The sequence below is a fragment of the Oncorhynchus gorbuscha genome, linkage group LG01 (assembly GCF_021184085.1).
Source record: "Oncorhynchus gorbuscha isolate QuinsamMale2020 ecotype Even-year linkage group LG01, OgorEven_v1.0, whole genome shotgun sequence".
NCBI lineage: Eukaryota > Metazoa > Chordata > Actinopteri > Salmoniformes > Salmonidae > Oncorhynchus > Oncorhynchus gorbuscha.
The window spans coordinates 15351352-15495530 of record NC_060173.1 but is presented as its reverse complement, the minus strand read 5'-3'; the positions used below and the strand labels follow the sequence as shown (position 1 = coordinate 15495530).

The following is a 144179-nucleotide window of genomic DNA, read 5'->3' as shown; positions in this document are numbered from 1 at the left end:
ATTCTTTTGTTTTTTTATCCTCATGTATGTTGTGTAGTAAATATTTATGTTTTATTTTCATAGTTTTTCCTTATTTATTTATTTTCTTGTGAAGTGCATTATATTGCATTCCTGTCGGAAATGTGCTATATAAATAAAGATTGAAAAAGCCATTGACTGACCAATGATATTGGTACTGAACCTATTGACTTCTCCCCAGCTCCTCTAGAAAATCCCTGTGTCCCCTGCAACACGTAGCAGTAGCGATGTGACAGATGTCAAACGAGCAGGTGATTTAGCTGCCACACAAACAGTCATTATGCTATCACCTGGTACAAGGGTCACAAACGAATACTGACATTCAGTTCATTATTATCATCATCTCTCATCACAGCTGCCTAGAAGCCATGCACAGTACAATCTGGTACAGGATACTGTAAGTGTTTCTCAGAGCCTTCTCTCTTGGCTGATGACAACAACAACATCACAAACCTGTGTGAACGCCTCTGTTTTTTAAGCCCTCACTGCTCAAACTAATATCTGCAATGTGGAAAAACCAGACCCTGTCACATACAGATGTAGAATCTTAATTTGAGACAATTTGCTACAGCAGGAAAATAAACCTGCAGCAACAGGAAATATGAATTATTATGTGGATTATAATTCAGGGGGATTTTTGTAAGGGTTGATACATTTTTAGTCAAGACAAATGAAGTCTGACATTTCAAAATGGAAACAGTGGTCTAAGGCACTGCATTACAGTGCTAGCTGTGCCACTACATAACCTGGTTCAAGTCCAGGCTCTGTTGTAGCTGACCACTACCAATTGGATACCACGAAAAAGGGATAAAACATTTTTTTTCAATCATCAAAAGTAAACCAAAATTTATAATGGGATCATTACATAGGCTATTCCACTGGTAGCTACTGTGGTAAAGTCATTTAAATAGAGCATATGTCTCTCTATGATGTAAACCGTGATCCTTCACTGTGACACGGTATAAACAGAGAATGTTGTGTGGAATCCACTAAGGAGACGTGATGTCTGGCAGACAGGCAGCTATTTTCCATGTCTACGCTGACTCCTCACTCAACAGGTGCTGCTGGCTGCAGTTGGTAGGGTTAGTTAGAGGAGGATGTTTTCAATGGAAACGCCCCACAGACACGAAGTGCATGTTTTGTTGGGACGCCAGAACTGTCAACAACACAGTCCCTGAAGACGTAGGAAGAAGTGATATTAAATGGGTCCAGAGGGAAGAGTATCCCTACTGACCCACCAACTAGAGAGAGAGACGGGGGGAGAGACAGAAAGAAAGCAGGTAGAAAGTATTGGAGCAGGTCCTCCCTGAAGCAATGTTTAGGTGGGTCAGTATGTCCTAGGCTAGGTTATCTCTGTTGTCTTGTTGAATGTAAATCGTGGGAAGAATCTGGATATGATGTGGGCAGGAGGCCCAAAGCGAGATTTGGTTAGGGGGCAGCAGATAGAAACATTTCAGTTTTAAAGTACATTTTCTGCAGTTCTACACATTTTGCCATGGGGCAGAGAGAAAGCGCAGTTTTAAAGTTAATTTCCTTCAATTCTACACATTTTGCCATGGGGCAGAGAGAACGTGTTGCAGTTTTAAAGTTAATTTCCTGCAATTCTACCCATTTTTCCATGACTTACACCATGGTAACGATATCTGAGTGAGAGTGACTAACAAAATCAACGGGGGCCCCCTGGAGGTCAGGGCCCCTGGGCATGTGCCCTGCGTGCTCGGTCGGTATTGGCCATGATTACTACAAGTTTAGATAACTGGCTAGACTAACTTTTTAATCTAAGAATTGTTAACTGACATGGCTAATTGAATGACTGTCAGTGACTGACATAACAAGAGATAATTTGCTGATGCACAACCACGTTTCAAATGTACACCTTGTGTACTCCACTATTCTAACTCTCAACAGTAACACTGAAACTAACAGGTATCTCTGCCTGTTTGTCTCTGGGCATCAGCTAGAGCCAATCTTCCACAGAAAGGGTTTGAGAGAGCGGTGGTATAGAAACACATGAGAAAGTCATTTAAGTCAATATAGAGTTTAAAGAACACAACGTTTAAGAAGTTGACGGATTAGTGGGAGATGAGAGACGAGGGAGTGAATTAGTGAAAGAAAAAGAGAAAAGGATGGAGTACAGAAACAGAGAGATACTATCCTCTCCATATCAAAGCGACAAATAGAAGGTATTGTGAATAATCTCTGTGAGGTAGAGCCAGGGTTCTCTCATGTATTCTAGCGCTAGTCAGCTCCAGCCCAGATTTTGAATGAGGATGAGGAGGGGAGGGAGGAAGGAGGACAGATGGAACTCACCCTGTCAAAATCTTTGGCCATTACCATTCAGATTTTCACACAGCCAAAAAGCACTGTACCAAAACTACAATATTTACCAGAGTGCATGATTCCATGTGAACTGCTCTAAGGGATACAATGATTTTCTCTTATCAGAAAATATAATTAGGCACTCTCTAAACCAGTTCTGGGAGTGCTGAAAGTGCTGTGCTTCAAAGTTACCAACGGCTTCAAAGTCATGACTGATGTACACAAACCGTCTTGTTATTGTGAGGTGAAGTGGGTTGAAGTGGGAGCTTTTTGGGTGGGTTAAACTACTTCAAACAGATTACTGTTGCTATCATCAGGAACTTTAAGGACTACCTTTCACCTATTGATTTGTTGCTCTATAATCACTCCCATACCCCACCTAACCACCCACCATGGATATACAGGTTGTACGAGATAAGATGGTCGGTCGCAATATTCACTGTCATTTTGTTTTGTTTTTCTTACCCTGATGTTTCTTACTACCTGCGGCAGCCATTTTAGGGGGCAATCTTGCACACATCATGATGACTTGCACTGGAGCACAAAACCATAGAGGTCAAAGGCAAGCTCTGAACAGAGTACATTACAGTAATGTTACAGTAAATCATACAGCGACAGAAAGGTCACATTCAAGATAACCCCACTTCAGCATATCTGAAGACGGATCACCCCTGAAGATAGGCTGCTTGCTTCAAATATTCAGGTAGGTCATAGATAATCATTCCAGTCCTCTTCCTTCCATAACAACATTCCTTAAAGGTGAGTCTCTTCTTGCCTCTCCCCTCCTTTCCTCTCTCCGTCACTCTTTCTCACTCTCTTTCGTTCCAGGGTGAAGGAATGTGTGTGGTGAGGGTTATCTGGTTCCAGACAGCTGATATTTATTTAGAGATGGCTGCTGTTTTCCTCTCCTCAGAGTGTTTAAATACTTTCACATACCTCTGACCTTGACTTGTTACAGCTGGACCAGACCCCTTCTACCCTGCCCAGGCCTGAGTTCTGTTCAAGTACATTACACTCTCTCTTACAGAATCAAAGTCATTTTGAGACAAAAAGGCCTACCTGTAAGCTATACCTGTGTCCATTGCCCCCAAAAAACAAAAACGGATGTTGTAGCATCCTACTGTGCCCATACTGATTACAGCTTTGGAACAAAACTATTACCATAGAATGTGAAAGTGTTCCCTCTGCAGGAACTGAGACAAACTACTCCAGAACCTTCACATGGGTTTTCACTGGTTTATTTTCATACTGGTGACATGGACACCACCAACTGCCAATTCCCCTCAAGAAGTCAGTTTCATATCCCCAAAAAGTTTTATGAGGTTGGTAGAGACGTAAAATGTGATGTCAGAGTTTATGAAAGTACTGGCCACACACATTCTAATAAAACACGGCACATTAAGGGATAGCCCATTATATTTCCAGTTGGTCCTACTCTGTTGTTAATGCATCCCTTAGGCTGATCAAAAACATAGCACACTGACTGATCAAAGCTACTAAACTAAGAAAAAAATAAACGTCCTCTCGCTGTCAACTGCCCTTATTGTCAGCAAACTTAACATGTGTAAATATTTGTATGAACATAAGAATCCACAACTGAGACATAAACTGAAAAAGTTTAACAGACATGTGACTCCCCGAAATGGAATAATGTGTGCCTGAACAAAGGCGGGGTCGAAATCAAAAGTGACAGTCAGTATCTGGTGTGGCCACCAGCTGTATTAAGTACTGTAGTGCATCTCCTGCTCATGCACTGCACCAGATTTGCTAGTTATTGCTGTGAGATGTTACCCCACTCTTGCACCAAGGCACCTGCAAGTTCCCGGACATTTCTGGGGGGAATGGCCCTAGCCCTCACCTTCCGATCCAGCAGGTCCCAGACGTGCTCAATGGAATTGAGATCCGGGCTCTTCGCTGGCTATTGCAGAACACTGACATTCCCGTCTTGTAGAAAATCACGCACAGGACGAGCAGTATAGGTGGTGGCATTGTCATACTGGAGGGTCATGTCAGGATGAGCCTGCAGGAAGGGTACCACATGAGGGAGGAGGATGTTTTCCTGTCCTAACCGTGGGTTTGCCCATAGGCAGCTTTGTTGCTGAGATTGCCTGCAATGACAAGCCCTCAAGCTCAGTCCGCACTGATACTGTAACTGTGGTTGACATCCTGTACCTGCCCAGACCATGATGGACCATTATTTGGATTTTTACGAATAATCTTTGAAAGACAGGGTGCTGAAAAAGGAACGTTTCTTTTTTTTGCTGAGTTTGTGTATGTTTTGTATGAAAATAAATATACAATATACACTTTTTTTGTATTTATATACAATAAATACAAAATAATCCCCCCCTCCCCTCTGGTTGTCTTCTATTGATCTAGGACCAGTGGTGGAAAAACAACCCAATTGTCATACTTGAGTAAAAGTAAAGTTACCTTAATAGAAAATAAAAGTCACCCAGTAAATTACTACTTGAGTTGAAGTCTAAAAGTATTTTGATTTAAATATACTTAAGTATCAAAAGTAAATGTCATCGCTAAAATATACTTAAGTATCTAATAAAAAATAAAAAAATCCATATCTTAAGCAAACCAGGCAGCACAATTAATTTTTGAATTATTATTATTATTTTTTTTTACATATGGATAGCCAGGGGCACAATCCAACACTCAGGCATAATTTACAAACAAAGCATGTGTTGAGTGAGTCTGCCAGATCAGAGGCCTTAGGGATCACCAGTAATTGTTCCTTTGATAAGTGTGTGAATTGGACCATTCTGTCCTGCTAAGCATTTGAAATGTAACTTTGGGTGACAGGGAAAATGTATGGTGTAAAAAGCACATTTATTTTCTTTAGGAATGTAGTGAAGTAAAAGCTGTCAAAAATATAAATAGTAAGGTACAGATACCTCAAAAAACTACTTAAGTAGTACTTTCAAGTATTTTTGACTTAAGTACTTCACACCACTGCCTAGGACCGAGGTAGAGGAGAAGGTATTTTTCCCCACCCCGTGCTGACAGGGAGAGAAGAGATGATCTGTTGACTGCTGTGGTCTCCCTCTGCAATGAGAGCCAGATGCATGGCACACTGCCTGCGGTGCTCTCCTGTGGAAGATGGATGATTCCTCCTGATAGAAAGGCAGGAAGAGTTGACAGCTTAACATTAAAATAATACATTGCTGTCACATTCCATAAGATGCCTGCATGTCCCAGGGTACCCCTGTTGTCCCCTCGCTCTTCTCCCTCATTGTCCACTGTGTCCCATTTGCCCTGTATGTATGCCCTGTATGTATGCCCTGTCGCCAGGCCACACTGAACACAAACGCAGACTGTACTGTGTGTATCCAGGCTAAACAGCCTACGGTATCTCCCCCTTCCATAAATAACCTCCATGCAGGTTGACTCCACATGTATGTAATCATGGATTGGATGTACTTGATATTTCCATTTCACCATCTCTGAATTGTTCTGAGAATATAGGCTGGCCTCCCAGTCTACCGTAGATCATAATCTCGTACATGAATGCGTGTGACAGCCAACCATGCAAACTGGATTATTTATACCACTTGCGTAAAATAGCGATGAGTCAGCGTTACATGAAGAACGTGGGAGATTAAATCAAAATCAGGCATCATCACACAATTTCAGTACATTGTATTCTTGCTAAGAGAGACCACTATTTCCCCCTTAAGCTAGACTGGCTGCCTTGCAGCAACTACTGCACAGAGAGGCTGTTAACAACCAAACAAGAGCCTCTTTTCATACAGATTGTATCTAAACTCAGCAAAAAAAGAAACGTCTCTTTTTCAGGACCCTGTCATTCAAAGATAATTCGTAAAAATCCAAATAACTTCACAGATCTTCATTGTAAAGGGTTTAGACACGGTTTCCCATGCTTGTTCAATTAACCATAAACAATTAATGAACATGCACCTGTGGAACGGTGCTTAAGACACTAACAGCTTACAGACGGAAGGCAATTAAGGTCACTGTTATGAAAACTTAGGACACTAAAGAGGAATTCTACTGACTCTGAAAAACACCAAAAGAAAGAAGCCCAGGGTCCCTGCTCATCTGTGTGAACGTGCCTTAGGCATGCTGCAAGGTGGCATGAGGACTGCAGATGTGGCCAGGGCAATAAATTGCAATGTCCGTACTATGAGAGGCGTAAGACAGCACTACAGGGAGACAGGACGGACAGCTGATCGACCTCGCAGTGGCAGACCGCGTGTAACAACACCTGCACAGGATCGGTACATCCAAACATCACACCTGTGGGAAAGGTACAGGATGGCAACAACTGCTCGAGATACACCAGGAAAGCACAATCCCTCCATCAGTGCTCAGACGGTCTGCAATAGGCTGAGAGAAGTTGGACTGAGGGCTTGAAGGCCTGTTGTAAGGGAGGTCCTCACCAGACATCACTGGCAACAACGCTGCCTATGGGCAAACCCACGGTCGCTGGACCAGACAGGACTGGCAAAAAGTGCTCTTCACTGACGAGTCGTGGTTTTTCTCACCAGGGGTGTTGGCCGGATTCTCGTTTATCGTCGAAGGAATGAGCGTTACACCGAGGCCTGTACTCTGGAGCGGGACTGATTTGGAGGTGGAGGGTCCATCATGGTCTGGGGCGGTGTGTTACAGCATCATCGGACTGAGCTTGTTGCCATTGCAGGCAATCTCAACGCTGTGCGTTAAAGGGAAAACATCCTCCTCCCTCATGTGGTAGCCTTCCTGCAGGCTCATCCTGACATGACCCTCCAGCATGACAATACCACCAGCCATACTGCTCGTTCTGTGTGTGATTTCCTGCAAGACGGGAATGTCAGTGTTCTGCCATGGCCAGCGAAGAGCCTGGATCTCAATCCCATTGAGCACGTCTGGGACCTGTTGGATTGGAAGGTGAGGGCTAGGGCCATTCCCCCCCATAAATGTCTGGGAACTTGCAGGTGCCTTGGTGGAAGAGTGGGGTAACATCTCACAGCAAGAACTGGCAAATCTGGTGCAGTCCATGAGGAGATGCACTGCAGTACTTAAACAGCTGGTAGCCACACCAGATACTGACTGTCACTTTTGATTTTGACCCTCCATTTGTTCAGGGACACATTATTCCATTTCGGTTAGTTGTGGATGTCTGTGGAACTTTTCCAATTTATGTCTCAGTTGTTGAAACTTATGTTCATACAAATATTTAAACATGTTAAGTTTGCTGAAAATAAAGGCAGTTGACAGTGAGAGGACGTTTCTTTTTTTGCTGAGTTTACAAACACACACAAACAGTAGACTATATCGTGATAAACTGCAGGCCACACTATTTGCCTAGGGAGTTCTCAGCTATACTTTTCGTGGCTGTTTATTTACCACCACAGACAGATACTGGCACTAAGACCGCACTCCGTCAGGTGAGGAAATAAGCAAACAGGAAACCACTTACCCAGAGGCAGCGCTCCTAGTGGCCAAATACTTTAATGCAGGGAAACTTAAATCAGTTATACCAAATCTCTATCAACATGTTAAATATGCAACCATAGGGAAAATATTCTAGATCACCTGTACTCCACACACAGACGCGTACAAAGCTCTCCCTCACCCTCCATTTGGTAAATCCGACAACTCAACCCTCCTGATTCCTGCTTACAAGCAAAAATTAAAGCAGGAAGCACCAGTGACTCTGTCTGTAAAAAAAATGGTCAGATGAAGCAGATGTTAAACTACAGGACTGCTTGGCTATCACAGACTGGAACATGTTCCAGGATTCTTCCGATGACATTGAGCAATACACCACATCAGTCACTGGCTTTATCAATAAGTGCATTGAGGACGTCGTCCCCACAGTGACTGTACGTACATACCCCAACCAGAAGCCATGGATTACTGGCAACATTCGCACTCAGCTAAAGGGTAGAGCTGCCACTTTCAAGGTGCAGGACTCGAACCCGGAAGCTTACAAGAAATCCTACTATGCCCTGCGACGAACCATCAAACAGGCAAAGCGCCAATACAGGACTAAGATGGAATCATACTACACCGGCTCCGACGCTCGTCGGATGTGGCAGGGCTTACAAATTATTACACACTAAAGGGAAGCACAGCCGCGAGCTGCCCAGTGACGAGCTAAATCACTTCTATGCTCGCTTCGAGCCAAGCAACATTGAGGCATGCATAAGAGCATCTGCTGTTCCAGACGACTGTGTGATTACGCTCTCTGTAGCCGACGTGAGTAAGACCTTTAAACAGGTCAACCTACACAAGGCTGCGGGGCCAGACGGATTACCAGGACGTGTGCTCCGGGCATGTGCTGACCAACTAGCAGGTGTCTTCACTGACATTTTCAACATGTCCCTGATTGAGTCTAATACCAATATGCTTCAAGCAGACCACCATAGTCTCTGTGCCCAACAACACCAAGGCAACCTGCCTAAATGACTACAGACCCGTAGCACTCACTCCCGTAGCCATGAAGTGCTTTGAAAGGCTGGTAATGGCTCAACACCATTATTCCCAGAAACCCTAGACCCACTCCAATTTGCATACCGCTCAAACAGATCCACAGATGATGCAATCTCTACTGCACTCCACAATGCCCTTTCCCACATGGACAAAAGGAATACCTATGTGAGAATGCTGTTCATTGACTACAGCTCAGCTTTCAACACCATAGTACCCTCAAAGCTCATCACCAAGCTACGGATCCTGTGACTAAACACCTCCCTCTGCAACTGGATCCTGGACTTCCTGACAGGCCACCCCTAGGTGGTGAGGGTAAGTAGCAACACATCTGCCACGCTGATCCTCAACACTGGAGCTCCCCAGGGGTACATGCTCAGTCACCTCCTGTACTCCCTGTTCACCCACGACTGCATGGCCAGGCACGACGCCAACACCATTAAGTTTGCTGACGACACAACAGTAGTAGGCCTGATCACTGGCAACAACGAGACAGCCTAGAGGGAGGTCAGAGACCTGGCCGTGTGGTGCCAGAATAACAACAAGACTAAGGAGATGATTCTGGACTACAGGAAAAGGAGCACCGAGCATGTCCCCATTCTCATCGATGGAGCTGTAGTGGAGCAGGTTGAGAGCTTCAAATTCCTTGGCATCCACATCAAACTAGATTGGTCCAAACACACCAAGACAGTCGTGAAAAGGGCACGACAAAGCCTACTCCCCCTCAGGAAACTAAAAAGATTTGGCATGGGTCCTGAGATCCTCAAAAGGTTCTACAGCTGCAACATCGAGAGCATCACTGCCTGGTACAGCAGTTGCTCGGCCTCCGACCGCAAGGCACTACAGAGGGTAGTGCATATGGCCCAGTACATCACTGGGGCTAAGCTGCCTGCCATCCAGGACCTCTACACCAGGCGGTGTCAGAGGAAGGCCCTAAAAAAATGGTCAAAGACCCCAGTCATAGGCTGTTCGCTTTACTTCCGCATGGCAAGCGGTACCAGAGTTCCAAGTCTATGACAAAAAGGCTTCTCAACAGTTTCTACCCCCAAGCCATAAGACTCCTGAACAAGTAACCAAATGGTTACCTGGACTATCGGCATTGTGTCCCACCACTCTTTTTAAATGTCTTTACTGTTTTATTTCTTTACTTATGTACACACACACCTTTTTTTATTTGTACCATTGGTTAGAGCCTGTAAGTAAGCATTTCACTGTTGTATTCAGCGCACGTGACAAATAAAACTTTGATTTGAGATGGATTAAAAGGACATTTACATTGAAAGCACATTCCAATAGGAATATGACAAGGGAATGATTGAAACCCCTCCCTAACTATGCACAGACTACTTCATTAGATGGTGTTCCCCTGCTATTGAAAACGTATAGCAAGGGGTTGCTGTGTATGTGTAGAGGCCAGGAGAGGGATACACCCTACTACTGACTGTAAGCCTAGTGGAGGTGAAACTACGGCATGGGGAAGAAAGCCATTGTTTTGGTGCCGGCTGTCACAAAAGACAATGGACCCTGAGAAAAATGGGGCGTCCTTGAATTGTGCACCACTTCCACAAGAGTGGGTGGAACGAAGTCACACAGACTTTTTTCCATGTCAGAGTTCACTGTTCCACCCGTGTGAAGTATTGTAGCTGCCACATTAGCCTGCTAGCGACACTGGTCCCTGAGGGGGATTGAGTATGCTAGGTAGGTATGTTGGAAAGGGAAACACACATGCAAGAACGCAATGCATTGTGTCGTTAACACCCCTAGTAGTATTGACTGTTAAAGGTCCCGTCTGCCAGTATGAACCAAGCGGGAGACTAATCATTGCAAAAAAACTTTATTAGGTTGTTACAGTGTGAGGATAAAATATAAAGTGCAAGAGAAATAAAGGAAAGCCAATGGCAGTTATTGTGAAGACTGCGAGGGAAACCCATTATAATATAAAAAGACTGCAGGAAGGAGAGAAGGCAGTAGATAAGTTGACGCCACAGTAGATAACTACTCGACGATTTCTGATAATTTCATGGTCCTCCAAAGTACATCATCATTTTAAGATGTTTTGAAGATATGACATCACCTGCCTTCACATTTCAGTGATGTTGTCCATAATAATGTCACTTGTGAAAGCCTGCGTTATCAGGGGTTCTCCAGGACTGGGTTGGAGAGAATCAGTTGGTCACATTGCATAGCCTGTTACAACACTGAAAGGCTGCTTCCTGCAGAACAGAAATACTGCACCTAAAGTATCACGTATTGTAATACTATTACACTGCAATTGTTAATCATAATACTGCTTAGAGTTCAGTAGTACATTCTAGAGAGAAAGCAGACGGATTTGAGGAAGGACACTGTTCTTGTCTAATGTTCTGTACCATGTCAAGTTATGTTTTCTGTGGACCCTAGGAAGAGTAGCTGCTGCTGCTTTTGCAACAACTAATGGGGATCCTGATACAATACCAAAAAAATACTTGAGTAGACAGAGTTGAGAATCATCCATAGCTGCTTTAAACTCAGAAGGAGGAAAGTGTTCTGGAAAAAAAAAATCCAACCAAAGGAATCTCAGTAAACAAAGATGTGGAACAAAACAGTGCATGTAGAGAGAAGATGTAGAGGAGAATCTTGTTAAGAGAAGACGAATCAATAGATTTAAGGCATTATTTTCCCCATCCGATCAGGAACTTGGAAACTGAAAATAATTAGCTAAGCTCTTGTGGTCAAGTCTAATTAATAATTTCATTGTTAGACTATTGTTTGTATTCTAGACCAGGCTTAGTTCAAATTACGATTGTGGTTGGGATGCCGGAGAAGGTTGAGCTGCTGTACGGTACACTGCGGTCACGGTCTTGTCTAGGTCATGGTCTTCTTCTTGCACTCGACAGAGCAGAAGAGCATTCCCTGTATGGCCATGAAGCGCTCTCCAATTAGACACTTAGCACAGCAGGAGCACTGGAAGCACTGAGGCTCAGCGTGCCAGTGAAACTCCCCGTAGGACACACGCTGGGCCTCGGGCTCCACTGGGTTCTGACAGGCTGTACACACCTGGAGAGAGAGGGGATGTTTGTTTAAACACACACACGTATCTAGCACAGTTACAGGTGAGGTCGGAAGTTTTTGTAAACTAGTTAATGACTCCAACCTAAGTGTTTCAATCACTCCACAAATTTCTTGTCATACAAACTATAGTTTCCTTCTCAGGAAGGAGACGCATTCCGTCTCAGAGATGAATGTACTTTGGTACGAAAAGTGCAAATCAATCCCAGAACAGCAGCAAAGGACCTTGTAAAGATGCTGGAGGATACAGGTACAAATGTATCTATATCCACGGTAAAACAAGTCCTATATCGACATAACTTGAAAGGCCGCTCCGCAAAAGAAGAAGCCACTGCTCCAAAACCACCATAAAAAAGCCAGACTAAGGTTAGCAACTGCACATGGGGACATAGATCGTTCTTTTTGAAGAAAAGTCCTCTGGACTGATGAATCAAAAATAGAACTGTTTGGCCATAATGACCATCATTATGTTTGGAGGAAAAAGGGGGAGGCTTGCAAGCCGAAGAAAACCATCCCAACCGTGAAGCACGGGGGTGGCAGCATCATGTTGTGGGGGTGCTTTGCTGCAGCAGGGACTGGTGCACTTCACAAAATAGATGGCATCATGAGGTAGGAAAATTATGTGGATATATTGAAGCAACATCTCAAGACATCAGTCAGGAAGTTAAATTGTGTAAAATTCAGACTTAAACTATATCTCATGTATACAATACACATTGTACAGGGTATCACCCACGTACTGCACGCACACACACTCTCTCGTTCCTTACCGCGGCGTGGCTCTTCATGTAGCAGGGCTTGCAGACAGGCTTGTTGTTCTCCATAACGTACGTCTCTCCAGCCAGCACACAGTCACAGTCAAAGCAGCAGAAGTGCTTCAGATGCCAGTTCTGGTCCTCAGCCTGCGTGTACTCATTACTGAAGATCAGCTGCAGACACAGACAGACCAGGTTAACATGGGGAGGTAGAATTGGGAAAGGATTATTTTAGTTTTCCTCTCATATTTAAAAATATACTCCAGCTCCAACATTCTTGCTCCACAATGTGTTTAATGGATCTCAAACATATACTCATCACAGCCTCCACCGCTGGGCTTCTCGCTGTCTCCTCAGTGGCGTCCGTGGTACAGCTGTCCCTTCTTTGCTCACCTCTGACCCCTCTCACACCTGCCTCCCCAACCCCTCACCTCGTCACAGCCCCCGCAGCGTGGCTTCTCACTGTCTCCGTAGTGGCGTCCGCAGTACAACTGTCCCTTCTTCCAGAAGTAGATCATGTCCACCAGGAGCTCTGAGCAGGTGCAGCACACGAAGCAGGCTGGGTGCCACAGATTGTCATAGCCAGCACGCTCTGCGTACACTGCAGGCTCACCCTGACGCATGGTCACCTGGCACTGGTGGCACGACTGAGGAAGGGGAATGGGGATAGAAGGAGAAGGTGAGAGGAAGGAGGAATACAAGAGAAAAGACTTTCGTTAGCAATGCCCTCACTAAAACATTGGCCCTGTAGCACAGCCTCATCCTGGTATTTTATGCCATTATAAACTTAAACTGCATAATGATGATTATGATTTAAGACACTGCCTGACAGCTCCCATAAATCCAAATATTAATTCAGTTGGAATAACTAACTGCATATGGGGAGAGACGGGTAGAAAGACAGACAGGCAGTCTAGTCTGTAGGGGTTTGCATGAACAAAAACCCTGTTTAGATGGAAACATTTTTCATCACGCTTCAAAACCATACTAAACAAATCCATATGCAAAACTATTCAAAATGAGTCACTCATTTTCACTTCTGGCTCCATCTTGTGGCCAGTTGAATGTCTGTCCTCATTCTACACTAGCCAACAGTATTCTCTGCTGAGAATATACATTTCAACTCAAATGTGAGACTGTTCTACATTTCAACTCCAGCATATTTTCCTTGAACGAGAGAGAGTGACAGAGAGAAAAGGTAGAGACCATATCCATGACAATATATATACACAATATGAAAAGCTAGCTTGGTTCTAGCATCAGTGACAGACATATACATTGGGGCAAAAAAGTATTTAGTCAGCCACCAATTGTGCAAGTTCTCCCACTTAAAAATATGAGAGAGGCCTGTAATTTATCAATTTTCATACACTTCAACTATGACAGACAAAATGAGAAAAGAAGATCCAGAAAATCACATTGTAGGATTTTTAATGAATTTATTTGCAAATTAGGGTGGAAAATAGGTATTTGGTCAATCTCAATACTTTGTTATATACCCTTTGTTGGCAATGATAGAGGTCAAACATTTTCTGCAAGTCTTCACAAGATTTTCACATACTGTTGCTGGTATTTTGGCCCATTCCTCCATGCAGATCTACTCTAGAGCAGTGATGTTTTGGGGCTGTTGCTGGGCAACACGGACTTTCAACTCCCTCCAAAGATTTTCTATGGGGTTGAGATCTGGAGACTGGCTAGGCCACTCCAGGACCTTGAAATGCTTCTTACGAAGCCACTCCTTCGTTGCCCGGGCGGTGTGTTTGGGATCATTGTCATGCTCAATGCCCTTGCTGATGGAAGGAGGTTTTCACTCAAAATCTCACGATACATGGCCCCATTCATTCTTTCCTTTACACGGATCAGTCATACTGGTACCTTTGCAGAAAAACAGTCCCAAAGCATTATGTTTCCACCCCCATGATTCACAGTAGTCATGGTGTTCTTTGGATGAAACTCAGCATTCTGGTTCTGGGATTTTTGCTCACCGTTCTTGTGATCATTTTGACCCCACAGGGTGAAATCTTGCGTGGAGCCCCAGATCAAGGGAGATTATCAATGGTCTTGTATGTCTTCCATTTCCTAATAATTGCTCCCACAGTTGATTTCTTCAAACCAAGCTGCTTACCTATTGCAGATTCAGTCTTCCCAGCCTGGTGTAGGTCTACAATTTTGTTTCTGGTGTCCTTTGACAGCTCTTTGGTCTTGGCCATAGTGGAGTTTGGAGTGTGACTGTTTGAGGTTGTGGACAGGTGTCTTTTATACTGATAACAAGTTCAATCAGGTGCCATTAATACAGGTAACGAATGGAGGACAGCCTCTTAAATAAGAAGTTACAGGTCTGTGAGAGCCAGAAATCTTGCTTGTTTGTAGGTGACCAAATACTTATTTTCCACCATCATTTGCAAACAAATTCATTAAAATCCTACAATGTGATTTTCTGGATAAAAAAAAAAAAATTGTCTGCCATAGTTGAAGTGTACCTATGATGAAAATTACAGGCCTCTCATCTTTTTAAGTGGGAGAACTTGCACAATTGGTGGCTGACAATACTTTTTTGCCCCACTGTACTTCATATGAAAGTTAGTTGAAGTATAGTTGAAGTATAGTTTGACAACACACACTTCACTTATTCATCAGATTTAATCTACGGCTTCTCGGAGAAAATCACTCCCTTGTTCAGTCATTCTTTAGTCTCTCTAATCTAATCGTAGCTTCACAAAGCCACGTGTCTGAAGTGAGTCTGACAGTGAGGGGGGGTCATATGCTTCCAGGGCTTTTAAATCCATGATGAGGAGAGAGGGCATTGGAAAGAGATCAAAATCTGGGAACCAGAATGCACCAACAGTGACTAATCAAAAGGCTGTCTTCAATATACATGATGAAGGAAGAGAGAAGACATACAGTAGGAAGGAAGGGGACCAAATCTGAGGATAACAACCCACTGTCAGTCAGTCACAATATCTCACACTTCAATTGGAGAGTATACTTACATAGTGTCCACAGGGTCCAGCCAGGTGATCTCCAGGGGCTCCCGGAGTACCCATGGCCCCAGCAGTGGCAGCAGTACCCATGTCTCCTGGTCCACCTTCTCCTGCCCCAGGGTAACCTCCAGCCCCCATCCCAGGTTCAGCCTGTACCAGCCCGAGTGTACTCCCAGACCCAAGCCTTGTTCGATGACCAGAACCTCCAGGCCCAAAGGCTACCCCAGACCCAACTCCAGGCCCAAAGGATGCCCCAGGCCCAACTCCAGGCCCAAAGGATGCCCCAGGCCCAACTCCAGGCCCAAAGGATGCCCCAGCCCCAACTCCAGGCCCAAAGGATGCCCCAGCCCCAACTCCAGGCCCAAAGGATCCCCCAGCCCCAACTCCAGGCCCAAAGGATCCCCCAGCCCCAACTCCAGGCCCAAAGGATCCCCCAGCCCCAACTCCAGGCCCAAAGGATCCCCCAGCCCCAACTCCAGGACCAAAGGATCCCCCAGCCCCAACTCCAGGACCAAAGGATCCCCCAGCCCCAACTCCAGGACCAAAGGATCCCCCAGCCCCAACTGGAAGCCCAGGGGTTCCCATCCCATGTCTTCCCATGCCTGGCGCTCCCTGTCCTGGTCCTCCCTCCTGACCCATCATCTCCTCAGGCAGTTTGATGTCTCCCACTCCCAGGGCCTCATCTTTATACTTGCGGACGTACTGCTGCATCTGTTTGACCTCTGCAGGGGTCAGCTCATGGCACTTGGACGGATCCTGGTCGTGCTCCGGTAGCTGCACTGCCATCTGTTGCCGGCGGTAGGCTGCACCCTCCGTGCCCGCTATGGGACGCCTCTCTGGGGGCAGGAGCTCGATGTAGCGTACCGCCTGACGGTCAATTGGAGAGCAAAGAATTAGGACTTTGTTAAGAAGGGAGGAGAAGAGTGGGAAGGAAAGACATGAAGAGAGAAAACAGACAAAAAATAGGAAAATGAAATAGGGAGGAAGAGTCAGGAACAAACAGAGAAAGTGAAAACAAAAAGAGAGCCACAGAGAGAGGCAGTGAAGATCTAACTCAGTCTTCCCTGGGCTCGTGACTAAAATTAAGCCGTGTTGCTGTGCTGATCTTGTTAAGGGAGAGATTGGGAGAGGCAACCAGTTGTTATAGGACATCTTACAACCTCTCCCTAACTACCACTACTTAACACATACTTGTTGAGGGATATGAAGAGATACAAAGTGTGACCTCTAGTGGACAGTCTGTTTCTAGTGATTAGCCTGGTTAAATCAGACAACCTAAAACAATACTGGTAAGTTTCTTCTAGACCGGTGTTCTCAACCCTGGGATTGTCATAGGTATTATAATTCTATGAAACAGTAGTTATACTGTTATGTTACAGAAGATAAACTGTTGTTATACCCTTACCATGTGCTGTTTCACCCCTGGAGGAGCCCACTCGTAGGTAACAGACTTCAGGGGAACGGCATCCTTCCTGACAGGTACAACATTGGCTGACACAGCAGTGGCTCTGATTGCCCCAGGTTTGGGCATGATAGCGGGTCCAGCCCCAGCCCCATAGCCAGCGCCGGGCCCAGCTCCAGCCACGGACCCATAACCAGCTCCGGGTCCAGCCCCGGGCCCAGCTCCAGCCCCGGGCCCAGCTCCAGCCCCGGGCCCAGCTCCAGCCCCGGGCCCAGCTCCAGCCCCGGGCCCAGCTCCAGCCCCGGGCCCAGCTCCAGCCCCGGGCCCAGCTCCAGCCCCGGGCCCATAGCCAGCTCCGGGCCCTGCTCCATCACCATAGCCAGCATTGGCTGGCACATTGTGGGCAGACTGGGGACTGTATGGAACAGCGGTTCCCGATATGGGGCTGGCAGAGATGGAGAAGGTGACCTGGTTGCCCTTGTACGTGGGTACACCGTCGGTTTTGAGCTTGGCAATGAGGCCAGTGTACTTGGTATCCTCGAACAGCTTGCCCACCTTCCTGTTTTCATCAGAGTTCATCTGCACATCGTGGTCCGTAAGCCCACACTTACAGTTCCGGCAGATCTTTCTGTGATGGGGAAAGTCAATGGGGAATATGTTAGACTAGACGTATGGTTGGGTCTAAGTACTCACCAAAAATGTCTAGGTTTCCTTTATGATCACCTAACTAGGAAAACCTCTACCAACTGGGCACAGACTTGAATTCAATATCTATTCCACGTTGGTTCAATAACATTATATTGATATGACGTGGAAACAATGTTAAACCAGCGTGTGGCCAGTAGGTAGGCCATACAGCCCTGAAACTCATCACTGAACCTCAACTGCTTTTAAAAATACATATTGTTTCCTTCTAAGCAGGGACTGATTTAGACCAGGGACACCAGGTGCAATGAATTATCAGGTAGAACAGAAAACCAGCAGACGTCGGACCTCATAGGGTCAGAGTTGAATACACCTGCCCTATAGCGTAAAGCAGGTCTAAGGCCCAGGCATTTAGATAGATACCCTATTGCTTTCACATCTTTTCAGATCAGTGGTCATGGAAGAGGAAATATTCATGACTTTCGGGAAACAGTCGCAAGCTTGTGAGTAAGTGGAGTTGTGGGAGGCAGGATACTGGAAAAGTGAGATCATCACACTTCTGCTAAGATGGGATGAGTGATGTTGTCACCTTAGGATCAAATTACATCAAATAACACAGAATGTCTTTCCTATTCCGTTCTTATTTCCACAGACTGGGCTTGCCCTGCACACCTGACCATGATCAAGACGGAAGGAATTGTGGCAGTTAGGTGTTGCCATAGCAACTGGCCACTGCAGTAGGCACCGGGGCACCTGTTGTGATGTCTTCAGGAAAACTAACTGAGTGTGGATAATTGTCGAGGGAAGCAGGAATGCTGGCTTGACTTGAGGACATTGGGGGAGACTTATTTTCATGAGGCATTGGTCCAGATAAAGACTGCATTGTAAATCCAGAAATCAGACAGGAAGTCAAAGTAATGTAGGACATTAAGGTTATTTCAAATTTAAGAGCACAAAAACTGTAATAGTAGACAACAATGATCGGTTGCAACATGCTTTCAGGGCCTGTGGCTTTCCCCGTTGTTGTGAAGCTAAGAAAATAAGCATGGTTGTTGTCCCCATCGTGTCTGGATTATCTTGAATTCAATATATGAAAAATGATAATAAGTATACAGCACAGAGACAACAATACAGTACAAACCTCCAGAAGTGTAGCTCAAACCCCTCACACTTGTCCTTGCATTTCAGACACGCCGCCCCGGCACCAATTTCATGGCCCAGGGTCATCTGCCAGACAGAACACAGCACATTAATTAGATTAACAGACGTACATGGTCTTTAGAAATTCTTTAGAAATTACTTCATAGCAGCCAGGGCTTGATATTTACTGAAGTTCATATGGTGCAGTCATTATTTAGGCTTAATTGTTTTTGGAATGGCCTTTTCAAATACCCTCATTAGCAGAATCTGCAGCGTTCTGTTGATGTACAGCGTCACCTTGACATTTGCGTATAAAACAATAAAATAAAAACAGAAACTGATGTCCCGTTAATCCCCAATCCCCCCTTAATCCCTATATTCCAGATTTGATGCGTCAAGCAACAGCACACTTTTCTCAACCATTCTGCATGCATTCTCTTCTGTTCTGATTAGTTTACCTCCAGTGCCTATTTTGGATGTTAGGCTACTTGCCAACTAAACAAGACTCACTAGGCTATAGGCATAATTCCAGAGTTTATAGTCACAGCGCATACTGTAGAAACCCCTTCCCCCTTCACATTTACATCACTCAGACTACCTTCTCTACTTCAAAACACCAGTGTTGTCCGTCTTGCACGTTACTGCTGTCTGAGCCCTTATACGGTCAAGTAATCCACAATGCTGAAAGAGAGCCCCTCCATGGTTGAGCCCCTCACCAGGGTTGCATCCCAAATGGCACCCTTTTCCCTATACAATGCCCTATGGGCCCTGGTCAAAAGAAGTGCACTACATAGGGATTAGGGTGCCATTTGGGATACAAAAACACACTCCTGTTTGGTGAAGGCCGTTTTTTGGCTCAGAGAGCCCTGAAAGTGGAGCAGTGAGCCCCCCTCGGCCTTTGGGAATGAGCAGCCAACCTCTAAAGAGAAATGCCAAGCTCAAACCAGATTAGATCTTATAAGAGTGTGACCTGTAGATAATATTTACATTAACCATCACCCCCTTTTCTCCACTTAAAGCTGCAATAGGTCACTTTTTGGCGACCTGACAAAATTCACATATAAATGCGTGTTATAGTATAGGTCTGTCATTCTAATAGAAAACAAGTCTAAGAAGCGGTAGATTGTTCTGCGCGCTATTGCTATACTTCCCATTTTTAAGTTTACTTTTTTGAGTCTTTTACTTTCGGTTTGGTGCACAAGATTCAAACAGATGAAAATACAATATTTTTGGTTATGGAAAATGTATTTCACAGAGGTTTAGATGGTACAATGATACTACACTATAGTTGCTTGTTGTGTCACTAACTGAAATTAGGCGAACTATTAGAATTTTATCGACCAGGAAATGGTGGAGATATATCTGCATAGTGCATCTTTAACCATAGTAAATGATTATAAAGAAAGGGAAGCCTAGCTATTGGTGAGTCAGACATACAGTTGAAGTCGGAGGTTTACATACACTTAGGTTGGCGTCATTAAAACTTATTTTTCAACCACTCCAAATTTCTTGCCAACAAACCACAGTTTTGGCAAGTTGTTCATGACAAGTAATTTCCCCAAATATTGTTTACAGACAAATTATTTCACTGTATCACAATTCCAGTGGGTCAGAAATTTACATACACTAAGTTGACAGTGCCTTTAAAAATAAATAAAAATGTCATGGCTTTAGAAGCTTGATAAGCTAATTGACATCATTTGGAGGTGTACCTGTGGATGTATTTCAAGGCCTACCTTCAAACTCAGTGCCTCTTGACATCATGAGAAAATCAAAAGAACTCAAACAATAGTACGCAAGTATAAACACCAAGGGACCACGCAGCCATCATACTGCTCAGGAAGGCGACGCGTTCTGTTTCCTAGAGATGAACGTACTTTGGTGTGAAAAATGCAAATCAATCCCAGAACAACAGCAAAGGACCTTGAAGATGCTGGAGGAAACCGGTACAAAAGTATCTATATCCACAGTAAAACGAGTCCTATATCGACATAACCTGAAAGGCTGCTCCGCAAGGAAGAAGCCACTGCTTCAAAACCGCCATAAAAAAGCCAGACTACGGTTTGCAACTGCACATGGGGACAAAGATTGTACTTTTTGGAGAAATGTCCTCTGGTCTGATGAAACAAAAATAGAACCGTTTGGCCAGAGGAAGAGGAAAAAGGGGGAGGCTTGCAAGCCGAAGAACACCATCCCAACCATGAAGCACAGGGGGTGGCAGCATCATGTTGTGGGGGTGCTTGCTGCAGGAAGGACTGGTGCACCTCACAAAATAGATGTCATCATGAGGGAGGAAAATTACATGGATATATTGAAGCAACATCTCAAGACAACAGTCAGGAAGTTAAAGCTTGGTCGCAAATGGGTCTTCCAAATGGACAATGACCTCAAGCATACTTCCAAAGTTGAGGAAAATGGCTTAAGGACAACAAAGCCAAGGTATTGGAGTGGCCATCACAAAGTTCTGACCTCAATCCCATAGAATATTTGTGGGCAGAATTCAAAAAGCATGTGCGAGCAAGGAGGCCTACAAACCTGACTCAGTTAGACCCACTCTGTCAGGGGGAATGGGCCAAAAGTCACCCAACTTATTGTGGGAAGCTTGTGGAAATCTACCTAAGTTAAACAACTTAAAGGTAAAGCTACCAAATACTAATTGAGTGTTCGTAAACTTCTGACCCACTGGGAATGTGAGAAAAGAAATAAAAGCAGAAATCACTCTATACTATTATTCTGACATTCCACATTCTTAAAATAAAGTGGTGATCCTAACTGACCTAAAACAGGGAATTTTTACTAGGATTAAATGTCAGGAATTGTGAAAAACTGAGTTAAAATGTATTTAGCTAAGGTGTGTGTGTAAACTTCTGACTTCAACTGTAAGGCTCTGCAGTGTCCAGCTCATCTCTTCTGTATTCAGAAGTCCATCAAACAGCCTTGCTTGCTTCCTCTCTTCTGAAAATATATAGTGAACGAAAATATTTTTAAAAAAATAACATGGAACAATTTCAAAGATTTTACTGAGTTACAGTCCATATAAGGAACTCAGTCAACTGAAATACATGAGGCCCTAATCTATGGATTTCACATGACTGGGAATACAGATATGCATCTGTTGGTCAGATATGCATCTTTAGGGGTGTGGATCAGGAAACCAGTCAGTATCTGGTGTTACCACCATGTGCCTCATGCAGCACAACACGTCTTCGCATTGAGTTGATCAGGCTGTTGATTGTGGCCTGTTGTCACACTCTTCTTCAATGGCTGTGCGAAGTTGCTGGATATTGACAGGAACTGGATTCAGAGTAGAGGTCAACCGATTAATCGGAATGGCCGATTAATAGGGCCGATTTCAAGTTTTCATAACAATCGGAAATCAGTATATTTGGACGCCGATTTTGCCCATTAAATTTTTTTTTTTTTTTTAAAGGTATCTTTATTTTACTAGGCGAGTCAGTTAAGAACAAATTCCTATTTTCAATGAAGGCCTAGGGACAGTGGGTTAACTGCCTTGTTCAGGGGCAGAACGACAGATTTTTACCTTGTCAGCTCTGGGATTCAATCTTGCAACCTTACAGTTAACTAGTCCAACACTAACCACCTGCATCATTGCACTTCACAAGTAGACTGCAGTAGAAGCAAAGGTAAGTTGCTAGCCAGCATTAAACTTATCTTATAAAAAACTAAATCAATCATAAATCACTAGTTAACGACACATGGTTGATGATATTTCCTAGTTTATCTAGTGTGTCCTGTGTTGCATATAATTGACGCAACGCTGGGGAATGATTGAACAAAAGCGTATTTGCGAGAAAAAAAAGCACAATAGTTGCACGACTGTACCTAACCATAAACACCAATCAATGCCTTTCTTAAAATCAATACACAGAAGTATATATTTTTAAATCTGCATATTTAGCTAAAAGAAATCCAGGTTAGCAGGCAATATTAACCAGGTGAAATTGTGTCACTTCTCTTGGGTTCATTTGGCGCAGAGTAAGGGTATATGCAACAGTTTGGGCCGCCTGGCTCATTGAGAACTAATTTGCCAGAATTTTACATAATTATGACATAACATTGAAGGTTGTACAATGTAACAAGAATATTTAGACTTAGGGATACCACCTGTTAGATAAAATACCGAACATTTCCATATTTCACTGATATATAAACATTTTGTCTTTGAAATGATAGTTTACGGATTCGACCATATTAATGACCAAAGGCTCATATTTCTGTGTGTTATATTAAGACTTAATTATATGATTTGATAGAGCCGTCTGACTGAGCAATGGTAGGCAGCAGCAGGCTCCTAAGCATTCATTCAAACAGCACTTTCGTGCATTTTGCCAGCAGCTCTGTTTATGACTTCAAGCCTATCAGCCTAATGGCTGGTTTAACCAATATGAAATAGCTAGCTAGTTAGCGGGGTGCGCGCTAATAGTGTTTCATACATCACTAGCTCTGAGACATGGAGTAGTTGTTCCCCTTGCTCTGCAAGGGCCGCGGCTTTTGTGGAGCGAAGGGTAAAGATGCTTCGAGTGTGGCTGTTGTTGATGTGTTCCTGGTTCGAGCGAGGAGAGGAACGGAAGCTATACTGTTACACTGGCAATACTAAAGTGCCAAAAAGAACATCCAATAGTCAAAGGTATATGAAATACAAATGGTATAGAGAGAAATAGTCCTATAAATACTATATTAACTAAAACCTCTTACCTTGGAATATTGAACTCTCATATGAAACAGGTCTCGTATTCTGAGCAAGGAACTCAAACGTTAGCTTTTTTACATGGAACATATTGCACTTTTACTTCTCCAACACTTTCTTTTTGCATTATTTAAACCAAATTTAACATGTTTCATTATTTATTTGAGGCTAAATTGATTTTTATTGATGTATTATATTAAGTTAAAATAATTGTTAATTCAGTAGTTGTAGTAATTGTCATTATTACAAATAAATTAAATGTAAAAAATAATAAAACAGATTTAAAAACTGCTTTTTTTGGTCCTCCAATAAATCGGTATCGGCGTTGAAACATAATCGGTCGACCTCTAATTCAGAGCATCTCAAACATGCTCAATGGGTGACATGTCTGGTGAGTATGAAGGCTATGTAAAAACTGAGACATTTTCAGCTTCCAGGAATTGTGTCCAGATCCTTGCAACATAGGGCTGTGCATTATGCTGAAACATGAGGTGATGGAGGCGGATGAACAGCACGACAATGGGCCTCACGATCTCATCACGGTATCTCTGTGCATTGAAATTCCCATTGATAAAATGCAATTCTGTTCGTTGTCCATAGCTTATGCCTGCCCATACCATAACCCCACCGCAGGACACTCTGTTCACAATGTTGACATCAGAAAAATGCTCACCCACACAACACCATACACACTGCCTTCTGCCAGGTACAGTTGAAACCGGGATTCATCTGTAAAGAGCACACTTCATCATGCCATTGGACATCGAAGGTGAACATTTTCCCACTGAAGTCGGTGACGACGCCAAACTGCAGTCAGGTCAAGATCCTGGTGAGGACAACAAGCACACAGATGAGCTTCCTGGAGTCAGTTTCTGACAGTTTGTGCAGAAATTCTTCAGGTTGTGCAAATCCACAGTTTCATCAGCTGTCAGTGTGGCTGGTCTCAGATGATCCTGCAGGTGACGAAGCCAGATGTGGAAGTCTTGGGCTGGCGTGGCTACACGTGGTCTGTGGTTGTGAGGCCGGTTGGACGTACTGCAAAATTCTCTAAAACAACGTTGGAGGCGGATTAAGGTAGAGAAATTAACATTCAATTCTCTGGCAACAGTTCTGATGGACATCCCTGCAGTAGGCTTGCCAATTGTACACTCCCTCAAAACTTGAGACATCTGTAGAATTGTTGCACATTTCAGAGTGGCCTTTTATTGTCCCCAGCACAAAGTGCACCTATGTAATGACCATGCTGTTTAATCCGCTTCTTCATATGCCACACCTGTCAGGTGGATGGATTATCTCAGCAAGGGAGAAATGCTCACTAACAGGGATGTAAGGAAAATATTTCACAACATTTGAGAGAAATAAAGTTTGTGCGTATAGAACATTTCAGGGATCTTTCATTTCAGCTCATGAAACACGGGACCAACACTTTACATGTTGTGTTTATATTTTTTGTTCAGTAGAAATTGTCAATGTTTACTTAAACTTCTCAGGAACACCCTAGAAGCCTCTCTTCCCAGAAGCCCATTCGGGAGATAATGATGCCTCTAGGATACTGATTAATGAAGATCAGTAAGAGTGGACTAGAGCCATATACATGTAAAAAGGCTAACCACATATGTGATAGCAATCTGTTAGTCAATGGTGTAGCATGCATCCATTGGTTGATGCATGCCAAGTTTGATCAAGGGAACATGACCAATGACACATTGCCATTGAGGTGTCTCAGGTTGACAAGGGAAAGTAGCCACAGTCCAGAAAATCTGAATTTCAAATGCCAGATGATCTTATGAGCAAGGGCCCAATTACATCTTGAGAACTTGATGCCTTCAGAATGCATTAACAGAGTAATATTATTGATACTCTTTGAAGATAATCGAGCAGACATAATCAAAACAAGTAGTTTTCTTTGATCATAGGTCATTAGCCATTTGACAATTATCGGGTCTCACATTTATGATTAGTGATCTAGTAATTATCGCGGCTTCACGCTGGTAATCTACTGAATCTTAAAGGCCATTACTGCGACGCTTTCCCTTTGTACAGGCGCGTGGACCTTGATGATAGCTGACAGATAAAGGGCTGGAATCATGGAGCCCCCACTTCACTCTCATGCCTTAATCTCTCTTAATCTTTTGACAGTTGAATTAACAGAGAATGGTCCTTTGTTATAATGCTATAAATACAATTGAGTGACTCAATCGATGTAGTAGTTAGGTGCTTTGTTGTATCTAAACGATGCTGTCTGCTGCATCAGACCGGTATCATTGATGAGTGGTCGCGCGTGGGAGACGGGACGTCCGTCCTCACCTTCAGAATCAGATTATTGAAACATGATATTGAGAGAAAGACACCAATGGTTAGGATGCGAACAATGTCAAAACATATACCAACTACGGGTTTGTTTTATTTGATAAACTGACCTTGCACAGAAGCAAGAAGTTCGCAGGTTCTAGCAATTGGCTACATATTGCTAACATCTAGTATTTTACAGTCAAAGGGTAGTCTGTTAGCAAAAGTTATTGGCTTTAATGACAGAACGAGTCATCTTCCTTGCTGACTTTACTAGCTTGTAGGATACACCTCTAAGGGCGTTGCCATGTCTTATCTGGAACTATACACAGGCATGAGGACTTACCTTCTTGATTTCCTTTTCTACCTCCATTTTCAGTTCCCCGCTGTAGGCTATGCTGGTTTAGACCCGCCGTAAACTTTCAAAGTAAATACACAAAAACTTGGCCTCACTTTACGTTGACACTTATCTTTAGAAACACAACCGAAAGTTTATCGGTATTACGCTGCCACCACTTCTTCCGGAACGGTCCCGTTCATTGCTTTGTTACTATGAAAGGCTTCCGCTATACAAGTTCTTCAATTCTGGACCAATTGGAATTGAGTGAGCAACCAATAAAGTACAGGACAGCCAATCATCGTTTAGCAAGGGGGGCCTTCTCAACTATAAAACAAAATGAATGAACACGTAAACTACTGTAGTCTATAGGTTAATTCTTTCAATGCGGTTGTTGGGTGTGGTTGTATTGGTTCTGGTGGAGCAAATATATTAGGCAGTCATGAGCCTATTGTTGTTAGTGTTTACAGTCAATGTATATACTATTTACAATTAAATGTGTCCTCTTACAGTATATGCTGATAATTTTGGGGGGGATATTTGACCAAATACTAGACAGAGGAGCAGCAACTTGGTATTAACACTTATGAAATGTATCTGTCGTGTGCAACACATTTCACATTTATGACAGAGATTAATAGTGTGTCTGTCACGCAGATTATACATCGACCCTCTGGTTGATTGGTTGAGTCTTGAAACAGTAATGGATAGCAGCTACATTTACTATATAGCCATCCCTCCCAATCTTAAACCTGCACATACTTATCATGCATATGCAGGAAGTGTGTAGTAATGATGTAGTTTAGAGACATCATACGTCATGTGCATCTGTTTTGCTGTCCTTTTAAAAGAAGGCCTTGGGTGTTTCACAGCTTGTGGCCTTGTGTAACTGTGTTACAGACAAACTGCAAAACAGGTGGGTATCTAGGCAACTGTATAAATAATCATAAAATCATCATAAGGAGATGATTTGTGTAATTGATCAAACTCATGATAAATTCAAATGCAATTTCTTTCGATGCAGGCATGATTTTGTATGCCCTGTCTTTGCCAGTTGGTATGCAGAGTAATCTTGCATGTGAGAGAGAAAAAATAACTTCAAAACAAAATATTGTTAGACAAAATAAGGTCATGTGTCACGCCCTGGCCATATATATATATAGCTTTATATTCTCTATTTTGGTTAGGCCAGGATGTGATTAATGTAGGCGTTCTATGTTATTTTTTCTATGTTCTTGTATTTCTTTGTTTTTGGCCGGGTATGGTTCTCAATCAGGGACAGCTGTCTGTCGTTGTCTCTGATTGAGAACCATACTTAGGTAGCTCTTGCCCACATGGGATTTGTGGGTAGGTATTTTTTATTTATTTTCTATTTAGTGTTTTTGTTGCACCTTGCAGAACTGTTCGTGTGTCAGTTTTTTGTTCCAGTATTCATCTTTATTAAAATTCGTTATGAATACGTACCACGCTACTCTTTGGTCCTCTTCTCCTGACGACAATCGATACATCATAGTTCAAATGCATTCTAACAGGATTTTGTGCGCAGTGCTACTTGACAAATGTATTTCTGTCTTTTAAACAAATGTATTGTGGGTGTGCCTGTATGTAAGTTAATGATTTACTTCTAGATATGGAAAAACCAACATGTACAGTATCTTTAATCTGTCATTCTTGTTATCAGCTCGATTGCATAAAACAGGCTACAGTTGCCCTTTTTAGAACGGGCACAGAGGGAGGGCAGAGAGATCTGGTAGTGCATACTGTTTCGGTCTCAAATGAGAGGGCCTAAATCAACCAAACGTAGCCTAAAGGTAATTGGACAGTTTGTCAAATGATGTCTTAATAATTCAACTGCCTTCCCAGCAAACAATGACTGTTCCTACCTCTTACAGCGTTCCTACAGTAGACACCAAATAGAACCTTTCAATTCAATCTGACATGAGGAAAAATAATTTCTCAAGTGATATTTTGAAAGCAAGCAGACACTATCTATTTTATTTTTGGTACTTTACCCCTTTGTTGTGATTTCCAATTGGTACAGTCTTGTCCCATCACTGCAACTGCCCTATGGACTCTGGAGAGGCGAAGGTCGCGGCTCCTTTACACACTGCTCGCTTAACCTAGAAGCCAGCCGCACCAATGTGTTGGAGGAAACACCGCACAGCTGGCAACCAAAGTCAGCTTGCATGCGCCCAGCCTACCACAAGGAGTCGCTAGAGCGCGATGGGACAATGAAATCCTGGCCAGCCAAATTCTCCTCTAACCCGGACGATGCTGGGCCAATTGTGTGCCGCCTCATGGGTCTCCCGGTCAAGGCCGGCTGTGACACAGGCTGCAGCCTAAGTATAGGTTTCTTTCCCTCTTTCTATCCCCCTCTCTCCCCCTCCCTCTCTCACTCTCTCGCTCTCTCTTCTCTCATTTCACTATGTTGTCCCATTTCACTATGTTGCGCTTTCTGTTTTAATTTATATCTGCTAATTATAGTGTTGCTGAATCTGACACTAACAAGGCAGTACTGTAGCACAACTTCCTGAATACAGGCTGACACAAATGCATTGGCCTGTCATGTTTTGTCATCTGGTGCTTTGCTGGTCTTATTAAATCCCCCTCTCTCCCCCTCCCTCTCTCACTCTCTCGCTCTCTCTTCTCTCTATCGTTCCGTTCCTGCTCCCAGGTTCCTATTCCCTAATCATCATTTGTCTTCCCACACCTGTTCCCACTTTTCCCATTAACATGTCATTGGATCCTCATTTATAAATTTTGCCCTTATCAGATTGCTTCTCTAGGTTCAAGTGCCTTCCCGAGGCAACCTATTTATAGTCTCCAGTCCGCCTTTAGAGTATTATGCTTTTTGTTTTGGTTTATAATGGTCCTCATTCACCTTCATTAAGCCTTCATAACATGCCAGTTATTGCTTTTGAAGTATTTTTGTGTTTAAAGCTGGACTGAGCACATAAGTCAAATACCTTAACTTGTAGGCCTAGTATACCCACTCTACATGTTTGTTTCAGATTTATTTATGTATTTTTCTAGATAACTCAAACTAAAGCAAATGATGGCAAAGGTACAGAAACGACCCATCTGGTATTTCTCAGGATCTCCTGGCTGGCATGGGAAGCAAAGCAGCAGGCATCATACGCAAGTCTCCTTAAGCAAGGTCATGTGACCAGGACTATGGCATTAAAGGTGGTGGCCAAGGTGTGTGTCTCTACTCTATTGGCAACGATGAAGGGGCTGCTGGTCTTGACTGTGCTGTTTGTGGCCATTTTCGGCAAGGAAACATTTGAGGGGTGAGTGGATACACCAATGGTTGGTACTCATTTTGGGGAATATGTCCAATTCTTTTTGGTGTCATGTTTGATATATCACCAGTAGTTGCTATATAAAGATTGTTCTAAACTGTGTGGTTCGAGCCCTGAATTCTGATTGGCTGAAAGCCATAGTGTATCAGACGGTATACCATGGGGTATGACATTTATTTTCACTGGTCTAATTAAGTTGGTAACCAGTTTATAATAGCAATAAGGCACCTTGGGGGTTTGTGGTATATAGCCAATATATCACGGCTAAGGGTTGTGTCCAGGCACTCCGCTATATGTCTTGCATAAGAACAGCCCTTAGCCGTGGTATATTGGCCATATACCACAACCCCTCGGGTCTTATTGCTTAACTGAACCATAGGAAGTGTAGTATAAACATATGTCCTGCTTGCCTCTGTGATTCTGTAGACATGAGTTGCTTTTCAATCTGTGTGACAGTCAGGCTTTATTACTTTTCAGTCAATTCAAATGAATCATTAAAGATGGCTACTCAATTTTAACTGTTGAGAGGAAACAAAGCTTATGGTCAAGGTTGACTCCAACTGTAAGTCATTATGTTGCTAAGCAGACGTTTCACCACAGTCTATGCTACTCAACTTCTCCCTTTCTCAACTCGGACCATTACTCAAGCATAGTTCTAATCTGAATGGTTCTCCTGTCTTTGCAGTGACAAGGTCCTTCGTATCACTGCGAAGGATGAGGTCCAGCTCGCTCTCCTGAAGGACCTGGCTGAGATGGAACATCTCCAGGTGTGGCATGACAATGATCATCATCATCATCATATCCACCACTGAAGCCACATATATCTAACCCCACCACCTCATTCAATACACTATAGCCTACTGCATTGGCATTTCCATTTCAATACAAAGTTTGATAAACATTGCAATGACCACAATATGAATTCATATTAATTCACCAGTCCAAGGCCTGGGAGGGATAAATAATACGTTTGTCATGGTCATGGGCAAAGAAACTCAAAGGGGGTGAAAATGTTTTAAATATGCTATTGGACCAAAAACAGATTTGGCTAATTAATCTGGTCCAACTATTGATGATCCACACTTCTGTGAAAATATATACAATAATCTATTGAGCTCACAAGTAACAAATTAATATATTATTATGGTGGGAGATTATAATACAGTTACAAATACCTCAAAGGATCGTAAAAGAAATGACATTACAAACTATCACCCTCATGCAATTAAGGAAATCATGAAGATCATGGATACATTAGAGCTAGTGAATATATGGAGGCTAAAAAAACCTGCCCTAGTGAGATATACAGTACATGGAGGAGGCTTAATCAAGCTAGTCATCTTGACAACTTCCTTGTGTCATTCTTGCTGGCATCAAAATGTCAAGACCGAATGGGAACGGACCACCATCGAATTGGCCTCCACATAACTCTTACAGAATTTCCATGATGGGGATATTGGAAATGTAATCAAAACCTACTGGATGACAATTTGTTCTTAATCAACACATAATTCATAATTAGATTTTTATTCTGCACAACATAGGTACTGGAGATCCCCTTATTGTATGGGACACTTTCAAATGTACTTTTAGAGGCCATTCAATACAATACTCAAACATTCAAACAAAAACAGTTTTGATTAAAAGAGATTAGACTAATAAGGAAAAGAGGAAATAACAGTGGAGGTAGATGGCAATAACAATTGTACAATAGAGGCACAAAATAAGTTAGAGGAAAAACAAAAATAATTAGAACTAGATTAGAATGAGAACTTATTCAAGAACGATGAAATGTAATTTATTGTAAAAATAAAGTTAACTGGACAGAACATTTTGAAAAATGCACTAAATCTTTCTTAAATCTTCAACATAGAAATGCTACCAAAAATAATTTACAGAAACTCGTTACAAATGACGTAGTCATCAATGATTCACCAAATTATATTTTGAAAGAGGAAGCTAAATATTTTAAACATACGTTTTCTTTTCAGTCTCCTCCATCTCCACTGAATGATGCTAACTGTATGGACTTTCCCCCTAATAATAATGTAAAATTAACAAATGTACAGAAAGACCCGTGTGAAGATAAATAAAGGTGAAATTTAAAAAATATTGAAAGTCCAATTTACAGAGGATAAACATCTTGAAGCAATTAAATATTTTCATTCTGGAAAAATCCCAGGGCTTGGTGGTATACCAGTAGAAGTATATCAGACCTTTGAGGTACTCAAATATCCATTATTAGCATGCTTCTACTACTTCTATAAAAATGGTAGACTATCAGGTACTCAGCAAGGTCTGATTTTCTTTTTACCATCTTTGAAATGCAACAGAAAGGCCATAATGTATTATTCCAGCCCATGCGTAATTTAGATTGTGGCCACTAGATGGAAGCAGTGTATGTGCAAAGTTTTAGACTGTGTAATGTAGTTCGTCTGCTGTTTGAAGAGAGTCAGACCGAAATGCAGCGTGTAGGTTACTCATGACTTTTAATGAAGAAAATAGCGGTACATGAAATAACTGAAAATACAAAAACAACAAAACGAGAGAAACTAATTACAGCCTATCTGGTGACTAACACAGAGACAGGTACAATCACCCACGAAATACAACGTGCACTCAGGCTACCTAAATACGGTTCCCAATCCGAGACAACTAGAATCAGCTGACTCCAATTAGGAATCGCCTCAGGCAGCCAAGCCTAACTAGACACACCCCTACTAATACACACTCCCAATTAATACAAACCCCAATACGAAATACAACATATAACGAGCTGAGATTAGGAGCACACTCTTAAAGGGAGTGCTCCTAATCTCAGCTTGTTACCTGTATAAAAGACACCTGTCCACAGAAGCAATCAATCAATCAGATTCCAAACTCTCCACCATGGCCAAGACCAAAGAGCTCTCCAAGGATGTCAGGGACAATATTGCAGACCTACACAAGGCTGGAATGGGCTACAGGACCATCGTCAAGCAGCTTGATGAGAAGGTGACAACAGTTGTTGCGATTATTCGCAAATGGAAGAAACACAACAGAACTGTCTATCTCCCTCGGCCTGGGGCTCCATGCAATATCTTACCTCGTGGAGTTGCAATGATCATGAGAACAGTGAGGAATCAGCCCAGAACTACACGGGAGGATCTTGTCAATGATTTCAAGGCAGCTGGGAACATAGTCACCAAGAAAACAATTGGTAACACACCATGCCGTGAAGGACTGAAGTCCTGCAGCGCCCGCAAGGTCCCCCTGCTCAAGAAAGGACAAATACATGCCCGTCTGAAGTTTGCCAATGAACAGCTGAATGATTCAGAGGACAACTGGGTGAAAGTGTTGTGATCAGATGAGACCAAAATGGAGCTCTTTGGCATCAACTCAACTCACCGTGTTTGGAGGAGGAGGAGGAATGCTGCCTATGACCCCAAGAATACCATCCCCACCATCAAACATGGAGGTGGAAACATTATGCTTTGGAGGTGTTTTTCTGCTAAGGGGACAGGACAACTTCACTGCATCAAAGGGACGATGGACGGGGCCATGTACCGTCAAATCTTGGGTGAGAACCTCCTTCCCTCAGCCAAGGCATTGAAAATGGGTCGTGGATGGGTATTCCAGCATGACAATGACCCAAAACACACGGCCAAGGCAACAAAGGAGTGGCTCAAGAAGAAGCACATTAATGGTGGTAGTAGCAAATATTCAAACAAGAGCTTTGAAGGCCAAAGTGGAGAAGGGTTCCATGTGAACAGCAGTTGACCCTAACCCTAACCCTAAACACCATTCGGAAGGGAGGGGGCGATGGCCTCCGTTGCCCCCGGCCGATCGAAAGGGAGTCGGGTTCAGAATGTCGGAGATGGGCGACGCGACCAAATACTTATTTTTCCACCATAATTTGCAAATTAATTAATTAAAAATCCTACAATGTGATTTTCTGGATTTTTTTTATCTCATTTTGTCTGTCATAGTTGAAGTGTACCTATGATGAAAATTACAGGCCTCTCTCATATTTTTAAGTAGGAGAACTTGCACAACACTTTGTCTTCCTCAGGAGACTGAAAAGATTTGCCATGGGTCCCCAAAAAGTTCTATAGCTACACCATCGAGAGCATCCTGACTGGTTGCATGCCCGCCGGGTATGGCAACTGCTCAGCATCTGACTGCAAGGCGCTACAGAGGGTGTCTGTATGGCCCAGTACATCACTGGGGTCAAGCTTCCTGCCGTCCAGGACCTATATACCAGGCGGTGTCAGAGGAAGGCCCAAAAAATTGTCAAAGACTCCAGTCACCCAAGTCATAGAATGTTCTCTCTGCTACCGCATGGCAAGCGATACCGGAGGGCCAAGTCTTGGTCCAAAAGGCTTCTTAATGGCTTCTACCCTCAAGCCATAAGAGTGCTGAACAATTAATCAAATGGTCACCTGTACTTTTTACAGGTTGAAAATGTATGTAAAACATCACACCATATTTGAAAAATGTATGACACATGGAAACCAAACAAGGGTGGTCCACGTTCTGTGACCGGTGGGATGGGCTGACAGTAGCTGAGGGGTAGGATTAAAGAGCTCATGATCGCTGATGGTATAATTGAAAACACTACATATAATGTATACCATAGTAAAATCTAATGAATGTATGTATGCATGTATGTCAGTGGAGGCTCCTCAGAGGAGGAAGTGGAGGACCATCTTCCTAAGTGAATTTTATTTAAGTGAAGTTATCCTTTTTAGATAAAACTATACTAAATATATTCAGATGTCACCAAATAATTGATTCAAACGCACTGTTTTGCAATGAAGGTCTACGGTAGCCTCAAAAGCACTCTATAGGGTAACACCATAGTGCAGCCGGAGGACAGCTAGTTTCCATCCTCCTCTGGATACATTGACCTCCATAGAAAACCTTATGGTTCTCACCCCATTCCATAGACTGAAACAGTAATTATGACAAATTCTCAGAGTTCTTGCAGCATGAACTGACATGTTGTCCACCCAATCAAAGGATCGGAGAATGAATCTAGTACTGAAAGCATATGCTACAGCTAGCTAGCACTGCAGTGCATAAAGTTATTGAGTAGTTGACTCAAAGAGAGAGAAAGACAGTAGTTGAACAGTTTTGAACAAATGTATTTCTTCAAAAATGAAGAAAAACCAAGAAAGGAAGAGAGAGAGAGCAAACTATATTTCTTATTCTTTTCACTTTCACTTACTTAACTATCGAATGCAGCTAGCTATTTGAGCCTACTCAAACACCTTGCTCAAACATTGAGGGATGCTATGTTACCTAGCTGGCTATGGCTATCCAACACTGGAACTCTTCCAAGTCAAGGTAAGCTTTTGGTTTTATTAATTTATTGCCACTGGGGCCCACCAGTGTAATTGCTAAACTGCTTGTATACTTTACTGTATGATTGTAGCCGGTTTACGAACGCGTTAGTTCTAGTACTTATGTTGACTTGACGTTAGCTAATATGGTGACAATGATATAGGCTGTGTGTAGCGGTTAACAGTTATGATATGAAGGTTAGGCTTGGAAAGGTTTTTTTGTCTGGTCACAGACAGCTGATGTGTTGTGCACGAAAGGAAAAGTTGAGAGGAGTACATTTATGTGCACGTAGATGCGTGAAGGAATTATCCAACGATCAAAAGGATCATGCTGTTTGTGTGTGGTTGCTATGAAAGTGAATTGTGCTTGCGTGTGATCAGGGGTGTATTCTTTCTGCCGATTCTGTTGAAAAATGTTTCTTAAACGGAAGCAAATGGAACGAAACAGGGATACACATATCTGAATTTGTCCAATAAAAATTCTTGTTTGCAACAGTTGGACTAATGATAACACCCTAGATCAGCTAGATGCAGGCAAGATTGTGCAAGGTGGTTGTAACGATGTGCGAATGAGTGTTTTAATTAATTAATAAACAAACCAATAAATACGAAACACAAACAACGCACCGAGTCAATAACACCTGAAGAAAGCGGAGTGACAGATATAGGGAAGATAATCAAGGAGGTGATGGAGTCCAAGTGAGTGTCATGAGGTGCAGCTGCGCGAGATGATGGTGACAGGTATAATCAGCAGCCTGATGACCTAGAGGCCGGAGAGGGAGTATACGTGACAGTGGTATTGAATATGTCAATGTCTGTCACCTTGATTACTCTAATTTCTCTCAACCTGTGCACATATGTTATAAACTTTCATTCATAGGCTAGGTTGTAGCAAAGTCATGATGGGTATAGGGACAATTTGAGTATCATATAGTAGCTAGCCTAAACCTATCGATGTTACATTGAGCTGGGTGAATGGAATATGAATGACAGTCATCTAATACATAACATTTAAGTCATTTAGCAGACGCTCTTATCCAGAGCGACTTACAAATTGGTGCATTCACCTTATGACATCCAGTGGAACAGTCACTTTACAATAGTGCATCTAAATCTTAAAGGGGGGGGGGGGGAATACTTATCCTATCCTAGGTATTCCTTAAAGAGGTGGGGTTTCAGGTGTCTCCGGAAGGTGGTGATTGACTCCGCTGTCCTGGCGTCGTGAGGGAGTTTGTTCCACCATTGGGGGGCCAGAGCAGCGAACAGTTTTGACTGGGCTGAGCGGGAGCTGTACTTCCTCAGTGGTAGGGAGGCGAGCAGGCCAGAGGTGGATGAACGCAGTGCCCTTGTTTGGGTGTAGGGCCTGATCAGAGCCTGGAGGTACTGAGGTGCCGTTCCCCTCACAGCTCCGTAGGCAAGCACCATGGTCTTGTAGCGGATGCGAGCTTCAACTGGAAGCCAGTGGAGAGAACGGAGGAGCGGGGTGACGTGAGAGAACTTGGGAAGGTTGAACACCAGACGGGCTGCGGCGTTCTGGATGAGTTGAAGGGGTTTAATGGCACAGGCAGGGAGCCCAGCCAACAGCGAGTTGCAGTAATCCAGACGGGAGATGACAAGTGCCTGGATTAGGACCTGCGCCGCTTCCTGTGTGAGGCAGGGTCGTACTCTGCGGATGTTGTAGAGCATGAACCTACAGGAACGGGCCACCGCCTTGATGTTGGTTGAGAACGACAGGGTGTTGTCCAGGATCACACCAAGGTTCTTAGCGCTCTGGGAGGAGGACACAATGGAGTTGTCAACCGTGATGGCGAGATCATGGAACGGGCAGTCCTTCCCCGGGAGGAAGAGCAGCTCCGTCTTGCCGAGGTTCAGCTTGAGGTGGTGATCCGTCATCCACACTGATATGTCTGCCAGACATGCAGAGATGCGATTCGCCACCTGGTCATCAGAAGGGGGAAAGGAGAAGATTAGTTGTGTGTCGTCTGCATAGCAATGATAGGAAAGACCATGTGAGGTTATGACAGAGCCAAGTGACTTGGTGTATAGCGAGAATAGGAGAGGGCCTAGAACAGAGCCCTGGGGGACACCAGTGGTGTGAGCGAGTGGTGAGGAGACAGATTCTCGCCACGCCACCTGGTAGGAGCGACCTGTCAGGTAGGACGCAATCCAAGCGTGGGCCGCGCCGGAGATGCCCAACTCGGAGAGGAGGATCTGATGGTTCACAGTATCGAAGGCAGCCGATAGATCTAGAAGGATGAGAGCAGAGGAGAGAGAGTTAGCTTTAGCAGTGCGGAGCGCCTCCGTGATACAGAGGAGAGCAGTCTCAGTTGAATGACTAGTCTTGAAACCTATACTGTAATAGAAAAAAGGCCAAGCTCATATATTTTTTTATTGTCCTCCCTCATCTTAAACTGCATCAACTGCCACTGTTATGTGTTATGTGTCTATGTATGTACAGTACATTTATGTGTGTGTGTATATATGTCTGTCTGTCTGTCTGTCTGTCTGTCTGTCTGTCTGTCTGTCTGTCTGTCTGTCTGTCTGTCTGTCTGTCTGTCTGTCTGTCTGTCTGTCTGTCTGTCTGTCTGTCTGTCTGTCTGTCTGTCTGTCTGTCTGTCTGTCTGTCTGTCTGTCTGTCTGTCTGTCTGTCTGTCTGTAAAATATACAGTGACTTGCGAAAGTATTCGGCCCCCTTGAACTTTGCGACCTTTTGCCACATTTCAGGCTTCAAACATAAAGATATAAAACTGTATTTTTTTGTGAAGAATCAACAACAAGTGGGACACAATCATGGAGTGGAACGACATTTATTGGATATTTCAAACTTTTTGAACAAATCAAAAACACTGAAAAATTGGGCGTGCAAAATTATTCAGCCCCTTTACTTTCAGTGCAGCGAACTCTCTCCAGAAGTTCAGTGAGGATCTCTGAATGATCCAATGTTAACCTAAATGACTAATGATGATAAATACAATCCACCTGTGTGTAATCAAGTCTCCGTATAAATGCACCTGCACTGTGATAGTCTCAGAGGTCCGTTAAAAGCGCAGAGAGCATCATGAAGAACAAGGAACACACCAGGCAGGTCCGAGATACTGTTGTGAAGAAGTTTAAAGCCGGATTTGGATACAAAAAGATTTCCCAAGCTTTAAACATCCCAAGGAGCACTGTGCAAGCGATAATATTGAAATGGAAGGAGTATCAGACCACTGCAAATCTACCAAGACCTGGCCGTCCCTCTAAACTTTCAGCTCATACAAGGAGAAGACTGATCAGAGATGCAGCCAACAGGCCCATGATCACTCTGGATGAACTGCAGAGATCTACAGCTGAGGTGGGAGACTCTGTCCATAGGACAACAATCAGTCGTATATTGTACAAATCTGGCCTTTATGGAAGAGTGGCAAGAAGAAAGCCATTTCTTAAAGATACCAATAAAAAGTGTTGTTTAAAGTTTGCCACAAGCCACCTGGGGAGACACACCAAACATGTGGAAGAAGGTGCTCTGGTCAGATGAAACCAAAATTGAACTTTTTGGCAACAATGCAAAACGTTATGTTTGGAGTAAAAGCAACACAGCTCATCACTCTGAACACCCCATCCCCACTGTCAAACATGGTGGTGGCAGCATCATGGTTTGGGCATGCTTTTCTACAGCAGGGACAGGGAAGATGGTTAAAATTGATGGGAAGATGGATGGAGTCAAATACAGAACCATTCTGGAAGAAAACCCGATGGAGTCTGCAAAAGACCTGAGACTGGGACGGAGATTTGTCTTCCAACAAGACAATGATCCAAAACATAAAGCAAAATCTACAATGGAATGGTTCAAAAATAAACATATCCAGGTGTTAGAATGGCCAAGTCAAAGTCCAGACCTGAATCCAATCGATAATCTGTGGAAAGAACTGAAAACTGCTGTTCACAAATGCTCTCCATCCAACCTCACTGAGCTCGAGCTGTTTTGCAAGGAGGAATGGGAAAAAATGTCAGTCTCTTGATGTGCAAAACTGATAGAGACATACCCCAAGCGACTTACTGATGTAATCGCAGCAAAAGGTGGTGCTACAAAGTATTAACTTAAGGGGGCTGAATCATTTTGCACGCCCAATTTTTCAGTTTTTGATTTGTTAAAAAAGTTTGAAATATCCAATAAATGTCGTTCCACTTCATGATTGTGTCCCACTTGTTGTTGATTCTTCACAAAAAAATACAGTTGTATATCTTTATGTTTGAAGCCTGAAATGTGGCAAAAGATCGCAAAGTTCAAGGGGGCCGAATACTTTATCAAGGCACTGTATCTTTGTCAGGTGAATGCTGTATATGAAAGTACCATTTATGTGAAATGTAATATATAAAATGTGTGTATATGTAACAAGAAACTTTAAAAACAAAAAAAAGCTACGGATGGGTTAAATTTTTTTTTTTTTTTTTTTAAAGTTTAAAAAACAATAAATATTAACTTGACCATGCATTTCCTTTTCAATAGCTGTTCAAAATGCTTGCTATGTTGGCTTAACATGTCAACTTGTCTTCTGTCCTCCTTCCTGCTCTCTCTCCTTCATGCTCTCTCTCCTCCCTCCTCTCTCCAAGCTGGATGTGTGGATGGAGCCCATTGACCTCTCCACTCCTGTGGACATCAGAGTTCCCTTCACCAGCCTGCAGACCGTCAAGGCCTTCCTGGAGACTGAAGACATCCCGTACTCCGTCATGATCATGGACCTACAGGTACAGACACACACAATATAATTATGGGGTGGGTAGGAGTCGAGGAGGAAGTGACTGAGATCAGGGAGATTACTTCAGTCTTTACTATGTCTTGAAATAGTATATCCATGTCATGACTTACAGTAAATAAATAAGATGGTTAAATAAGATTATGTGCAACAGCTCAATTTTATCTGTGCTCACAATGATCAAAAGAGATTTGGGTAAGTCATATGGGATAACTACATATTGTTTCATAATAGTGTTATAAATCATTGTAAATTGTTATAAAGCCTTGTAGTGACCTTTTGACACCCGTTATGCCCACAGGTTATGTTGGACGAGGAGCAGGACCAGATGCTGAGTGCACGTGCCGCTGCCCCCAGAACCACCGATGACTACGACTACTCCAACTACCACGACATTGCTGATGTACAGTTGAAGTCTGAAGTTTACATACACCTTAGCCAAATACATTTAAACTCAGTTTTTCACAATTCCTGACATTTAATCCTAGTAAAAATGCCCTGTTTTAGGCCAGTTAGTCACCACTTTATTTTAACTTGTTATGGCTGCAATCCCGGTAACGGGATATATATGACAACTACCAATGAGAGGGCGCCAAATTCAAACTACAGAAATCTCATAATTACAATTCCTAAAACATATTTAGTGTATGTAAACTTCTGACCCACTGGAATTGTGATACAGTGAAATAATATGTCTGTAAACAATTGTTGGAAAAATGACTTGTGTCATGCACAAAGTAGATGTCTTAACCAACTTGCCAAAACTATAGTTTGTTAACAAGAATTTTGTGGAGTAGTTGAGAAACTAGGTTCAATGACTCCAACCTAAGTATGTAAACTTCCGACTTCAACTGTAAGTACCAACCCATCACACAAGTATCATGGAGAATTGGCCCATTTCACATGATCACTCTGAACTCATACTGAGTGAGACATCATTAATACTGTCATCGTAAGACCTACCTAAGAATTCTGTAAGCAATGCAAGACACTGTTTTCTGTTGTTGAAGCCTACAGTATTTTGGGGAACACCTTATTTGTGTCCTTACATAAGGAGTTCATAAAACATTCAAAAGCAGAACATAAGGATTCATGAAAAGCTTATGTCAACAACCGCAAATTGACAGTAACAACCTCTCTCTGTCTCTATCTACCTCATCAGATCTATAGTTTCCAGGACATGCTTGTGGCTGAGAACCCCAATTTGGTCAGCAAGATCGTGATTGGCCAGAGTTACCAGGGACGCACCCTGAATGTGCTCAAGGTAAGTTTCTGACGAGAGTGGCATGTTTTATCTGCTATGGCCTTGTCATTTTACTAGTACTCTTCACAAGTGAAATGTAGATTTAAAAGTCAGTGAAGGTAGTTTTTTCCTAATCCCGGACGAGGCCCTATTTTTTTGGTACATGTTACATGTTACATGGTTGTATGTTAAATGTGTATCAAGTTTACAGTATTTGAGGATTGTAGTAGGTGTTCTTTACACCCCCTTCGTCTCTCTTTTCTAGTTCAGTACTGGTGGAACCAACAGACCTGGTATCTGGCTTGACACAGGAATCCATTCCAGGGAATGGATCACTCAAGCTAGCGGCACCTGGTTCGCCAAGAAGGTTCATCAGTGTTTTCTCCACCACAGTCTTTAAACCTTTCCCCTCTCTTCATCTACACATGTATCACTTTAACCTTCTGTTTCCATATCCAGATTGTGACTGACTACGGACGTGACGCCGCTCTCACCGCCATCCTGGACAAGATGGACATCTTCCTGGAGATTGTGACCAACCCCGATGGCTACTACTACACTCACAATAGTGTGAGTCTCTCATCACAATAGAAAATGCCCTTACATTTCTAGGTTGATCACACATTTTGATTACAATGTCATCTCTCCATTTCAATTGACCTCTTCTTTTTTCAGTGATTATTTTACAAGGTCAAAGGGCACATATCAGACTAGGGAGTTGAACACAACAGCCACTGTCATCCTCTTTGATTACTAACTACATATAACATATGTATGCGTGATCTGAATGTCTATTACCCAAATAGCATCTATCTAATATTGCTTTCAAAGTGTTTCAGTGTTGTTTCCTGCTTTGTCATTTGACTTCGTTCTGACATCATCACCTGCTGCTCACAGCTATGCACTAGACAAAACCAAACAAACCATGAGTCATGATGACTGTTTATTTTCCACAGAACCGTATGTGGCGTAAGACCAGGAAGCCCAACCCTGGCTCTTCCTGTGTTGGAACTGACCCCAACAGGAACTGGGATGCTGGTTTTGGAGGTATACTTTTCCTTGTCACTTGAATGTTGCAAACACTTTATATTCAAATACAATAGATTCAGAGGTCACAAATTGAATAAGATACCAACTCTAAAGTTTTTGTCAATTAAAATGGTATCTCCTTGCCCTTGGTGAGATAGTATTTGACTGTTAATGTTTAGTTGGGCACTAATCTTTCTTTACCATTTGTCTCCTCCCTGGTCTTTGGTAGAGCCCGGCTCCAGTGGCAGTCCCTGTTCTGAGACTTACCGCGGACCCGAAGCTCACTCTGAGTCTGAGGTCAAGTCCATTGTGGACTTTGTAAAGTCTCACGGCAACCTGAAGGCCTTCGTGTCCATCCATTCCTACTCCCAGATGCTCCTCTACCCCTACGGTTACACCAGTACCCCCTGCAAGGACCAGAGCGAACTGGTGAGTCTAGCAACCATCAACTAGTTGTCTTTGACATGTCTAGTAACAACTTGTGGCATTTGTTCCACTAGGGAGTGCCCTGCCAGCATTCTCCACCATATGTGGCCTCACCGGGGGAAGGGTGACGCGAGCATGGTACTTTTACATGACTAGTATTATCTTCTCACAGCACGACCTGGCCATGAAGGCAATCACTGACCTGGCTTCCATGTACGGAACCTCCTACAGATACGGCAGCACCATCAACACCATCTGTAAGTGTCAAACACCAGCTAAACATTTTCACTGCTTTAATGCCTCCCATCCCATTCCATTCCAATGTACAGTGCCTTGCGAAAGTATTCGGCCCCCTTGAACTTTGCGACCTTTTGCCACATTTCAGGCTACACACATAAAGACATAAAACTGTATTTTTTGTGAAGAATCAACAAGTGGGACACAATCATGAAGTGGAACGACATTTATTGGATATTTCAAACTTTTTTAACAAATCAAAAACTGAAAAATTGGGCGTGCAAAATTATTCAGCCCCCTTAAGTTAATACTGTGTAGCGCCACCTTTTGCTGTGATTACAGCTGTATGTCGCTTGGGGTATGTCTCTATCAGTTTTGCACATCGAGAGACTGACATTTTTTTCCCATTCCTCCTTGCAAAACAACTCGAGCTCAGTGAGGTTGGATGGAGTGCATTTGTGAACAGCAGTTTTCAGTTCTTTCCACAGATTCTCGATTGGATTCAGGTCTGGACTTTGACTTGGCCATTCTAACACCTGGATATGTTTATTTTTGAACCATTCCATTGTAGATTTTGCTTTATGTTTTGGATCATTGTCTTGTTGGAAGACAAATCTCCGTCCCAGTCTCAGGTCTTTTGCAGACTCCATCAGGTTTTCTTCCAGAATGGTCCTGTATTTGGCTCCATCCATCTTCCCATCAATTTTAACCATCTTCCCTGTCCCTGCTGAAGAAAATCAGGCCCAAACCATGATGCTGCCACCACCATGTTTGACAGTGGGGATGGTGTGTTCAGGGTGATGTGCTGTGTTGCTTTTACGCCAAACATAACATTTTGCATTGTTGCCAAAAAGTTCAATTTTGGTTTCATCTGACCAGAGCACCTTCTTCCACATGTTTGGTGTGTCTCCCAGGTGGCTTGTGGCAAACTTTAAACGACACTTTTTATGGATATCTTTAAGAAATGGCTTTCTTCTTGCCACTCTTCCATAAAGGCCATATTTGTGCAATATACGACTGATTGTTGTCCTATGGACAGAGTCTCCCACCTCAGCTGTAGATCTCTGCAGTTCATCCAGAGTGATCATGGGCCTCTTGGCTGCATCTCTGATCAGTCTTCCCCTTGTATGAGCTGAAAGTTTAGAGGGACGGCCAGGTCTTGGTAGATTTGCAGTGGTCTGATACTCCTTCCATTTCAATATTATCGCTTGCACAGTGCTCCTTGGGATTTTTAAAGCTTGGGATATCTTTTTGTATTCAAATCCGGCTTTAAACTTCTTCACAACAGTATCTCGGACCTGCCTGGTGTGTTCCTTGTTCTTCATGATGCTCTCTGCGCTTTTAACGGACCTCTGAGACTATCACAGTGCAGGTGCATTTATACGGAGACTTGATTACACACAGGTGGATTGTATTTATCATCATTAGTCATTTAGGTCAACATTGGATCATTCAGAGATCCTCACTGAACTTCTGGAGAGTTTGCTGCACTGAAAGTAAAGGGGCTGAATAATTTTGCACGCCCAATTTTTCAGTTTTTGATTTGTTAAAAAAGTTTGAAATTTCCAATAAATGTCGTTCCACTTCATGATTGTGTTCCACTGGTTGTTGATTCTTCACAAAAAAATACAGTTTTATATCTTTATGTTTGAAATCTGAAATGTGGCAAAAGGTCGCAAAGTTCAAGGGGGCCGAATACTTTCGCAGTGCACTGTAGTCCAGCTCATTCTACCAACACGAGTACACCTCATCTGTATAACCTAACCAAGGTTTTTACAATAATCTTATCTTATGGTTTGTATACTGGTACATACTCTGTGAATTAAAAACAGAAACTATGGTCTATTCCCTTCTTTCTTGTCATTTCCAGACCAGGCTAGTGGTACCACTGTTGACTGGACCTACAACCAGGGCATCAAATACTCCTATACCTTCGAGCTGAGAGACACTGGTCGCTATGGTTTCATCCTGCCAGCCAATCAGATCCTCCCTACTGCCAAGGAGACTTGGCTGGCTCTGATGGCCATCATGGAGCACACCAAGGACAACACCAACTAGAGGAGTGACCATGACAACCTACTGGACACTGTGAATCCACTAAGGTTGTTTACAGGCCACAAACAGAGGAATAAATGTCAACTGTTATACCTGATTTTGTCTTCTATTTCATTTTACTTGAAGTGATGTTGAAATGAAGCAAAGAGAAAGGTTGTTATGGTTGAAGGTCTTAACATGGTCATTATAATGTATTACAACAAAAAAGAACACTAGTCCAAAGAGAGTACAGCATTCAATTTCACCATTCTACACTTGTTAAAGTAAGGATAACTATTTTTGTATTCTTCATATTCCCAACTCAAATGATGACATGAACTGCTACTGGACAACTTAGTGATTCCGCCAATGAAAAATGTAAAGTTCATATGTTGTATAATTTTGGGTTGCATAAGTTGTTTATGTGTATCTCTCACATAGGGTGCCCATGCTAGAAAACTGGTTATGGTTTTCCCAATGAAAATAAGCACCCTTTTGGGCGTGGGAAATGTGGACATTTCTAGGGAGTGGTGTGCCATATAAAGCAGTTTGTGGTGTCTCTCTGTCTCCAAGGCTTGCGGCCTACCAAAGATTTAAAGACGTTCAGCTGGATTGCCCAGGTCATATGGTTTAGAAAGGTAATGGGTGTGATTAACCGATCGGAAACACATTTCACCTGGTTGAATGTACATGTACGGTGGTTTGTATTAGTTAGCTTGTTAGATAAACTACAAATAATCGGTGACAGATTTATGTCTTTAAAGGAGACACAAGCAGACCAATTCTGATATTTTGCCCAATTATTGGCAAAAGAACTGGTCTCATTGGTGAAAAGACCAATTACGAGTGGGGAAAATATCTGAATTGGGCTGCCTGTGTAAACACAGTCTTTGTTGACTTATTCCTCATCTCCTTTCTTCTTTGTGTGAGTATACAGTATATGCTCAAATAGACTCTCTGACTCAGTTCTCAAAAAAGGTTGTGGCGACCCTTGGGGGCATAGCTTTTACAGTGTAGGGATACAAACACAGGCGAACTGTGTAAATGGAATGGGAGGATAAAAACTAGACAATCTGGTCCATCCATTTTCATCAAACTTCTGAGAATCTGCTCCACAAATACATACCAACAGTGTTCCATCCGAGTCGTTGTGGAAAACAGAACAGAAGGAGAAAACACCTGAAGATAACATCAACTTACAAACCAAGGTAAAAAGTGCCGGGCAGGGTGTGTGGCTCTGACTGCCTTTACTGTATTAGGTACGATGAAGGTGCTGCTCGTCTTGGTTGCACTGTCTGTGGCCGTTATCGGCAAGGAGACCTTTGAAGGGTAAGTGATCATCAAACAGTACTGAAAAGAAAGCACTTTGTGACAACTGCTGATGTAAAAAGGGCTTTACAAATAAATTTGATTGATTGACTGATTGATTGACTGATTAAGTGATTTCAACTTGTTGTGAACAGCAGTGGTAGCTGAGCAAAGGGTAATGACATATGATTTGTTGACTGTCATAAATGGATTAAAACACCCTTTTTTTATAAGATTCCCCATCTCTTAATTCTAATTATTAGGGATGATAACATCATTGTTGTAATATCTTTAAAGGCACCAGGTGCTTCGTATCACTGGGAAGGATGAGTTCCAGCACTCTCTCCTGAAGGACATGGCTGAGATGGAACATCTCCAGGTTGGGAATGATAACAGTGATCATCCTATGAGATAATGTGATTCATGTATTTCTGATAAATACGAATTTCAGGGGAAAACAATCAAGTGTAGAATGATCAGAACAGAACCCCTCAAACTGTACAACCAGTCCATTTTCTATTTTCATCTGCATGTTCCTTTCCTCCTACCTCTCTCCTCCCTTACCTCTACCCTCTCCTCCATCCTCTTTCCTCCCTTCTCTCTCCTTTCTCCTCCATCCTCTCTCCTTCCTTCTCTCCTCCATCCTCTCTCCTTCCTCTCTCTCCTCTCTCCTTCACTCCACTCTCCTCCCTCCTCTCTCCAAGCTGGATGTGTGGATGGAGCCCATTGACCTCTCCACTCCTGTGGACATCAGAGTTCCCTTCACCAGCCTGCAGACCGTCAAGGCCTTCCTGGAGACTGAAGACATCCCGTACTCCATCATGATCAAGGACCTACAGGTGAAGTAGGACACCATTCTCATCTGGGGAGGAAAGAGAGCTCATCTGCCCCTCTAAAGTCATTGTTATTCTTAAGGTAATAAGTGAACAGACTGTGGTGCCACCAAAGTTATCCCCCTGAAATCTAATCATCGTTGAATGAACCAAGGAGAGTGATCAGCAGTATGAAACCTTTTGCCCCTTGTCTCTCAGGTTATGTTGGACGAGGAGAAGGAGCAGAGGCTGAGTGCTGCACGTGCCACTGAGCCCAGAACCACAGATGAGTACAACTACACCAACTACCACAACGGGGATGAGGTTAGTGCCCAATCACACAGTCAAGACCACCTGTTCTTGCTTATCAGCTATTATAACGTCTGTCATAACACTGTTATAACAATGATATCAGGCCTGTTTTAAAACTTCAGTCCTCAGAGCTATTTGGTTCAAATTAAAGATGATTTCTCTCTCTCTCCAGATCTACAGTTTTCAGGACATGCTGGTGGCTGAGAACCCCAAACTGGTCAGCAAGATCGTGATTGGTCAGAGCTATGAGGGCCGCCCTCTGAATGTGCTCAAAGTAAGTTATCGTTTTTCAATACTTTTTTGGTGTTTGAACATTATCATGGATTTTCTTTGCACCTGATAAAGTTAATGCTCCCCTTCTCTCTCATATAGTTTAGCACTGGTGGCACCAACCGTCGTGGCATCTGGATTAACACTGGAATCCACTCCAGAGAATGGATCACTCAGGCTAGTGGCACCTGGTTCGCCAAGAAGGTGATCAACTTCTAGTCTCATTCTTTCCAGTCAGAGCCCCTGGGTTAGATTCCCCCACATGCTCACGAGTCACAATGCAAACTCCTGTTTTCTGCTAAGAATAGCAATTATAGTGTAAAGAAGGCTATAGGGCCATTGGAAAATGTGTTATGAAAGCTAGAGGGTCATTACAGTATATATTACAGTATATTTGCTGTGCTTAAAAGCAAACTGGAGTTTGGCTTGTGACTCATGTAGAGGAATCCAACCCCAGTGCTCATGAAGGGAGTTAAGTCTCTTTATACCCATCACGGGCAATTCCGGTTCTGAATACCCACTGGGACGTTCCTACTCCCACAGGTTGCTGAATTGGCCCCCTTGAGCCCAGGTATTCTCTGTTCAGTATGATAATGTGCATAGATATTTCTGTTTCAATGACCACCAGATTGTGACTGACTACGGACGTGACGCCGCACTCACTGCCATCCTGGACAACATGGACATCTTCCTGGAGATTGTGACCAACCCAGATGGCTACAACTACAGCCACAAAACTGTGAGTTCCGAACAGCAAAAATGTGTATTTATTATTAATAATCAATCCACCAATCCTCTGTAATGGCAGATGATGCTTCATTCATTCATTCATTCATTGTGTCAGTCAGATTGAATGCGCATGGATACTTACCAAACCATTGAATATGTTGACCTTTTATGTTCCACAGAACCGTATGTGGCGTAAGACCAGGAAGCCAAACCCTGGCTCTTCTTGTGATGGAACTGACCTCAACAGGAACTGGGATGCTGGTTTTGGAAGTAAGCTGTCTTCTATCGGCTTCTTGAATGATGCTTGACACATTGTTTAAAATTGCATAAATTGTCCACAATACAGGTTGCCTTACGACAAGGGCGTGAACTCCTTGGGATCCCCAGGATTCTGCCTTATTTAATAGTCAGGCTTAAATACATTGTTTTTGTTGTTGTTGAGAAAATGATCTCCTCCCCTATGGTGACTTACAGTTTAAAGGAAGTGTGTCAATGTTGTGATTGGACTGTCCTTGGCCTGATGTTGGTTGTATTCAACTCTTTTTCCCAAGCCGCTGGCTCTAGCGGTAACCCCTGCGATCAGACTTACCGCGGGCCCAAGGCTCACTCAGAGTCTGAGGTCAAGTCCATCGTGGACTTTGTCAAGTCTCATGGCAACCTGAAGGCCTTCATCGACATCCACAGCTACTCCCAGAGGCTCATGTACCCCTACGGCTACACTGCAACCCCTTGCAACGACCAGAGAGAACTGGTGAGTCTGGCAGAGACAGGCTTCCTGCCTTCCCCTTGGCCCTTAGCCATGTCTCAGTCATCTGTATGTGAGCTAATAATGCACTTTTATATAATCAAACAGGGTACAACTGGTTTTGCTTAAGGCCTTTGACAGGTCAAGTTCAGTGTACACAAAAAGGAAACGTTTTGCCATCGAAAATAAATTGTCAAAAGCTGTACAGGTCTCTTGATGTTATTTTACATTTCACCCACAGCACGACCTGGCTAGGAAGGCCATCACTGGCCTGGCTAGCCTGTACGGAACCTCCTTCAGATACGGCAGCGTCATGACCACCATATGTAAGTGACGGGCCACTCACTTTCACGAAGTCACTAAAAATACATGAAAGGCTACATCTTAGGCTCAATACAGCCACAAGGTCTAATACAGGAACGTATTCAAATAATGTGCTTATCTCCCACTAGACCGAGCCAGTGGCATCAGTATTGACTGGTCCTACAACCAGGGCATCAAGTACTCCTACACCTTCGAGCTGAGAGACACCGGTCGCTATGGTTTCATCCTGCCAGCCAATCAGATCATCCCTACTGCCAAGGAGGCTTGGCTAGCTCTGATGGCCATCATGGAGCACACCAAGGACAACACCAACTAGAGGGGTCACCATGACAACTACAGTATACTGTCCAGATTAACCAATTGTATATCTCTTTGATACAGTCATGTGAATGCCTGTGTAAAACAAAGTTATGTTTGTCTATACTGTTGTAGATATACAGTATCTAGCTCAAGCTGATGATACCATCCAGTCCACAAGAGTGCACTAGAAATCACATCAGTAAAATGCTCAACAAAATGACCAGTTCACATCAGAATATACATTGTGCGTTTTATTTAATATACAAAAACTAAACTGAGACCAACCAGTTTAATGGATGGAGCGTAATGACGGACAGTTAATGTGTTCATTGTCAGGAGTAGAAACAACAGTTGTCTTGCATCTGATATACACAAACAGGCCAGACGTCAGCCTCAAAGGTATTGTACTCCTCCAAAGACCACGTTTTACAGTAAATGCACAAGACCCTGCAATTCATCTTCACCCCAAAAATCGCTGACAAAGAAAATACAAAGTTCACAACCTCAAAGCACAAATACTGTTTCACATTTATCGGACGTATTAAGATGTTCTCCTCGGGGTAACCATGACTACCACCCCACAATGCCCTTCTCCACCATGATGATGTTTCATCATAGGCTGCATGACATCACCAAATCTTATGAGAACAGACACAAACATGTAGTGCTTCTGAGCATCTCACTTCATTATATCACAATATCACATAAAAAAATATTACATTTCACCTCCTAAAATAGAGAATGCCCTCGAACAACAATCATCACCTCTGGTTATTTGTAATGTACAACAAAGCATATGGGATATAATTTTAGTACCCTGCTACCAAGTGAAATGACCTTAAGTTAATGAGGGTTGATGGAGATGGACACGATCAATGGCTGACTGGTTTTTATCAATGACAGCCAGAGCGCGGACTGAAGTCATTTTAGGAAAGCAACATCTGCGAGTTTATGATAATTGAGTGCAAGGCAAATACATAAATTATCATCTTACGATCACTGATGACATTTTTTTATATTCATTGTGCAACAAATTCAAAATCAACACACCAATTACTATTATCCTACAATAAAGCAGATTTGGGCCACTGAGGACAACAGTTGGGTATCCCTGGGGGAGGGGGGGGTGGCCCTTTCACAGAGGGGCACATGGGGGGTGGTAGTGAAATAAGACTTTATTTGTGTTAAGGGTTATTTCCACGGTCGGCTGCTCTGGGATCTGGCGGTTTCAGAGCCGGCTAAAGAGGAAGTGTGTAGACTCCGAGCGCTGGATGCTTTGGACTGGGCACTGCTGGTGGACATGCGGCTGCTGAACCGGCCTAGAAAACGCACACACAAAGACAGTCACACATCTCTAAAAAGTAACATGCTTTCAGGAAATGATTCTCTACGTCATTGTCAAGAGTGGCCAACCCTTTGAGCTAATGGGGTGTTTAGGGCTGGAACAAACACCCAGCTGGCTCCAGGCATAAGCGGTCGCTTAGGAATAGTAGAATAGACCAGGTGCAATTTTGGAATGTGTTTGTGCATCATACAGCAGTTTTTCTTGTTATGTCAGTCACTAAATTAGCCAATTTTTATATTGGTAGTTAGCTGACTAGACTATCTAAACACAGGGCAGTGCCCTGCCCTCAGGGGCCCCCTGTTGATTTTGTTAGTCATTGTCATTCATATACCATATTACATGGCATAATTCATGGCAAAACGTGTAGAATTGCAGGAAATTATCTTTAAATTGTATATTTCTATTCACCATCAAGAGGGGGGCCACTAAAATGTTGCACAAGGTGTGTGTGTGGGAGGGGGCTACCAAAGGTCCATCCCAGCTGTTTGCTTTTTCTACATTTTACCACCATCTACTGGTAGGTTGTTGTTACTACCCAAAGCAACAGATCAGGGAGTGATGCTTTCCTGTTGGAGTCAGTTAGCTGTTGGCATAGCCTTCCCGTTGGAGTCTGAACGGTCTTTTCTGTGAGCCTGTTAGCTGTTAAATGTGCCTTACTGTTGGTGTCCGAGGGAACGAGCATCTCCTCCAAGTGTGCCTGGATGTTGGCCAAGTCGTCTGAAGTGAACCTCCACTTCCTATCGGCTGGCATGAAAACCTGCCTGTGGGTGTAGCGCTTCCTGCCCACTGTCACCTTGGGAGACGGGAGGCACGATGCCGGGATGGTGCCTGTTGTCATCCCCTCTGGAAACTTCTGCGCAATCACCTTCAGGCCTGGGGGGCAGTGGAGTGTGACATTGCACTGATTCCAAAGCTTCCACTTGAGCTATTACTTGCCCACAATACAACATCAACTGACCTCCAGATAGCATGAAGAGGTTCTGGAAGCCCCGTTCACACATGGCAGTGGCTGCCTGGGCAGCTATCCTCTCATCCTCATCATATACCATGATGATCTTACCAGAAACATTTTTCTACATCAAGTCAAGATTAATGGGATCACAGTACAACAGTGAAGCAAACAAATGGATATTCAAACATGTACAGTATATGGATATTTTACTAGTGTGTTTTGGCCCATTTCAGATTGCCTGGTAATGCGAGTTATGAAATAATAATAACAGTTATTTGTTTTGGTGGAAGGATACATAATCCAGCACCTCCTTGGTGTAGGGATTCATTGTTCTTGAGAGGGTTGCGATGGGGTAACTGTATGCTGAGGGAAAAAAAAGTGAGATGTCACAAATATGTACAGTATTACATTGGAGTGAAAAGCCTCCTAAAAAAATACCATCAAGGACAAACAGTTAATATCCTGTCCTATAAGTTTCATAACTACTGCCACCATTTGCAACTCTGGTTACGAAGTTCTGGCCAATATAATTTCAATTCTAAAGATGATATCATGAAATAGCAATCCTGATGATGGATATCATTTTCATTTCAGATATACTATCCATTTACAAAGCCCCTGGTGGGGTAAGGCTCAGAATTCCATTAATTATATGTATAGTGTCTGAAATCTATTCATTCTATGTCTGGAATTAGATTTCTATTCATTGTACTTCTATGGTCCACCTACCGCTGATGATGTGACACTGGTCGTACTGCTCTCTGTCCCTGACGTCCAGCAGCAGGTAGGGACAGTCTGGGTAGGGTCCATCTGGAAGCCGAGGGCTGGACACGGTTGTCAGAGTCACTGTCTTCTGACCGTTCTTATCCAGATCCAGCTCTCCCACCCCGCTTATTACACTGTAGTGAGAGTCAAAAGTGACAGGGTATACACGGGTCAGGGACACTTTTTCTGTATGTGAAAAAACAAACATTCCAACTCAAAATATTGAGAGTATATTGTGAATGACATAATTTTCATTCTATAATGTCTGACATTGCAATCATCAGTTACAGTATTCCAAATGGAACTGAGCTCAACTCTGTACAATCCCAGCTCTGTCACTTTAGCCAGGCTGTGGAGGTTTAGCTTGCCAGTGAAGGTGATCTAATGCCATGGTTTTAGGGAGGCCCCAGGGAGGCGATAGAGTTACAACCTTCTGTTCTAGTGAGGGGGCAACGGAGCTTTGACCCTAGGGAAAAAGCTGCTATCAAATATCGTACACAATGAAGGGGTAGGAGGGTTGTCGAGGGGGAGAGAACTCTGCTGGGATATTCAGATAGATGTGTGGGTTGAATGCTGAGAGGGATACAGCTGTGCCTTTGGTTATGGGTTGTGGTTATGTATGTGGGCTTTGAGTGAGAGTACACATCAGTGGAAGTCATTGAGAACAGGTGTGTCGTTGGTAGGGAAAATGGAAAATCCTGGTGTGTGTGATGCTGCTCAAAGTGGGGTGCTGGGAGTTACCTTTGAAGTGTCGACCTGGGGGAGTAGCCAGCGTCCCCTGCGTCATTGTTGTTGTCGAAGAACTGAGCAGGTGTGGGCGTAGGCAGGGGGGAACCGTTGGTCTGCTCAGACAGACGCTCCATGTCGGCTTCAGGTGGAAATAAAGCATAGTGATGTTGCTGTACAGTTACAGTACTGCCTCAATGTTCATTCAAATCAATGTTGAAGGCAACTGCAGGAAGGTCCTAAAAATTGTCAAAGACTCCAGTCACAGACTGTTCTCTCTGCTACCGTATGGCAAGCAGTACCAGTGCACCAAGTCTGGAACCCAAAGGAACCCGAAGAGCTTCTATCCCCAAATAAGACTGCTAAACCAGACTGCTAAAGAGCTAATCAAAATGGTTACCCGCTGCTACTACGGTCTATTATTTATCCTGTTGCCTAGTCATTTTAACCCTACCCATATGCGCATAGCTACCTCAATTACCTTGTACCCTTGCACATTGACTTGGTAGTAGTACTCCCTGTATATGGCCATGTTATTCATTATTCACTGTGTATTTACTCCTCATGTCACTATTTCCATTTTATATATTGAACTCTGCATTGTTGAAAAAGGACACGTAAGTACGTATTTCACTGTTAGTCTACACCTATTGTTTACGAAGAACATTTTGATTTGACTCAAGAGTTGATGGGAATTCTCAGTTAATTAAAAAATGTAAACTGGGGCTCCAGATCAAATCGATAATGGTACAAAACATCAATAGCGCCCTATTTGTCCCCCCAAAATATTCTTACCTTCCAGCCTTGGTGTTTCTCCATCACTCACACTTTCATTCAGGTCCGAAACCGATGCTACCTGAATTACCTGATTTAAAAACATAATAAGATAAAGTGATTGAATAACATGTAGGCTACTTCCATGAAAACAAAAAAGCAGATGTAACTGAGAATAAAAAACATGTCTTTGCCATCACTGACATAATAATGTTTCACTCACCAACTGTGCAAATGTTGTAACTTTAAGCCTTTTGAAGAGTTCATCCTTTCTGTACCTGTAATCTAATCAAATACATTTTCAGTTTCTCTCAAAATAATGAGAGCAAAAGACATGGAGAAACCCTGAGGATGTTCTCTTACAACTAGTATTCTCTCTTACAACCATCCTACAAGTACCAAGTCAATCTCAGACCCCTCACCAGTATTCTCTCTTACAACTATCCTACAAGTACCAAGTCAATCTCAGACCCCTCACCAGTATTCTCTCTTACAACTATCCTACAAGTACCATGTCAATCTCAGGCCCCTCACCAGTATTCTATCTTACAACTATCCTACAAGTACCAAGTCAATCTCTGGCCCCTCACCATTATTCTCTTTTACAACTATCCTACAAGTACCAAGTCAATCTCAGGCTCCTCACCAGTATTCTCTCTTACAACTATCCTACAAGTACCAAGTCAATCTCAGGCCCCTCACCAGTATTCTCTTACAACTATCCTACAAGTACCAAGTCAATCTCAGGCCCCTCACCAGTATTCTCTCTTACAACTATCCTACAAGTACCAAGTCAATCTCAGGCTCCTCACCAGTATATCTCACCTGGGTCATGCATGTCAACCCTTTGCTCATCCTCCCCTTGTCCCAACATATCACTAAATCTCAACTCCATTGTGTACATCTCCATAACATTACAGCTCTGGGGGAGATGGTAAGACACCTGTGCTCAATACTGGCTGCTCAGCCCTCTTTTAACATTGGCCAAAGTGTCTCTGTCTGTTGGCACCCGCACAATGTAGCCTAATACCTCCTACATCAGCCCTGACAGATAAATTATTATGAACACCACAATCGCCCACTGCCGAATGAAGGAAACAGAAACAAAATGGCCACAACAGACAAAGTGCTTATTCTCTCAGATAGCCCCAGTAACCAGGTTGTAAAATATCAGCAGGACATGGCTTCTCCGAGTTACCCATGAAAGTGCATGAAGTAAAACACCAAACAGAATGTGATAGTGGACCACAACTGTTCTTTAAAGACAGGCTACTTGAGTTGAGGGGGGGTGCAACTCAGCATTTTCTAACACTGTCCACTGCTCCTTTTTTTTTTTTTGTAATAGGGACAAAATGCAGGTACACCTGTTTGGCAATATTGAACTGGAGCTAAAAACCAATTGTGACAGTCATGTTGTAGATTTCAGCCAATACAAGCCTAATGAGGCCCCCTGCAGATTGTTGAGAAATCTCACCTCTCAAGAGACCCACCGTACAAAGAAATCATTTCAATGTCTAGTTTTGATTAACATTTGATTGAGTTGTCAACTAACTTTAATTAAATGTAAAATTAACAAAACATTTCACCATGTCATTGGATTTAGGTTAAAAGTTGGCTGTTAAAAAGACCCTTACGTTGATTACTTTTTGCAAATCCAAATCAGTTTCCATGTTGATTCAACATCATGACATTGAATTTTTTTGTTGAAATTACATGCCCAGTGGGGAGTTGAATGGCTAAGAGTGTGGGCGGACTGGAGTTCTGACTACATCGAGTAGCTGTCAGTCGAAACTTGTAAAATCTTAAACACTTACATACCTATGTTTGTTTTGTGTAAAGTCGGGCCTTTCTTGGTTTGCTGAAATGCAAACTTTTTAATAAAACGTTTGTGAAATACAACCATCGCCGGTTTCAACATTTTTGTTGCTCTAATATGGCACCAAAACTTGTGATAAAAAAGTATGGATTTCCAGAAACAAAGACCCGACTTTACTCAGGACAAACATAGGAACACGGTAAGATTTTAAATGTTTACGAGTATCGACTGACAGTGGCTCGATGTAGTTGGAACTCCAGTCCGCCCACACTTGTCGCCACTCAACTCCCTTTTAATTGTACATTTTAATTTGATTTAACTAGGCAAGTCAGTTAAGAACAAATTCTTATTTACAATGACAGCCTACCCCGGCCAAACCCTCCCCTAACTCGGACAACGCTGGGCCAATTATGCGCCGCCCTATGGCACTCCCGATCACGGCCGGTTGTAATGCGATGCAGTGCCTTAGACCGCTGCACTCGGAAGTTAAGATTTCTTAACCGCCCTGACCCAATCTCAAAAGTCTGTAATGAAATGTAACTTACTTTTCTTTATCTCCTCCAGCCTCTCCACATACTTCGTCAGGCTGCATCCTTTCAAATGACAACAGGTTTCACAACATTTAAGATAATCTTTGCTTATGTATACATCAATACAATCTACTGATAAATGTCAATAAATATGATGCATCTGAGTCCTTTGGCACTGGTAGCCAATGCTAGAACACTTGAATAACCTGAGTTGTGGAATAATACCTGTGTCAAGCCTTGTCCTCACATGTTGATATTTGGGGTTCTGAGGTATTCTCCTTTTCATGTACTGTGAGTTGGGGAATACACAAACATTTGTGATTTGCTGTGTTGTCATGGTAGCTACTTCCTTTTTTACTAAGCTGTTGAAAACATTAAGCACATTACATTACCCATTGAGATAGGATTTCTCCAGTGAGCCTACATAAAGGCCTAGCTAACTCTAGTTAGCAGTGTCTGCCACTGGACAAAGCAGCCCTTTCAGCAGCTGAACTGTTCTGTCATAGTCATACCAAATATTCCTTGTTTTATCCGTGGTCATACCCTTCCATGTTTAGTATATGTTAGTCATGTTTATGAAATGTAAATGTCTGTCAGGTCAACCCAGGAAACTAGCTAACATTAGCTCATTAAAAATACACGTTTTGGAAGCATACCATGCTAACGTTAGCTAGCTACAGTAGTTAGCTAATTTGATGACCGAAGATCTAACGTTAGCTAGCTATGATGGCTAAAATAGTTACGTAACGTTTCCCTCAATCAACTAATTTAACTAGCTAATATCGTTACAAACAGCAGAAGGGGTTAACGTTACTGCTCAACAGAAACACTGTTGGCTTGGCAATGCCTTGATAGCTAACAGCACCATTGCCACCCACCAACCTGGGCTGTTACATGTACCACTCGCTAAAAACTATAGCTTGCTATATTTACCTCCGTGTTGCCAATACTGCTCTTTGTCGACATATTTTCAAACGGAATAGAGAAAAACCAGACCCAAAGTTCCAAGTTTAACAAACTTGGCGCTGATTGAGCCGAGAGCAACCATTGACCAATCAATGACGCTGTTTTAACGATGTCGGTTTCTACCGTTCCACAGTTTGATGTAGTTGCGTAGCAGCAGAATACGCTTAACTCCTCCCTGGTTGTTTCTTTTTCTCGCGGCTGTTGCTCTAGCAAATGTGCGGCATGTCTCTCCTAAATATAGAGTTGCTAGTTCTTATTACAGCTCAGTGGTTGCTAGTAGCAATTAACTAACAACAACTTCACTACATTTAGCTGATTTTAACCAAGGCTTCTGTGGAATTGATTAAGGTCAACTGCATGAGCCAAAGTCGTGTTTGTATGTTGATAAAAGTTGGCTGATTAGCGTATCGGCGCTCGACTAGCAAAGTCTGAGGAATTGGGCGTGCACTATGTTTTTCACTTTGACTGGCAGACAGATGGAAGTCATGAGTTGGATGCACCAACTTTCCCCGCTAATCTTTCAAAAATCAAATGCACCGCAAATGTAAGGATTATCGTAATCAATGCATTAAATGGCATCAGTTATGGTAAGTGTGCTGCTTACTTTGGTATTATATCGGTGGCGCGAGCTAACTAAAGCTTGACTGCCCTTCCGATAAGCATGCTAGCTAGTTATCTGAAAGGTAGTTAGCTAATAGGATTTAACTAGCTGTCTAGTATCTTATCTTGGTTGTTGGATAGGCAGTATTGTCATGTCATCAGCCTAGTTTATCCAGAGCTTTAATTAGAAATTACTCAGCTACTTGCAGTAGTTAATTCATTTGGCTACCATTTCGAAAGAATATTGATTGTCTGTAATGCATAACTAATTAAAGTGAAGTAGTTTCCTTCAACCTAAAGCATGCAACCTAACTCAACCTAACTAGTACATTTAGCTAACACAATTTTAGTTGTATAGTATGGCATTCAATGTTTTCTCATACTTGGCAACTTTGGCATGCCAGCCATACCTGACCCTGTGGTGAACTCTGTCATTGCAGGAGGACCCCACCCTCGAGCGACACTTCAAGGGCCACAAAGATGCTGTCACCTGTGCAGACTTCAATTCCAAACACAAACAGCTGGGTATAGATCCACAACACACCACAAATCCCTATCGCATCATGTCTTTACTTAGCCTACTAACCAGTCTGTTTCTGCTCCCTTACTAGCTCCTTAATGAATTGTCATGTTTGGCTTCACAATGAGTTGGCAAGATGTTCATTGTGTTTCCATCCATGTTCCTCTCAGCCTCAGGGTCTGCAGATAAGACCCTGATGATTTGGAATCTGAACCCTAAGGCCAGGGCGTTCCGTTTTTTTGGACACAAAGATGTCATCACAGGGGTCCAGTTCTCCCCTGCAGGAGATCTGGTCGTCTCTGCATCCCAGGACAAGACTGTACGGCTGTGGACGCCCAGCATGTGAGTGGAGAGAGAAGCACCTGATATCCCGGGGATCGAACTCACTATCCTGGTGTTGCAAGAGCCATGTTCTACCAACTGAGCAACAGAGGACCACACCCACACCTGGCTTTAGAGGCCACTTTCATGCAGTCTCTGACAGTTGACATTAAGATCGCAACAACCTTTAGCTAGTACCTAGACTACCCAACTTCATTGACATTTGAACAACCTGAGATATTGTATTCTGTAGCTAGTGCCTACCTAACTTTAATGTCTCCTCGCACAGCATTGAACATTACCTACTAGATTCACCTTAGTGCATTGCTTTTAAATGTTTGTTACCCATATTTCTCTCTGAGCACTTCTCTTTCTTTCTTGTGTGTTCTTCAGTAAAGGAGAGTCGATGGTGTTCAAAGCCCACACGGCTACAGTACGCAGTGTCAGCTTTTCTCACGACGGCCAGAGGCTAGTGACTGCGTCAGACGACAAGTCTGTCAAGGTGTGGAGTGTCCACAGACAACGTTTTGTCTACTCACTCAACCAGCACACCAACTGGGTCCGCTGCGCCAGGTACTGAACCAACAACTGTCTATGTGTTTGTTTTTGGTTTACACAATAAAGTAGGGCTATAACGATTCATCGATATGCATCGGTCTGCGGGACCCCATACTGACCTAAATGTAGCATTTATTGGTCAGAAAATCGACTCAAACGTTATGAATTTTCGGTTCACTGAAGTGTTTTAGCAGCCTCTCTGTGTTTAGTGGTGGCTGTTTAACAGTCTGATGGCCTGGAGATAGTTGTTTTTCAGTCTCTTTGTCCCAGCTTTGATGCACCTGTACTGACCTCGCCTTTTCGATTGTAGCGGGGTGAACAGGCAGTGGCTCGGGTGGTTGTTGTCCTTGATGATCTGTTTGTCCTTCCTGTGACATCAGGTGCGATAGGTGTCCTAGAGGGCAGGTAGTTTGCCCCCGGTGATGCGTTGTGCAGACTGCACCACCCTCTGGAGAACCCTGCGTTTATGGGCGGTGCAGTTACCATACCAGGCGGTGATGCAGCCTGACAGGATGCTCTCAATTGTGCATCTGTGAAGGTTTGAGGGTTTTTGATGACAAGCCAAATTTCTTCATTCTCCTGAGGTTGAAGAGGCGCTTCTGTGCCTTCTTCACTACATTGTCTGTGTGGGTACACTGTCTGTGTGGTTGGATCATTTCAGATTGTCTGTGAGGTGTAAGCTGAGGAACTTAACTTTACATCATCTACGCTGCTTTCCCGTCGATGTGGATGGGGGGGGGGTGCTCCCTCTGCTGTTTCCTGAAGTCCACGATAATCTCCTTTGTTCTGTTGATGTTGAGTGAGAGACAAAAAGCAAACATTGCTCCCCCCCTCCACTAACTTTTAATGGGGTGGTTTGCTGCCCAGTTTCCTTTATGGCTCAGCTTAGGTGCCTACATACACCATATACATGAATATAATATATACACACACACACACACACACAGGTGAGCTTGGTCATCTGCATCGATTTGTTCCTCAAACTGAAACGTATGGTATCGGAGCCCAATGTGTGTATGTAACTTTGTAAGTGATGCGGCCACACTGGGATTTGAACCCTGCAGTCCCTGCAGTCCCTAAAGGGGGAAACAGATTGGACATTTTCCATATTCCAAAAATGTTGCTCACCAAATGTTTGCTGCAGTGGGACAACAGAGAACCATGAGAACTAGTCATGATACTCAGTCATGGTACTAAAAGTGCTGAAAACATATTGGTTCTTTTATTTAAGAAGATGGTGAACAAGCTATGAAGGACAAATACTGCGAGTTTTGGTGCAGGTGCAGCCATCTAGCGCAAAATTAATATTGCAATATTGTCAAACTATATGATATACCCTCAAATAATATCCCGAAATGTAACTGATTCGATATAATTTTTTCTCCTCCATCACAACTGATGGAGATTGTTGGTCTGTCTGTGCTATAACTGTTTTGTCATTCAGGTTTTCTCCTGACGGCCGTCTAATTGCCTCCTGTGGTGATGACCGCACAGTGCGACTGTGGGACACCTCCACCAAACAGTGCATCAACTGCTTTACAGAGTATGGAGGGTAAGAAATATACTTATTTTATATATTTGAAGGCTATACTAAACCTCTCATTGTTTTATTTGGCATTTGTAATAAAATAAAGTCCGTTTTTATATTGATGTAACATGACTGTCTGTCGGGGGAGGGGAGTCTAACCACTCAAGGGTTTTCTACATGACCACTTGGTGGTGGTGTTGTATTGCATTTTATATTTGGAACCACCTAACATGGTTGACACCTTTGATAAGTAGTAGCCTATTACCCTCTGCCTTCCTAGATCAGCAACATTTGTAGACTTCAACACCAGTGGCACCTGCATAGCATCCTCAGGAGCAGACAACACGTTGAAGATCTGGGACATACGGACAAACAAACTGCTCCAGCATTACCAAGGTAACAAGCTTTTAAAAGGCTTAAGAATTCTACTGAATGACAGCCTGGTTGCCCAACATTTTTCTATTTTAGAGTGTACTTTACTAGAAACACACCTGGCAACCAATCTTCCTGTATTAGAGAGGCCAGGTTCAATGTCTGCACACACAAAACTCTGTTTTTGGTATCAGTCCACAGTTCAGGGATCAATTGCTTTTCCTTCCACCCGTCTGGAAACTATATGATCAGTGGCTCCAGTGACAGCACAGTGAAGATCCTGGACCTGCTGGAGGGACGCCTCATCTACACCCTCCACGGACACAAGGTAAGGCTTAGGCCACACTTAGGACCACGCTAAGGCTGTTCTTTATGCTACAGTATGTGGACAGACCCATCTGAAAAGAGCAAGATGGACCGTACACTGTTTATGCTCCCAATTCACCTCTTTAGTCACTATGTTTTGATCCGAAATGGATCTTCATCAGGTCAAACGGACTGCGTGCTCACATCCCCAAATATACGCTTTTGACCTCACATGACCATTACGCACATGACCATTACGCACATGACGCATGGTGGGTGTGGAAACAATGCAATTCACTTTTGCACATAGTCAATCTATAATTAATCACACAGGTACATATGGTCATAAGGGGCCAAGTTTACACCAAGGCAACCGTTTAAAAAATATATATATTTTTTTTAGATTACTCTGGAAGCTCGATACCAGTGTACTGCTCTCAGAGAGCTGATATTGTGATGAGCCTCCATTATTATCCACAGGCTTTCTCTTATTAAGAGTCCTGATTTAGAGGTTGACCGATTAATTGGAATGGCCAATGAATTAGGGCCGATTTCAAGTTTTCATAACAATCGGTAATCTGCATTTTTGGACACCGATCATGGCCGATTGCACTCCACGAGGAGACAGGCAGGCTGACTACCTGTTATGCGAGTGCAGCAAGGAGCCAAGGTAAGGTGCTAGCTAGCATTAAACGTATCTTATAAAAAACAATCTGTCTTAACATAATCACTAGTTAACTACACATGGTTGATGATATTACTAGTTTATCTAGCTTGCCCTGCGTTGCATATAATTGATGCTGTGCCTGTTAATTTATCATTGAATTACAGCCTACTTCGCAAAACGGGTGATTTAACAAGCGCATTTGCGAAAATAGCACTGTCGTTGCACCAATGTGTACCTAACCATAAACATCCATGCCATTCTTAAAATCAATACACAAGTATATATTTTTAAACCTGCATATTTAGTTAATATTGCCTTCTTACTTGAATTTCTTTTAACTGGGGAAATTGTCACTTCTTTTGCGTTCTATGCAACAGAGTCAGGGTATATGCAGCAGTTTGGGCCGCCTGGCTCGTTGCGAACTCTGTGAAGACCATTTCTTCCTAACAAAGACAGCCAACTTCGCCAAACGGGATGATTTAACAAAAGCGCATTTGCAAAAAAAGCACAATCTTTGCACGAATATACCTAACCATAAACATCAATGCCTTTCTTAAAATCAATACACAGAAGTATATATCTTTAAACCTGCATATTTAGTTAAAAGAAATTCATGTTAGCAGGTGATATTAAACTAGGGAAATTGTGTCTCTTCTCTTGCATTCTGTGCAACAGAGTCAGGGTATATGCAACAGTTTGGGCTGCCTGTCTCGTTGCGAACTAATTTGCCCAAATTTTACATAATTTTGACATAACATTGAAGGTTGTGCAATGTAACCGCAATATTTAGACTTAGGGATGCCACCCGTTAGATAAAATACGGAATGGTTCTGTATTTCACTGAAAGAAAAAACATTTTATTTTCGAAATTATAGTTTCCGGATTTGAACATATTAATCACCTAAGGCTTGTATTTCTGTGTGTTATTATAATGAAGTCTATGATTTGATCGGTAGTCTGACTGAGCGGTGGTAGGCAGCAGCTCGTAAGCATTCATTCAAACAGAACTTTACTGGGTTAGACAGCAGCTCTTCGCTGTGCTTCGAGCATTGCGCTGTTTATGACTTCAAGCATATCATCTCCTGAGATTAGGCTGGTGTAGCCGACGTGTTCCTGGTTCGAGCCCAGGTAGGAGCGAGGAGAGGGACGGAAGCTATACTGTTACACTGGCAATACTAAAGTGCCTATAAGAACATCCAATAGTGAAAGGTATAAAGGTATATGAAATACAAATGGTATAGAGAGAAAGTCCTATAATTACGACAACCTGAAACTTCTTACCTGGGAATATTGAAGACTCATGTTTAAAGGAACCACCAGCTTTCATATGTTCTCATGTTCTGAGCAAGGAACTTAAACGGTAGCTGTTTTACATGGCACATATTGCACTTTTACTTTCTTCTCCAACAGTTTGTTTTTGCATTATTTAAACCAAATTGAACATGTTTCATTATTTTTTTGAGACTAAATAGATTTTATTGATGTATTATATTATATTAAAATAAATTGTTCATTCAGTATTGTTGTAATTGTCATTATTACAAAACTGTCATTATTACAAAACATTTTTTATATATATATTCAATGTTCAATTTGGTCAGTAAAGCAGTGAATTGTTTCCTCACCCACCGTGTGTGTAATGGTCATGTGAGGTGGGCTGTGAGCACTCGACCTGACAAAGATCCGCTTTGGAAATGTAGTCAGTAAAGCAGTGAATTGGGAGCGTATACGGTGTGCAAGTCTTCCTGTTATTTACTGGCATTCTTTATTAGCCCAGAACCTGGGGACGTGCGTATGATCACAAACGTTTCTATAGACGTACCCATCTGAACTATAGAAATAGAATTGCTAGATTATTATTATTAAATACAATTCTATGATCTGAACATCTGAAGCAAGGAGCTGTCATGGTCTCTAGTCTTATCTTATGTTGTAGTGTCTGTGATTTGAAGTGTTTTAGTTGTTTTGACTCCTAGGGTCCTGTCCTGGCTGTGGCCTTCTCCAGGGGAGGAGACTTCTTTGCCTCAGGGGGTTGTGATGCTCAGGTGGGTGGACTGTGTTCATGGTATGAAGGGAAGCAGATAGCTCAGTAGGGAACACCAGCAAAATAGTTTTCTGCATAATCTAAATCTGATCAGTCGTCTTATTGGAAAAATGCAGGTACTAGATCTCTGTATACTCAGGACAGACTATCATATTCTCCCATCGTCTGGGTTAGGGGAAGGTTTGGCTGGGGTAGGCTGTCATTGTAAATAAGAATTTGTTCATAACTAATTTAGTTAAATAAAAAAATCTACTTATTTGCAATGATGAGCTGGTTTCCTGCCCTAATGGCTCACATCTATCAACATTTACAGTTGTCATTTAGCAGAGCCATTTACAGGAACAATCAGGGTTAAGTTCCTTGCTCAAGGGCACATCGGCAGATTTGTTTTACCTAGTCTGCTTGGGGATTAGAAAACCAGCGACATTTCGCTCTTAACCGCGAGTCTACCTACCACCCCCAGGTTTTAATGTGGAAGACCAACTTTGATTCTTTTGACTACCGTGAGGTCCTGAGCAGACACAGCCAGCGGGTCAGCCCCGACCCCCCTCCTCACCTGACAGACATCTACCCTCGAGGACCACACCTCCACTCCGCCCAGTCTGGGGCTATAGAGGTCAGAGGGCAACACAGACATAACAACACATGGATAAACACAATCATCTTCTCACTGACTTCACATTTGATTCAGACATGTCAAATTCATATTCCAATAAATGCATCCATAATGCATTGTATACAGGTGGTGTTTGTATTCCAAATGCTTCACACTGTTGTGACCATAGATCAGTCCCATGGTGGCAGACACCCAGACCACTGCCCCGGCTGTCATAGAGGTGGGCCAGACCCTCTACACAGCCACTACGGTAAGAACCCTTCTACCCACCAGCACGATCTCCCTCACAGTCAGATGTCCGTTTCATCTGGCTATAACTGAGTCATCTTCAGTAGGCATGAAACAAAAGGAACCGCTCCAAAACTGTATGAAACAGGGTATTTTCCAATAAGAAACTGTTTACATTTTCCTTTACTGTGTGCCCTAATGAACAAGTCCTTGGATTGTGTGTGTGTGGGTGGGGGGTGTGTGTGCGTGTGGGGGGGCGGGGGGGGGGTGCGGGTGCGTGGGGGGTGCGCGCGCTGTCTCAGGTTCCCAGGTAGACTTCATGATGTGTAACATGTATAGTCCACCAGGTGGGGATACAGACCAGTGTTTAATTGTGTCATTGGTGACAACAGCATTATCAACACCTTCTCTGTGTGTGTGCTCTCCATTGCAGTGCCCTGACCCACAATGCACTCAAAGGAGTTCACGATACCAGCGAGCTGTTTTAGGTTGACAAACAGAGCAGCACTGTACTGTAGGCAGCTTGGGCTTCTCTGTGGTTGTTGAAGAGTAATATAGTTTATTCATTAATTCATGAGTTTGTTCATGTGTTCATTCATGCCAGATTGGCCTAAATGGGTGTGCTGTGGACAGACAGTTTAACATGGCATTGTTTGTAGCATCTTTGTAGATGGTGTGTTGAGTTAATGTTATCACAGTACATGATGTGGGAACAACATGCCTACTGAATATGCAGATCCCATTCATCCATGTAGGCAGCAAAGAGCTTCTCTGTACCTCCCCCGTCTCTGCACTGTGAGTACTGCCTTTGGCTTAAAAAGTACGGTCTGGCTGCATGTACTATACTCCTTTTCCTGTCTCTCTCGCACTGTCGCTCGCACTGTCGCTCGCACTGTCGCACTGTCGCTCGCACTGTCGCTCGCACTGTCGCACTGTCGCTCGCACTGTCGCTCGCACTGTCGCTCGCACTGTCGCTCGCACTGTCGCTCGCACTGTCGCTCTGTCGCACTGTCGCTCGCACTGTTGCTCTGTCTGTCTGTCGCTCGCTCGCACTGTTGCTCTGTCTGTCTGTCGCTCGCTCGCTCGCACTGTTGCTCTGTCTGTCTGTCGCTCGCTCTGTCGCTCTGTCTGTCTGTCGCTCTGTCTGTCTGTTGCTCGCACTGTCGCTCTGTCTGTCTGTCGCTCGCACTGTCGCTCTGTCTGTCTGTCGCTCGCACTGTCGCTCTGTCTGTCTGTCGCTCGCACTGTCGCTCTGTCTGTCTGTTGCTCGCACTGTCGCTCTGTCTGTCTGTCGCACTGTCGCTCTGTCTGTCTGTCGCTCGCACTGTCGCTCTGTCTGTCTGTCGCTCGCACTGTCTGTCTGTCTGTCGCTCTGTCTGTCGCTCGCACTGTCTGTCGCTCGCACTGTCTGTCGCTCGCACTGTCTGTCGCTCGCACTGTCTGTCGCTCGCTCTGTCTGTCGCTCGCACTGTCTGTCGCTCGCACTGTCTGTCGCTCGCACTGTCTGTCGCTCGCACTGTCTGTCGCTCGCACTGTCTGTCGCTCGCACTGTCTGTCTGTCTGTCGCTCGCGCTGTCTCTGTCTGTCTGTCGCTCGCACTGTCTGTCTCTGTCTGTCTGTCGCTCGCACTGTCTGTCTCTGTCTGTCTGCACTGTCTGTCGCCGCTGTCTGTCTCTGTCTGTCTGTCGCTCGCACTGTCTGTCGCTGCTCTGTCTGTCGTCGCACTGTCTGTCTCTGTCTGTCTGTCGCTCGCACTGTCTGTCGCTCGCACTGTCTGTCTCTGTCTGTCTGTCGCTCGCGTCTGTCTCTGTCTGTCTGTCGCTCGCACTGTCTCTGTCTGTCTGTCACTGTCTGTCGCTCTGTCTGTCTGTCGCTCGTCTGTCTGTCGTCTGTCTGTCTGTCTGTCTGTCGCTCGCTCTGTCTGTCGCTCGCTCTGTCTGTCGCTCGCTCTGTCTCTGTCTGTCTGTCGCTCGCGCTGTCTCTGTCTGTCTGTCGCTCGCGCTGTCTGTCGCTCGCGCTGTCTCTGTCTGTCTGTCGCTCGCGCTGTCTCTGTCTGTCTGTCGCTCGCGCTGTCTCTGTCTGTCTGTCGCTCGCGCTTCTGTGTCTGTCTGTCTGTCTGTCGCTCGCTCTGTCTCTGTCTGTCTGTCGCTCGCGCTGTCTCTGTCTGTCTGTCGCTCGCGCTGTCTCTGTCTGTCTGTCGCTCGCGCTGTCTCTGTCTGTCTGTCGCTCGCGCTGTCTCTGTCTGTCTGTCGCTCGCGCTGTCTCTGTCTGTCTGTCGCTCGCGCTGTCTCTCTGTCTGTCGCTCGCTGTCTGTGTCTGCTGTCGTCGCTGCTGTCTGTCGCTCGCGCTGTCTCTGTCTGTCTGTCGCTCGCGCTGTCTCTGTCTGTCTGTCGCTCGCGCTGTCTCTGTCTGTCTGTCGCTCGCGCTGTCTCTGTCTGTCTGTCGCTCGCGCTGTCTCTGTCTGTCGCTCGCGCTGTCTCTGTCTGTCTGTCGCTCGCGCTGTCTCTGTCTGTCTGTCGCTCGCGCTGTCTCTGTCGCTCGCGCTGTCTCTGTCGCTCGCGCTGTCTCTGTCGCTCGCGCTGTCTCTGTCGCTCGCGCTGTCTCTGTCGCTCGCGCTGTCTCTGTCGCTCGCGCTGTCTCTGTCTGTCGCTCGCGCTGTCTCTGTCTGTCGCTCGCGCTCTGTCTGTCGCTCGCGCTCTGTCTGTCGCTCGCGCTGTGTCTGTCGCTCGCTCTGTCTGTCGCTCGCGCTCTGTCTGTCGCTCGCGCTCTGTCTGTCGCTCGCGCTCTGTCTGTCGCTCGCGCTCTGTCTGTCGCTCGCGCTCTGTCTGTCGCTCGCGCTCTGTCTGTCGCTCGCGCTCTGTCTGTCGCTCGCGCTCTGTCTGTCGCTCGCTCTGTCTGTCGCTCGCGCTCTGTCTGTCTGTCGCTCGCGCTCTGTCTGTCGCTCGCGCTCTGTCTGTCTGTCGCTCGCGCTCTGTCTGTCTGTCGCTCGCGCTCTGTCTGTCTGTCGCTCGCGCTCTGTCTGTCTGTCGCTCGCGCTCTGTCTGTCTGTCGCTCGCGCTCTGTCTGTCTGTCGCTCGCGCTCTGTCTGTCTGTCTGTCTGTCTGTCGCTCGCTCGCTCGCGCTCTGTCTGTCTGTCTGTCTGTCTGTCGCTCGCTCGCTCGCGCTCTGTCTGTCTGTCTGTCTGTCGCTCGCTCGCTCGCGCTCTGTCTGTCTGTCTGTCGCTCGCTCGCGCTCTGTCTGTCTGTCTGTCGCTCGCTCGCGCTCTGTCTGTCTGTCTGTCGCTCGCTCGCTCGCGCTCTGTCTGTCTGTCTGTCGCTCGCTCGCTCGCGCTCTGTCTGTCTGTCTGTCGCTCGCTCGCGCTCTGTCTGTCTGTCGCTCGCTCGCTCGCGCTCTGTCTGTCGCTCGCGCTCTGTCTGTCGCTCGCGCTCTGTCTGTCTGTCGCTCGCGCTCTGTCTGTCTGTCGCTCGCGCGCTCGCGCTCTGTCTGTCTGTCTGTCTGTCGCTCGCTCGCTCGCGCTCTGTCTGTCTGTCTGTCTGTCGCTCGCTCGCTCGCGCTCTGTCTGTCTGTCTGTCGCTCGCTCGCTCGCGCTCTGTCTGTCTGTCGCTCGCTCGCGCTCTGTCTGTCTGTCTGCGCGCTCGCTCGCGCTCTGTCTGTCTGTCTGTCGCTCGCTCGCTCGCGCTCTGTCTGTCTGTCTGTCGCTCGCTCGCGCTCTGTCTGTCTGTCGCTCGCTCGCTCTGTCTGTCTGTCGCTCGCTCGCTCGCGCTCTGTCTGTCTGTCTGTCGCTCGCTCGCGCTCTGTCTGTCTGTCTGTCTGTCGCTCGCTCGCTCGCGCTCTGTCTGTCGCTCGCTCGCTCGCGCTCTGTCTGTCGCTCGCTCGCTCGCGCTCTGTCTGTCTGTCTGTCGCTCGCACTCGCACTCTCTCGCTCGCACTCGCACTCTCTCGCTCGCACTCGCACTCTCTCGCTCGCACTCGCACTCTCTCGCTCGCACTCGCACTCTCTCGCTCGCACTCGCTCTCTCGCTCGCACTCGCTCTCTCGCTCGCACTCGCTCTCTCGCTCGCACTCGCTCTCTCGCTCGCACTCGCTCTCTCGCTCGCACTCGCTCTCTCGCTCGCACTCGCTCTCTCGCTCGCACTCGCTCTCTCGCTCGCACTCGCTCTCTCGCTCGCACTCGCTCTCTCGCTCGCACTCGCTCTCTCGCTCGCACTCGCTCTCTCGCTCGCACTCGCTCTCTCGCTCGCACTCGCTCTCTCGCCTCTCGCTCGCACTCGCTCTCTCGCTCGCACTCGCTCTCTCGCCTCTCGCTCTCTCGCTCTCGCTCGCACTCGCTCTCTCGCTCGCACTCGCTCTCTCGCTCGCACTCGCACTCTCTCGCTCGCACTCGCTCTCGCTCTCTCGCTCGCACTCTCTCGCTCTCTCGCTCTCTCGCTCGCACTCGCTCTCTCGCTCGCACTCGCTCTCTCGCTCGCACTCGCTCTCTCGCTCGCACTCGCTCTCTCGCTCGCACTCGCTCTCTCGCTCGCACTCGCTCTCTCGCTCGCACTCGCTCTCTCGCTCGCACTCGCTCTCTCGCTCGCACTCGCTCTCTCGCTCGCACTCGCTCTCTCGCTCGCACTCGCTCTCTCGCTCGCACTCGCTCTCTCGCTCGCACTCGCTCTCTCGCTCGCACTCGCTCTCTCGCTCGCACTCTCTCGCTCGCACTCTCTCGCTCGCTCGCACTCTGTCGCTCGCTCGCACTCTGTCGCTCGCTCGCACTCTGTCGCTCGCTCGCACTCTGTCGCTCGCTCGCACTCTGTCGCTCGCTCGCACTCTCTCTGTCTGTCGCTCGCTCGCACTCTCTCTGTCTGTCGCTCGCTCGCACTCTCTCTGTCTGTCGCTCGCTCTGTCTGTTGCTCAATTTCTGTAAATTGATGTGGCTCTGCAAAATCACTGCATGTTTTGGAACTACTGAATATAACACGCCAATGTAAAATGAGATTTTTGGATATAAATATGCACTTTATCGAACAAAACATGTATTGTGTAACATAAAATCCTATGAGTGTCATCTGATGAAGATCATCAAAGTTTAGTGATTAATTGTATCTATATTTCTGCTTTTTGTGACTCCTCTCTTTGGCTGGAAAAATGGCTGTGACTTCTGTGACTTGGTGGTGACCTAACATAATTGTTTGTGCTTTCGCTGTAAAGCCTTTTTGAAATCGAACACTATGGCTGGATTAACGAGAATTTTATCTTTAAAATGGTGTAAAATACTTGAGGAATTTTAATGATGAGATTTGTTTTGAATTTGGTGCCCTGCACTTTCACTGACTGTTGACGGGGTGGGACGCTACCATCCCGAATATCCCAGAGAGGATAAATGGAAGAAGTTTGGACCCACCAAGACTCTGGCCAGGCAGCCAGCTCTAGGAAAACAGAGCAATCAGGGGAGAAGGGCCTTGGTGAGGGAGGTGACTAAGAACCCGACCGTCACTTGGACAGAGCTCCATAGATCCTCTGTGGAGATGGGAGACCCTTCCAGAAGGACAAACATCTCTGCAGTACTCCACCAATCAGGCCTTTATGGTAGAGGCAAGATGGAAGCCACTCCTCAGTAAAAGGCACATGACAGCCTACTTGGAGTTTTCCAAAAGGCACCTAAAGGACTCTGACCATGCGAAACTAGATTCTCAGGTCTGATGAAACCAAGACTTGACTCTTTGGCGTGAATGCCAAGCGTCATGTCTGGAGAAAACCTTGCACCATCCCTTCGGTGACGCATGGTGGTGACAGCATCTGGATGTGGGGATGTATTTCAGCAGCACGGACTCTGAGACTAGTCAGGATCGAGGGAAAGATGAACGGCGCAAAGTACAGATCCTTGATGAAAACCTGCTCCAGAGCGCTCAGATTGAGGGGGAAAAAAACAAGTTTATGTACAGTTGAAGTCAGAAGTTTACATACACTTAGGTTGGAGTCATTAAAACTCGTTTTTCAACCACTTCACAAAATTCTTGTTAACAAACTATAGTGTTGGTTAGGACATCTACTTTGTGCATGACACAAGTAATTTTTCCAACAATTCTTTACAGACAGATGATTTCACTTAGAATTCACTGTATCACAATTCCATTGGGTCAGAAGTTTAATACACTAAATTACCTGTGCCATTAAACAGCTTGGAAAATTACAGAAAAGGATGTCATAGCTTTAGAAGCTTCTGATAGGCTAATTGACATAATTTGAGTCAATTGTAGATGTACCTGTGGATGCATCTTTAGGCCTACCTTCAAACTCAGTGCCTCTTTCCTTGACATTATATAGTCTGGATTTGAACCAGGGTTTTTGCTGTGCCACCCGGAAGGTGTGTGTGTGTGTGTGTGTGTGTGTGTGTGTGTGTGTGTGTGTGTGTGTGTGTGTGTGTGTGTGTGTGTGTGTGTGTGTGTGTGTGTGTGTGTGTGTGTGTGTGTGTGTGTGTGTTGGGGATGACTCAAAGGCAAATGGTGCGTTCATGTTTTTTTCACTGCTCTGCTGTGTCCCTCGCCTGCCTGTCTGTCATCTCACTCCGCCTCCTCTCTGGGTTTGTGGCTGAGACAAAGGGAGTGTACCTTGAGTGTCAACTGAAATTGCATTCAATTGAAATCACATCAACTGAACTACATGAAGTAGGCAGGCGTGAAATTAGTCCAGAGCAAATGGCAATATGATGTAATACAATTTTTTTTCTTTTGTCATGCTACCGTGTAAAGAAGAATCTGCCAGCACCAAAGCTTCCGTCCTGTGCAGTAGGAACAGGAAATACAGGATATTGGATGGCCCAGAGGTGTGGATACCAGATTTAAGTGCTGTGGATAGAAAAGCATGAGTGACCAGACATGATGGAAGTGGCTTCAGATAGACACACACACAGTCCCCAGGGGAGCAAGGTTCACTTTCCACCAGGAGAGGACAGCTCGCAGAGAAATACACTGAGGGATGTGTACCAAACTACTATAGGCCCTAAAAAATAATCTGTATTACGATATATTTGCCTCAATTATCATGCCATTGGTGTGCACCAGTTTACTTTTTGTGTTAACCTGAACTACCACTACTGCTTTCAATGTTTTAGCTGTCAATTATCTTGTTCCAATGGCCCATATTGTCCAAGCTCTATCTTAGAGACTTCCTCCTAACCGCCTGGGAGTGAACACTGTCTTGTCTTTGGCTATGCCGGATTAAGTGATATGACATGCTATTCTATAAAATTATTTCACCGTAATTAATATCACCGGATTGAGCTAATCATGTAAATGTAATTAACTAGAGAGGCGGGGCACCACAAAATAATATTTATAGAGCCATTATCTTCCGAGTAAACTCTTAAAGACCTAGTAATATTTTACATCAATAGCAGTCAATATTAATCCTCATCTTATTTTGGTCTCAAGTTATAAATTCTTGGTTATCCGCACGAACCCTGGCTAACAAGTTGAATCAGCAATACAAAATTGGGTTTAATTATTTATTTACTAAATACCTAACTAATCACACAGAGTTACACAAGTAAATCATAACTTGATTACAAATGACGTCGTAAAGGAAAACATCCCTAGCGGGCGGAACAGATATGACAGCTTGTTGCATAAAAGAAAAGGGGCTGGGTTTGAGTGAAAGAGCAGGAAGACTGAGGAACAAAGGGAAGAAGCTGTGCTATCGTAAATACAGTATCTTATGCATTCTAAATTACCGGCCATTTCTGACCTGTGCTTCGGTAGGTTGGTGGTAGATGGAAGGCCGTGTTGCCCAACCGAGTCCTTTGAAGAATGTCTCTGGTTGTCAATTGAACACGTTGTAGTAACGTCGTTGGGTGATAGATGGGATACTCGTTCTGTTCCTTCCTAACCCTCGTTTGCAGCTGCTGTTGCTAACTCAACGGCTAGGAGGTATCACTTCTGTAGTGAATAAGAGTTCAAAGTTCATACCATTCGCAACCAAAGCTCACGCTGATGTTGGCTTCGTTCTGTAGTTATTATCTGAACCATTCTGACATAGGACCGTCGTCCTCGGAAGAGGTTATATTGTTGTCAAGGGCTTATAAAGGAAGGGAGAGGAGCACATGTTTTATAGCCCATGTCCCTCCACAGGGGCGGGCCACTGATTTGAGCAGAGCCCTGTCTTTTGAAAACCCAAATCTCACATTTTAGAAGCTAAAATCACATTTCATCCCATCACGAATAATTTCATATTCAAACATTTAAATCGAACTACAATTCCATGTGAATCCGATAAACTCTACAGTGGAAAGTCTACACATCAGAGTTATGTCATCTTATCATTGATGAGAATGTCTGATGACAAACGAACTGCCATCATATTCATTACGCACCACCGCATATGTTCCATTGGTCGGATTACCAGAATATAGTTAATTTCCCCCCACCTTCTGATGTTCCCAGAATCTCTGTTAACCAAGGGTTTTGCAAATGTAACTTCAGTAGGGTAGAGAGAGGGGGAAGAGATATTTATGGTTGTCTTAAACCTACCCCCCAGGCCAACGTCATGACAACACTATGCTTAAAATAAATATTCTGGGTATGTTCTATGCACTTAGACTTCTGATGTTCCAACATGAACATGATTTCTCTCAATGAATGCCCTGTCTTTTCAGGTCCTGTGAAGATATTGATCGAATGAACCATCTCTCCTCTGAGTAACACAAATGCCTGCATATCGACAACATTGTCCTTTTTGCTGTTCTGTGATGTACTTATTGTGGAGGTGGTGTTCCTGTAACTGAGGTTTACGCAACATTTCCCAACTAGTCAATCATCTGGTGATGGAGGGGACAAAATGGAAAACGTCACAAGACACTGTATACGTCTGGTATTCCTCTATCGGCCCTCTCTCTCCAAGCAGCCCACACTGCAGTCGCTGTGGCGTTGGCATCATGTCAGTGGCCAAACATGATCTCATTCATCAAAGATGCAGGCTGGGCAAGCCTGATCACTAATTTAGTAGGATTTTCTGTCTCTCCTTCCCTCCCTCACTCAGTCTCTCTCTTCCTCATTTCCCCCTTATGCAGTGAGCACTCACTCAGAGGAAGCAGGCAGGCTGTTGCTTGAGGGCTGTGCTGCTGCCTTGGAATACCCAATGCTGGGCCGCTTATGAGGCAGGATTAGGTGGCTGCACATCGATTGACAAGGCCGGCATTTTCTGAACTAAACTAACCAAGACCCATCTCCAACAACACAGAAAAACTCAAATAATTCTGCCCAAATACAATGACAATTTCCCTCAACCAGTGGCGTATGGGCTTTTTTTTAGGTGAGTGCTGATGGCGCCCTATGATAAGCAGTGCCCACTTTGTCAAAGGCAGCGGCGCAAAATATTTATCTCTTTCGATTCCAAGCCCGCCTCTCTGGGGTACTTTTGGAGATATGAATCGCTGAGGCACTCCAACATTTAGTCAGAAAAATAATCTAAGGTAAATCATGTAGCAGAATATGATATAGTAGAAAGAGTATGTGGCCTTTTCTGTAGTCTACAGGCTGGAGATAAAATCTATGACAATATAATGAGATACTTTTTACATAACTTCTCAGGTCAAATAGCCTAAATGGTCGCCCAATCAAATAAAAAATCCACCGAGATGTTAACAAACACTATATATACAAAAGCATGTGGACACCCCTTCAAATGAGTGGATTTGGCAATTTTAGTCATACTAGTGTATAAAATCGAGCACACAGCCATGCGGCCTTCATAGACAAATATTTTTAGTAGAATGGCCTTCGTGAAGATCTCCGTGACTTTCAATGTGTCACTGTCATAGGTTGCCACCTTTCTAACAAGTTAGTTTGTCAAATTTCTGCCCTGCTAGAGCTCTCCTGGTCATCTGTAAGTGCTGTTATTGTGAAGTGGAAACGTCTAGGAGCAACAACTGCTCAGAGAACAGGACCACTGAGTGCTACAGCGAGTAGCGTGTACAAATGGTCTGTTCTTGGTTGCAATACTAACTACCGAGTTCCAAACTGCATTTGGAAGCAATGTCGGTACAATAACTTTGTCGGGAGTGTCATGAAATGGGTTTCTATGGCCGAGCATCGGCTGGAGTGGTGTAAAGCTCACCACCATTGGACTCTGGAGCAGTGGAAACGAGTTCCCTGGAGTGATGAATCACGCTTCACAATCTGGCAGGCCAACGGACAAATCTGGGTTTGGCGTATGCCAGGAGAATGCTACTTGCCCGAATGCATAGTGCCAACTGTGAAGTTTAGTGGAGAAACAATGGTCTGGGGCGGTTTTTCCTGAGAGCATGGCCCTTAGTTCCTGTGAAGGTACATCTTAACGCTACAACACAATGACTTTCTGGACAAATCTGTATTTCCAACTTTGTGGCAACAGTTTAGGGAAGGCCCTTTCCTGTTTCAGAATGACAATGCTCCTGTGCACAAAGTGAGGTCCATGCAGAAATGGTTTGTCGATCGGTGTGGAAGAACTTGACTGACTTCCACCCCATCGAACACCTTTGGGATGAATTAGAATGCAGACTGTGAGCCAGGCCTAAACGCCCAACATCAGTGCTTGACCTCACTAATGCTCTTGTGGCTGAATGGAAGCAAATCCCTGCAGCAATGTTCCAACATCTAGTGGAAAGCCTTCCCAGAAGAGTGGAGGCTGTTATAGCAACAAAGGGGGACCAACCCCATATTAATGTCCATGATTTTGGAATGATATGTTTGATGAGCAGGTGTCCATATACTCTTGGTCATGTAGTGTATCCTAAAAACAGGACCGATCGAAGTAAAATGCTCCCGAGTGCGCAGCGGTCTAAGGCACAGCATCTCAGTGCTTGATGCGTCACTACAGACACCCTTTTTAAATCAAGGCTGTATCACAACCGGCTGTGATTTGGAGTCCCATAGGGCGGCGCACAATTGGCCCAGCACCGTCCAGGTTTGGCCGGTGTAGGCAGTCACTGTAAATAAGAATTTGTTATTAACTGACTTGCCTAGTTAAATAAAATAAATACATGACATGGTCAATCAGTCCCCTCACAACTGCTGTCCCGGAGTTTCATCCCGTGGGCTAAATTGTCATGATCAGTGGTTTCAAGTTTGTATCTATTTTTTTTCAAGCTGATCATAGCGAAGAAGAGAATGGTACTTATACATTTCCCGATGTTTAAACACGTTGCAAATAGGCTCAGGTTAACTCATCTTAATACATTTGGGTTGCTGATATTGAGTTGAAATTGATTAGCCACAAGAATCGGGATTAATAAAGCCAATTCAATGGCTTGTTTTAAAAATGTTGGGCCTACCACATGGATGGGCATACATACCTAAGCTTACATTTCAGGCAACACTGTAGGCCAGGGATGGGCAACTCCAGTACACTGGGGACGGATTGGTGGCACACTTTTGCCCCTAGCTCAGCTAACACAGCAGAAACCAATAATCTACTAATCATGATCTTTAGTTTTTATAATGCAATTAGTTTCACCAGCTGTGTTGACTTGGGATGGGGAAAAAGTGTTACACCACTCCATCCTCCAAGGACTGGAGTTGCCCATCCCTGCTGTAGTCAATAACATGCTGACCAGACCGGACACGTTGCGTGCGCGAGCGTCGCAAAATACATCCAGACATCCATGTTGGTCAATTATTGCACCCACACTGCTCTCATGCGCCAACGAGCTTCTGCGACTCCAAGGTCTAAAATATAACTCCTTTCTATTTCTGACGCAGATCGTGCTGAAAGTCCTGCCTCTCCCATCTCCTCATTGGTTTATAGAAGCAGGTACCCATGTTCCTTCTCCTCATTGGTTATAACCACATGGGTGATTGAAAGAAACTTTGTTGCCGGTTGTCCTGGTAATACTATGGAAGTTAGATGCCAATCACCATATAAGTTCAAAGATGAAAAAGCCTGGAAGGAGGAGAGATGACTAGAAATGATTTGGTTGGCTGTTTTATGTGTGGATTAGTTGTCGGAGTAGAGGTCCTTGTGCATTCCAGGTCAAATAACAACTCAATGTTTATATCCCAGGACAAATTAGCTAGCAACAGTCAGCTAGCTAAATAGGACAAATTAGCTAGCAAGTGCAAGCTAACTAGCTAAATTGCCATACATGTTTAATGCTTTTTGTCCTGTCCCCAAATGAATGTCATTGGTTCAGAGTTTGTTTTGATATTTTAACCTACGTGTCATGATCGCATTTGGCGTAGTTAGACAAATTTATGCACGCTGGCTCACTCACGCAGCCGGTTTGGGTTCCGTGTAACTCTGTAAGCACGGACCGACGCTGATGCCTTTTGGTCCTGTCTAGCTAGACGTTGGTTTTTGGTCTATATCCGGACCAAATCTTAAATCATAGACGTTTGTTTCAGGTTTTGTTCCGGTCTGGACCAGCCTTGATTTGGCCCAAACATAGATGTCTAAATAGTGGTTAGTCCTTTAAAAGTTTCAGTGTACTACGGCGCAGCTTGCATGATGCCACAGAAGTTCTATGGCACGTTATTTAAGTGTGAACCACTGGTTCCATTTTATGCTAGTTAGTGCTAGTTTGACCACCAGTGGGCATCTTTGAGAAGCATTTGATTGCTTTCAATAGTGGCTGTACTAGAGAATGCAGGCACGTGGGAGACCGGGGTTTAATTGTCTCAGAGCAGCGCGAAACTGTGCTAAAATAATTGCAGGTTTTGCTTAATCCTATTGCTTCTAACTTCATTATGCTCTTTAAATAAGACCACCACTTTTAACAGCACATTACTCAACACTAGTGAGACTCATGACGCCGACAGTATATAAATTATGATTGACTCTCCTCCAATAATTCCATATAGAGGATTCTAAATTAAAACCAAAAGCCGCCTCATGGGTCTCCCGGTGGCGGCCGGCACGGGTATCTGTAGCAACGCATTTTACATTGACTTAAACAGCTACACCACTGGGGAGGCCCCACCCACAAAGTTCAAAATACAGAGATGCATTGGGGAGAACAAGTATTTTATACACTGCAGATTTTGCAGGTTTTCCTACTTACAAAGCATGTAGAGGTCTAATTTTTATCATAGGTATACTTCGACTGTGAGAGACTGAATCTAAAACAAAAATCCAGAAAATCACATTGTATGATTTTTAAGTAATTAATTTGCATTTTATTGCATGACATAAGTATTTGATACATCAGAAAACCAGAACTTAATATTTGGTACAGAAACCTTTGTTTGCAATTACAGAGATCATACGTTTCCTGTAGTTCTTGACTAGGTTTGCACACACTGCAGCAGGGATTTTGGCCCACTCCTCCATACAGACCTTCTCCAGATCCTTCAGGTTTCGGGGCTGTCGCTGGGCAATACGAACTTTCAGCTCCCTCCAAAGATTTTCTAGACCCAGCCACGACCCATCTTCAATGCTCTTACTGAGGGAAGGAGGTTGTTGGCCAAGATCTCGCGATACATGGCCCCATCCATCCTCCCCTCAATACGGTGCAGTCGTCCTGTCCCCAAAGAAGCATCCCCAAAGAATGATGTTTCCACCTCCATGATTCACGGTTGGGATAGTGTTCTTGGGGTTTTGTACTCATCCCTCTTCTTCCTCCAAACATGGCTAGTGGATTTTAGACCAAAAAGCTCTATTTTTGTCTCATCAGACTACATGACATCCCATTCCTCCTCTGTGTCATCCAGATGGTCATTGGCAAACTTTAGACGAGCCTGGACATGCGCTGGCTTGAGCAGGGGGACCTTGTGTGCGCTGCAGGATTTTAATCCATGACGGCGTAGTGTGTTACTAATGGTTTTCTTTGAGACTGTGGTCCCAGCTCTCTTCAGGTCATTGACCAGGTCCTGCTGTGTAGTTCTGGGCTGATCCCTCACCTTCCTCATGATCATTGATTCCCACGGGGTGAGATCTTGCATGGAGCCCCAGACTGAGGGTGATTGACCGTCATCTTGAACTTCTTCCATTTTCTAATAATTGCGCCAACAGTTGTTGCCTTCTCTCCAAGCTGCTTGCCTATTGTCCTGTAGCCCATCACAGCCTTGTGCAGGTCTACAATTTTTCCCTGATGTCCTTACACAGCTCTCTGGTCTTGGCCATTGTGGAGAGGTTGGAGTCTGTTTGATTGAGTGTGTGGACAGGTGTCTTTTATACAGGTAATGATTTCAAACAGGTGCAGTTAATACAGGTAATGAGTAGGGAACAGGAGGGCTTCTCAACCTCTTACAGCTCCCCCCCTACTTTGTGCAATTTCCGCCTGAAGACATACCCAAATCTAATAGCCTGTAGCTCAGGCACAGAACCAAGGATATGCATATTATTGGTACCATTTGAAAGAACACTCTGAAGTTTGTGTACATGTGAATTGAATGTAGGAGAATCTAACACACTAGATCTGGTTTAGATAAAACAATGAAAAAAAACATACGGTTTTTATTTTTGTATCATCTTTAAAATGAACAAGATAAAACAAACATTCAGATAGGATGATGGGGACAATTTCAGTGAAAAATATAAGAGGGCAACAGTACTTGTGCAAAGTTTCAGAATGATAACTTCCAACATGACATTTATCATGAAGTCACCCAGGTGTCCCACACAATTAGCCCAAATGTACCCAAGTGGCCAAATTGGTGAAGGTATACATTTTGAAACATAACTATTTACAAAATACCAAAATGGTATTCTAACACACCCCCCACAAAATAAAATTGAGGATAAAAAAAAAAAAAAAAATAGATTAAAAAATGTATGAAAAATAAATAAATATATATATTTACAACATAACATGGGTAACCATTTACACACTTTCAATATTTGGAAGATCCTCAGTCCTCTATCAAATCAATTTATATAGCCCCAGCCTAAAACCCCAAACAGCAAGCAATGCAGGTGTAGAAGCACGGTGGCTAGGAAAAACTCCCAAGCAAGGCCAAAACCTAGGAAGAAACCTAGAGAGGAACCAGGCTATGTGGGGTGGCCAGTCCTCTTCTGGCTGTGCCAGGTGGAGATCACAGTGGTTGTAGAGGGTACAACAGGACAGCACCTCAAGAGTAAAAATGAACAGTTTAGGGTTCCACAGCCGCAGGCAGAACAGTTAACTGGAACAGCGGCATGGCCAGGTGGACTGGGGACAGCAAGGAGTCATCATGCCAGGTAGTCCTGACGCATGGTCCTAGGGCTCAGGTCCTCCGAGAGAGAGAAAGAGAGAATTAGAGAGAACATACTTAAATTCACACAGGACACCGGATAGGACTCCCATTCGTAGTCAGTGTCACTGTGAAAGAAAATGTTCAGTTAGAATAGTTTCATATATGAGCCCAGTATCAACAGGTATAATAAACAGATATATATTGAGAGTTGAAGGTTTAATATATTAGGTTATATATTTAATTATATTATTATTATTACCTGCTAGATCTACTGTCTCTTTCATATTATGAAATTTACTGTCTTTATTATATTACAACAGACCAGCTGTATCTACTGACTCCATTTCACTTTGGCCATTGATGTGGTCCTGCCCTCTCCTCAACAGCCTCAAATAGGCTATTTCATGTGGGTTGGGGTGGGGCGGCAGACACACACATCTCACATTTTATGACATTAAATGTTTATATATTGCTTCTAAAATAAAATAAAAATCACAAATGATATTTTATATTATTAATTTCAAACAAGGGCATTAGCATGATAAGAACTTACCAGTCCAAAACGATGTCCTCTCCCGTTAAAAAAATATTCCTCCACAATCGCTAAATGAAGCGTCCTACAACAATCTGTCTCACCTTCCCAATCAATTTATTCTAAGTTTGTGTGTACATCTGTATATCTAGACTTGACTTAGTCGCCATAATGATTGATGTATAAACAGCTGAATCTGCGCGTTCACCAAACAATGCAAAGCGTAATATGTGTTTCTCATTCCGGTATGAAAATTCAATAGCGCATGACTCTCTTTACGCTGGAGCTTACTACATGGGTTGGTCTTGCAACACATAAACATGGCGTATTGCTGTTTAGCTCAGCTCATTGGCTATCTACCCAGCTAGATTTCAAGACGATCAGTGGTCATTGGGTTGAAAGACAATCAACGAAACAGCGAGCAAATCATTGGTGCACAATGATGTCATTACTTGTTGTCTTCAAATCGGTTTATTTCAGTCAATACATCCCGTGAAATGGCCCATCAGGTTTGATTGTGTTACAAACCAGTTGATTGCGGTGAAACCAAACATGACTGGAAAAGTCACGTTCTGTGTGGGTCATTTACCTGGAATGTGTCGTCTCAAATGGAATGAGACGGAATTCACTACACAAGCGGTTCACAAAATGTTTCGTGTTAGGCTATAAAAACTGATTTTATCAAACAAAAGATCATTCATTGTGTAACAATCAGCATTGGAATTGCAAACGGACGAAGATCGTCAAAGGGAAACTATTTATTTTAATGCAGTTTGATTATGTTACCCTTGTGCTGGTTAAAATAGTTGTTTTTTATGGGGCTCTATGCTCAGATAATCGCATCGTGTTCTTTCGCAGTAAATCCTTTTTTGAATCTGACAGCGCAGTTGGTTTAGCAAGATTCTAGGCTTTCGATACATGTGAGACACATGTATTTTCATGAATGTTTTTAACATGACTATTTATGTTGCGAAATTGTGGGATTTCAGCCCGCTAGCGGGTTCCGTGCGCAGAGGTTAAAGTGTTGCCAGTGTGGGGGTCCACCCCCCTCCCGCTTCCTCCTCTTCCCTTCCCCATGGGCTAGGTCCGTCTTCTGTGCGTGGCTCTGCGGCCCATCCCGTGCCCCCTGCCCTCGTGCCTTGAACGCTTTCAGTGGATAAAACTGGAGAACTGCAATGCAATCCCATTGTATACCACTCAGGAGCCATGAACAATATGAAAAATGTATATTGTCCTGCTAATTACAGGGTTAATAATATATCTGTTAGAATATCCAACAAGCTTTTATGTCATTCTAAATTAATAATAATAATAATTGCTTTGTTTTCAAATCACTTAAAATGAGCGAGGAAAAAGGCCATTCTGAACATTTTTTATTTTATTTTCTTACCTTTATTTAACCAGGCAAGTCAGTTAAGAACATATTCTTATTTTCAATGATGGCCTGGGAACCAACTGCCTGTTCAGGGGCAGATTTGTACCTTGTCAGCTCGGGGGTTTGAACTCGCAACCTTCCGGTTACTAGTCCAACGCTCTAACCACTAGGCTACGCTGCTGCCCCATGGGGTGAGACATTGTTACTAATTTGTAAATAAAGCCAGTTTGTTATTCTCTCCCTGTTTTTAGAGGGAGAGAAACCAGAAGTCTACAGTCATCTCATGGGTCTCCCAGTCGAGGATGGGCACTGGTATTGAACCAGCATCTGTAGCTTCACAGCTTGCACTGCTAATGCAGCATCTTAGACTGTTGCATCACTCAGGCACTGTACAGCATGCCCAGTTGGGAGTGGCCTACAGTACTACAGTAAGACCAAAATAAAATGGTTAAAAACCTTAGTGTAAACAACAGTTTTAGTAAGTAATATTGAAGTCATACACAATTATTTTCTATTTAGGTTTATGTCACCCATTCATTGTCAGAGACGCAGTAGGACCCAAAAGCATAATCAGTGCTTTAACTGTCCTTGCGCTGGTCTGGAGAAAGTGGTGACGCAGGGTATCGTACTAAACCACAAGTTACCTCTAAATCCTGCAGCATAAATTCAGAACTTTTAGTGGAGCAACCACTGTAAATTACATTTTCATCTTTCATCCAGAAATGAAAATGAACCTGATTTCAAAGACATCTTTTCACCTTTCATTCAGAATCTAAATTTAATTTAACTTCAACATCTGGAAAAATACGTATTTTATTTAAAAAATTAATGTCATTTTGTTTACTGGGACTATTCTTTGATGGGCCGCATTTTTTTTTGTCTCACCTAGGACTGCAGAACGGCTGTCTTTAAACTAGGCTTTTCTTCCCCCTCCTTAGCCAATTGCTTGCAGCCAAACTTGCTTTTCCTTTAAGGTTAAAGTAAAGCCAAGTGTCTCTCTCTCTCTCGTGTGCTTTGGCTATGTCTCACTAATCAGAATTTGCTTCTCAACCTTCCTTTGCCTTCTGATCATTGAAGGGTCTCTACAGATGTGTTTTAACTGTACTGTACGAGTATATCGTTAAAAAAAAGAAAGATCTGTCACACTGCTTTAAAAAAATCCTAAAAAATTTGCATAGCATCAGCTATTACCTCAGCTACACAAGGCTCTGCCTCCCTCCCTCCCTCCCGCTCTCTTTCTCTCTGCTGCTCTCTCAAGGGTACATGCTGTGTCCGGAGGGGCCTCTGCTGAAATGCGCTGACAGTAAGTCGACACAGGAGGGCTAAATATAGCCCCACAGGTCTATTAAAGGTATTCTGTCGGCTGGGGACCTCGAAGGCCAATGAGGCACTCTTTGTTTTTCCTCTCCCTCTTGTCTTTTTTTACTGATTTTTATCTCTCGCTACCTTGGTTAGAAGATGAGAATAGAACTGGTGTCAGTCAGGACAGGCGTTGTAATTTTGATGATGGTACAGATATTGATTGTAATGTAATCTTACGTAGAATGTATGCACACATGACTGTAAGTCGCTTTGGATAAAAGCGTCTGCTAAATGGCATTTATTATTATTATTAATCTGCTCACTGAAGTAGTGGAGCTATTCCTCATGGTTATTGGTTGCTGTCTGAAGTACTGGCTGAAACCTCTTCTCCTTTTCATTCCTTCTCCATCTCTTTTTCTAATGATGTGTATAGGAGGATACGCAGGCCATCGAGCTAGTAGTAGTTCATGACCTTAATAATAAAATTCCCTGTAAAGCACCACAGTTTGTACAGTACATCTGTGTATTTCTGAGACCTCGTTAGTCTATTTGTGAATCATGTTTCTGTACAGTAGCTGTGTGAGGGGTTCCATAGCACCTCCTTATAGCTGGCATCCATAAATATCACCAGGCCACAACACTGTGACCCCTCCTCAAAACGGAAGCACCCCGCAGTTCACCAGCCGTGCGGTTTTACATGGCACTGCTTTATCTTTTCCCTGGTACATGGCTGTTGACCCTAAACCATTTTTAAACACTAATCAACAGCTTGGGCCGTCACAATACCAAAATATCACAATACTTAGGTGCCGATATGCAATGTATTGTGACGCTCACGTTTCTATATGTATTGTGAATGAATAGTGTGATTTGAGGTTCAATCAGGTTGCTCACCATATGTCTGGTGCAGAGTGACAACAGAGAACCATGAGTTTTAATCAGTCATGGACATAAAAGTGCTGAAAACAAATTGTGTCCCTATTTAAAAAGATGGGGAACACGCAATGAAGGGAAATGCTGGAGTTTTGGTGCAGGTACAGTGAACAAGCATGTCAAAACGAAACGATATATCGTCAAAAATAATATCCCAATATGTAACTATTGATTCTGTATATTTTTTCATCACCAGCCATGTCTCAGTGTGATATGTCTCAGTGTGATATGTCTCAGTGTGATATGTATCTATTTTACTTCTCTGTGAACATCAGTTAGGCTGCCTCTGCTGTGCTACTTGTGATTAGCCAGTGTGGAGGCAGAGGGAAGGGGAGAGGACGTAGCCTGGTGAACTGTGTGGGTAGATCAAAAGTAGAACTCTGCCATTGGCTTGAAGTGGGTTTATTCCTTCGTGGGGGTGAACAGACTAATTCATCTGTAGAGAAGTGTTTTTTGCCTGCAGACTTGTGACTGCAGGCCAAGGTCGATGGGAGTTGGGTTGCAGGGGTGGTTTATGTGCTCTTGGATGTAGGGACATTTTTTAAATGCTATTTTGAGTGTGTTTGTGCGTTGAAATTGGTGTGTGCGCGCGCACGCCTGGGGTGATTATCCAAATTCAATCTATTTCATGCATAAAAAGGAAGGGAGCGAAATGTCAAATCCTTATCTATATCCAAATCTATTTTCCTGTGTGTGTGTGTGTGTGTGTGTGTGTGTGTGTGTGTGTGTGTGTGTGTGTGTGTGTGTGTGTGTGTGTGTGTGTGTGTGTGTGGAGAGGATTACTGGGATAGGAAAACAAATCCGCTTTCCTGTTAGGGGAGAGGGCTAGGAGGTCACAGGCTTCGTCCGCTCCATCCGGAGGTATGGCAGACACCCAACACTGACGGGGGTCCCAGGTTAACCCCCATCAGAGGGGCAGCCAACCCACGGTCCACCTGTTTTGGAAGTCATTAATCTATCTGTTCCACATTCACCCACCCATTTACTCAGCCAAGAGCCAATCACCCTTCCCTTTCTCCCTGGCCCCCTCAAGTGTTTGGTGGGTTTCATTGTTTGATGTGCTGTCTCCTCTGTTTTCTCTTGTTCCTTTTTTTGCTTTTCTCAATCTTGTTGGCCTCACTTTCTCTCTCTTCTTTACTCATGGTCTCTTGACCTTCTCCTTCCCTCCATGCTTTGTCCTGTAGTGTCTCTGTCTTCCCACTCCCTGAGGTCTGACTGCTGCCTTGACTCTACTCTGTCAGGTTGGTGTATGATGCTCAGACTAGTACCTGTCCAAACTAAGCAGTGAGTGACAGAGGATCCTCTAAGCCAGTGGTATTCAAAGTCGGGGTCACGACCCCAGGGGGAATTTTTGGGAAGCAGAAATTAAGAGTACTGATTATTTTGAGATGTTATTGAGAGAGTATTGAAAAATCCACTTTTTATTGAGTAAATGTAATGAGTTATTTGTTGACGTGAAAATATACATTTACTGATTTTTAAGTTTGGATCATTAGAATTGGGATGGGGTCCCCAGAAATTCTGGTGAACAAAATGGGTTCCCTGCTGAAAACATGTGAATACCACTGCTCTAAACTGAACTCCATGCCTTATACTGTACACCCCATTCACTGTCTATATGAACCTGAACTCAAACCCGACAGGCTGGGTGGATGTTATTATCACCCTCTTTAGGATATGAACTTTAACCCTAACCCCATTCCCTTGAACTATCACTTCATTCATAGAATACCATTCCTAACCTCACAGGCTCAACTTCAGCCCATTTATTCTTAGGGTATGACCTTGAATCCCTAAATCTGAGGGGTTAGGATATGACTTCTAACTCCTTCTGTCCAAAGGCTTGCAACGTCAATGTCTGTCTGATGAAGGTTTGTTTAGACCGAAACGTCACACTGTTTTAACCTCTGCGCACTGAACCCGTTAGCGGGATTAAATTCGACAATTTAGGTGATCGCTACATAAATAGTCATATTAAACATTCATGAAAATACAAATGTCTCACGTGGTTTGAAAGCCTAGAATCTTGCTAATCCAACTGCGTTGTCAGATTTAAAAAATGATTTAATGTGAAAGAATACGCTGCGATTTATCTGAGCACAGACCCCCACATCAAACTACTTATTCAGCCAGCACTTGTGTAACAAAATCAGACTGCATTGAAATAAATTGTTTACCTTTGAAGATCTTGCTCTGGTTGCAATCCCAAAGCTCATTGTTACACAATGAATGGTCTTTTGTTCAGTTAAATCCATTTTATATAGCCTAACACAAAACAATTTGTGAACACTTATCTCGTTGAATTTCGTGTCATTCAATTCTCGATTTAACATCCAACGTAAAATAGACAGACTTTCCCTGACTTTATCCAGTCATGTTTGGTTTCCTTGTAATCAACTGTTTGTAACACAACCAAACCTGAGGGGTCATTTTGCGGGATGTATTGACCTGGAAAAACCGATTGGAAGACAAGTGACGAGCCCATTGTGCACTAATTATATGACCACTGTCTTTTAACCCAATGACCACTGATCGTCTTTAAATCTAGCTGGGTAGATTGCCATTTACCTATGCTCATTGGCTATATCCCATGGTTCTTTGTTGTAAGACAAACCTTTCCATTGAACGCTGGCGTAAGGACCGATCTTTCGCCATTGCCAATTCTACCGCGAAGCAGCAAAGCTTATTACGCACAGCAGTATTTCAGTGACTTGCATCTTCAGCTGTTTATTTATCCAACATCATGGCGAATAAGTCAGGGAAAGTTCATTCTAAGACTAGATATACGAATGTAGACACAATTTTAGAGGAAATTCATCGTGAAAGAGACTGATCTGCTTTTTTGAAGACTGAAACTGAGGCATATTTTTTGAACTGAGAGGACATTATTTCGGACTGGTAAGTTGCTCTCATGCTAATGCTGTTTGAAATTAATCTAAAATACTATTTGTGATTGTTTTTACACTTTATTTGCAATATATAAAGATGTAATGAAATGGGTAAAGTCCACGTTAGCTAGTCATTGTGAGTGAGGGTCTGTTTGTATGATAACGACTATAGCCTGTGTATGTGTTAGAACACCATTTTGGTATTTTGTATATAGTTATTTGTTTCAAAATGTATACCTTCACCAATTTGGCCACTTGGGTACATTTGGGCGACTTGTGTGGGACACCTGGGTGACTTCATGATAAATGTCATGTTGGAAGTTATCATTCTGAAACTTTGCACAAGTACTGTTGCCCTCTTATATTTTTCACTGAAATTGTCCCCATCATCCTATCTGAAAGTTTGTTTTATCTTGTTCATTTTAAAGATGATACAAAAATAAAAAACATGTTTTTTTCATTGTTTTATCTAAACCAGATCTATTGTGTTATATTCTCCAACATTCAATTCACATGTACACAAACTTCAGTGTTTTCTTTCAAATGGTACCAAGAATATGCATATCCTTGGTTCTGTGCCTGAGCTACAGGCTGTTAGATTTGGGGATGTCTTCAGGTGGAAATTGCACAAAGTAGGGGGGGAGCGCTTATTTAATTTTATTTTATTTCACCTTTATTTAACCAGGTAGGCTAGTTGAGAACAAGTTCTCATTTGCAACTGTGACCTGGCCAAGATAAAGCATAGCAGTGTGAACAGACAACACAGAGTTACACATGGAGTAAACAATTAACAAGTCAATAACACAGTAGAGAAAAAAGGGGAGTCTATACATTGTGTGCAAAAGGCATGAGGAGGTAGGCGAATAATTACAATTTTGCAGATTAACACCGGAGTGATAAATGATCAGATGGTCATGTACAGGTAGAGATATTGGTGTGCAGAAAAGTAAATAAATAAAAACACTATGGGGATGAGGTAGGTGAAAATGGGTTAGCTATTTACCAATAGACTATGTACAGCTGCAGCGATCGGTTAGCTGCTCAGATAGCAGATGTTTGAAGTTGGTGAGGGAGATAAAAGTCTCCAGCTTCAGTGATTTAAAAAAAAAAAAAAAATTAATTTTTTAAATTTGATTTATTTATTTATTTTTTCCGATTTTTTTTTCCATTTTTTTTTTTTTTTTTTTTTTTTGCAATTCGTCCCAGTCACAGGCAGCAGAGTACTGGAACGAAAGGCGGCCAAATGAGGTGTTGGCTTTAGGGATGATCAGTGAGATACACCTGCTGGAGCGTGTGCTACGGATGGGTGTTGCTATCGTGACCCGTGAACTGACATAAGGCGGAGCTTTGCCTAGCATGGACTTCTAGATGACCTGGAGCCAGTGGGTCTGGCGACGAATATGTAGCCAGGGCCAGTTTGCTGAGTAAGAGTGTTGGAAGCAATTTTGTAGATGACATCGCCAAAGTCTAGGATCGGTAGGATAGTCAGTTTTACTAGGGTAAGTTTGGCGGCGTGAGTGAAGGAGGCTTTGTTGCGGAATAGAAAGCCGACTCTTGATTTGATTTTCGATTGGAGATGTTTGATATGAGTCTGGAAGGAGAGTTTACAGTCTAGCCAGACACCTAGGTACTTATAGATGTCCACATATTCAAGGTCGGAACCATCCAGGGTGGTGATGCTGGTCAGGCGTGCGGGTGCAGGTAGCGAACGGTTGAAAAGCATGCATTTGGTTTTACTAGCGTTTAAGAGCAGTTGGAGGCCACGGAAGGAGTGTTGTATGGCATTGAAGCTCGTTTGGAGGTTAGATAGCACAGTGTCCAAGGACGGGCCGGAAGTATATAGAATGGTGTCGTCTGCGTAGAGGTGGATCAGGGAATCGCCCGCAGCAAGAGCAACATCATTTGATATATACAGAGAAAAGAGTTGGCCCGAGAATTGAACCCTGTGGCACCCCCATAGACTGCCAGAGGACCGGACAGCATGCCCTCCGATTTGACACACTGAACTCTGTCTGCAAAGTAATTGGTGAACCAGGCAAGGCAGTCATCCGAAAAACCGAGGCTACTGAGTCTGCCGATAAGAATATGGTGATGGACAGAGTCGAAAGCCTTGGCAAGGTCGATGAAGATTGCTGCACAGTACTGTCTTTTATCGATGGCGGTTATGATATCGTTTAGTACCTTGAGCGTGGCTGAGGTGTGACCGGCTCGGAAACCAGATTGCACAGCGGAGAATGTACGGTGGGATTCGAGATGGTCAGTGATCTGTTTATTAACTTGGCTTTCGAAGACCTTAGATAGGCAGGACAGGATGGATATAGGACTGTAACAGTTTGGGTCCAGGGTGTCTCCCCCTTTGAAGAGGGGGATGACTGTGGCAGCTTTCCAATCCTTGGGGTTCTCAGACGATATGAGAGGTTGAACAGGCTGGTAATGGGGGTTGCGACAATGGCGGCGGATAGAGTGTGCTAAAGCAGTGAGTAAAACAAACTTAGGTAGAAGGCTTCTGATGTTGACATGCATGAAACCAAGGCTTTTTCAATCACAGAAGTCAACAAATGAGGGTGCCTGGGGACATGCAGGGCCTGGGTTTACCTCCACATCACCCGCGGAACAGAGAAGGAGTAGTAGGAGGGTGCGGCTAAAGGCTATCAAAACTGGTCGCCTAGAGCGTTGGGGATAGAGAATAAGAGGAGCAGGTTTCTGGGCATGGTAGAATATATTCCGGGCATAATGCGCAGACAGGGGTATGGTGTGGTGTGGGTACAGCGGAGGTAAGCCCAGGCACTGGGTGATGATGAGAGGTTGTATCTCTGGACATGCTGGTTGTAATAGGTGAGGTCACCGCATGTGTGGGAGGTGGGACAAAGGAGGTATCAGGGGTATGAAGAGTGGAACTAGGGGCTCCATTGTAAACTAAAACAATGATAACTAACCTGAACAACAGTATACAAGGCATATTGACATTTGAGAGAGACATACAGCGAGGCATACAGTAATCACAGGTGTTGAATTGGGAGAGCTAGCTAAAACAGTAGGTGAGACAACAACAGCTAATCAGCTAGCACAACAACAGCAGGTAAAATGGCGTTAACTAGGCAGAGGGAGGGTCGGATTAACTACACACAGAGCCGGAGTGCGGCTGGGGCCGACAGATAAAATATAGACAAGCAGAATGGAGTACTGTGATTAATGGACAGTCCAGCATGCATCAGCTATGTAGCCAAGTGATCAGTGTCCAGGGGGCAGCGGTGGATGGGGCAGGGAAGCTGGACTGGCGAGTGTTATCCAGTTTTTAAAAAACTAACAATGACTAAATAGCTTGTAGCTAGTTAGCTTCTGGAGGTTCTTGAGTGTGTTCTAAAAAATTAAAAATAATAGCGATTCCGTATCACATTGGGTGAGGCAGGTTACCGGAAGGTATAAACAAATTAAAAATCGAAAGGGATGGAAAGTAAATATGGGTCCAGTGAGTGTTTGGGACACGGCGATTCAGACGGTTAGCAGGCCTGTGCTAACAGTTAGTAGGCCGGGGCTAAACAAGAGGTTAATAGAATAAAATAATGGAGAGAGAACTTCCCCTTCAAATGCATTATAAAATGGTGTTCTTCCTCTCTCTCTCTGACCAGAGAGGTCTGAGGTGTGGTGAGCCCTTGAGACGAGTGGTCTGATGCTGCATGGGGAAACTAACGGAGAGGAAGCTAGGGGCCAGCCAGTGTATGAGAGTGGAGTGAAAGAGCCCTTCACAGGCTCCACATTCCTCATTCCTCCCAGGCCTCACTTGTTTGATCCTGATATTCTGGTGACTAACGCTAACATGCTATACCCCCTGTGACTACCCCCTGTGACGTCCCCCTCAGAGACCTGCCAAACCACTCACAGATCCAGGTCCGAATCAGATCATCCATAATCGTACCAGTTCTAGTAAGATATTATGGAGGATTTATGTTTTGGTGTGAGATCCTGAGGAAAAGTGGTTTGGTTGTTGTTCTGTGGGAGTTCAACCTGGACTAATGACCCGTTTCTATGATCTTTCTTTTCAAAAGGGGCACGTCTGAGACGTTTGGGCTAGAAAAAAGTGATGTTTTTGCCCAAAAAGTTTGTTTTGCCCAGCGAAAAGATATTTTTCATACTAATGGTATACCCTTTTTGTTTTGTGTTTTCATTTGTGTGTTGTTCTGCTAGTATCAGCATTAAACTTACCCCTGAATTAAAGATGCTTAGGCCTCTAAGTGTTTGTTGCGGGGAGTGAGCCCAAAATGTGTGGGAACCCAGGAAAGGTTAGAATAGCTTGGACTGGAGCATGGTCTGAGAGTGTTATTAGCTGGGCTAGCCTAGCTTAGTGCTCCCATTGTTTTACATTGGGGAAATTAGCTCTTGGCTTACACAACGAGTAGTGGGTTCCCACAGGTGCTTTACACTCCGTTTGGTATTAGCTCAAGAGCTAAAGGGGATTATGAGGCATTTGTAAGGCAGCTTTGCTCAAATCAAATCCAGCATAGCGACCCTTTGGCAACTTCTTGTGTATTGATGCTTTTCCAAGTATACAGTCAATGCTTTTACCAAAATGTTTATACTCTTTGAATGTGTGAATTGCTTGTTTTCTACTTGTGTACATGGCAGAGCCACATTGAATGAATGAGGACTAGTCTAGATGGTGACTCTGTTTCCTCTGTTTTGTGTGAAAGCTTTCAGCATGGTTCCTCGCAGGGTTTGGGATTGAAATCTTTCCAGGTACTGATATGTTGGGTCACCCTTTGTGCAATCCACCATCCCATCTCATATATAATGTGTGCCTTGCGGTCTTTCACTTGTCCCATCACATACCCTCCCTCCGAAAGAACCAAGCTTTTACTTGACACCAAACATCGCTGCAGTTTGTTTTGAGATTTAGCACAGTTCAGGTGTCAGGCCCAGAAGGGCACAGGGGCATGTGACCCCTCAGATCTGTCCTGTTTCAAATGACTTTTTCCTTTTAGCCACCTAGCAATTTTATGAAGTTGGCTTCAGCTCGCCCAGATAGGTTCCCAATCTCCCAAGCCATTTCAGGCTTCCAATCAAGTTGCTGAAATAAGACTCACATTCCTTTCAATCTTTTACCCAGGTATTAGCAGATAGGCAGAGAAGCATGTTTAGTTTCTTTAGAAAAATAACCACCACGCTTAGATATGCAGAAAGATATACATATATTTGCCCTAGAATTAAGCATAATGATAACGTCCCTCCGGATCCCCCCTCCCCTCTAAATCCATATCTCCCTTGATCTCTCTCTCTCCATCCATTGCTAACCTATCCCTCTCTCTTCATCCATTGTTCCCTCTCTCTCCCTCCTACCTCCTTCCTGTTATATACTTTAGCATGGTTAACTGTACGTTCTGTGTGATGTAAAGCCGCACTTGGCTCGCTGTCCTAGTCTCTCTCTCTCTCACACACACACAATCATTTAAACCTCCAAATGGCCACGTACCCTACTTTCAGTCCCTATCCACTTTTCTCAGTTTCTCTTTTCTTCCCTCTTTCACCGATCTCTCTCTCTGTCTGCATTTACCTTCCACGGTCACACTACACAGTATGGCCATATAGTTTCTGTGAATTTGACCAAAAAGTAGTGATGCACTGATATGACACTTTTGGCAGATACCGATATCTAATATTTTCCTTGCCAAAAAAATGAAATCAATATTAAACAGTTTAGCATCCTTCTAAGCATTCTAGTTAAATAGTTAACACAGACACATGGACGCAGCGGTCTAAGGCACTGCATCTCAGTTGTTCGAATCCAGGCTTTATCACATCCAGCCATGATTGAGAGTCCCATAGGGCGGAGCACAATTGGCCCAGCGTTGGCCAGGGTAGGCCATCATTAAACTATTAATTTATGTCAAAGATACATGTCAGACAACACTATTTGACGTGTCAAAAAAAGCTTGTTGGCCAATCAGGACCTGAATATGACTGCACGTCACATAATTTAATGTGTTTAATTGTTTTTTTTTACGTAGATATTACACATTTATTACACTCACTCGTATTTCATATGTCACAACGATTCAACGATATGTATGCTATGATGCTGTTAGTTGTCTCGCGCACCTACAGAGCTGGTCATAAAAAAAGCTAGCTAGTTAGCTTATGGATGCAAACAATGTTCTTCCCCAAAAACATAGCAAAACGACAACCTGTTTTCAGTAGCTTTAGTTAGCTAGCTAACTATGTAGCTAGGGGTCATCTAAAATGAACCTAATTTATAAGACAGTTCTTATTTGATTAATGGTGGTCGGACCCATCTATGTAAAGCTAGCCACAATTAAGGAATAGCCACAATAGTGGACTTTGCGGTTTGCCTTCAAAATAAGTTTGTCGTTGACAGTGATGCATATGAATACAAATAGTAGAATTATGCCATAGAATAGATCATTCTAAACGAGGTTGGAATGTTATATAAAATCCTCCAAAAGACAATTTGTTAATTTGACAAATCTATTGAAATCGCACTGGATGTGTTATACTTTAGAATTGCATTGGGGGCATACTTATTTCACTGTGCAGCCTTACCTATGGATTGTGGATCAATGACATGGGGTGTCAGTCTACTCAGTGACACCCATAGAACATTGGCATCGTAGCTCATATTGCGGGACTCTGAAACAACTGTGAATTAATACCCCATTTCATTGCTTCACATTCCAACTTTGTTTAACATGATCTAGTCTAAATATGGCATGATTCCACCAATTGTAACCTTCTGCATCACTTTCAAAGAGTTACTTTTATTTTGAAGGCGAACCGCAAATTCCAGTATTGGGCCTAATCCTTATTGTGGCTAGCTTCACAACACTTAACCCGGTCAGGTCGAGCCTCACTAGCCAGATGAAGCTAGCTGGCTGCTTATAATGTTAGCTTTGGGCAACAGGGTTAAGTAGCTGGCTAGCTATTTATTTTCACGAACTGAAGTTGAGTTTCAATAGGCGAACAACGAGTGACTACCTAGCTAATACTTACAAGGATTCCTAAATCATTGCTAAGAATAATGAAAATGACTGCAGTTTCTACCGGTCATTGTTTTCAGGCTGGTTGTATTGGTGCTAGCTAGTTACCCCATGCGTTACGGTCAAACAAATAATGCATCGTTCAAGGCCGGTTTTTGCTTGTTTGCAGAGTTTTTAAAAATAACTTTGACACTACTGATAGTAGTGGTGGCGCTTGGCTTGCACGTGCAAATTCAGAACATACAACATTCTATAATAGAACCGTGTTGTTTGACATATAGGTATGCACGGCAGCTTTGACATCTATTTTTCATATCCGCGTTAACCTAGACAATGGCATTTTTTTAGCTACTATCGTCAGATTCCGATATGTTCACCGATATAGTGTGTATCACTACCAAAAAGGTCTAGGTTTTGTGACTTGGGCCCCTTGTGACCAACTGGCTATATTTCAATACTGCCTTAATGGAATGAAGTCACCCATTTAGTTCTATTTCTACCCCTCTTATTTTTAGAAACTTCACTCTGTAGGGAATTAGTGATATACTTCTGGATTGATTGCGTGACCGTTGTCAGAGTTCCCCACTCTGCGGCCTTTGTGACGCTTTTGCAGTAGTTATTTAGGGAATGGTGCATGTGAGGGCAATCAGTTAGGAAGGTCCAGACAAGGAGACTGATGTGATTGATGTCAATCAGATTAAAGCTTAAATCAAATTACCTTCACATAGCTGACCGAACATATGGTTTAAAGGCTGAATGACGTGCGATGGGGTGTTTTTCAGATGTTTCAGACGGCAGCAAAAACATTGGAAAGAACAAGATTCCTGACACAGGCCTATATTAGACACAGGCCTATATTAGACACAGGCCTATATTAGACACAGGCCTATATTAGACACAGGCCTATATTAGACACAGGCCTATATTATGGAAGACAATCCTACAGGGTTCATTAGGCTCAAACAAGTCTCCCTTTCGCTCATCACTGTACAATACAATCAGACCTGTGTGTGTTCCACCTAGTGATTTCTGTTTCTGGTTGACCCCTGACCTTGTGGAGGTGGCTGATTGGGAGGGTGGACAGGAGTCAGGACACTGAAGGCTCCGTTTGTCCTGTTTTACTAGCCTCTGAGGCTTGACTGGGCCTCTCCTCCAACTCTGGATAATTATTCTCTCTCCTGCTGCTTTCTTTCATTTCCCAGGTTATTTTCGCCTCCCAGTTCTCTTCTCTTTATTGTTCCCCATCTCCTCTCTCTCTCTCTGGCATACCTTTTTAGCTCGGTCTCCTTGCACATCTTTCTCTCTCTACTGACGTTCACCTTTTTAGCTTTTGTCTCCTTGTACATCCCTTTCTGTCTCTCATCACTCAACCCCCTCTCCTCTCATCGGTCTCTTTTTTTTCCCCCTCATCCTCTTCTTTCCTTTTAACCTCATGTCTCCTCTTACCTGACCCCTATGTGGGTGACTGGGTGCAGGGGCTGCACGTCCTTTCACATTTGTGTGTGTGCGTGCACATGTATGAAACAGGAGCGTGTGATGCTCCTGTTAAATATATGTGCACTGAGTCAGTTTTCCTCAAATTCTCAGGATGCCTCGGCATTCCAGCGCGGTCCCCTCTCTTGCTGTTTCTTTCCGGCAGGCCGCTGACTTTCCCAGTTATTTACGAGGGTCTTGGGAAGCCGATCCCACCCTCTAGGAGTTGGGAAGCTAAAATTAGGGGGGTCCATACACCCTTTCAAAAAGCAGCCATATTTGATACCCGCCGTTCCGGTGTTGGTGTGGATGGCGGTCTTCATCCTACTTCCTTTCTCACTTGTTGTTTGGCAGAAAGAACCAGGGTTCCAGTACCGACTGGTTCTTCCTTTCACCGTGGGAAAACCTTCTGCTGTGCGGAATGTTCTGACACAATGCCCACCGTACTACCTCACCCAGATGGGTGCTACACATTAGAGTTCCCACCTTACAAATGTGAAGCACATTGAAACTTAGAGAAAAGTGTTGTACAAATGCAATCCTTAGCTTCTCCTCTGTAGTTGTTAATGCCTCTTCTCCAGAGAAGGTCTTGAGAGAGGGGAGACACAGCAGATTGTCCCTCCCCAATTTGCTGCCATCAGCTTGGGGACACGCGATTGGAATGTTGGTCATGGAGAACTGGGGCGATCAGGGATTTTGGGCATTTGGATTAATCATCTTTGGTCACAATGTGAAAGAACTGTAGTTTACTTTGTTTACTGCAACACCTGTTAAAGTTCATAGTGTGTCAATTGAGTCATACGCAGACGGGGCTAGGATTAAAACAGATTGAGGATTAAACAGAATCATTCTACATTGCAACCCATTACTTACTGGAATTTAGACTAGTCAATGTACACACACTCACACACTGCGGAACCAGGGTAATGTGCCCTACCTGTTGCGAGAGGGGGGTGTCCTGTTGTGTAATGGGGGAGTGGATGTCAGCCCCATTTGGAGCCTCAGCCAGGCCCCATGTAGACTGACATCTGCATCAGAATCACCTGTATTTGCCACATGCATTTCCATGTACAGGAATTTGACTGTTTGAAATGGTGCTGCCACAACGAGCAGAATGTGGACAAGATGTGTAGACGTGGAATTTAGTCATACAGTATGTACCCAGTAAACGCATAGCTAAAAAAAGACTAAACTAGAAACACTATAATCTGCATTATGAATACTGTACCACTACTGACCCTAGTCCAGGGAGAGGAAGAGGATGAAGACCTCTCTGAACTGATACTACTAGTGCCAGCATAGGATCAGAGAGAAAGAATAATGGATGTTTTGCTGTTTCTGTCTGTTAGCGGTCTGCAGTTTGTCATGTTTTGCTGTTCCTGTCTGTCAGCGGTCTGCAGTTTGTCATGTTTTGCTGTTCCTGTCTGTTAGTGTTCATCTCTTCAGTCTGCAGCTCCTAGTGTGCTACTGTTCTCTGCTCACATAGAAAGGACTGTCACATGACATCCCATGGATCCTCAGTTTCCCCAGTGCCACTGGGTGGCTGTACTTTCTCCAGACAACAGCATTGCCTCGCACAGTTTTCAAATGCTCCCGTTGAACAGCTGTCTCGGGTATGGTTTTCAAGACCAGGACGGCTGAGCATTGCAGGGAGAGGATGTCACGTTGCAGCTGACTGCAACAACACCCCCCCCCTCCCCTCCACACACACACTATTCTTCCCCTGTTCCACTCACACAGAGCCCTTCCTATTTATCCTACATGTATGCAGTACATACAGTAGACACAGTGCACGTACAATACCCCAACCATAGAATTACACACAGAACACATGAATTATAGGATCTCTGTCCCCAACACTGTGCCACCAGTGTGTCTCCTGTATGATAGACTAGGGACTGCTGTCTGCATTGGGGGGGATGGGGGCACAGCGTGTCATTTCACCTGTCAATCAAACTGGAATAGGTATACACACTTTCTATTCCAGACTCTGACCTTCACCTGATTTATTTTTTATTATTATTGCGATTATTTGGGTGTTTAGTATCGTACTAAACATCTACTACTTAAACATCTACTGCACTGCTGGAGCTAGAGACAAAAGCCTTGTGCTGCACCTGCTTTAACATCTGCTAATCTGTGTACGTGACAGACTTTGATTTCACACGGACACGCGTACGTACGTGCATGGCACTTCTGTCAGTCAATTGTACATTTTGGAACATGCTCACATTGTGTGTCGGGCTGTCAAGGTTGTCCATGAAAAAGTCTTCTCTGACTCCCCCCGTCTGCTTCGCTGCCTGCTCCTACAGTACATTACAGACCATGAGACCTACTGTATTGCGTACCTTTTGCGTCCGTGCAACTTCAAACCGACACATGACCCATGACCAGAGTGTTGTGGCTGATAAGACTGGCTCTCACTCACAGCTCAGATCTTGTCAGCTCTGCATCGGCCATTCTGATGACAGTATTCATTCCTATTTTAAAGGAGTTCAGATATGTTTCCATTTCTGTATCGAGCTTACTTGACTGATTGTGTGCACTAAAAGGTGTTGAATTAACCCACTGTTGCAAAGCCTGCTTTGAGTCTTACTGTTTATAGGTTGTTTAAGCAGATTGTGATTTCAGTAGAAGCTACTACACATATATAGTGTGGGGCAATTGGGTGAGAATATGCAGAAATTGTGAATAATGCAGGTAAATCTTTTGTAAGAGGCTTTTAAAAAGGGCTAATCTTAATGCAATGCCACAATGACGCTTGTTCACTTCCTAACCCTGACGAGATTGCATGGCATAACCTCCTCCACACTTCAGCCTTGAAAACCATCAGCATTCATGCTACTCTTTGCTTCATGCAATTTCATATTAGATCAGATTCATGCCAATTTTGTTTAAACGCTTTTAATCCACAGTTATCACGTCGTGATGGAAACAGAGCAGTTTGGTTGTGTCCTAGTTTCTATGAGAAAAGAGTAGGCCGTAAAATGTATTGCACATAAGCCAAGCCAACACGAGCTAAGTCTGTAACTTCCCCTCAGTGACATTTAGTCACAGTTGGCCTTCTGTTTGTTTCCAGTTCCTCTGACTATCTGGACCTGCCAGACAGCCAGTGAAGAGTTGATATTGGTTACTAACAGACAAACAAACATGAATGTCCTATTGCATGCAAGGTAGAGAGAGGGGGAGAGGGGGAGAGGGGTAGAGGGAGAGAGGGAGGTGCTGACTGCAGCACAATATGTGGAAGAGCTGGAGAAGGGGAATAGAAAGTTACAGAAATGAACAAAAATAAAGGGAAGAATGAATCTACGCCCATTACATAAAGCATCTAAATGGAGCGGTGTAATAAGTATCGTGCCAAGTATAGAAAGGAACAAGGCGTGTGTGGAGGGAAGGGCGGAAGCAGGCAGGACATTGTGCAGCCAAGCCCGAGGGGAACAGGTGGGAGGAGCAAACAGAGAGGTGGGGCTAGTTAAACAAAGATGAATGGATCAAATATGGGGACTTGGTGTGCTGCAAAATTTAGGTTAGGCCTACCTTAATGTGTAGTCTAAAATAAGTGTGTACGTTGTGAATCTGTGTGTTTATCAGCATCTGTTAGATTCTGTGTAGGATCCAGGTTGTTTGTTCTCTAGGTGTTTGCAGAGTGGAATATGGCTCTGGTTAGAACAATGTTCTCTTACTCCATCAGCCCTTAACCGCTCATAATGGCAGCTTTATCTACGCTCTCTGTTCTCTCTCTGTTCTCTCTCTACGCTCTCTTCTGTCATCTATTCTCTTCTGTCATCTATTCTCTCTGCCCTCTATCTACCTTCTGTCTATTCTCTCTCTCCCCTCTATCTACTCTCTCTTCTCTCCTATTCTCTCTCTTCTCTATCTACTCTCTTCTCTCATCTATTCTATACTCTCTCTCCTCTCATCTATTCTCTCCTCTCTATCTACTCTATTTTCTCATCTATTCTCTCTCCTCTATCCTCCCCTCATCTATTTTCTCTCTCTCCCTTCTACTTTAATCTATTTTTTCTCTTCTCTCATCTATTCAATTATATTCAAGGTGCTTTATTGCCATGGGAAACATGTGTTAACATTGCCAAAGCAAGTGAGGTAGATAATATACAAAAGTGAAATAAACAATAAAAAATGTACAGTCAACATTACACATACAGAAGTTTCAAAATAATAAATACAATGCAAATGTCATATGTGTATATACAGTGTTGTAACAATGTGTACTTTAACCATTTGTACAAGGGAAAATAAATAAGCATAAATATAGGTTGTATTTACAATGGTGTTTGTTCTTCACTGGTTGCCCTTTTCGTGTGGCAACAGCTCACAAATCTTGCTGCTGTGATGGCACACAGTGGAATTTCACCCAGTACATATGGGAGTTTATCAAAATTGGGTTTGTTTTTGAATTCTTTGTGGATTTGTGTAATCTGAGGGAAATATGTGTCTCTATGGTCATACATTGGGCAGGAGGTTAGGAAGTGCAGCTCAGTTTCCACCTCATTTTGTGGGCAGTGAGCACAGCCTGTCTTCTCTTGAGAGCCATGTCTGCCTACGGCGGCCTTTCTCAATAGCAAGGCTATGCTCACTGAGTCTGTACATAGTCAAAGCTTTCCTTAAGTTTGGGTGGTCACAGTGGTCAGGTATTCTGCCACTGTGTACTCTCTGTTTAGGGCCAAATAGCCTTCTAGTTTGCTCTGTTTTTTTGTTAATTCTTTCCAATGTGTCTAGTAAGTAAGTTTTTGTTTTGTCAGGATGTGGTTGGGTCTAATTGTGTTGCTGTCCTTGTGAACAGAGCCCCAGGACAGACTTGGGGACTCTTCTCCAGGTTCATCTCTCTGTAGGTGATGGCTTTGTTATGAAAGGTTTGGGAATCGCTTCCTTTTTAGGTGGTTATAGAATTTAACAGCTCTTCTCTGGATTTTGATAATTACTGGGTATCGGCTTAATTCTGCTCTGCATGCATTATTTGGTGTTCTACGTACACGGAGGATATTTTTGCAGAGTCTCAATTTGGTATTTGTCCCATTTCGTGAAGTCTTGGTTGGTGAGCGGGCCCCAGACCTCACAACCATAAAGGGCAATGTTTTCTATGACTGATTCAAGTATTTTTAGCCAGATCCTAATTGGTATGTTGCATTTTATGTTCCTTTTGATGGCATAGAATGCCCTTCTTGCCTTGTCTCTCAGATCGTTCACAGCTTTGTGGAAGTTACCTGTGGCACTGATGTTTAGACCAAGGTATGTGTCGTTTTTTGTGTGCTCTATGGCAACTGTGTCTAGATGGAATTTGTATTTGTGGTCCTGGCGACTGGACCTTTTTTTGGAACACCATTATTTTTGTCATAATGAGATTTACTGTCAGGGCACAGGTCTAGCAGAATCTGTGCAAAATATCTTGGTGCTGCTGAAGGCCCTCCTTGGTTGGTGTCAGAAGCACCAGATCATCAGCAAACCGTAGACATTTGACTTCAGATTCTAGTAGGGTGAGGCCGGGTGCTGCAGACTTCTAGTGCCCGCGCCAATTTGTTTCTATATATATATATATCATCTATTCTCTATTCTATATATATATATCATCTATTCTCTATTCTATATATTGAAGAAGGTGGGTCTGAAGCTGCATCCCTGTCTCACCACCTGGCCCTGTGTGAAGAAGTTTTTTTTTTTTGCCAATTTTAACCGCACACTTGTTGTTTGTGTACATGGATTTTATAATGTCTTGTTTTACCCCCAACACCACCACTTTCCATCAATGTGTATAGCAGACCCTCGTGCCAAATTGAGTCAAAGGCATTTTTGAAATCAACAAAGCATGAGAAGACTTTGCCTTTGTTTTGGTTTGTCTCTATCTATTATCTCTCTCCCCTCTCTCTACTGTCTATTATCTCTCTCTCCCCTCTCTCTACTGTCTATTATCTCTCTCTCCCCTCTCTCTACTGTCTATTCTCTCTCCCCTCTATCTATTCTCTATTTATTCTCTCCCTCCCCTCTCTATCTACCCCCTCTTTCTCTCCTCTATCTACCCAATCTTTCTCTCCTCTATCTACCCAATCTTTTCTCCTCTTTCTTCCCTCTCTCTACCCCCTCTTTCATATGGTGACGGTTGAACCATCACAGGCTAAATGTCAGGGAAACGATGGAGTTGTAAAGAAGTTTGAATCGCATGTTGTAGGAAATGTATTATTTGATGTTGTCTAAATTGGTACAATTGGGTTATGTTACTTATCACACAAGGCTTGTAGTTCCTCATTTACTAGGGCATCAAAATAAACTACCATGATACCACTTCTCACCTGGTGCATTCTCTGTGTGACTGTTGGCATCATGCTTGTTTATAATAATACATAACGGTCTATTGTCTCACCTCCTGGCCCTCTTTTCAGTTTGGAAGATTGCTGGGACAGTGAAATGCCTGTAGTGTTATTAGTGATTGACCACTAGCCAAGGAACAGGTCAGGGAACATTTACTACTGTATGTCTGTAGGAGCTGTGTTACGGTCATGGGTAGATAAGATGCAGCTTATGTCAAATTGTTGTAAAAAATTGAAATATTTTTCATTTTAGCTAACCGTAACCCTTTTCCCTTTAATATAATTATCCTAACCTGCTTTGTTTATTCTCTTAATCTCCATTCAAAAGTCAATTCTGACATAAGCTGTATACTATCTAGTCAAAACCCTGTGTTACATGTCAATTCATCACTACTAAAACACTCAGACACCAACAACATTTCACAACAAACACTCACATTTGTCAAAAACAAAATCTGTCAGGGAGCCAGTTGGCAAACTCAGACAGTTCACATTCAGGCTGTCTGAATTTACTGCATATTATATAACAATAGAATCTAGCAGCTAGATGCATCAGTTCTGGGTTTATGGCATGCTTATGAGTAGCTATACGTGCTTATGTAGAAGGTCATAGGAAGTGTTGCTGGAATAACATTATCAATTGACTTAAGCTCCTTGATATTGGATGCAGCATTATGCAAGCTAACAGCAGCTAGCTCATTGGCTGGCCTTCTAGTGACTCTAATATCTCTGACTACAGTACTTCAAAATATTTTCCGTCATTCACAGCAGGGGGAATACTCAAATGTGGGTTTAGTCATCTAGCTGTGTGTGTGTGTGTGTGTGTGCGCCACATACAGACATTGAGCTTATGGAAGGCCGTAATAATCAATTACCCGCGGGGAAGGAGTGCTGTGACATCAGGAGAGGAGGAGGCTGGGGAGAGGTTTGGCAGCAGCAGCAGAATGTCATTTCCTGCCCCTCATCCTCATCTGCCTGGTAATGCCATGTTAATAGCTTCCTGCTCTGATGCATTACGGCACTGCTCGCTGCCTGCCGCCCGCCTCGCTCATCTGTGTCACACACACACACACACACCACAATTTGTATCTGCCACAGCCCGTCAGCTACTATTAGTCTACAAGGCTGACCTGAACCCAGCACTGTCTGCAACCCACACACACTGTATCTACTGTGTGTTTGTGTTTGCCTTTTTATGTAAAACCACGTTACCACTCCCCCTCATCTCTCATTCTCTCTTCTGCTGTGGCAGACCTGGTATTGTTATTGAAAAGCATCTCCAGATGGTGTCTACCAAAAGCTTGAGACAGTTTGTTCCTATGTGCTTTGAATTCTAGGTAAAGCATCATGGTTGTCCACTTATTACAACAATGTTTCTTTAATGGTTTTATGCATAACATGCATCCTATTGTCAAGTTTTGGTACGTTAGCATTGAGGCATTATGACAACATTTGTATTTATAATGAATACAATACTATCTGTACTAAAACTCTTGATTTTTTGCTGTCAGAGTAGCCAACCTGACATACAACACATCACAGGCTTGGAGCAGGCTGAGGCTCAGCAAAGGGGCTGTTATTTCAATGTTGTTGGATTTGAAATACACTCCACGGTATGATTGAAACAGCACAGCAGTCACTGACAACGAGTATGACTCACACCTCTCTCATTTTCTCTAGTTTCAGTCACTACATTGTTGCCCTGTTTCAACCCATATAGGTGATAGATAGATGGATACACTCACAGAATGAGACCGGTGTGTGAGACAACTCGGCCTCTGATATTCCTGGTGTGTTTGCGTGAGACTGGCGAGCAGGGATGGCGCCCTGCAGGACGTTTAACCCCCACTTCCCTTTACGATGACTCGTCATTGGCGTACTATTATGTTAGAAAGACCAGGATGCTGGGTTGGTGTCCTAGATCCCTGCTACACACACAGTCACAACCAAAATGGCACGCTATTCACTATATAGTGCGCTACATTTGACCAGGGCCCATCCAAAGTAGTGCACTATATATGAAACAGGGTGGTGTTTTGTACACAGCCACACTGAAGCATCTATTTGAATTCTGCCGCCAGTGGCAGGCATATCAAAAATACAATAACAACCACTCTAACTAAACAAGGTTATTGAATGAATGAGCCGTCAATGGCGCTGAAATGAGCTTGGATTAGTCTCTGCTGCACAGAGACCTGTCTCGTTAACTTTTAACACTCTAACCTCTGTCAACGGCACACAAACATCAACAATAACGACCTCTACAATTTGAAGTGAAGCAATAGGCTACCTGGTGAATGTTTTGAAAGCAGCATTTTGTAGGTATGCACTTCATATCCCGTCCTTTTTTAACCTGCACCTCTGTATGGCTAACAACATCATACATGTTAACAATGGCAGCCTCAGACACAACTTTACAATTGAACCCATGTAGCTATTGAGTAGCATACAGTACTGTTAATCCCAGTTGCATCAATCCATTCTTGAACCATGCCTGGCCGACGCATGCCTGGCCGACGGTTCACCATCTGGCAGTCCGACGGACAAATACGGATTTGACGGATGCCAGGAGAACGCTACCTGCCGCAGTCATAGTGCCAAGTTTAAAGTTTGTTGGAGGAGGAATAATGGTCAGGGGTTGTTTTTCATGGTTCTGGCTTAGTTCCAGTGAAGGGAATTCTTAATGCTACAGCATACAATTACATTCTAGATGATTCTGTTCTTCCAACTGTGTGGCAACAGTTTGAGGAAGGGCCTTTCCTGTTTCAGCATGACGATGCCCCCGCGCACAAAGTGATGTCCATACAGAAATGGTTTGTCGAGATTGGTGTGGAAGAACTTGACTGGCCTGCACAGAGTCCTGCCCTCAACCCCATCAAACACCTTTGGGATTAATTGGAATGCCGACTCCGAGCCAGGCCTAATCGCCCAACATCAGTGCCCACCTCACAAATGCTCTTGTGACTGAATGGAAGCAAGTACCTGCAGCAATGTTCCAACATCCAGTGGAATGCCTTCCCAGAAAAGAGGAGCATGGCAGCAGAGGGGGGACAAACTCCATATGAATGCCCATGATTTTGGAATGAGATGTTAGAAGAGCAGTTAGTGTCCACATACTTTTGCTCATGTTCTGTATAAACCTGAACAATAACAATTACAATTCGACACAAATGACTAGCTCTGGATTGAAGAGCTGTGAAGAGATCTGGGTTGGTTGCCATGGTTATTTAGCAGCGCTGAAATCCACATCAGGACTTGTCCGCAAGTGTGCATACATCTTAGAGAAAGAATTGAATGGAGGGGTTGGTTCTGATGTTGAGAAGAGCAGCGTAATAATCATCCACCTCGTTCCCTGGTAGCACTAACAACGGTTCTATCACCATAACAACGCTGCAAATGGGTAACAACATAACAGCCTGTATCGCTTTGTCTCACGACAGATGCATGTTATGCTGTTACACAATATAAATGACAACAGCTGAACAATTTAGCATAGATCACAATGTCATAGCACATCTCATGTCCATGCAGTGTTGCTACATGAATGTTACATCAAGGTTGATATTTGGTTGTGTTAATGCATTTCTCTCTCTGCAGGACGGTTCGTTGTTTCAGTAGCACATGATCGTGCCTGCCTCTCTTCATATTACTGGACTGCTTCATAGCTTTGCTAGCACAGTAACACATTATCGTGCCCGCCTCTCTTCATATTACTGGACTGCTTCATAGCTTTGCTAGCACAGTAACACATGATCGTGCCCGCCTCTCTTCATATTACTGGACTGCTTCATAGCTTTGCTAGCACAGTAACACATGATCGTGCCCGCCTCTCTTCATATTACTGGACTGCTTCATAGCTTTGCTAGCACAGTAACACATGATCGTGCCCGCGTCTCTTCATATTACTGGACTGCTTCATAGCTTTGCTAGCACAGTAACACATTATCGTGCCCGCCTCTCTTCATATTACTGGACTGCTTCATAGCTTTGCTAGCACAGTAACACATTATTGTGCCCGCCTCTCTTCATATTACTGGACTGCTTCATAGCTTTGCTAGCACAGTAGCACATTATCGTGCCCGCCTCTCTTCATATTACTGGACTGCTTCATAGCTTTGCTAGCACAGTAACACATTATCGTGCCCGCCTCTCTTCATATTACTGGACTGCTTCATAGCTTTGCTAGCACAGTAACACATGATCGTGCCCGCCTCTCTTCATATTACTGGACTGCTTCATAGCTTTGCCAGCACAGTAACACATGATCGTGCCCGCCTCTCTTCATATTACTGGACTGCTTCATAGCTTTGCTAGCACAGTAACACATGATCGTGCCCGCCTCTCTTCATATTACTGGACTGCTTCATAGCTTTGCCAGCACAGTAACACATGATCGTGCCCGCCTCTCTTCATATTACTGGACTGCTTCATAGCTTTGCTAGCACAGTAACACATGATCGTGCCTGCCTCTCTTCATATTACTGGACTGCTTCATAGCTTTGCCAGCACAGTAACACATGATCGTGCCCGCCTCTCTTCATATTACTGGACTGCTTCATAGCTTTGCCAGCACAGTAACACATGATCGTGCCCGCCTCTCTTCATATTACTGGACTGCTTCATAGCTTTGCCAGCACAGTAACACATGATCGTGCCCGCCTCTCTTCATATTACTGGACTGCTTCATAGCTTTGCCAGCACAGTAACACATGGAACATGGTTACAACGGTACCAGTAGAGCACTGAGACATTCAGAGAAGCATACGCCTCCGCTGTGTTTCCAGTGTTGTAGTGTCTGTTCTCTGTTGGTGATGAGTCATCAGTCTTCTCTCAGTAGGAATGGGTGACATCTCATCCCTCCTTCCTCCAGAACTGGGTCAGAACACCTCTTCGCCTCATCTATTCTCCCTTGTTTGTCTGTCTGCATCTCTTCTGCCAAGATTCTCGCTCTCTCTTCCCTTCTCTCCTTCCTTTCCTATTCACGTTGCTGCTCCTTTTCAGGAATAATCTCTTTCTCTACTGTTTACCATGTTGCCTTGGCATCAGAGTTCCCTTCACAGCATTTTGTCTTGTCAGAGTTCTAGGTAGCCTATAGGGCAGCAATATTGATAATATTAAGAATACTTGTTCTAGATAAAAGAGGATGGTTACAATTTAAAGAGGGAGTTGTGTCCGTGAGATGGCGATACCAGTCCACCTGTCATTGAACCTTGACGGCTCAGTCAGTGCTGTTTTTATTACCGGGGCCGGTTGTTTACTGTTCCCTTTCTCCCTCCGTGCCCCGTGCTACCTTCCTCGACCTGGTTACAATCACAACATGACATAACCACTTAGTTGCACAGAGTTGCTTATAAAATGCAGTGCTGTCTTTTATTTTTTATGGCATCTGTGGAACAGGATATTTGAGCCCATGTGTGGGAGGACTCATTTCAGATGTCTGAGGCGAGAGGGAGGGAGAGAAAAGAGATACAGACTGAAAGAGGGCGGGATGGGGTGAGTGGGAGAGAGGGATAAAGAGGAAGTGGCCTCTTCTTCACAGCCACAAGACCCATCTCCGGTTTCCTCTTCTTTCAAAACAAGCTTTTCAAGAGAATAATAGACTTCATAAAAAACCGACACAATATCAAGTTAGATCACATATGCTGGAGGTGTTTGTGAGGGAGATTGAGATAAGGGAGATTTAAATGTATACAATTTAGTGTGTGAGAATTTGTCTGTGTACATGCACACGGTTGTATTTGTGCGCTTTTGTTTGCATGACAGAGGATGAGGGCAATGGGTAGCCTAGCTGTACTGTAAAAGGATCCCTCCATCCGCTCTGCTACCCAGACTGTTAATATGTAGAGCCCAACAGGAAATAGAGCTTTAGAGCCCTTTGAGCCTCACCTGATGAGGTGACAGGGGACAGCTGTGGCTTGTCCCAACACAGGAAATGGCCTACTTTAACAGGACACCATATTTTGATATCACCCCAGCAGCCAGCCAGCCAGAACTGACTGTATCCCAAAATGGCACATTATTCCCTACATAGTGAACTACTTTTGACCAAAGCCCTGTGGGTTCTGGTCAAAAGTAGTACACTAAATAGGGAATATGGTACCATTTGGGAACGCAAACCATAAGGCTATTTATTCACCCTGGGGTGACCACGTACTTGTTATGCAGTCTAAATAACAATCCACTAACTGCAGGACAAGAGAAACTTAGGGTGTTGTTGTTCTGTTAGCTAAAATTAGATATATAGATTTTGTACTGTATTACAGATATTATATAGCAAGGTTAGTTAATGAAGGATATGTTGGGCACTAATATGAACAAAGCAAGCTAAGCAGCCTAGTTGTACTTGGTTCTATTCCCCTGGCCATCTTATCCTGATGGGAGCTGAAAACATGTTACAGTTAGTGTGTATCCTGATGATGGTAGCTGAAAACATGGTAAAGTTAGTGTGTATCCTGATGGTAGCTGAAAACATGTTACAGTTTGTGTATCCTGATGATGGTAGCTGAAAACCAGTTAGTGTGTATCCTGATGGTAGCTGAAAACATGTTACAGTTAGTGTGTATCCTGATGATGGTAGCTGAAAACATGTTACAGTTAGTGTGTATCCTGATGATGGTAGCTGAAAACATGTTAAAGTTAGTGTGTATCCTGATGATGGTAGCTGAGTTAATGTATCCTGATGGTAGCTGAAAACATGTTAAAGTTAGTGTATCCTGATGATGGTAGCTGAAAACATGTTGTTAGTGATGGTAGCTGAAAACATGTTAAAGTTAGTGTGTATCCTGATGATGGTAGCTGAAAACATGTTACAGTTAGTGTGTATCCTGATGATGGTAGCTGAAAACATGTTAAAGTTAGTGTGTATCCTGATGGTAGCTGAAAACATGGTAAAGTTAGTGTGTATCCTGATGATGGTAGCTGAAAAAACAGTGTGTATCCTGATGATATGGAAAACATGTTAAAGTTAGTGTGTATCCTGATGATGGTAGCTGAAAACATGTTACAGGTAGTATGTATCCTGATGATGGTAGCTGAAAACATGTTAAAGTTAGTATGTATCCTGATGATGGTAGCTGAAAACATGTTAAAGTTAGTATGTATCCTGATGATGGTAGCTGAAAACATGTTAAAGTTAGTATGTATCCTGATGATGGTAGTGTGTATCCTGATGATGGTGCTGAAAACATGTTACAGTTAGTGTGTATCCTGAGCTGAAAACATGTTACAGTTAGTGTATCCTGTATCCTGATGATGGTAGAAAACATGTTAAAAGTGTGTATCCTGATGATGGTAAAGTTAGTGTGTATCCTGATGATGGTAGCTGAAAACATGTTACAGTTAGTGTGTATCCTGATGATGGTAGCTGAAAACATGGTAAAGTTAGTGTGTATCTTGATGTTAGCTGAAAACATGTTACAGTTAGTGTGTATCCTGATGATGGTAGCTGAAAACATGGTAAAGTTAGTGTGTATCTTGATGGTAGCTGAAAACATGTTACAGTTAGTGTGTATCCTGATGATGGTAGCTGAAAACACAGTGTGTATCCTGATGATGGTAGCTGAAAACATGTTACAGTTAGTGTGTATCCTGATGATGGTAGCTGAAAACATGTAAAGTTAGTGTGTATCCTGATGATGGTAGCTGAAAACATGTTACAGTTAGTGTGTATCCTGATGATGGTAGCTGAAAACATGTTACAGTTAGTGTGTATCCTGATGATGGTAGCTGAAAACATGTTAGTGTGTATCCTGATGAGTTAAAGTTAGTGTGTATCCTTGATGGTAGCTGAAAACATGTTAAAGTTAGTGTGTATCCTGATGATGGTAGCTGAAAACATGTTACAGTTAGTGTGTATCCTGATGATGGTAGCTGAAAACATGTTACAGTTAGTGTGTATCCTGATGGTAGCTGAAAACATGTTACAGTTAGTGTGTATCCTGATGATGGTAGCTGAAAACATGTTACAGTTAGTGTGTATCCTGATGATGGTAGCTGAAAACATGTTACAGTTAGTGTGTATCCTGATGATGGTAGCTGAAAACATGTTAAAGTTATGTATCCTGATGATGGTAGCTGAAAACATGTTACAGTTAGTGTGTATCCTGATGATGGTAGCTGAAAACATGTTACAGTTAGTGTGTATCCTGATGATGGTAGCTGAAAACATGTTAAAGTTAGTGTGTATCCTGATGATGGTAGCTGAAAACATGTTACAGTTAGTGTGTATCCTGATGATGGTAGCTGAAAACATGTTACAGTTAGTGTGTATCCTGATGATGGTAGCTGAAAACATGATTAACTAGTTAGTGTGTATCCTGATGATGTATGATGTAAAGTTAGTGTGTATCCTGATGATGGTAGCTGAAAACATGTTACAGTTAGTGTGTATCCTGATGATGGTAGCTGAAAACATGTTAAAAACTGATGGTAGCTGAAAACATGTTACAGTTAGTGTGTATCCTGATGATGGTAGCTGAAAACATGGTAAAGTTAGTGATGTATCCTGATGATGGTAGCTGAAAACATGTTACAGTTAGTGTGTATCCTGATGATGGTAGCTGAAAACATAGTGTGTATCCTACAGTTAGTGTGTATCCTGATGATGGTAGCTGAAAACATGTTACAGTTAGTGTGTATCCTGATGATGGTAGCTGAAAACATGTTACAGTTAGTGTGTATCCTGATGATGGTAGCTGAAAACATGTTAAAGTTAGTGTGTATCCTGATGATGGTAGCTGAAAACATGTTAAAGTTAGTGTGTATCCTGATGATGGTAGCTGAAAACATGTTACAGTTAGTGTGTATCCTGATGGTAGCTGAAAACATGTTAAAGTTAGTGTGTATCCTGATGATGGTAGAAAACATGAAAACTGATGATGCTGAAAACAAAGTTAGTGTGTATCCTGATGATGGTAGCTGAAAACATGTTAAAGTTAGTGTGTATCCTGATGGTAGCTGAAAACATGTTACAGTTAGTGTGTATCCTGATGATGGTAGCTGAAAACATGTTAAAGTTAGTGTGTATCCTGATGATGGTAGCTGAAAACATGTAAAGTTAGTGTGTATCCTGATGATGGTAGCTGAAAACATGTTACAGTTAGTGTGTATCCTGATGATGGTAGCTGAAAACATGTTACAGTTAGTGTGTATCCTGATGATGGTAGCTGAAAACATGGTAAAGTTAGTGTGTATCCTGATGATGGTAGCTGAAAACATGTTACAGTTAGTGTGTATCCTGATGATGGTAGCTGAAAACATGTTACAGTTAGTGTGTATCCTGATGATGGTAGCTGAAAACATGTTACAGTTAGTGTGTATCCTGATGATGGTAGCTGAAAACATGTTAAAGTTAGTGTGTATCCTGATGATGGTAGCTGAAAACATGTTACAGTTAGTGTGTATCCTGATGATGGTAGCTGAAAACATGTTACAGTTAGTGTGTATCCTGATGATGGTAGCTGAAAACATGGTAAAGTTAGTGTGTATCCTGATGATGGTAGCTGAAAACATGTTACAGTTAGTGTGTATCCTGATGATGGTAGCTGAAAACATGTTACAGTTAGTGTGTATCCTGATGATGGTAGCTGAAAACATGGTAAAGTTAGTGTGTATCCTGATGATGCTAGCTGAAAACATGGTAAAGTTAGTGTGTATCCTGATGATGATAGCTGAAAACATGGTAAAGTTAGTGTGTATCCTGATGATGGTAGCTGAAAACATGGTAAAGTTAGTGTGTATCCTGATGATGGTAGCTGAAAACATGTTACAGTTAGTGTGTATCCTGATGATGGTAGCTGAAATAATGGTAAAGTTAGTGTGTATCCTGATGATGGTAGCTGAAAACATGGTAAAGTTAGTGTGTATCCTGATGATGGTAGCTGAAAACATGTTACAGTTAGTGTGTATCCTGATGATGGTAGCTGAAAACATGTTACAGTTAGTGTGTATCCTGATGATGGTAGCTGAAATAATGGTAAAGTTAGTGTGTATCCTGATGATGGTAGCTGAAAACATGGTAAAGTTAGTGTGTATCCTGATGATGGTAGCTGAAAACATGTTACAGTTAGTGTGTATCCTGATGATGGTAGCTGAAAACATGTTAAATTTAGTGTGTATCCTGATGATGGTAGCTGAAAACATGGTAAAGTTAGTGTGTATCCTGATGATGGTAGCTGAAAACATGGTAAAGTTAGTGTGTATCCTGATGATGGTAGCTGAAAACATGGTAAAGTTAGTGTGTATCCTGATGATGGTGAAAACAGCTGAAAACATGATGGTAGCTGAAAACAGTTAGTGTGTATCCTGATGATGGTAGCTGAAAACATGGTAAAGTTAGTGTGTATCTTGATGGTAGCTGAAAACATGTTACAGTTAGTGTGTATCCTGATGGTAGCTGAAAACATGTTACAGTTAGTGTGTATCCTGATGATGGTAGCTGAAAACATGTTACAGTTAGTGTGTATCCTGATGATGGTAGCTGAAAACATGTTACAGTTAGTGTGTATCCTGATGATGGTAGCTGAAAACATGTTACAGTTAAATAAATAAATAATAGTTAGTGTGTATCCTGATGATGCTAGCTGAAAACATGGTAAAGTTAGTGTGTATCCTGATGATGGTAGCTGAAAACATGTTACAGTTAGTGTGTATCTTGATGGGAGCTGAAAACATGTTACAGTTAGTGTGTATCCTGATGATGGTAGCTGAAAACATGTTACAGTTAAATAAATAAATAATAGTTAGTGTGTATCCTGATGATGCTAGCTGAAAACATGGTAAAGTTAGTGTGTATCCTGATGATGGTAGCTGAAAACATGTTACAGTTAGTGTGTATCCTGATGATGGGAGCTGAAAACATGGTAAAGTTAGTGTGTATCCTGATGATGGTAGCTGAAAACATGCTAAAGTTAGTGTGTATCCTGATGGTAGCTGAAAACATGTTACAGTTAGTGTGTATCCTGATGATGGTAGCTGAAAACATGTATCCTAAAGTTAGTGTGTAACCTGATGGTAGCTGAAAACATGTTACAGTTAGTGTGTAACCTGATGGTAGCTGAAAACATGTTAAAGTTAGTGTGTATCCTGATGATGGTAGCTGAAAACATGTTACAGTTAGTGTGTATCCTGATGATGGTAGCTGAAAACATGTTACAGTTAGTGTGTATCCTGATGATGGTAGCTGAAAACATGTTACAGTTAGTGTGTATCCTGATGATGGTAGCTGAAAACATGTTAAAGTTAGTGTGTATCCTGATGATGGTAGCTGAAAACATGGTAAAGTTAGTGTGTATCCTGATGATGGTAGCTGAAAACATGGTAAAGTTAGTGTGTATCCTGATGATGGTAGCTGAAAACATGTTACAGTTAGTGTGTATCCTGAGTTAGTGTGTATCCTGATGATGGTAGCTGAAAACATGTTACAGTTAGTGTGTATCCTGATGATGGTAGCTGAAAACATGCTAAAGTTAGTGTGTATCCTGATGGTAGCTGAAAACATGTTACAGTTAGTGTGTATCCTGATGATGGTAGCTGAAATAATGGTAAAGTTAGTGTGTATCCTGATGATGGTAGCTGAAAACATGGTAAAGTTAGTGTGTATCCTGATGATGGTAGCTGAAAACATGTTACAGTTAGTGTGTATCCTGATGATGGTAGCTGAAAACATGTTACAGTTAGTGTGTATCCTGATGATGGTAGCTGAAAACATGTTACAGTTAGTGTATCCTGATGATGGTAGCTGAAAACATGTTATGTTAAATAAATAAATAATAGTTAGTGTGTATCCTGATGATGCTAGCTGAAAACATGGTAAAGTTAGTGTGTATCCTGATGATGGTAGCTGAAAACATGTTACAGTTAGTGTGTATCTTGATGGGAGCTGAAAACATGTTACAGTTAGTGTGTATCCTGATGATGGTAGCTGAAAACATGTTACAGTTAAATAAATAAATAATAGTTAGTGTGTATCCTGATGATGCTAGCTGAAAACATGGTAAAGTTAGTGTGTATCCTGATGATGGTAGCTGAAAACATGTTACAGTTAGTGTGTATCCTGATGATGGGAGCTGAAAACATGGTAAAGTTAGTGTGTATCCTGATGATGGTAGCTGAAAACATGCTAAAGTTAGTGTGTATCCTGATGGTAGCTGAAAACATGTTACAGTTAGTGTGTATCCTGATGATGGTAGCTGAAAACATGCTAAAGTTAGTGTGTAACCTGATGGTAGCTGAAAACATGTTACAGTTAGTGTGTAACCTGATGGTAGCTGAAAACATGTTAAAGTTAGTGTGTATCCTGATGATGGTAGCTGAAAACATGTTACAGTTAGTGTGTATCCTGATGATGGTAGCTGAAAACATGTTACAGTTAGTGTGTATCCTGATGATGGTAGCTGAAAACATGTTAAATTTAGTGTGTATCCTGATGATGCTAGCTGAAAACATGGTAAAGTTAGTGTGTATCCTGATGATGCTAGCTGAAAACATGGTAAAGTTAGTGTGTATCCTGATGATGGTAGCTGAAAACATGTTACAGTTAGTGTGTATCCTGATGATGGGAGCTGAAAACATGGTAAAGTTAGTGTGTATCCTGATGATGGTAGCTGAAAACATGTTACAGTTAGTGTGTATCCTGATGATGGTAGCTGAAAACATGCTAAAGTTAGTGTGTATCCTGATGGTAGCTGAAAACATGTTACAGTTAGTGTGTATCCTGATGATGGTAGCTGAAATAATGGTAAAGTTAGTGTGTATCCTGATGATGGTAGCTGAAAACATGGTAAAGTTAGTGTGTATCCTGATGATGGTAGCTGAAAACATGGTAAAGTTAGTGTGTATCCTGATGATGGTAGCTGAAAACATGGTAAAGTTAGTGTGTATCCTGATGATGGTAGCTGAAAACATGGTAAAGTTAGTGTGTATCCTGATGATGGTAGCTGAAAACATGGTAAAGTTAGTGTGTATCCTGATGATGGTAGCTGAAAACATGTTACAGTTAGTGTGTATCCTGATGATGGTAGCTGAAAACATGTTACAGTTAGTGTGTATCCTGATGATGGTAGCTGAAATAATGGTAAAGTTAGTGTGTATCCTGATGATGGTAGCTGAAAACATGGTAAAGTTAGTGTGTATCCTGATGATGGTAGCTGAAAACATGTTACAGTTAGTGTGTATCCTGATGATGTTAGCTGAAAACATGTTAAAGTTAGTGTGTATCCTGATGATGGTAGCTGAAAACATGGTAAAGTTAGTGTGTATGCTGATGATGGTAGCTGAAAACATGGTTAAGTTAGTGTGTATCCTGATGATGGTAGCTGAAAACATGCTAAAGTTAGTGTGTATCCTGATGATGGTAGCTGAAAACATGCTAAAGTTAGTGTGTATCCTGATGGTAGCTGAAAACATGTTACAGTTAGTGTGTAACCTGATGGTAGCTGAAAATATTGTAAAGTTAGTGTGTATCCTGATGATGGTAGCTGAAAACATGTTACAGTTAGTGTGTATCCTGATGATGGTAGCTGAAAACATGTTACAGTTAGTGTGTATCCTGATGATGGTAGCTGAAAACATGTTACAGTTAGTGTGTATCCTGATGATGGTAGCTGAAAACATGTTACAGTTAAATAAATAAATAATAGTTAGTGTGTATCCTGATGATGGTAGCTGAAAACATGCTAAAGTTAGTGTGTATCCTGATGATGGTAGCTGAAAACATGTTACAGTTAAATAAATAAATAAATAAATAATAGTTAGTGTGTATCCTGATGATGGTAGCTGAAAACATGTTACAGTTAGTGTGTATCCTGATGGTAGCTGAAAACATGCTAAAGTTAGTGTGTATCCTGATGGGAGCTGAAAACATGTTACAGTTAGTGTGTATCCTGATGATGGTAGCTGAAAACATGTTACAGTTAGTGTGTATCCTGATGATGGTAGCTGAAAACATGGTAAAGTTAGTGTGTATCCTGATGATGGTAGCTGAAAACATGTTACAGTTAGTGTGTATCCTGATGATGGTAGCTGAAAACATGGTAAAGTTAGTGTGTATCCTGATGATGGTAGCTAAAAACATGTTACAGTTAGTGTGTATCCTGATGGTAGCTGAAAACATGGTAAAGTTAGTATGTATCCTGATGATGGTAGCTGAAAACATGGTAAAGTTAGTATGTATCCTGATGATGGTAGCTGAAAACATGGTAAAGTTAGTGTGTATGGGTGAGAAGAAGAAGGATCGGTCTCTGAATGGCCGTTGGTTGGTAGTGGGTTAAATAAAGAAAAAATTATGCATTAAAAATCCAGGAATGTAGAATTATTGTGCAATTTGTATACTGCTACATTGAGGTTTTGTCTTTCATTATTTTTTATCTGCCGTTAGTATGTAGCCTAAGCTTTAGGGCCTAACTGTAGCATGTCAAATACACAACAGTAGCCTAAGCTTTAGGGCCTAACTGTAGCATGTCAAATACACAACAGTAGCCTAAGCTTTAGGGCCTAACTGTAGCATGTCAAATACACAACAGTAGCCTAAGCTTTAGGGCCTAACTGTAGCATGTCAAATACACAACAGTAGCCTAAGCTTTAGGGCCTAACTGTAGCATGTCAAATACACAACAATTGACAAATGCTTTTGGGAAGTTTACGTCGATCCGCTGAGGCAGAAAGGAAAATGTAGGAGTTTAATTCAATAAGAGAAAAGCTGTGAAATAGAGTTCAAAATGAATAGAAGGTCCAGAACATTAGTCTAATGTTTGGTGAAGTGGTAAAAGATGATGATAGCAGTGTTATTTGTGAGGCGCTATACAAATTCGACAGTCACAAGATGGAGACTTCAAAATGACACATCAAGTGAATTGTACTGTTCAGATAGGCTACTATTCCATTTAACCCATCTGAAATCTGGACACCGACTGTAGGTCTATAGCCTCTCACATATCCTAATATTTTAATAACTCCTGAAGAATTAAGCATTTCTTGCAGTAAAAATATAAACCTAATGTTAATTTTGACTCCGGAACAGGAGTGGAAAAATATGATTTATTTCTTTAATCTGAGTGTGCGTTTAGGGTCCATCTGTAAAGGTGGTATCTTTATCAGCATCATACACGCTGATAGTATTTCAACCACACAAAATATGCATCTAAGCCGAAGAAATCACGTTGGGTTGTTTCAATAGCTTTTAATTTCCTTAAAACTGGTCAAACCACTTGGACATTTTTACATGGAAAATGTTTCCAATTTATTTGTATTTTTTTAGCATTTTGTCCCCGGTCCCTAAATGTCTTTGTTGGGCGAGAGAAGCAGAGATAAAAGAGAAAACAAACTTACCGATAATTCTATGGATTTATTACATTATTCTAATGCGTAAATGTTTACTTAGTCTTCTAGAGCAACAAGCACTGACCAAAGAGAAGCTGCATGTATCTAATTATAGACGAGATTACATTATAAGCAGAAATGGGCTTATCTAAAAAGTCCTGTCAAAATTGTTCTGCCATCCGTATTTTCTATGTTCGCAGGTTAGGGTCGGCTGCTGACCTCAGATTTTCACTTTATCAGAGTCGGGCTGTAGCAGCTGCGGGTGAACAAACCGCTGACCCGCGTATCTCACACACACACACAGACTGACTGAGGCCAGAGAGCAGACACTTTTAGCCTGGCCAGCTAGCTCCCCTCCAGTAGACCTTGGTTCAATAGTTATTTGAAATACTTTAGCTGGAGTTGATTGAGCTTGCCTGTTGCATTGCAACCAATAGAAAAATCCTGAAAGTGCTAACCCTGCCCACCTAGCACTACAGGTGTGCTAAAACAGTGGTTTTGAAACATATTATTTTCTACACGTGGCCCCCTTTCCAGCATTGGGGAACATCCCGCGTGCCATTTCGATTGGCACAAGCACTGTTCATGACACACTGTTTACACCCCTCTTGTTGGTGGAGAGAATTTTGCAGGTTTAAAGCTTATTTACAGCAGTTCTACACATTTTGTCATGGGGTGCAAAGAAAATGTTGCAGTTTTAAAGCACATTTCTTGGAAGTATATACATTTTGCCCTGTCTAATGTGTATTCATGTGATATTTGAGTGACAAAAAAAGGTTTAAAAGTTAGCTGACATGGGCTAACTGATTTAGACATTTCTGACACGTTTAAATACAAATTACTAACATGACAAGAGGAACTAATAATGCACTACCCAGTTTTGAAATGACACCCTGTTATAGCTGGACTTGGCACCGTCCTCTGCCCCCCCCACCCAGTTTGAGAACTACTAGGCTAAAACAAACGCTCAAGTATTTGAAAGACCCAAAATGGTATTTGAACCCAGGTACTCATTGCTACTAACTCCCACAAACGCTTTGATCTCCAAGACTCATGAAGGAAGATGGTCAAAATGACTGCAGTGTGTGAGACAGAACCTGGGCGCGGTCAGGGGAGATAGTGCCTCCTTTGATTTCCAGAAGGATTTCAAATCCAAATAAGTGTGGTGTTCGCGTACACAGTTTAGGAGATGTTATAGTGGGTTCATTGAAATGCTTTTTACTAGCTCTTAACAGTGCAGTAAATTGTCAAACAAATGCACAAATAATAAATCATCAAAAACTAGAAACAAGAAATCAAGAATGTCAGAACGAATCCAATTAACAACCCATTTCTTTGGTCTCTGAGGCTGACTAATGGTGTTACCATGGCATCCTGTGACGAGGAAATGTTCTCTTCCCCATCAGCAGGCGGACAGAGAGTAGCGGCACTCTGCTCTACTTGCCTATGTGTTTATAGGGGAAGAGAATGGAGAAATGTGGACCGAGGACACGCGCGTGCACACACACAAAACCTTGCATTTTCTCTTTTTAATATCTGTGTATGATATACTGTACCAGTCAAAAGTTTGGACACACCCAGTCATTCAAGGGTTTTTCTTTATTTTGACTATTTTCTACCTTGTACCGTAATAGTGAAGACATCAACTATGAAATAATACATGGAGTCATGTAGTAACCAAAAAAAGTGTTAAACAGATCTAAATATATTTGAGATTCTTAAAAGTAGCCACTCTTTGCCTTGACAGCTTTGCACAGTCTTGGCCTTCTCTCAACCAGCTTCATGAGGTAGTCACCTGGAATGCATTTCAATTAACAGGTGTTCCTTGTTAAAAGTTAATTTGTGGAATTTCTTTCCTCGATGCGTTTGAACCAATCAGTTGTGTTGTGACAAGGTAGGGGTGGTATACAGAAGATAGCCCTGTTTGGTAAAAGACCGAGTCCATATTATGGAAAGAAACAGCTCAAGTAAGCCAAGAGAAATGACAGTCCATCATTTACTTTAAGACATGAAGGTCAATCAATCCAGAAAAAGTTGAACTTTTGAAAGTTTCTTCTAGTGCAGTCGCGAAAACCATCACGCGCTTTGATTAAACTAGCTCGCATGAGGACTGCCACAGGAAAGGAAGACCCAGAGTTACCTCTGCTGCAGAGGATAAGTTCATTAGTTTTACCAGCATCATAAATGTCAGCCCAAATAAATGCTTCAGAGTTCAAGTAACAGACACATCTCAACATCAACTGTTCAGAGGAGACTGTGTGAATCAGGCCTTCATGATCAAATTTTTGCAAAGAGACCACTACTAAAGGACACCAATAAGAAGAAGAGACTTACTTGGGCCAAGAAACACGAGCAATGGACATTAGACCAGTGGAAGTCCAAATTTGAGATTTTTGTTTCCGACCTCCGTATCTTTGTGAGACGCAGAGTAGGTGAACGGATGATCTCCGCATATGTGGTTCCCACTGTGACGCATGCAGGAGGTGTGGTTGTGCTTTGCTGGAGACACGGTCTGTGATTTAGAGTTCAAGGCACACTTAACCAGCATGGCTACCACAGCATTCTGCAGCAATACGCCATCCCATTCTTCACAATCACCCACCCTCAACCCAATTTAGGTGGTTTGGGATGAGTTGGACCACAGAGTGAAGGAAAAACAGCCAACAAGTGCTCAGCATATGTGGAAACATAATCAAGACTGTTGGGAAAGCATTCCAGGTGAAGCTGGTTGAGAGAATGCTAAGAGTGTGCAAAACTGTGAAAGGGGGGCTACTTTGAATAATCTCACATTTTAAATATATTTTGACCCTAACACTTTTTGATTACTACTTGATTCCATATGTCTTATGTCATAGTTTGGATGTCTTCAATATTATTTTACAATGTAGAAAATAGTAAAAATTAGGAAAACCCTGGAATGAGTAGGTGTGTCCAAACTTTTGACCACTTGTGTGTGTGTTTTTATGTATTTACCTATTTTCCTTTAATCTATCTAACACTTTAGTCAACAACTCAATCAAACTAGTTTGGTAACATGGCATGTTAGCTGTTTAAATCCACAAGAGAAAGTAAGAAATCAACTTACCCCCTAACAACAACACTATAATTGTATATTTGCTGTGCTTATATATCCCACAGCAACAACAGACACAGCCTATAACAATTATTCTGATTGTTTCTTCTCTCTCAGCACCACTCTTTCAGACCACTCTGCTGTAGCTCATAAATATAGAATGAGAACCAAATGGCACCCTATTCCTTTTATAGTGCATTTCTTTAGACCAGGGCCCATAGGGTATTCATCAATAGTAGTGCAGTGCATAGGAATAGTCTGTCATTTTAGATGTACTCATTTCTAATCGTCTGGGTGAGATGGAGAGGCTGGCTAGTGGCTGGCGAGGACAGGGAGATAAATGAATTGGTCATTGGCATTAATTGGGTACATTGCTGGCGCTAGCTGTCCACCTGTGTCCACTTCAAAATCTGGGACAAAGTGTTCACTGTAGACAGAGTGGCATGACCTTCTATGGGCTGAAGATGCTGCTAATGGAAACAACACAAGCCTTAAAAATAATGTGTAAACAATTATCATACGTATCTAATATTGCTGTACGTTATCCATTTCTGGAGCTGATATTAAAGCAGTACTCTTACCCTTTACCCGCGGGTATGTTACAGAATATTATGCCAGCCCTTCTGTAATAGTAACAGATAACGGCCTTCAGTTGTCAACCTCAGGATTGAAGTTTTCATAATATTACATACTAACACAGTGGTATCAGACAGACTGTGCTCCAGCTTTGTTATCTATCTGGGAATGGTTCTGTAGTTTTGATTGAAGTTTCTGTTCGCCCACTCTTCTCCCACCGACAAACCGAACAGACAGCCGAGCTGGCAGAATGCCACCGATGGCCTTGCTTGCTGTGGCAATGAGCCGTGTCTCGCCATTCCACATGACATGGCAAACGAGCACAGTGTGTGTGTTTAGTGATTGACACATGGTATGCTGCCTCTTAATGTCTGATTGCTCTCCAACTTCCTGCAAGAGAAGGGAAAGACGCAAGAGGAAGTGAAAAGAGAGATGGATAGAGTCAGGTCTGGGTCTGCTGAGCATTAATGAACACAACAGATGTTGCCCAGATGCGGCCCAGGGGGGGTCAGAGAGAGAGAACCCGAGAGAGGGGGGAGAAGGGAGGGGGAAAGCGAGATAGAAAGGAGTCCAGTTGGAGTCCCTCTTCACACACTGACAGCTTTGTTCACCTCCAGTCAGGACCAAGCCCTCCTTCCTCTCCCTTCCACCCTCTTCTCCCCCCAAGACTCTTTGATGTAAGTGCACAGGAAACAAGGCAGGAATCGATTCCTCCATGCATTAAGCCCCCACTCACCACCTCCTTCCTCTCCTCTTGTCTCATTCCTTCTCTTTATCTCTATCTCCTCGCCCCTGTACCTCCCTCACCCTGCCCAGGAAGCTCGCTAGCACGTTGTTTTTGTCTGTGTCCATGTGTATGTGTATTGTATGGGGCCGTTGGAGCACAGGGACAGATCTTGTCTGTATCTTTGTCTGTGTGCTAGCAGTGATCTGACGTCTGTGTGTTGGAGCAACATTGTAGATCGTGTTGATCCTTGTCTGTCTGCGTGGTCTTGGGTTGTGTTTCCAAAGCAGGAACACGTGAGCCTGCTTTGAATAATGAAATTCCTTTTGAATAAAATGTATGAAATTCAATGATTTACTGTCTCTAAGGACGGGCCGCAGCTAGTTTCTATTGTTTATCTTGCTTCAGGAGGTATGAATTTGGTCTCAGAATATGTAGGAAAGTTCTCCAACTCGTTGACCCTGTTTTTTAACTGTTTGCCTGTTTTATTAGGAGCAAGCCAACACGATGAGTCCTACTCACCAAGTCTCTTGAGTCATAAACGCTCAAGTTATCAAGTCAAATGTAATTTGTCACATGCTGTAGACTAACAACAAAATGCTCAATAACAGGCCCTTACCTACAATGCATATAAAATGATAGAAAAATAATAACACAAGGAATAAATACTCAATGAGTATCTATAACTTGGCTATATACACAGGTACCAGTCCTGAGTTGATGTGCAGGAGATAATTGAGGGTGTGCTCAGCCCTCCCTTTCCTGTAGTCCACAATCAACTCTGTTGTCTTGTTGAGGGAGAGGTTATTGTCCTGCACCACACTGCCAGGTCACTAACCTCTAACCCTATAGGCTGTCTCATCGTCGTCGGTGATCAGGCCTACCACCGTCGTGTCGTCATCAACCTTAATAATGGTGTTTGGAGTCGTGCGTAGCCATGCAGTCGTGGGTGAACAGGGAGTACTGGAGGGGACTAAGCACGCACCCCCGAGAGGCCCCTGTGTTGAAGGTCAGCGTGGCGGATATGTTGTTGCTAACCTTTACCACCTGAGGGCGGCCCATTAGGAAGTCCAGGATCCAGTTGCAGAGGGAGGTGTTCAGTCTCAGGGTCCTTAGCTTAGTGATTAGCTTGGAGGACACTATTGTATTGAACGCTGAGCTGTAGTCAATGAACAGCATACTCACGTAGGTGTTCCTCTTGTCCAGGTGGGAGAGAGCAGTGTGGAGTGTATCTGTGGATCTGTTGCGGTGATTTGGAGTGGGTCCAGGTTTCTGAGATGATGGTTTTATGTGAGCCATGACCAGCCCTTTAAAGCATTTCATGTCTACGGACGTGAGTGCTACGTGAGGGTGATTGTCTTTTAGAGATGTTACCTTGGCCTTCTTGGGCACAGTCTCTCTCCTCTCATCGTCTCCGTTCCTCTACTGTAAAAACATTATTGGCCAGAGGAAGGGATGTAGAGTGGGAGGGGAGAGAGACTGGCTAGGCTTTACAGCTTATAGGATTCATGAACTAACACATTTACCATGTTTTGTCATTAGCATTACGGTTGTAACCACTTCCTCGATGTCAGGGCTTCCGGCAGCAGTCAGGGCTTCCCACCCGGCAGCAGTCAGGGCTTCCCACCCGGCAGCAGTCAGGGCTTCCCACCCGGCAGCAGTCAGGGCTTCCCACCCGGCAGCAGTCAGGGCTTCCCACCCGGCAGCAGTCAGGGCTTCCCACCCGGCAGCAGTCAGGGCTTCCCACCCGGCAGCAGTCAGGTCTTCCCACCCGGCAGCAGTCAGGTCTTCCCACCCGGCAGCAGTCAGGGCTTCCCAACTGGCAGCCCATGGGGGATTTTATGTGGCCCCCCAAGTTTTATAATAATAATAATAATATATGCTATTTAGCAGACGCTTTTATCCAAAGCGACTTACAGACAAGTGTGCATAAAGGGTTACTTTATAGTTGTTTATTGTTTTATTGTTGGAAATAAGACTGTAAATACACCAGCAAATCAGTTGTTATTTTTAGTTTGGAAATCTGTTCCAATATATTCCCTGCATAATAGAGAGAGAGAGAGATAGACCCTGAGTCTACAAAATATTAGGAACACCTTCCTAATATTCAAATCAAATCAAATCAAATTTATTTATATAGCCCTTCGTACATCAGCTGATATCTCAAAGTGCTGTACAGAAACCCAGCCTAAAACCCCAAACAGCAAACAATGCAGGTGTAAAAGCACGGTGGCTAGGAAAAACTCCCTAGAAAGGCCAAAACCTAGGAAGAAACCTAGAGAGGAACCGGGCTATGTGGGGTGGCCAGTCCTCTTCTGGCTGTGCCGGGTAGAGATTATAACAGAACATGACCAAGATGTTCAAATGTTCATAAATGACCAGCATGGTCAAATAATAATAAGGCAGAACAGTTGAAACTGGAGCAGCAGCACAGTCAGGTGGACTGGGGACAGCAAGGAGCCATCATGTCAGGTAGTCCTGGGGCACGGTCCTAGGGCTCAGGTCCTCCGAGAGAGAGAAAGAAAGAGAGAATTAGAGAGAGCATATGTGGGGTGGCCAGTCCTCTTCTGGCTGTGCCGGGTGGAGATTATAACAGAACGTGGCCAAGATGTTCAAATGTTCATAAATGACCAGCATGGTTGAATAATAGTAAGGCAGAACAGTTGAAACTGGAGCAGGAGCATGGCCAGGTGGACTGGGGACAGCAAGGAGTCCTCATGTCAGGTAGTCCTGGGACATGGTCCTAGGGCCCAGGCCAGTTGAAACTGGAGCAGCAGCATGGCCAGGTGGACTGGGGACAGCAAGGAGTCATCATGTCAGGTAGTCCTGGGGCATGGTCCTAGGGCTCAGGTCCTCCGAGAGAGAGAAAGAAAGGGAGAAGGAGAGAATTAGAGAACGCACACTTAGATTCACACAGGACACCTGAATAGGACAGGAGAAGTACTCCAGATAAACAAACTGACCCTAGCCCCCCGACACATAAACTACTGCAGCATAAATACTGGAGGCTGAGACAGGAGGGGTCAGGAGACACTGTGGCCCCATCCGAGGACACCCCCGGACAGGGCCAAACAGGAAGGATATAACCCCACCCACTTTGCCAAAGCACAGCCCCCACACCACTAGAGGGAAATCTTCAACCACCAACTTACCATCCTGAGACAAGGCCGAGTATAGCCCACAAAGATCTCCGACACGGTACAACCCAAGGGGGGAACCCAGACAGGCCGACCACAACAGTGAATCAACCCACCCAGGTGACGCACCCCCCCAGGGACGGCACGAGAGAGCCCCAGCAAGCCAGTGACTCAGCCCCGTAACAGGGTTAGAGGCAAAGAATCCCAGTGAAAAGAGGGGAACCGGCCAGGCAGAGACAGCAAGGGCGGTTCGTTGCTCCAGAGCCTTTCCGTTCACCTTCCCACTCCTGGGCCAGACTACACTCAATCATATGACCCACTGAAGAGATGAGTCTTCAGTAAAGACTTAAAGGTTGAGACCGAGTTTGCGTCTCTGACATGGGTAGGCAGACCGTTCCATAAAAATGGAGCTCTATAGGAGAAAGCCCTGCCTCCAGCTGTTTGCTTAGAAATTCTAGGGACAATTAGGAGGCCTGCGTCTTGTGACCGTAGCGTACGTGTAGGTATGTACGGCAGGACCAAATCAGAGAGGTAGGTAGGAGCAAGCCCATGTAATGCTTTGTAGGTTAGCAGTAAAACCTTGAAATCAGCCCTTGCTTTGACAGGAAGCCAGTGTAGAGAGGCTAGCACTGGAGTAATATGATCACATTTTTTGGTTCTAGTCAGGATTCTAGCAGCCGTATTTAGCACTAACTGAAGTTTATTTAGTGCTTTATCCGGGTAGCCGGAAAATAGAGCATTGCAGTAGTCTAACCTAGAAGTGACAAAAGCATGGATTAATTTTTCTGCATAATTTTTGGACAGAAAGTTTCTGATTTTTGCAATGTTACGTAGATGGAAAAAAGCTGTCCTCGAAATGGTCTTGATATGTTCTTCAAAAGAGAGATCAGGGTCCAGAGTAACGCCGAGGTCCTTCAGTTTTATTTGAGACGACTGTACAACCATTAAGATTAATTGTCAGATTCAACAGAAGATCACTTTGTTTCTTGGGACCTAGAACAAGCATCTCTGTTTTCTATTTTCTGTGTACCAGGGAGCTAGTTTCTTATGAGACATTTTTTTAGTTTTTAGGGGTGCAACTGCATCTAGGGTATTGCGCAAGGTTAAATTGAGATCCTCAGTTAGGTGGTTAACGGATTTTTGTCCTCTGGCGTCCTTGGGTAGGCAGAGGGAGTCTGGAAGGGCATCAAGGAATCTTTGTGTTGTCTGTGAATTTATAGCACGACTTTTGATGTTCCTTGGTTGGGGTCTGAGCAGATTATTTGTTGCAATTGTAAACGTAATAAAATGGTGGTCCGATAGTCCAGGATTATGAGGAAAAACATTAAGATCCACAACATTTATTCCATGGGACAAAACTAGGTCCAGCGTATGACTGTGAGAGTGAGTGGGTCCAGAGACATGTTGGACAAAACCCACTGAGTCGATGATGGCTCCAAAAGCCTTTTGGAGTGGGTCTGTGGACTTTTCCATGTGAATATTAAAGTCACCAAAGATTAGAATATTATCTGCAATGACTACAAGGTCTGATAGGAATTCAGGGAACTCAGTGAGAAACGCTGTATATGGCCCAGGAGGCCTGTAAATAGTAGCTATAAAAAGTGATTGAGTAGGCTGCATAGATTTCATGACTAGAAGCTCAAAAGACGAAAACGTCATTTTTTTTTTTGTAAATTGAAATTTGCTATCGTAAATGTTAGCAACACCTCCGCCTTTGCGGGATGCACGGGGGATATGGTCACTAGTGTAGCCAGGAGGTGAGGCCTCATTTAACACAGTAAATTCATCAGGCTTAAGCCATGTTTCAGTCAGGCCAATCACATCAAGATTATGATCAGTGATTAGTTCATTGACTATAATTGCCTTTGAAGTAAGGGATCTAACATTAAGTAGCCCTTATTGACTTGTACCTGTGCTTCCCACAGTTGTGTCAAGTTGGCTGGATGTCCTTTGGGTGGTGGACCATTCTTGATACACACAGGAAACTGCTGAGTGTGAAAAACCCAGCAGTGTGGCACTTCTTGACACGCTAAAACTGGGCGCCCGGCACCTACAACCATACCGGTTCAAAGGCACTTCAATATTTTCTATTGCTCGTTCACCCCTTTCATCTACACTGATTGAAGTGGATTTAACAAGTGACCTTTTAATAAGGGATCATAGCTTTTACCTGGTCAGTCTGTCATGTAAAGAGCAGGTGTTCCTAATGTTTTGTACACTCAATGTAAATGATCGTATACAAATGTAAACATGGTTTGAAATGGTTATATTTTATTCAAATATTATGTCTGTTTGGGCTTCTTGCATTAGATTTGCTGTCTACAAATGATTAGTAATTATGGTGTGGCAGGGTAGCCTAGTGGTTAGAGCGTTGGACTAGTAACCGAAAGGTTGCAAGTTCAAATTCCCGAGCTGACAAGGTACAAATCTGTCGTTCTGCCCCTGAACAGGCAGTTAACCCACTGTTCCTAGGCCGTCATTGAAAATAAGAATTTGTTCTTAACTGACTTGCCTAGTTAAAAAAAAAATATATTCTGACCTCATGAAAAAATCTGCTTGCGGCCGAATCTAGTTGATGGTCTCTGGTCTACGTATTGTCAATGGGTTGTTGATGAAGCCGGCTAGATTAAGTTGTCTCATAAAACCAGTCTCTACCTGGTTAATAGCCCTCTCACATGACGTCTACGGAACCACAGATCTTACTGTTGTGAGGTCCTGTTCAGGTCAGAAGTCCCCGCACCAAGAAAACCATTGAGTTATAAATTGCAATGCTTTCCCTCAAATTCAGTTGTGAGGTCCTTAAAGTTAATGTTCACTTCAAAATCAATCAAACCTGGTCAGCTGTTGCATTCACCCTCCCCTCTTTCTTTCAAGGCTGTCAACGGCCATGCAAACAATTTGCCAGCACGGCGGATTGCCAGTACCAGCCTCAACCCCAACGAAGACTGCCACAGTAGTGGACAGGATTCGACATCTGGTTCCCAGTCCGGGCAAATGGGAGGCAGGAGGGAGGAGGAACAGGGGATGATGTACCCTCTGGAGGTGTGCTCAGACCTCCCCATGAACTTCAGCAGCACCCTGGAACGCATCGTCCAGCAGCTTGACGTCCTCACTCAGGTCAGTCCCTTAACTCTTAATCCAAATCTGGCAGCCCTGGCTAAACCACTTCATTTCAACCCAATCTGGCAACCATAAAATACTTCCCCTTCCATCCCAATCTGGCAACTCAATTGTAATGTTTATGAAAGAAGAGCAGCTGATACAGAGTTAGATGTTGAAATGAGTGAAGTGTTGACACAGTCGTGAAAGACTTTTAGTCTAAAACTGGTGTGTGATCCTCTCCTACCCCATAGACTGTCTCTGTGTTGGAAGAACGTCTCACCCTGACGGAGGACAAACTGAAGGAGTGTTTATTCAACCAGAGTCAGATCCTGCTGCAGGTGCGAGGGGAGGAGAAGGACCGAAGGAGAGAGAGAGTGGAGGAAGAGTGGGAAGGTGAGAGCGGATCCCCTGTCGCCTCAGCCTAAGGTCACCCACCTCCCTCTCCACAGACACACACTCCTCCCTTTAACTTGGTTGTGTGTGAGGGGGGGGGGGGTGGACAGGGAATGTGGGGTCCTTAACCTCCACCTTGGTGGTCTTTCTCAGGGGCAATTGTCTTAATCAAATCCTCCCTCTATCTCGCCACTCTTTTAAAGATTATTCAATCCTACAGCACAGTGTGTCTGGGACACTTAAACCAAAGCTTTTTGGCTAGGGACTAGGGTGAGTTTTTGTACATATACCAGTGTGTGCATATGTTCATCGGTGTGTGCGCGGGTGCGTGCGTTTGGAAGATCTTTGCGAGGCCCCTCCATAATGAAAGGTTGATGAAGGGGAGCGGAGGACAAGACAGCTGCAGCTATGAAAACAGCCGGTCTGTCTGTCTGTGGACAGTGAATGGAGCAGAGCGTGCTGGGCCAGGCAGGGGCTCCCTTCACTGTCCAATTCCTCTGGTCTCCTTCTCCTGGACAGGCCACCATAAACATGCCTTCCTTACACCTCTCTCCCTCTCGTGTGTGTGTGTGTGTGTGTGTGTGTGTGTGTGTGTGTGTGTGTGTGTGTGTGTGCATGCATCGCTATGGGTTATTGTACTAGCATTTATTATTAGAATCTATGCATTATGTCATGTGCTGATGAAGCGCCTGTGTGTGTGTGTATGACCATATATCCCCACTGTTGTATAGTGTACGGCATATTTTCTCATGCGTTCCCTTTCATACTATGAACTAAATAAATTGAACATATTGCACTGGCATGTCTCCATGTGTGTCATTTTTACATCAGCAGTTGCTCTATAACAGCCCACAAGTATCCAAAACTCGCTCTGTTACATTTTTATTTTTATTTTTTTATTTCACCTTTATTTAACCAGGTAGGCTCGTTGAAAACAAGTTCTCATTTGCAACTGCGACCTGGCCAAGATAAAGCATAGCAGTGTGAACAGACAACACAGAGTTACACATGGAGTAAACAATTAACAGGTAAATAACACAGTAGAAAAAAAACGGAGTCTATATACAATGTGTGCAAAAGGCATGAGGAGGTAGGCGAATAATTACAATTTTGCAGATTAACACTGGAGTGATAAATGATCAGATGGTCATGTACAGGTAGAGATATTGGTGTGCAAAAGAGCAGAAAAGTAAATAAATAAAAACAGTATGGGGGTGAGGTAGGTGAAAATGGGTGGGCTATTTACCAATAGACTATGTACAGCTGCAGCGATCGGTTAGCTGCTCAGATAGCTGATGTTTGAAGTTGGTGAGGGAGATAAAGGTCTCCAACTTCAGCGATTTTTTTTTTTTGCAATTCGTTCCAATCACAGGCAGCAGAGTACTGGAACGAAAGGCGGCCAAATGAGGTGATGGCTTTAGGGATGATCAGTGAGATACACCTGCTGGAGCGTGTGCTACGGATGGGTGTTGCCATCATGACCAGTGAACTGAGATAAGGCGGAGCTTTACCTAGCATGGACTTGTAGATGACCTGGAGCCAGTGGGTCTGGCGACGAATATGTAGCGAGGGCCACCCAACTAGAGCATACAAGTCGCAGTGGTGGGTAGTATAAGGTGCTTTAGTGACAAACCGGATGGCACTGTGATAAACTGCATCCAGTTTGCTGAGTGCTGGAAGCAATTTTGTAGATGACCTCGCCGGAGTCGAGGATCGGTAGGATAGTCAATTTTACTAGGGTAAGCTTGGCGGCGTGAGTGAAGGAGGCTTTGTTGCGGAATAGAAAGCCGACTCTTGATTTGATTTTTGATTGGAGATGTTTGATATGAGTCTGGAAGGAGAGTTTGCAGTCTAGCCAGACACCTAGGTACTTATAGATGTCCACATATTCAAGGTCGGAACCATCCAGGGTGGTGTTGCTAGTCGAGCATGCGGGTGCAGGCAGTGATCTGTTGAAAAGCATGCATTTGGTTTTACTAGCGTTTAAGAGCAGTTGGAGGCCACGGAAGGAGTGTTGTATGGCATTGAAACTCGTTTGGAGGTTAGATAGCACAGTGTCCAATGACGGGCCGAAAGTATATAGAATGGTATCGTCTGCATAGAGGTGGATCAGGGAATCGCCCGCAGCAAGAGCAACATCATTGATATATACAGAGAAAAGAGTCGGCCCGAGAATTGAACCCTGTGGCACCCCATAGAGACTGCCAGAGGACCGGACAGCATGCCCTCCGATTTGACACACTGAACTCTGTCTGCAAAGTAATTGGTGAACCAGGCAAGGCAGTCATCCGAAAAACCGAGGCTACTGAGTCTGCCGATAAGAATATGGTGATTGACAGAGTCGAAAGCCTTGGCAAGGTCGATGAAGACTGCTGCACAGTACTGTCTTTTATCGATGACGGTTATGATATCGTTTAGTACTTTGAGTGTGGCTGAGGTGCACCCGTGACCGGCTCGGAAACCAGATTGCACAGCGGAGAAGGTACGGTGGGATTCGAGATGGTCAGTGACCCGTTTGTTGACTTGGCTTTCGAAGACCTTAGATAGGCAGGGCAGGATGGATATAGGTCTGTAACAGTTTGGGTCCAGGGTGTCTCCCCTTTTGAAGAGGGGGATGACTGCGGCAGCTTTCCAAACCTTGGGGATCTCAGACGATATGAAAGAGAGGTTGAACAGGCTGGTAATAGGGGTTGCGACAATGGTGGCGGATAGTTTCAGAAATAGAGGGTCCAGATTGTCAAGCCCAGCTGATTTGTACGGGTCCAGGTTTTGCAGCTCTTTCAGAACATCTGCTGTCTGGATTTGGGTAAAGGAGAACCAGGAGAGGCTTGGGCGAGGAGCTGCGGGGGGGCGGAGCTGTTGGCAGAGGTTGGAGTAGCCAGGCGGAAGGCATGGCCAGCCGTTGAGAAATGCTTGTTGAAGTTTTCGATAATCATGGATTTATCGGTGGTGACCGGGTTACCTAGCCTCAGTGCAGTGGGCAGCTGGGAGGAGGTGCTCTTGTTCTCCATGGACTTCAGTGTCCCAGAACTTTTTGGAGTTGGAGCTACAGGATGCAAACTTCTGCCTGAAGAAGCTGGCCTTAGCTTTCCTGACTGACTGCGTGTATTGGTTCCTGACTTCCCTGAACAGTTGCATATTGCGGGGACTATTCGATGCTATTGCAGTCCACCACAGGGTGTTTTTGTGCTGGTCGAGGGCAGTCAGGTCTGGAGTGAACCAAGGGCTGTATCTGTTCTTAGTTCTGAATTTTTTGAACAGAGCATGCTTATCTAAAATGGTGAGGAAGTTACTTTTTTCATGGTCCATCGACCCAGATCATGGGCTTTTCCACACAGAGTTTTACAGTAACCTTGCCTAGACCTCAAATGGCAAGCAGTAGCAGCAGAATCTACAAGTATACAGTCCATGTCAGTTCTCTGTGAAGCCAGTGGTCTTGTTGACTTTTCCAGCGACAGTCAAAGATGTGGATAGCACTGGAGTGGCCCCTCTTTATAAATACATATACAATAAATGTGTGTTCATCTACATATCTATCTACAGTGCATTCGGAAAGAATTCAGACCCCTTCACTTTTTCCACATTTTGTTACATTACAGCCATATTTTAAAACGGATTGTTTTCTTCACTCATCAATTTACACACAATACCTCATAATGACAAAGCAAAAACAGGTTTAATAATAATAAATAATAATATATGCCATTTAGCAGACGCTTTTATCCAAAGCGACTTACAGTCATGTGTGCATACATTCTACGATAACAACATTAGACCATTAGACCATAACAACATTAGACCATAACAACATTAGACCATTAGACCATAACAGCATTAGACCATTAGATCATAACAACATTAGATCATAACAACATTAGACCATTAGATCATAACAACATTAGACCATAACAACATTAGACCATTAGACCATAACAACATTAGACAATTAGATCATAACAACATTAGATCGTAACAACATTAGATCATAACAGCATTAGACCATTAGATCATAACAGCATTAGACCATAACAACATTAGACCATAACAACATTAGACCATTAGACCATAACAACATTAGACCATTAGACCATAACAACATTAGACCATAACAACATTAGATCATAACAACATTAGACCATTAGACCATAACAACATTAGATCATAACAACATTAGACCATAACAACATTAGACCATAACAACATTAGACCATAACAACATTAGACCATAACAACATTAGACCATAACAACATTAGACCATTAGATCATAACAACATTAGACCATAACAACATTAGACCATTAGACCATAACAACATTAGACAATTAGATCATAACAACATTAGATCGTAACAACATTAGATCATAACAACATTAGACCATTAGATCATAACAGCATTAGACCATAACAACATTAGACCATAACAACATTAGACCATAACAACATTAGACCATTAGACCATAACAACATTAGACCATAACAACATTAGATCATAACAACATTAGACCATTAGACCATAACAACATTAGATCATAACAACATTAGACCATAACAACATTAGACCATAACAACATTAGACCATAACAACATTAGACCATAACACCATTAGACCATTAGACCATAACAACATTAGACCATTAGACCATAACAACATTAGACCATTAGATCATAACAACATTAGACCATAACAACATTAGACCATTAGACCATAACAACATTAGACCATTAGACCATAACAACATTAGACCATTAGACCATAACAACATTAGACCATTAGACCATAACAACATTAGACCATTAGATCATAACAACATTAGACCATTAGACCATAACAACATTAGAACATAACAACATTAGACCATAACAACATTAGACCATAACAACATTAGACCATTAGACCATTAGATCATAACAACATTAGACCATAACAACATTAGACCATTAGACCATAACAACATTAGAACATAACAACATTAGACCATTAGACCATAACAACATTAGACCATAACAACATTAGACCATTAGACCATAACAACATTAGACCATTAGACCATAACAACATTAGATCATAACAACATTAGAACATAACATTAGACCATAACAACATTAGACCATAACAACATTAGACCATAACAACATTAGACCATTAGATCATAACAACATTAGACCATAACAACATTAGACCATTAGACCATAACAACATTAGACCATTAGACCATAACAACATTAGACCATTAGACCATAACAACATTAGACCATAGACCGTTTAGACATTTTTGCAAATGTATTAAAAATTAAAACTGAAATAACATTTACATAAGTATTCAGACTGTTTACTCAGTACTTAGTTGAAGCAGCGATTACAGCCTTGAGTCTTCTTGAGTATGATGCTTCAAGATTGGCACACCTGTATTTGGGGAGTTTCTCCAATTCTTCTCTGCAGATCCTCTCAAGCTCTATCAGGTTGGATGGGGAGCGTCGCTGCACAGCTATTTTCAGGTCTCTCCAGAGATGTTGGATCGTGTTCAAGTCTGAGCTTTGGCTGGGCCACTCAAGGACATTCAGAGACTAGTCCCAAAGCCATCTGCATTGTATTGGCTGTGTGCTTAGGGTCATTGTCCTGTTAGAAGGTGAACCTTCGCCCAAGTCTGTGGTCCCAAGCGCTCTGGAGCAGGTTGTCATCAAGGATCTCTCTGTACTTTGCTCTGTTCATCTTTCCCTCGATCCTGACTAGTCTCCCAATCCCTGCCGCTGAAAAACATTATGATGTCACCACCATGCTTCACGGTAGGGATGGTATTGGCCAGGTGCGGTGCTTTTTCCTCCAGACATGACGCTTGGCATTCAGGCCAAAGAGTTCAATCTTGGTTTCATCAGACCAGAAAATCTTGTTTCTCATGGTCTGAGAGTCCTTCAGGTGCCTTTTGGTAAACTCCAAGCTGGCAGTCATGTGCCTTTTACTGAGGCGTGGCTTTCATCTGGCCTCTCTACCATAAAGGCCTGATTGGTAGAGTGCTGCAGAGATCATTGTCCTTCTGGAAGGTTCTCCCATCTCCACAAGAAACTAGAGCTCTGTCAGAGTGACCATCGGATTCTTGGACACCTCCCTGACCAAGGCCCTTCTCCCCCGATTGCTCAGTTTTCCCGAGCAGTCAGCTCTAGGAAGAGTCTTGGTGGTTCCAAATTTCTTCCACTTAAGAATGATGTTGTCTCGGGGCCTTCGATGCTGCAGATCATTTTTTGGTACCCTTCCCCAGATCTGTGCCTTGACGCAATCCTGTCTCGGAGCTCTACGGACAATTCATTCGACCTCGTGGCTTGGTTTTTGCTCTGACATGCACTGTCAACTGTGGGACCTTATATAGACAGGTGTGCGCCTTTCCAAATCATGTCCAATCAATTGAATTTACCACATGTGGACTCCAAGTTGTAGAAACATCTCAAGGATGATCAATGGAAACAGGATGCACCGGAGCTCAATTTCGATTCTCATAGCAAAGGGTCTTTCAGATATTTCTGTATATATATATATATATATATATATATATACTGCTAAAAAAAATAAAGGGAACACTTAAACAACACAATGTAACTCCAAGTCAATGTAACTCCAAGTCAATCACACTTCTGTGAAATCAAACTTTCCACTTAGGAAGCAACACTGATTGACAATAAAGTTCACATGCTGTTGTGCAAATGGAATAGACAACAGGTGGAAATTATAGGCAATTAGCAAGACACCCCCAATAAGGAGTGGTTCTGCAGGTGGTGACCACAGACCACTTCTCAGTTCCTATGCTTCCTGGCTGATGTTTTGGTCACTTTTGAATGCTGGCGGTGCTTTCACTCTAGTGGTAGCATGAGACGGAGTCTACAACCCACACAAGTGGCTCAGGTAGTGCAGCTCATCCAGAAGTGGCAAGAAGGTTTGCTGTGTCTGTCAGCGTAGTGTCCTTAGCATGGAGGTGCTACCAGGAGACAGGCCAGTACATCAGGAGATGTGGAGGAGGCCGTAGGAGGGCAGCAACCCAGCAGCAGGACCACTACCTCCGCCTTTGTGCAAAGGAGTAGCAGGAGGAGCACTGTCAGAGCCCTGCAAAATGACCTACAGCAGGCCACAAATGTGCATGTGTCTGCTCAAACGGTCAGAAACAGACTCCATGAGGGTGGTATGAGGGCCCGACGTCCACAGGACACCGTGCAGGACGTTTGGCATTTGCCAGAGAACACAAAGATTGGCAAATTCGCCACTGGCGCCCTGTGCTCTTCACAGATTAAAGCAGGTTCACACTGAGCACGTGACAGAGTCTGGAGACGCCGTGGAGAACGTTCTGCTGCCTGCAACATCCTCCAGCATGTTTGGCGGTGGGTGGTGGGTCAGTCATGGTGTGGGGTGGTATTTCTTTGGGGGGACGCACAGCCCTCCATGTGCTCGCCAGAGGTAGCCTGACTGCCATTAGGTACCGAGATGAGATCCTCAGACCCCTTGTGAGACCATATGCTGGTGCAGTTGGCCCTGGGTTCCTCCTAATGCAAGACAATGCTAGACCTCATGTGGCTGGAGTGTGTCAGCAGTTTCTGCAAGAGGAAGGCATTGATGCTATGGACTGGCCCGCCTGTTCCCCAGACCTGAATCCAATTGAGCACATCTGGGACATCATGTCTCGCTCCATCCACCAATGCCATGTTGCACCACAGACTGTCCAGGAGTTGGCGGATGCTTTAGTCCAGGTCTGGGAGGAGATCCCTCAGGAGACCATCCGCCACCTCATCAGGAGCATGCCCAGGCGTTGTAGGGAGGTCATACAGACACGTGGAGGCCACACACACTACTGAGCCTCATTGTGACTTGTTTTAAAGACATTACATCAAAGTTGGATCAGCCTGTAGTGTGGTTTTCCACTTTAATTTTGAGTGTCACTCCAAATCCAGACCTCCATGAGTTGATCAATTTGATTTCCATTGATAATTTTTGTATGATTTTGTTGTCAGCACATTCAACTATGTAAAGAAAAAAGTATTTAATAAGAATATTTCATTCATTCAGATCTAGGATGTGTTATTTTAGTGTTCCCTATATTTTTTGGAGCAGTGTATATATATATATATATATATATTTAAAAAATAGCAAAGGTTAACGGCTTTAGTCATTATGGGGTATTGTGTGTAGGTTGATGAGGAAATGTTTTATTTATTCCATTATAGAATAAGGCTGCAATGTAGCAAAATGTGGAAAAAGTCAAAAGGTCTGAATACTTTCTGAATGCACTGGACATGTATGTTTTTAGTCAGTTCCTCTGTGCAGTGGGCGTGGTCTTGTTGACGTTTCCAGTGTGACCGAAATGTGGTTCACACTGAGGCGGTCCCTCCCCGGCGGGTGGAGGCTGTAAAAAGCCACACAAAGGGGTGCTCTGCGCTGGCTCCTGTTTGGTCTCTGTACCACATCCTTCCTCGTTTCTCTGGTTCCCCCTCCCTTTTACATAAAGTGGTGCAGCCCTTAAAGAGAGAGGGCTGAAGACGTGTTTTGGGGAGGATTTGGGGTTTCATGCAACGTTTAGTCAGGAAGATACTACATGCTCGCGCACTCTCTCACTCTGTCTCTTTCTCACTCTCTCACACTCTGTCACTCACTAACACACACACTCACTCACTCACTCACACTCAGGTCCTTTGTACCACTTCCACCTCAGCATGTGCACCGATTGGCTTAATTTCAGTTGGAGAACTTTATGGAGAATTTCTACCAATCCTTACTTCCCCTCAACATTATACTGTAGCAAAAAACACACTCCCACCCGTGTGTGTGTGTGTGTGTGTGTGTGTGTGTGTGTGTGTGTGTGTGTGTGTGTGTGTGTGTGTGTGTGTGTGTGTGTGTGTGTGTGTGTGTGTGTGTGTGTGTGTGTGTGTGTGTGTGTGTGTGTGTGTGTGTGTGTGTGTGTGTGTTATTAGCAGTGTAAACCCATAACTTCCCTTTAATGACTTCCTGTAGGCAGGGCTTCCTGTTGTTGTTGGTGGGGGTTCTCTTTGACACAGATGTTCTTGTTGACTATTAGAATGCATGTTACAGGCTGTGTGTGTGTGTGTGTGTGTGTGTGTGTGTGTGTGTGTGTGTGTGTGTGTGTGTGTGTGTGTGTGTGTGTGTGTGTGTGTGTGTGTGTGTGTGTGTGTGTGTGTGTGTGTGTGTGTGTGTGTGTGTGTGTGTGTGTGTGTGTGTGTGTGTGTGTGTGTGTGTGTGTGTAAGCAAAAAAAGTAACAGCGGCATGCAGGTACATGTCCCCACGACGTCAAAGGCCATTTTAAGGTTTAGAGTTAGGGAAAATAATGTTTTGAATGGAAAACAAGGATAGAAAAATATGTGTGTGTGTGTGTGTGTGGCGCAAGCCAGGCAGAAATGATCACTTGGGGGCACACATGGTAAAGACATTCCCTCTCAGACACACAGAGACAGGAGAGGAGAATGGTTATCATTACCACTTCCTCCTTTAACTCCTGGTTGGCGGGTGCTAAAAGCAGAGAGATGATCTTTTAGGAAATTCCCTGTAACCTTCAGGGGATGAACAGATAAACACGGACCGGGACAAAGGAGGGAGTGGAATGAGGTATAAAAGAGGAGAGGAGGGGCGCCACACTGATCAGATTACAAGGAAAGGCCTCTGCCCTATACTCAGTAGGATCCGTTCATATCCCCAGGTACTCGTACTACACACACACACACACACACACACACACACACACACACACACACACACACACACACACACACACACACACACACACACACACACACACACACACACACACACACACACACACACACACACACACACACACACACACACACACACACACACACACACACACACAGTGACACCTGTTCAAATAGACAGATTGGATAGTTTAACCGCGACACACCTGCATACTGTTAGCTTACTGTTTGTTCCAGTTGGTTTTACATTCTGTTTATTTGTTTTTGCTCTGCCTTCTGCACAGACACATACAGTATAGTGGTCAGAGGGTGAATCCCAAATATGGACAGATCTTCATCTTCTACTGTAGAAGATGTGAAGCTACTACACTCTTAGAAAGAAAAAAGGTTACAAAATAGTTCTTCGGCTGTTATTGGTTCCAGCTAGAACCGTTTTTTGGTTTTCAGGTGGAAATCTTTTGGGTTACTTGTAGAATAGTTAAATAAAGGTTAAATAAAATTAAAAATGTAAAAAACATGTAGAACCCTCTGGGGAAAGGGTTCTACATGGAACCAAAAGGATTCTACCTGGAACCAAAAAGGTTTCTCCTGTTGGGACAGCAGAAGAACCCTTTTAGGTTCTAAACCTTTTTTCTCTCAGTTTAGATAAGTAAGCAAAATAATACTTCATTATCCACTATCTCAGTTGTTCAGGGACGGGAGGAAGGAAGGTTGTTGAGTGCAAAGTGTGTTGACCGCAGCCCAACGTAACTCGCAGATATTCACAACTACATACGAAAGTGTTGCTTGAAATAGTTTGACTATATATTCTCAGTAACTTAGATTCAATTTGAGCTTTCTGTGAATGAGTGTGTGGCCTTGTTTAATGATCAAAGTTTGCAGGCTAATCTTATTGATACAACCCTTTTAGTACAGAGACCTGGGATAGGCTCAGGGAGACAGTGACTGCCTGGTGTAGACAGGATCCACAAAGTGTCATGACACCTCTGCTCTACAGACAAGGCCAGGGCTCAGGCCCTCATGGTCTGTTTTTCCAGGGCTTTGTGTGTTGAAAGCCCATCTCCGGTGCAAGGAGGGAGGGAAGGGGGGATAAGAGAGAGAGAGAGAGAGTGGGGGAAAAAGCTTACTTCCGTAGAGAGGTTCAAAGGGACCTCCGCTCTTGCATGATCTGTTTGTCATTTGATCCCTGAGTTGTTTTTCTTGTTCCTCTTTTCTATTTGAGGGGATATAGAGAGGCGAAAGAGAGATGAACATGAAGCCATAGCTAGCTCCTTTTACAATCTAGCCTAGTTCCTCTTTATCAGGTTGCATGAACCAATCCAAGGGTCTATATTCAAGCTTCTCTCAAGTTCTGTGTGACTAAACTTTACATTACATACATGTAGGCCATTGACAGAATGGTAGATTCCAGAATAGCTACTGTAATTGCCCTGAAATAGGCATATAAGCATTTTTAGCTATGCAGTGTTTATCACATATTACCTACATTTAGTCAATGTTTTCTTAGAAACCCGAATTGTGGTAAATACTACTTGAATGCCTGTCGTTTCTTACATACCGATCTGCTATCTTCATTTGCTCACTCAGTTGTTGCAGAGAATTTTCCTGCACAGTAGGAAATACAAATTGTAATGTATTCTATTTTTTTAAAGGCTTCTAAAGTTTAATTTCAACTTTAAAATATCTGACTTGATTTGCCCCGATGAAAAATATATCAACGCACATTAATTATAATACATTTTAAAGTTGCTGCAGGATTATTTTCATACTGTGAGAAGCAGGGTCAAATGTGACTGACCGGCTCGATTCGGTCTCATGTAGCAAACTTTGAAATTGTGTTTTTTTTTACATTGAATAAATGTAGAAAAATTGTATATCATACACTGCAGTTGAGAAACAATGGGAGAGTTATTCTGCTTTGAAGATGTATAAACCTGTAACCTCACTTTTGAGAAAATTGCCCTTGAATGTTTTGGTACCCGTTTGGGAGAGGTCTTCTTTGTCTACACCCATTCAGCATTGTTCACATTGACCTAACAGCAGTCAAGCACCAAAGCCAACTAGCTAACGTTGGCTAGCTTGCTAGTTACTTCCAGAAACAAATCAGAGAATATCTCACTGACCATTTTACTCGCCCTAGCAGAGCGGGTTAGGCTGTTTTTAGGTCATCCAGAGCGTTGGTGACTGCAACTGTGCTTCTAGCAACAATTTAGTTACGCTTTTAATTTTTATATATATATTTTTTTTTTACTGTCACGGCCATATTCAACGGGTGTTGAGCGTTCATAAATTGGTCAGTTATTCTGCGAACATATTTTTATGCATCTTTCAGGAAAGCAGCGTTATAAAGGATTACCTACACATACTGACCAGCTCATGTTAGACAGGAGCGTGCTACATGGCAGACCATTCTGAACTCATCTCTCGGCATGTCCAGCCCACTCATTATCTTAGCCAATCGTGGCTAGTGGGAAGGTTGCTGACTTTTTCCGTGGCGAAACCAACTTAGGCTCCTAATTTAACTGTTGTATTAGTATTTACAGATGCCATACACATTTGTTATTAAGGCACATGAAAGTTCACATGTTCCAGACATTTCTGCCAAAAACACATTATGATATAATAACATTTTTAAAAAGTTCATGTTCAAATGGTGCTCCTGTGAAGTAGTGATGAGTGACATACTTTAACCAGAGCTCATAGGGCTCAGGTCAAACTAGTGCACTATATAGGGAATTGTAAAGTGTTTCCTTCCAGTCTTACAGGGAAAAGTAAGGTCATATCCTTAGTTTTTAAATTGTGTAATTACATTGAACAGTACGAGACAGAGCAAAGATCTATTTAGGCCCACTGAACCATGTGGGTTGTTTGAGTCAGTAGGAAAATATAGTAAGCCAATATACAGTATGTTCAGAACAACATTTACTTACAGATGTGGGATCATAATTTTATCACTCTTTTGTTGCTGAGAATTTTCCTTCACCACAGGAAATGCAAATGAGCTTCGTGATTTACATAAATTAATTGAAATCCCACACTTATACACGGCCTAACAGTATTGCACTTTTCATGTAGCCTACGGTTGGCCAGCTAATAGCCCAACCACAATCAAGTAACATTATGGACTAAATGAAAACCCATACGAATACATGGTTATATTAACAGTATTGTACTTTTCATATAGCCTACTTCTGGCCAGATAATAACCTAACCACAATCAAGTAACATTATGGACAAAATTTTCAAATAATGTTTCTGCAGGATACTTTTGCTGTTACAATATAGATCAAATTAAGATCCTACATCAGTAAACTGCTGCAATTACAGTTATGGTAGAGGAAGTGGGAAGAAGATGTGCTTTTGGCACATCAATGTCAGGCATTTTAAACATTGTCACAGTGCCAAGGTACACACTGAAACCAACGGAAGCCACCGGTTTCGTGGCATATGTTTATAGAGGACAGGACATTTTTGAGGAGTCCATAAGAAGGATAATATTGAATTCGGTCCAAATTATGTTAAATATTTTTGAGTTGTGATAGCACAGTATGTGTACATGTGTATTGTTTTGCAATAATGTAGCATAATATTATTATTCAACCCAACCACCTTTTTTTTGTCCTAGTGACTATCATAACTGTTAACATCTGCACTTTTCCACAGTTCCCAGAAACGCCCCACCTCCACGACAATCCCTTTTCTCATAACACCTCATGGGTAGCATGGCTATCTGTGTTTTTTTTTGCGGTTTCCGTTTAGTGGAACACTCTGTCCCCAACCCCGTGATAAGGAAGCAGTGGACTTCCCACCTTCCTGGCATTTGATTGGTCCAGGGTCGTGGCCATGCTCCATATGGGTCAGAGGTCAACTCTGGTGAACCACATATCCTGCCTGTCTCTCCACTCCACCCCAGTACACTACACTAGCTGTTTAGGATCTGTTCTCTCTGTCTTTCTCTCACTCTCAGTGGCCTGTATTCATGGATGCCAAGGGAAGCCAGGCTTTAAAATGGCAGATTGTGGCTTCTTCCAACGTAGTTGTCTACATCATTTCCAATCCCCTATATCTTTTTTTGTAAATATATATATTATTTTAATTATATATATTTGTAAAAACTTTTTTATTATTTATTATTTTCCCCTAACCATACCCCCCCTCCCCTAATTGTAGTAAACTAATGGACAACAATACTTAGGCTTCCACGTCCAGATTATACATACTATATACATTTCATGGACAGTATATTTGAAACGATCTTTTGTTTGTTTTTAGTCCCAGCCTTTAGCTAGAAGACCATTCAGTTTTGATTTCTAGCAGCCTGTTTTTCTACTGTTCTGTGATGTTTCACATAAATTCTGAACCTTTATATTCTCATCATTTCTACAGATTGTAAATCAAAGATAAACACCTTTGCTAAGAGTATTATTATATTATTGATCGATTGTCCATGACTTTTCAAATCACCTAGCAGTGCTATTTGCAGAGTTAGCGCCAAGTAAATGTTGCAAACCTTCAGCCATTCCTAAACCTGTGAACAAAAACAAGCTGCATGTGGGCCACACACACATTTGAAGTCGGAAGTATGCATACACTTAGGTTGGAGTCATTAAAATTCATTTTTCAACCACTCCACAAATTTCTTGTTAACAAACTATAGTTTTGACAAGTCAGTTAGGACATCTACTTGATGCATGACACAAGTAATTTTCCCAACAATTGTTTACAGACAAATTATTTCACTTATAATTCACTGCATCACAATTCCAGTGGGTCAGAAGTTTACATTCACTAAGTTGACTGTGCCTTTAAACAGCTTGGAAAATTCCAGAAAAGCTTTACAAACTTCTGATAGGCTAATTGACATTAGAGTTACCAGCCTCAGACTTTGTAGCCCAAATAAATGCTTCACAGAGTTCAAGTAGCAGACACATCTCAACATCAACTGTTCAGAGGAGACTGCATGAACGAGGCCTTCATGGTCAAATTGCTGCAAAGAAACCACTACTAAAGGACACCAATAAGAAGAAGAGACTTGCTTGGGCCAAGAAACATGAGCAATGGGCATTAGACCAGTGTAAATCATTCATTTTGGTCTGATGAGTCCAAATTTGAGATTTCTGGTTCCAACCGCCATGTCTTTGTGAGATGCAGAGTAGATGAACGAATGATCTCTGCATGTGTAGTTCCCCCCCATGAAGCATGGAGGAGGGGTTGTGATGGTGTGGGGGTGCTTTGCTGGTGACACTCTCAGTGATTTATTTAGAATTCAAAGCACACTTAACCAGCATGGCTACCACATCATTTTGCATCCCATCTGCTCTGCGCTTAGTGGGACTATCATTTGTTTTTCAACAGGACCCAACACACCTCCAGTCTGTGTAAGGGCTATTTGACCAAGAAGTAGAGTGATGGAGTGCTTTATCAGATGACCTGGCCTCCACAATCACCCACAATCAATCCTATTGAGATGGTTTGGGGTGAGTTGGACCGCAGAGTGAAGGAAAAGCCAATAAGTACTCAGCATATGTGGGAACTCCTTCAAGACTGTTGGAAAAGCATTCCAGGTAAAGCTTCCAGGTGAAGCTGGTTAATAGAATGCCAAGAGTGTGCAAAGCTGTCATCAAAGCAAAGGGTGGCTACTTTGAAGAATCTCAAATCTAAAATATATTTTGATTTGTTGCACACGTTTTTGGTTACTACATGATTCCATGTGTGTTATTTCATAGTGTTGATGTCTTATTTCTACAATGTAGAAAATAGTTTTTTTTAAATAAAGAAAATCCCTTTAATGAGTAGGTGTGTCCAAACTTTTGACTGCTACTGTATATAAATCTTGCATATCTTAATTTATTAAAATTATACGTAATAATATAAGCAGTTCTACGATTGTTACCCATAACGACCCCAAGCCACACGTGTACAAGGGAAGCCAGCAAGCATTTTGGCCTTGCTTGATAAAAAAAATATATATATATCAAATTATAACCAATCAGCATTGAACTAAACTTTTTATCTCAACTGTGAATGGTTCTGGTACACCAAGTGTCAAGAGAAGCCAGTTTGGATTCGGCTTCACATCAATCACATCAAAATACCAAACATCATTGACAGAACTTGAATTTTTGCATCTTGTTGTTGTACTCCGGTGACTAGCTAGTTAACAAAAAATGTCACTTTCCTAAATTAGCCATGGCTGGAGATGGGGATTTGGACTTGTGATTTTACTTAACTCAGTACTGGCCAATTATTATAACAGTGATTCTGTTCCAACCACACATTCATACTTTGTGCCCCTGGCCTGAGAGGATGGAAGTTCAATATATAGCTAGATGTAGAAGGCTGTTAACTAGCTAACGTTGCCCATG

The 144179-nt window shown here is 43.2% G+C and overlaps 5 protein-coding genes across 8 annotated transcripts; 3 read left to right on the top strand and 2 right to left on the bottom strand.

The window, feature by feature from the left end:
• Positions 1-10599: 10599 nt before the first annotated feature.
• Positions 10600-26329, bottom strand: tes (testis derived transcript (3 LIM domains)). Its single transcript, XM_046345655.1, has 7 exons — positions 26096-26329; positions 18754-18839; positions 16971-17595; positions 15575-16432; positions 13016-13231; positions 12600-12758; positions 10600-11817 (listed from the first exon to the last, which is right to left on the bottom strand). Exons 1-7 carry the CDS (start codon positions 26120-26122, stop codon positions 11626-11628), a joined length of 2163 nt encoding a protein of 720 aa, XP_046201611.1. The 5' UTR covers positions 26123-26329; the 3' UTR covers positions 10600-11625.
• A 2907-nt stretch (positions 26330-29236) lies between these two features.
• LOC124033557 (carboxypeptidase A1-like) lies at positions 29237-44535 on the top strand. The gene is made up of 11 exons (XM_046345600.1): positions 29237-29376; positions 30074-30155; positions 39306-39440; positions 39750-39851; positions 40611-40712; positions 40957-41058; positions 41151-41261; positions 41648-41738; positions 41950-42149; positions 42319-42403; positions 44254-44535. The coding sequence occupies exons 1-11, from the start codon at positions 29261-29263 to the stop codon at positions 44439-44441; spliced, it is 1314 nt and encodes a 437-aa protein (XP_046201556.1). The 5' UTR covers positions 29237-29260; the 3' UTR covers positions 44442-44535.
• A 141-nt stretch (positions 44536-44676) lies between these two features.
• On the top strand, positions 44677-49437 carry LOC124033578 (carboxypeptidase A1-like). The gene is made up of 11 exons (XM_046345643.1): positions 44677-45746; positions 46023-46104; positions 46430-46564; positions 46757-46861; positions 47022-47123; positions 47222-47323; positions 47748-47858; positions 48028-48118; positions 48400-48599; positions 48835-48919; positions 49046-49437. Exons 1-11 carry the CDS (start codon positions 45682-45684, stop codon positions 49231-49233), a joined length of 1266 nt encoding a protein of 421 aa, XP_046201599.1. The 5' UTR covers positions 44677-45681; the 3' UTR covers positions 49234-49437.
• A 680-nt stretch (positions 49438-50117) lies between these two features.
• cep41 (centrosomal protein 41) lies at positions 50118-57503 on the bottom strand. Of its 3 annotated transcripts, XM_046345622.1 has the most exons (11): positions 57059-57318; positions 56351-56414; positions 56141-56188; positions 54003-54064; positions 53801-53870; positions 53021-53147; positions 52244-52413; positions 51810-51877; positions 51521-51635; positions 51220-51435; positions 50118-50536 (listed from the first exon to the last, which is right to left on the bottom strand). In XM_046345622.1, the coding sequence occupies exons 1-11, from the start codon at positions 57089-57091 to the stop codon at positions 50409-50411; spliced, it is 1101 nt and encodes a 366-aa protein (XP_046201578.1). In that variant the 5' UTR covers positions 57092-57318; the 3' UTR covers positions 50118-50408. The 3 variants fall into 3 exon arrangements, with proteins under 3 accessions (XP_046201578.1, XP_046201585.1, XP_046201570.1); XM_046345629.1 differs by lacking the exons at positions 50118-50536; positions 57059-57318 and adding an exon at positions 57398-57503 and having other exon boundaries at positions 50776-51435; XM_046345614.1 differs by lacking the exon at positions 50118-50536 and having other exon boundaries at positions 50776-51435; positions 57059-57410.
• Positions 57186-128910, top strand: poc1b (POC1 centriolar protein B). Of its 2 annotated transcripts, XM_046345582.1 has the most exons (12): positions 57262-57678; positions 58132-58216; positions 58382-58553; positions 58926-59105; positions 60535-60642; positions 60899-61014; positions 61185-61318; positions 63940-64008; positions 64471-64623; positions 64793-64873; positions 127491-127733; positions 127970-128910. In XM_046345582.1, the coding sequence occupies exons 1-12, from the start codon at positions 57664-57666 to the stop codon at positions 128141-128143; spliced, it is 1530 nt and encodes a 509-aa protein (XP_046201538.1). In that variant the 5' UTR covers positions 57262-57663; the 3' UTR covers positions 128144-128910. The 2 variants fall into 2 exon arrangements, with proteins under 2 accessions (XP_046201545.1, XP_046201538.1); XM_046345589.1 differs by lacking the exons at positions 127491-127733; positions 127970-128910 and adding an exon at positions 65285-65734 and having other exon boundaries at positions 57186-57678.
• Positions 128911-144179: the final 15269 nt, after the last annotated feature.

Coding starts and splice junctions, on each gene's coding strand:
- tes (XM_046345655.1), bottom strand. CDS start 26,122: ATGGAGGTAGAAAAGGAAATCAAGAAG. Junction 17,596..18,753: donor TTTGAGCTACACTTCTGGAG/GTTTGTACTGTA, acceptor TCCCCATCACAG/AAAGATCTGCCGGAACTGTA. Junction 13,232..15,574: donor CTGGACCCTGTGGACACTAT/GTAAGTATACTC, acceptor CCCCTTCCTCAG/TCGTGCCACCAGTGCCAGGT.
- LOC124033557 (XM_046345600.1), top strand. CDS start 29,261: ATGGCATTAAAGGTGGTGGCCAAGGTGTGTGTCTCTACTCTATTGGCA. Junction 29,377..30,073: donor GGCAAGGAAACATTTGAGGG/GTGAGTGGATAC, acceptor CTGTCTTTGCAG/TGACAAGGTCCTTCGTATCA. Junction 41,739..41,949: donor CTGGGATGCTGGTTTTGGAG/GTATACTTTTCC, acceptor GGTCTTTGGTAG/AGCCCGGCTCCAGTGGCAGT.
- LOC124033578 (XM_046345643.1), top strand. CDS start 45,682: ATGAAGGTGCTGCTCGTCTTGGTTGCACTGTCTGTGGCCGTTATCGGC. Junction 47,324..47,747: donor GCACCTGGTTCGCCAAGAAG/GTGATCAACTTC, acceptor AATGACCACCAG/ATTGTGACTGACTACGGACG. Junction 47,859..48,027: donor ACAACTACAGCCACAAAACT/GTGAGTTCCGAA, acceptor TATGTTCCACAG/AACCGTATGTGGCGTAAGAC.
- cep41 (XM_046345614.1), bottom strand. CDS start 57,091: ATGTCGACAAAGAGCAGTATTGGCAACACGGAG. Junction 56,415..57,058: donor GCAGTATTGGCAACACGGAG/GTAAATATAGCA, acceptor CCCAACTCACAG/TACATGAAAAGGAGAATACC. Junction 51,878..52,243: donor CCAGTGTCACATCATCAGCG/GTAGGTGGACCA, acceptor TTTTTCCCTCAG/CATACAGTTACCCCATCGCA.
- poc1b (XM_046345582.1), top strand. Junction 61,015..61,184: donor ACTGCTCCAGCATTACCAAG/GTAACAAGCTTT, acceptor TTTTGGTATCAG/TCCACAGTTCAGGGATCAAT. Junction 64,874..127,490: donor CCCTCTACACAGCCACTACG/GTAAGAACCCTT, acceptor CTTTCTTTCAAG/GCTGTCAACGGCCATGCAAA.